Below are 144,179 nucleotides of genomic sequence, written 5' to 3' on the forward strand. Positions count from 1 at the left end.
AATGCAGCTGCGCGGGTGATAGAGGGAGCTCCGCGTAGCTCCCATATAACACCGCTCCTGCGCAAACTGCACTGGCTGCCTGTGGCCTTTCGAGTGCGCTTTAAGGTGCTGGTTACGACCTTTAAAGCGCTCCATGGCTTAGGGCCTGGGTACTTACGGGACCGCCTGCTGTTACCACATGCCTCCCACCGACCCGTACGCTCTCACAGAGAGGGACTTCTCAGGGTGCCGTCCGCCAAGCAATGTCGGCTGGCGGCCCCCAGGGGAAGGTCCTTCTCTGTGGGGGCTCCCACACTCTGGAACGAACTTCCCCCGGGTTTACGCCAAATACCTGACCTTCGGACATTCCGTCGCGAACTGAAGACACATCTTTTTATTCACGCGGGGCTGTCTTAAATTGAATTTTATCAAATTTTTAAAATCCTTATTAACTAATTTTAAATGGGGTTTTAGCTCACTGTATATTTTAATTTTCAGGCCAATTTTAAAATAAGTTTTTTAATTGCATTTTAAATTATATATTGTACTGTCTGTTTTATTTTTGCCTGTACACCGCCCTGAGTCCTTCGGGAGAAGGGCGGTATAGAAATCAAATAAATAAATGAATAAAATCTGGATTAGGTGAAGCCAGAAGGTTCACACAAACCCTTTTTTACTTTTTTTTTTTTTGAAGAAAGAGTGAGGGGGTAAAAGAGCCCTTTAAAGGTCTGTAGCATTATCAAAATAAGGACTGGGCACCCTACTCTGAGCCCCTTGAGCGAAAGGAAGCTTTGGTTCCATGGCTTTAATTGTGATTTAAGCCGTGGTTAAAGAAACTAATGGTATGTGGGAACAATTTTGGAAGACAAGAGGAAGACAACAGTCTAATGAAATCTGACAAGAAGGAGGGGTGAGAAAAGTGTCCCCCCTAGTTTTTGGGAAAGTAAAAATGAGGTACTTTCAGACTTGCAAGATTTTATTAATACACTATGAAAAAGATAGAGCTAATAATCCTGGTTATGGTACTTATCTGAACTACCTCAGCAGGTTAACAAAAACTAGTTCATTGTGATACAAATCTTATCTCTATTAAAATATTTGACTCAAAAGTTTATTCTTTGCTGCATTTTTTCTTTTTGTTATAATTACTGTGAAGAGGTGACGTGAGGTGAGATGAAAGAAACACCACCTCTAGCATTATGGTAAAATGTAATTAATGTATTCTGAGAGTTACATCCAAAGCATATTTTATATTTAACAATTCCACTTTGTTACAGATTGTTTTCACTAGATTGGGCCCGATTACTGCAAATAAACTGATTCCTTATAATAGAACAAGCATTTTATGCAATGTACTGAAAATAAATAAATAAACCCAACAAAAAGTCTTGACAAATAAACTATTTTCTTGTTCATCTTGGCCAACGTTAATCTAAACATTTGGAATTAGATTGCCTACTCATCATTGTAGACATTATTCCTTTTGTGGGGCTCCAGGAAAAAAAATACAGATTAAGATAGTTTCCCCTACACTCTAAGAAATAGAAATTCAGAGATGTTCCTAGGGTTATTTGTTTAATATATGAGGTTTGTTTAATGTGTTTGGGAGGAAGTGGTGTTAGACATACTACGGACAAATGACACACCAAAATTAAAGAAGACAGCAGTTTTGACGTGTCAAAAGAATATCATGCCTTATCATTTGCAAACCCTAACCAATACCACACTTTAAATTTTTAAATCAAATGAAACTGCTCTGTGATTAGAATTGCTAGAAACCAGGGAGGTATCGATTTTCCAATTCTCCATTAGTTCAGTAGATAAAAGAGTTGGCTTGCTCCAGGTCCCATCCATTAAGTAAGGTGATCTGATGTGATCCAGGAGGTGGACCTGTTACAACACCTGCCCCCTAGAACAGCATCTTCCCCCTCCAGAGAACTGAGCAGTTTTCTTCTGAACGAGCCGCAAAAGATCCACCTCCAGATGGGATGTAGGCTCCCTAGATCAGCGATTTTATAGATGTGGGTAAAATATGTAATTATTTACTGTATATGAAAGAAGCTGGCTACACTTTCCAAAGTAACCTGTTCAAGGGTGCTTATCAAAAAGATTTTAGAATAATGAAGTATAGGGTAAGGCAATGGATTGCAACAAAAGCTGTACATAATCAACCCAGAGAAAAAGAAGAATGATTCAGGTGTTGGGACTGTCAGCCTCGCTAAATCCAACTTTGCAGGATTGTTGTGTATGCCAAGAGCTTCTGTAGATCTCTTAATCAGTGAGTATTTACAATAATGAGCCTTGTTTCTATGACTCAGTCTATCCTTTTCTTCTACAAGATGCTTGCTTTTACAGGCAGAAAGATATAGATGAGGTCATCTGAGAAAGCTGAAAAAGTGACTACGGCATGGGTGTCAAAGTCACTGCGTCATGTTGCCGTCACATGATGTTTCATGACGTTTTTCCCATTTGCGGAACTAGGGTGAGCATGGCCTGTGTGTGACGCATCCAGTCCATGGGCCGCCAGTTTGACCTCCTGGACTAGAGTAAGAAACCTATCATTTGGAGATAGAATCGGCCAAGACATTCTTCATTCTAGGAATCTTAAAGGTAGTCTTCAACAATTGTGACTGGAACCTTAGCAATACAGACATTAAGTCAGTTATCTCGTGACTGTGCTCAATTTGGTCATTAAGTGAATCACATGGTTGTTCAGCAAATCTAGCTTCCACCATTGACTTTGTTGGTTGGAAGCTGGATGGGAAGGTCACAAATGGCAATCATGAGACTCTGGGATGCTGCAACCATTGTAAACACATGCTGGTTGCCAAGGTCCCAAACTGCAATCATGTGTTAGTGCAGACTTTGACTGAGTGTGAGGACTTCACACATAAATGAAGTAAGCCGCTTTTTTCAGTGCCATCATAATTTTGAACAGTCGCTAAATGAACGGTTATAAGTTGAGGACTATGTATATAGAGAAAATAACTGCTTCACCTTGCATAGTATGCTCTGATTTTTGCATTAACCTACTCTCTTCTCAGAAGCATTTACTTGATTGGTAGTTAGCAAACATCATATGAAGTAGAGGCAAAGTATCTTCTATTTAATAGGGCTGGAAAGAAGGAGTTAAGAAAGAAAAGTAAAAAAAACACCCCACATTTTATTCTCCATCAATAATTTCTCTTTTGGTGCATTCTTTCTATAATGCAGGCATGCATAGGCCAGCAAAGTCTGAGTTTATTAATTAGCAGATATATATAAACGCAGTACAATCTGCATGCCCGTTCTGCTGTGCTATAAATCACAAAAGAAAAAGAAATCTGTTCCCCAAAATAGACACAAAACACATACACAAAAAGTTCTAAACCCAGGAAAAAGGTTTACTCAAAGTAGATGAACACGTGGCACATATAATCAGACTGAGATTTTTGCGCTTCCATTGAGTCAGTAATGCCTGAATCGAGAAGACACACAGTAAAAACATAATAATTAAATGCAGTTTTTCCATCTCTTTCCATGAAAGGTAATGAACAATAGTGTGAGACTGTAACCTCAGGAGAATAGAATAGAATAGAATAGAATAGAATAGAATAGAATAGAATAGAATAGAATAGAATAGAATTTTTTTTATTGGCCAAGTGTGATTGGACACACAAGGAATTTGTCTTGGTGCCTATGCTCTCAGTGTACATAAAAGAAAAGATACGTTCATCAAGGTACAACATTTAGAACACAAATGATGGTCAATATATCAATATAAATCATAAGGATTGCCAGCAACAAAGTTACAGTCATACAGTCATAAGTGGAAGGAGAGGGTGATGGGAACGATGAGAAGATTAATAGTAGTGCAGATTTAGTAAATAGTCGGACAGTGTTGAGGGAATTATTTGTTTAGCAGAATGATGGCCTTCGGGAAAAAACTGTTCTTGTGTCTAGTTGTTCTGGTGTGCAGTGCTCTATAGCCTCGTTTTGAGGGTAGGAGTTGAAACAGTTTATGTCCTGGATGTGAGGAATCTGTAAATATTTTCACGGCCCTCTTCTTGATTCATGCAATATACAGGTCCTCAATGGAAGGCAGGTTGCTAGCAATTATTTTTTCTGCAGTTCTAATTATCCTCTGAAGTCTGTGTCTTTCTTGTTGCATATGGGTGTGCATTTTTATATTTATTTAAATTTATATAAATATTTATATTTATTTATATTTATTGCATATTTATAGTTTTCTCTAATCATTTTTTTTTCATAAAAAAGTTTTATTTTTACAATCATATCAAACAGCTCATCCAATGTACAGTTATATACAATTAGTCGGGCTTGCCCAGTCACCACCCCCCTTTTAACACTCTTCCCTCTTCTACCTTCTTGTACTTTCCAGACCTTCCTCTCCTTCTCTTATCTACATCCTCTCCTCCCTCCACCCTACACCTTCCTTCTCCCTCTTTTACCCCTCTTCCTTCCTCTTCTCCCTCTTCTACCCCTCTTCTCCTCTTTCCTACCTCCTACTCTCTCCACTTTTCTCCCTCCCCACCGTTCTAAAATGGTAACTGGGCAGACCCAACTCTACATTAATTATATTTATACATCTTCAATAATCCCTGTACATTAACTATCACTCCATCCTCTACCCTCAACCCCCCCATTCCCCTACCCCTCACCCCCACCCCCGACTTCCCAGAACAAAATGCAGGGTATCAAAACTAACAATCATAATCCAAAATAAATCCTAAATTATAATCTCTAGTCACTCCACACATAATCACACTCTCAATTCCCCTCTCCTTCAGAAATATATCTAATACAAAATATTTCCTAAATTTACTCATATGCTATTCGATATTTTTTTATCTGATACTTATTTTGAATATAATCAATCCACATTTTCCATTCTAAAATATATTTTTCTTGTGTATAGTCTTTCAAGTAAGCAGAAATTTTTGCCATTTCTGCCAGATTTGATACTTTGAGTGTCCATTCTTCAATTGTAGGTAATTCTTCTTTCTTCCAATATTGAGCAATCAAAAGTCTCGCGGCTGTTATTAAGTTCAAAATCAATTTAGTCTCTATAGCTGTACAATCCATAATTATTCCTAGTAGAAAGAACTGTGGGGTAAACTTAATCTTCTTTTTAAGAATGTTCTGCATGATCCACCATACTTTAATCCAAAATGCTTTAACTTTTTTACAAGTCCACCATATATGGTAATAAGTGGCATCTTCACAATCGCATCTCCAACATTTAGCCTGTACATTAGGATACATACATGACAACTTTTTGGGGTCTAAATACCATCTATAAAACATCTTATAAAAATTTTCTCTCATATTTTGTGCTTGTGTAAATTTAACATTCCTCCACCCAAATTCTTTCCCAAGTTTCCAACATTATTGGTTGCTAAAAAAATTTGTGCCCACTTAATCATACAATCCTTAACCAATTCAGTCTCTGAGTCTATTTCTACTAATACATTATACAACCTCTTAATATGCTGTTGGCCTTGATCTCTCATTTGTTTTAACAAATTATCCTCAGTTTGCTTAATACCTATTTTTTGATCTAATTTCCATCTAGCTTGTAATTGTCCATATTGAAACCATGTATAATTTTTCCCTTCTTCCCCCATCTTTTCTCTGGATTTTAATTGTAATTTCTCCTTTTCCATACAAAGAAGTTCTTTATAGGTAACTACCTCCATCTTTTGATATATATTTATATTTTTTATCATGTGTCTCGGGATTGCCCATATTGGAATCTTTCCATCTAATTTATATTGATATTTCCTCCAGACCCTCAATAATGCATTTCTAATTATATTATTTTTAAATATTTTATCTACTTTCTTATCATATAATAAATAGGCATGCCACCCATATAACAAACCATAACCTTCTATATTCAAAACTCTTTCCTCAGTTAAATTAATCCAATCAGTAATTAATGATAAGACAACTGCTTCATAATACAATTTTAAATTAGGCATTTTAAGACCCCCCCTTTCCCTTGTGCCCTGCATTATTTTTAATTTTATTCTTGGTTTTTTGCCCATCCATACAAAGTTATTAACCCCCTTTTGCCATTCCTGTAATTTGATATCATTCTTAAGTACTGGTATCATTTGAAAGTTTTCTTTGATCATTCAACCCTCTTCTAATCGGTCCTGTACAGCCCTGAGTCAGCTGGTACCCTGCCCTTTCTTTTGCACATCATGGCCATCCATGTTTTGCCTTCCACCTGTACATTCTTACTAAATTCTCATATTTGGAAGATGAATGAGATTCTAGCTCCCGCAAGCTGAGAGACTTCCTGGAACAAGGTCCTTCCTAGATATTCAAGGGACCGTCTCAGCCTTTTACAAAGCAACTTGTGATGGTTTTTTTTAAAATGTATTTTATGTATTATTAAATGCATATGCCACCAGTCTCACCTAGATGCAACTCTAGGTGGCTTACAACAAAGTAAAAACAAGATAACATATAAATATTAAGATGATAAATATTAACATTAAAATTAACAAAGATGGCAAGGAAGGGTGGAGGTGAGATCTTATCTCAGTCCATTAGTCACTTCTAGAGTGATACACTCCCATCAGAACCCCAAGCCAATTGGTAGACCTGGGTTTTAAGGTGCCTACAGAAGGCTAAGAGGGTGGGTGCAGAGCTCATCTCAAGGGGCACAATGTTCCACATGATGGGATCCACTGTGATGACTCCTTCAGATGGTTTCCCAAATTCCTCTCCACATGTCAGCTCAGAGAAGGATGAACCAGTTCCAGGCACCTCTGAAGGGGAATTGGTCAAAGGCTCTGAGCAGCTGCCTGAGTGATTTGGCTGAAGCACAGCTGCAGCAGGACATCCTTGAGGTTTGTGGGGGTGGAGTATGTAACTGCTGCTACATAATGACAAAGAGGAACTGCCTTCTGCACCTAATCCTTCTGTACCTGATCCAGGAACCCATAGGGCAGAGAAAAGGCAGGAGAAGTGAAGGTCAGCCCAATTACTCATGAGGAGGCAGCCTCGCCCTTCTTGATGGGCTGCACCAGAAGCTGGCTATTTAGCACAGCAGACAGGTGGAGGCGATGCTGGGAAAAACTTGTTCATTTCCTAGCTGCATATTTCCTGGTTGTTGTGATTCCTGCCTTGCTTTGACACCATGCCTCGACTTGGATCGTGCCTTGTGAACTCTGGACTTTTCTTGCCTTGTGAACCCTCTTGTATTGTGGATTTAATTTTGCCTGGTGGTTTTGTCTTGTTTGGGAAACTTTCAAGTGTCTTGTGGACTCACTGGCTGTTGCTCTGTGGACTAGCATTGGTCTGCTTTTGGCTGGACATAATTGGCACAACTCTGGGGTTTTGGTGAAGGGAATTGCTGGGAAATATTAATAAACCCATCAAACCACCAATATATGTATTTGTGTGTGTGAGAGAGAGAGTCAGACACCATAGAAAATCCTCTTCTCCTGGACCCCGTCTGCAGGAATTCCTTGATCAACAGGGTCGACAACATTCCCCTTCTGCTGGCATGGTTGGGCAGGCCAGTTGCATTGGGGTGAGACAGTTCATCAAGAAATTTGGATCAATGCCATAAAGAATTTTAAAGGTAATAACCAACACCTTGAATTCAACCCGGAAGCAAATTGGCAATCAGTGCAGCTCACACAACAGCAGTGCCATATGTGGCACCCGAGAGGCCCTAAAAACTGTCCACATGGCTGCATTCTGTGCCAGCTGTAGCTTCCAGATACTCTTCAAGAGTAAGTGCTACCCTTTTTTCGTGTTTTTTTTTCTCCAAGGAAGCCAGTTTTAAGGCTCTGTTCATATATCACTCTAAGCCGCAATAAACCACAATTCATTCAGTCAAATTCAACCCACGCTATGGATTAGTAGGCTATATAAATCCAAGGGATTACTTACTGTGGGTGCAGGTTATTATACGGTGCTTCACTTCATAAAAATGAAACTTGGTCATTCAAGATATCATGTTAGATAATGAGCTCTTGTACTATTCAGCCCCCTGATCCTTTAATGGTCTCAAATGCAAAATCAGAATCAAGGCCTAACTTCCTCTCTATGGTCTTATGCGTTAGAAATACAGGAAGTTGCTCTGTTTCAAGTCTGACAATTACCAGCTCATGTGGAAGCAACAGTCTAAGGTGCTTATTTTGCCTTTGGGATCTCTCCAAGACACCCCCCCCAAGATGTCTACACACTTCTTTGGGGTCTTGGACACCACCACTTATTGTGAGAGCTGCCTACAACCTGTGGGGTCTCTAGTGCAATGTGATCGATATTAATTAGAGCAGGAACCCTGAGTCTCAAACAGGATTTTTTCACCCTGCCTAAAAAGATTAATATTTAAGGGAGGTGGCACTGGCCCAGAAAGCACATGTTTTACCACCATGTTCCAGTCCCTTCTGGGTAAGGTCATAAGAGGTCACCCACCAATGGTTAGAGCACCTGTTGAGCCACTTGTGATTCACAAATGGGCCACAACTCACAATGTGGGTGTCTTTGCTGAGTAGATTTAATATGTGAAACAAGCAAAATTCATGCAAAACTCATCTGTCCAAAACAGGGCCACCGCTGCAATTGAAGGACAAACCAGGAAATAATCCTCCTTTAAAAAAAAAAAGGAAATAATTCCTCTACTGAAAAAGCAGCATTCTTTAGTGCTCAAAATTGGCACTGGAGCTTTAAAAAACAAATACGTCTATTGGCATCCAGCATCTGCTTTTCATGTGCGGTTTCCATTTCCCTTAAGACAAGTGATATCTGTTTTTTAAAAAAACAAACCTTGCTTCCACTTCCAAGCAAATTCTCCTCATGACTTGTCCAGATTCTGTTGTCGTGAATCATTATTTGTTCCAAGCAACAGAATTGCAGGGCATGGCATTTTTTTTTAACCCACGTTGGCTATGGCTGCCAAAAAGCAAACAGCTCCAAATGGGTCTCTTTTGCCAACCCAAAGGAAAGAGTTGCCTTTAAGCACCAGGGGCGGGACTGAAAGGCTTCTCTTGCTAAGCCACTCTCTTATCCCTTAAAGAGAGAAAGGGACCAATGGAGCCAAAGGAGAATATGGAAGGCTGGTTAAATCCTAATCCCAGGAGCTGTTTGTGGATGTGAATGATTGGCCAACATGGTGAAAGCCCTGACATGTGTGGACAATACTTTGCCCTTCTCTTCAGTGGAGCAGGCAGTTTCATCCATGAAGTGAGATGTCCTGCAGGAACTACCAGTCAAAAACCAAGCTCTGCCTTCTTAAGTCAGGGGTGGGGAACTATGGCCCTTTTATGAACTGTGAACTCCCAGAATTCCTAGCTGGCTCAAGAATTCTGGGAGTTGAAGTCCACAGGTCATAAATGGGCCATAGTTGCCCGTCCGTATCTTAAGTCTACAAAAGCCCATATTGTGTTTTAATTTTACAATACGAAGTGCAGTACTGCACTCTTTAGGGCTCACAGAAGACCTATTATAGCTGTGTGTGTGTGTGTGCATGTGCGCACACGTGGGGGGGCCACACACATACCAAAACCAACAAAAACAAATACTCTCATGTAGTTTGCAGCAACGGAATGCCTTGAATTGGTACGTTCAGATATTTAAGCAGAATCCCTTCCAAGATATACAGAAATGCATTTTTAGATTTTTGACCTTTCCGGTGATATTTTCTAGTTGCATTTCGGTTGGTTATATTTGGGGAACAAACAACAAAAAAACCCTCTGCTTTTGTCTTTTTCAGGATGTTCCCAGACCAACAAACCTTTTAACATTTTGTTCAGAACTACTAACACTTTTTAGTTTTCAAGAATTGAGAATTGGGTTCTGTTTAGCTACAGACATGATGCTGAGCTCTGAAAAAATAATGGTAGATGTCTGTGAAAGCTGTTTTTATTGCAATGTTAGCATTAATATTATATTATTATTTTTTATATATGAAAAGTATGCCAGGAGAAACGTAAAAAATAAGGTGAATGTACTGCGATGTGATGTACTGTAGTTATGAAGACACCAGGGGAAATAGGGTCAAGAATGAATGGGTGATGGATGCTAGTGGATTGATACAGAAATGTGTAACTTGGTCCTCTCTGAGCTTGGTTATTTTCTTGCAGATGTTTTATTAACCCAAATAGGTAACATCAATACTAGAAGGAAATGGGTTTGCCCTCTGTTTATGTACAAGTGTCTTGCCCTGTGTGCAACTAGTAGTAGCAAAAGGGGACTTGGTCATAAAAAGGGAATGTAAGGATCAAATCAGAAAACAAATATATGAAGGCAGAGTTAATGGGTGGAGAAAAAAGTTGGGATACTAGACATGGGCTGCTGCAGCATATGTATCATCAGAAACCCAGACATTCCTCTTTGCTTCTGTCTGATACTTACATTGTGGAAGATTGTGAAAGTGTAGCTTGATGGAATTGATAATTCTCAAGATTCTCGAAAAGAGAAAGATTTCAAAAACAAAATTCAGTAACTTCCTGACCCTTGCATTTTAGGCATCTTCTCTATCCAGTTGAGTCTGATTTATGTAAGCCAATAGTTCATCTTTTTTCTCAATTTCAGAAGGCTATGTCTCTCCATATTTGGCATAAATTCTCCAACCTTTATAATCCCGGCTTGGCATTGGGATTCTTGCACTGGAATATCTAAAATTCAATGGCGGGTGGAGGAAATGAAAATAGGTGACATTTCAAACTGCCAGAGTTAACTTCCCTCAAAAAAGAAGTTGGTTAAACAGATACATGAATAATGATAATAGGCAAGCAATATGATAGCACAAATTTAGCATACAACTTACTTTCCTAAAAGTAAACAGTAACAGAAATAATTAGCAAAACAACAACAACAACAGAACAAAGATTTCCCAATATACATGAAGCTTTAATGAGATACAGATTTTACTCTCTTTTTTATTATTATGGAAATATTCAATGTTTTTGAGCAGGATAAAATACAAGACTGTCAGGTTCATGTTTTATGTAAAGACAAACGTTCTCTTTTGATGTAAGGATCAAAATATTATGAAAAAACTATGCAAATACACATTAAAGTCTCCATACAGGATAAGCAAGTTCTGTGGCAATCTCCCTTAAAACATTTCTTCCGAATATATTGAGCCACAGGCTGAATGCAACAATAGTTGGCTATGTTAGCTCAGGATAATGGAAGCTGCAATACACTCACAAATCTGGAAAATACCAATTGGGGAAAGTTTATTGAGGATGAGAAGGCATGAGAGAGAAGATTTTATGTAAATACAGACAGTTCTCCTAGCTACCCCCTTAGGTAAGACTAACAATATACTGTATGTAGTTCATACTGATTTCACTTGGAGCAAATGCTTGAGCTTGCTGTAACTCAAACCTGTCCTGTGCAAGAGTTATGTTAGGCGCTCTCAGACCTGCCACATAAAAGAGTTATCTTAGACGCTTGAGTTCCTCCATGAAAAAATGCCAATCACCATCCAACAGTTGCCTAGTTTGAAAGCTGAGAAGCACAAGGATGGAATGTCCATAAAGGACAGTAAAGAAATACTGTAATTAAGCAACAGCACATAGAACAAAGATTTCCCCTTTGTGATGACAGAGGGCAATCCACTGCCTAACCTTAGCACATAATAAAGATGTTTATCTAGCTGCACTGCCATGGTGAGAGACTGAGTGGCTTCTATTAATCCGAATGAGGAACCCATACCAGGAGTCCCCCTTAGAACCAGCAGTTTCAGCCAGTTAATGGGAAACTCATTTCCAAATTGTTCAAGGGATTCAGAATACAGATATGAATACAGTATGAATAAAAGAAGGCGTTGACTTACAGTTACTACTGAGGGTAATTCAGTTAGGGAAATAAAAATAAATGCCAAGGAGATATGCTCATGTATGAGTCAATTTTGGAGCTCAAAAACTTTTTTTTATCTGCCATGGCAATGTAGCTGTTTTTCACTGCTGCCATAATCCTTCCTTCTCCCATGCAGGAAATATTTTTGCCTGGAGCATGTCACTGAGAGTAATGCCAAATATAGATGGCAAGTGCCCACGTAGAAAGCCGAAGCAAAGATTGCAAGATACAGCAAATGCAGATATGAAAAATGCCCAGTTAGACCCAGATGCTATGTTTGGTCTCACAAGATGGCGCTTGGACCCTGCATCTGTGGGGAAAAATATTTAAGATGATGATGTCGCTGAGAGAAATTTACAAGCCTTTCCATCATATTCAGATTTGAAAAGATTCATATGCCAGAAAGAAAACTGCAATATTTTGGACTCTTGAAATATTACCGTTCCCCAATGGAGAGGTTTTTAGATGGGTTGTACTACAAGTCCCATTATTCCGGCCACTATTTAGATAAGAATGATGGGAGTTATAGTCCAACACATTTGAAGGACAGCCGATGTAGGCATGCTGCTGTATACTACACAATGTATGTAGCTTAAGGATTACAACTGCCTTGCCTCTACCCTAGTATTTATGCTACCAGACAATAGATGATAATGAATATATCATCCATTCCAAGCCTAGTATCTATCATTGCCTCAACAATAATCCAAGCTATACGAACAAGGTTCTGTATTAACAGAAGTTATCTATGATGTATGATTGTTTTTTTCATGAACTAATTAATAGATGTGGTATCCTGAGGCGTGTCATATTTGACGTTCCTCACCAAAGTCAGATAGCATTGGGAAATGACTAAAATATCAAGCTACCTGGGATTTAGGATTTAGAAGATTTGGATTTAGGTCTTCACATGACTATGAAGACATGACTATGAAGACCACTGGATACCTCTGGATCAGATATGATCTATTGGACTAAACCCTAATCATTTGCAGATAGAAAGGATTGAAAAAGCGAGATCATCCACCTTAATTTCCTAGACAAATACTAGGAAGTTAAGTGTAATAGAGGTATAATGAAGAAAAGCATGAGCGGAGGAAATGAAATTTTTTTAAAATTTGCATTTATATCCCGCCCTTCTCCGAAGACTCAGGGCGGCTTACACTATGTCAAGCAATAGTCTTCATCCATTTGTATATTATATACAAAGTCAACTTATTGCCCCCAACAATCTGGGTCCTCATTTTACCTACCTTATAAAGGATGGAAGGCTGAGTCAACCTTGGGCCTGGTGGGACTTGAACCTGCAGTAATTGCAAGCAGCTGCTGTTAATAACAGTCTGCATTAGTCTGTTGAGCCACCAGAGGCCCTGGTGAAATTGAAAATCTTCCAAATCTTCCAAAAATTTGTGCCTATTTTTACCTCAGTTACATCAGAAACTTCAGGATGCAGCGCAAACTAATGCATTGCATCGAACTTGACTTTCAGATAGTGATCTGAAAGAAGAGAGAGACAGAGATGACATTATAAGGCCAAAGATCTTTAATTGTTTTGGATTAGGGAGCATTTATGATGTTTAAAGAGCCTGGGATGGGCATTTAAACAATGACGGCCACGTAAGAGCTTTCCAATTTATAGAATGGCTGCCAACATAGAAAGCCAGTCACAAAAGATGAATTTAACCAAAGACAAATTATGAAGTTGCTTCCTGTAACATCACCCAATTAATACTCAATTAATTTCCCATTTTCCTTTTTTTCCCCTTGATAAATGAGCAAGTTTACAAGTATTGGGCTGGAGTGATCCACTATTTTTAATTCTCATGGAAGCCTAGTACAAGGCCAATGTGGAATTCAATGGGCATTCCTGACCATAAAAGCAATTCTGGAGGATGATGCTTTGCTTCACAGCATGCCAGTTTTGTTTTCAATTTTATTTCAAATTAAAATCAAAGAGTTTGCAACCCTAGTGCCTATGGCACTGAGTTAAAGATCCCACATATAGGCATTCAAGGAAATTCCACATATGCGGTAGAAAAGACAATTGGTTTTTATAAAGGAATTATTTGGACCACATCAGTAACAGAAAGGTCCCATTGCAAAAAGTGGGAGCAGAGCTACCCATGGTTTAAGGGGCTGACATTTTCTCTTATCGGGCAAAAGAAAAGAATATCCCATTTACAGTAAGTAAACTTGAGATTTTACACTAAGTGACAGTTAATCTCCAGATCACTTTGTTCATTATGTGTGTTAGGACAATTGCTTGTGTTTGCCAAAAGTATATTATGTACCTGACTGAACAAATAAAGGTGTGCTCTTTTGCTGCTGAAACCTGAGCCAGGGATCCCAGCTTTGCAGAACTTGTACCAGCAGAAGATAATTGGGGAAGATCAGAGGCTGAATCAACACTCTTTATTTTTCAGTTCCTTGAGTCCTCACTTTTGACTGTGGCTCAGCACAAAGGGAAAGAGGCAATCAATTTATACTTGAAGTCTAGAGTTTCCCTTCATCCTGCCACAGCTGATTCACAGAAAGTGTGCCAACTATTTAATTTCCCTTCTTTTAATAGGGTGCTTTATACTGAGTGATAGTTGCGTATACTTCTCTTTGGCAGAATGGAATATTACATGCCCTTATATTGTACAAAATTAGGTGACCATTTTCATCTCTGTCTTCTCCTCCTCCTCCTCTTCTTCCATCTTCTTCTTTCTTCTTCCTCCTCTTCTCCATCTGGGGGGGGGGGAGGAGGGAGGAAGAAACAGAAAAAGCGGTCACCTTCTCCAGGGGAACCTTCCCCGTTGTCTCACATATGCCTTCTTCAAAGTGGCTAATAGGCTTCTTCTTTCATAAAGGTAAAAAGATTTATCTGTCTGCACCTCTAACTCGCCTTGGCCACTTTGTCCAAAATATCTTTACTCCAGAGCCACTTTTTCTTTAGCAAGAGCAGCAAACAGGTTTTCGTTACTTAGGCCTTGCATTGAACAAACCTATAGCTTTCTTTAATTTCATTCATTTCCCTTATGTTAACTTCTTAGTGGGGGAATTTTATTAATATAAACTAATGTAAATTAAATTAATATATTAATATAATATAAATGCAAATATATATTTAATACATTACATATGCGCAATGTAAAATATAAAAAATATCAATATTAACATAAATATATTAATACAATATAAATATTCATATTGAATTAATAGTAATTAATTAAAATGCTTTATAATAATAAAACATTTTATTCAGGGGGAAAAATAAAACCCGTCGAGAGAAAAGGGACCAAACAATTATGAGGGAAGGCAGGAACAGGGGCAACTAAGTCAGGATAGCAAAGGCATCATAGCCTCAAGTACAAGTCAGACCGCATCTTTTAAGATGGCTGCTGTATGGTAAGAGTTTCTTTTTTCTCTTACCAATGATCTGCTGATTTCACTGCTAAAGCTGGTTCTTTGGCAGTGCTGTTCCCTAGTTTTGAATGGGAGCACTTAAGGAATGATCCAAGACGCCTTTTGGACAATCGTGGACCCAGTAGACAAGTCGGCAAGGAAGCTCTTGAAGATTCCAATTCCCTCTGGAAGCAATTGAAAGTCATTGGGCGCATCCATCTTCCTGTCAAGCAATTTTGTTTTCTAAGCACACTGAAATTTTATCTTTCAATTTTTGATTTCACTGTTTTATTTTGTTTGTTGCTTTAAAAGTTGATTAACAGTTGGGTGCTGGCTTATCTCAACCTCTTGCAGGACTCTTTTTGCTTTTGCTTTTTTTCCGCTTTTGATATATATTGTTTTGGATAACCTCTGTCCCTTCCATATGGAAAGCATGGTAATGATTGGGTGGAGGTGAAGAGTTCTTAGACTCTCACCACTGGATTCTGTATTTTTTGAATTTGCAAAACACCTTGAGTTTATTTCCATTAAACTTTTCTTATAATCTTGGATTGATATATAGAGGCAAACATACTTTTTTTTTGTTCTTTGGCTAAGTTTCACAGATCACGATGGCTGAAGAGTCTCTGAAATCTAAGAAAGGAGAGTGGGGAGATGTGCATCTTTTAGCTGAATTCCTTTCTCAAAAACTTGATCTAACTTTAATGATTGTTAAAAGAATGTTAAGATTTGAAGATTTATCTTTGGATATGGATGAAGATACACAAAATGACTTTCATCCAATTCCATATCAAAGAGATAGCCTCACAGCTGGTGAACCAGTAAAGTGGATTTCATCTGCTGTTCCGATTTCATCTGCTTTTTTCGAAGACACATTATTTCAACATTATGGTTTTGACTAAAAGGAAAGAGACAGATTCCAGACCTTTACAAAGTCTGAGGGAGACTGGATGGATTTGTTTATTATAATTGACAATGACCTATGCTTGCACTTTTGTTCAGAAGGTAGACATATTTTGGAGACTGAATTTACTACATTTAATTAAACAACAATTGACTAGAGATGATACTAAGAAAAAAACATGGATATTTGACTCAGGATTTGTTTATAACTTTTGGGATGATATGTAATAAATAAGATGCCATGGTAAATTTTCTATGAGTGAATTATAATAACAGCCTCTTAACAGAGTTTTGAAACAGAGAGTTTTCTTTTTCCCCCACTAATATTATTTTCCCTGTTAACTATTTGGTCAATAATATAACATATAGAAGACAGGTCAACAAGGCGCAAATAGATTTAGTAGTTTAAAATTTTTTGGAGGGCTTGTTTTGCGAAGGGTGGGAACTAGTGTTGTAGTTTTAATATTAATCAGTATTCAAATAGAGTGGACAATACATGTACAATGTCTTCTTTTTGATGCACATGTTTAATGTTTTTCCTTTGTCCTTCTGGATTTTAATTTTGAGTTCTGTATTTTAACTTTGCTTTGAATAAAATAAATATAGGTTAAAAAATATACAAGAAGTCATTCTTCTGCAGCTATTTCAAACATTACCAAAACTACCCCGATTTAATCTCCTGTTTCCATGATGCTACCTTGTCTGGGTACTAAGCTTCCTTTATGCAGCTTTACTCTCTATTTTCTGTGGTGGAAAATCCCACAGGCACAGTACTCAAAGTAACACCGCCCTGCAAAAATCCCTCCATTATGTTAGTTGCTCTTTCTACGTCATAGGAAAAGTTGGGCTCAACAAAGGATCACTAAGGAAGTTAAGCTCTATAAGGGCCAAATGGAGGAGCGCAACTGAACAGCCACCGTAATGGCTGAGAATGACTAACAGATGCTCACCATGTGGCATCCCAGTAGGTGAGCTAATGTCCTCAGGAACACTCTGTCAGGTAGAAGGGTGAATAACTGACATTTTAAGAAAGAAAACTATGCAGCCCATAAATACCCAAGGATTTCTTTGTTAGTTTCAAAGATGCTGTGCTTTTTCTTTTTTGTGTGCTCTGCCTTCAGCTATGACATTGGCACAGGGAGAAGAATTGTTCTTGCTCTCAAAAGTTCGTGTCCTTTGTTCAAAAATGCAATCTCACTGTTTTCCAAATGCCTACTTAGGAATGGGGGGGGGGGGAGAGGAGGAAGGTCGAAGTTGAACAGCATGTAATAGGCCACTTTATCAAATATCTAACAATGACACAATATTCAGAAATGGTCAGAGGACGTTGAGAGGGGCAGACCAAAACAAAGGAAGTATTTGCAGTACGTTTTAGGAAGATTTATTATTTCAGACTGGGGCTTGCGGGTCAGGTGGAGTCCACAGGTAGCCTAAGGTGAAATTGTCTAGAGATAAGAAAACTTATAGTCCAACCTGAGCTAAATATATCAACTGGAAAAGGTTGAATTAGAATAAATCCCCTCCATTAACCTAATGTGGTCTAGCAATATTTCCTTCTCCCCACAACAGGAACAAAACAATCTCCAGCCAAAAATTCAGACACAAAACCAGTTTTCTTTGGGGAAGCCATGTCCCTTCAGAAGGTATAAGAAAAACTGACACAATTTAACCATGGAGTTGGGCTTTGGCTTTCCTCCTGAAGCATTTTGACAGTTCTGTTAGGACCACTGGGACATTATTGCTCTTTATATCTGTACAAATGGTAGCTGAGGATTTTGGGAGATGTAGTCCACAGAACTTAAACATTGCTGACAGGGAAACATTGATTTAGAACTATTATTATAGCAGCATTTCTCAGTTTAGCAGAGCCCATGTGAATCAGACTGTAACTTGCACCACTCTGGCAAATATAGCCAATTCTGGGAAGAGCTGATGATTTGTTGAGTCCTGCGCAAGCCACGGGAAAAGTCACAGGTTGGGGAAGGCTGCTGTAGCCAGAGGTTCAAACAAAATATTGCACGTAACCCAATTTTGCTCAAAGGTCATTTCATTTACTATGACCCCAGAGCCCTGTGACAGTTTCAAGACACATTTATTTGTCATACTGTGTTCAAGGCCTCAGTGTGAGAATCAGAACATGTGCTTTATCCGGTTACTTTAAGGACTTCTGCTTTTGTTTTAACCAATTTAGAGGGAGGGAGAGGGAACTGAACTAACATTTGTCTGAGACATACCAGAATTTTCAGGTGCTGTTTGAAAATTGAACTAACTTTTTGGAACAAACAAAAGAGCAGGCTTGCATTATACAGTTCTATTTTTTTTAAATGTAAAATTATACATAAAAGTGAAGGATGAGCAGCCTTCTCAAACATTCTTAGGTTCAAGTGCTGCAACACTGTGTATCTTTTAAAAATACAGCGCTGTCTTTATGCTTCTGCAAACCACATCTGCTTATTTATAGGTTTATAGACTAGGCTTTATATATAGACTAGGTTTTACATTATTTATAGACTAGGTTCACACTGTAGGTCTAAGCTATGGTCTGATAAGCCATAAACCTTAAATAGGGGAGGCAGCAAATGATAACCTCCACTTTGTTCAATACAGCCCACAAAAGTATATACAGTATATCCCTACATTATGGATACTTGAGAAACATCTTAAAGCAGTTTTATCTTAACAAATCTTTGGCCCCACATGACTGTTTGGGGTCTTGAGTTTTCTTTTGGTTTTGTAATGTTTGTAATATGATGTTGGGGCTTCAGGTTTAGTTTATATTTATTGTTGAATACCATCCAGATTGAAGCAAGTTATGAAAATATAATCAAATACATAACTAAAGAAACCAATCAACTCATAGAATGGCTTAGCATGTGATATGGATCACGTGTACATAACATAGGGGTTTGCGATTATTTCTAAGAAGCCTCAACCAAAGGATGAAAGTAGAACTCTAAGCATCTGCATTCCATGACTTTCTCTTACCTCCATGCGTAACTGAAGACTAACCTACAAAGTCCTAAAAACGTATCAAATCACAGGTACAAGAGTCAGCATGTCCTCAACATTTTACCATTAATCTTAAGGAATAACCTAACAATTCTTTCCACCTACATTCAGTTTAGAATCAGGAATTACAGTTGAACTGTACTGTTAGAGCTTCATTTATGAATGGAATGAGAGTCTCAACAGTGACTTTCTATAAATCAATTTTGTCAGGTACTTTGTACAGCCTCCATTTGTCGTTTTGTAAACAATCTGAAGGAGAGGACTTTGACTTTCAGATTTTATTTCAATCAGGAAAGAGTCACAATATATTGTATTTGCACAACCATTCCAGAACTCTTCTGTTCATGGAGGCAAGCATGTACACTACCTTTATCTAATGCTAAACCAATGATTTATTTAAACAATGATTAGTTGAACAAATCATAATCACCGGATTCAAATATCATGCTAAACCATTCTCTGGGTTTGACTAAAACCAAATTATATTATGGCTTGGAAGTTTGAGAGTCTGTTATGGATGCCAACAAAATGATTTCCATAATGGCTTTTTATAGAAACATCCATTTATCCTAAAGCAAGTCAGTGACACTTCTCCTAGCATCTGCTTTTCTACCTCAGCTAATTTCTGTGGAGATTTTCAGTCATTCAGGTCATGGTTGTTCCAAAGGTGCTTTTTAAAAAGGCAAATGAATTTAGTTTTTCCTTGAAGGTATTTTGCTTCTCATCCAAGAAGCTTCAGTCAAAATCGAAGAAGCTTCTTGGATGAGAAGCAAAACATCTTTAAGGAAAACCAAGTCCAGTTGCCTTTTGAAAAAGCACCTTTGGTTCAGCTAATTTCAATTCTCCAAGGAGATGGTCACTTTGTTGAAAAGAATAGTAAAATGATTCCCCCTTCATTTTTATTTTTCTGGGAGTAGAGGTAGTTCTCTACTTACAACCATTTGTTTAGTGACCATTCAAAGTTACAACAGAACTGAAAAAGTGACTTATGACCATTTTTCACACTTCTGACCACTGCAACATCCCCATGATCACATGATAAAAAATTGGCTATGTAGCAAGTAGCTTATTTTTATGATGGTTGAAGTGTCCCAGAGTCATGTGATTCCCCTTTTGTGACTTTCTGACAAGTAAAATCAATGGGGAAGCCAGATACACTTAACAACTGTGTTACTAACTTAACAACTGTAGTGATTCACTTAACAATGGTGGCAAGAGTCATAAAATGGAGCAAAACTCACTTACTTAACAACAAATTTTTGGTTCAGTGGTGATTATTAAGTGGAGCACTACCTGTATGTCCAGTCGCAAAAGCAGTTTTAGAAAGTCCTAGTTTAAAATAAAACCCAATAAGTTGAAAAAGTACTTTCAAACAGAGGGCATAGTCCTTGATATGCTCTAGTGAGGATGTTTCCTGTCACACCAGTACATGGAGTGTCAAGTTAGACAGTGAGAATTCTTTATGATATATGAGCTACCAAGGCAATATGATAATGCATATTTATGCATCTGCCCACGGTCTGTAATGGGAGAGGAAAAAATAACATTGGCCGTCCAAGTTTATACATTATTCTAAGTCATAAGTGGTACCTTTGTGTCTGACTTGCCATGCTAACCTAGTTACTCTTGTTTGTAAACTTTGGTCTTACAGCTGGGGTAGGCAATATTTGGCTGGTTGGGGACTTAGAACCACTGTTGGGGAGCAGGAGAGCTGAAGAGAGGAAAGTGATTTACGTGGACAAAGCCAGGATTTTCTGTATACCTCTGAAACTGGACAACAGATTACATGTGGTGGCATATCTTTAAATGAAGTAAGTTATCCTCCTGAAGAGATTTAAATTACACTTCTCACTTTCCTGCTGTCACTAGAAATTGGTCTGGGGTGGTGGATCCAAGCTTGATATCTCAAGTTGCTCAGTCCTGGCTGAGATTATTGTCTGAACTTGACTATGACATTTTTAACAAATCAACATCAGTATACTGGTTTCTTGCATTTTATGCAAGAACTACTTGCATAACTACTTCCGGTGTAGTATTTATATATCAAACTTGTAAATTGCTCTTCTCATCCAAGTGACTCCGGGTGGTTTATAAATAAAAACCAAAGAAACATAGTAAAAAACAATGTTAAAAAGAGAATTAAAACAAGTTAAAAATCACAAGAATTAAAAAAGGAGATGGGGAGAGCCCTCAAGTCACCAACCACCCAAGGTTGTGTGACACTCTTCCAACCCCCTCCCCACCCCATACCAATTTGCAGCTAGAAGAGCAATACTGTACACAACCCTATTTATTTGATTTGTATAAGATTTGTAATCTTATAGCAATTCAAACTAGTGAATATATATAATACTCCTTCCTCCTCTTCTTTCCCTAACAATAACCTTGTGAGGTGGGTTGGACTACAAGAGAGTGGTTAACCCAAAGTCAGACAGCTGGCTCTCTTGCCTAAAATGGGACTAGAACTCAAGGTAACCTTGATTGGCCTAATGTCACCCAACTGGCTTTCATGCCTTAAAGTGAAATTAGAACTCCCAGTCTCCTGTTTATTGATCCAGTTACCCAGCTGGTTTTCAAGCCTAAAATGGGACTAGAACTCACCGCCACCTCTTGATTTCTAGGCTGGCACCTTCACCACTACACCAAACTAGCTACATTTCTGTCCTACCTTTCATTCAGAAACTGAAGACACAAGGTGCATAAATCCATTCCTTTCCCACAAACACTCTATGAGGTAATCCCAAAGGTGCTTTTTCAAGAGGCAACTGGACTTTCTGGTGTGTTTTTTTTTGAAGACGTTTCATTTCTCATCCAAGAAGCTTCTTCAGCTCTGACTGCATGGTGGACTGGATTCTTCAATGAGAAGCGAAACTCCTTCAAAGAAAAACCAGAAAGTTCAGTTGCGGCTTGAAAAAAACATCTTTGGGACAACCACGACCTGGATGACTGAGAATCTCCACAGACCCCCTGTGAGGTAGGTTGGACCAGGAGTCTCCAACCTTGGCAACTTTAAGACTTGTGGACTTCAACTCCCAGAGTCCCTCAGCCAGCTGGCTGAGGAACTCTGGGAGTTGAAGTTCACAAGTCTTAAAGTTGCCAAGGTTGGAGAGCCCTGAGTTGGACTGAGAGTATTCGATCCAACCAATCATCCAACAACTTCCATACCAAAGGAGGGACGTTGAACCTGGATTCTTCCCCACGCTAGTCCAGCGCCCGATATTACACATATTGACTTTGACCCCAACGCTCCCTTTCAACTCCCGTTATCGTGGCCGAATGATGTCAACTGAAAATAGTTTCCACTATTTTAAGAGACGTTTTTCCTGCAAGCGTTAGAGAAACACTCCAGGAAGGTATGTTTTTTTTAATGCCTTCTAAACTTTTCCCCTTGGCGTTACAAATCGAAAAAAGGGGGGGAAGGTGGGTTATAATCCTTTGGTCGACTCCAATAAAAATAAATAAATTAAATTAAATTAAAAAAACAAACAAACAGGCGAAGCACCAGCCCAAGTCACCTCATCCTCTCGCCGGCTTTCAGCGCGTCAAACCCCTCGTTCGAGGTTGTTCGGTCAAAGAAGGCAAAGGGCCCGCCTCCTCAAGGCTCGAGGCACCGCCCCCTTCCGTCGCCCCCCTCCGATTGGCCAAGTCCGCTGCCGGGCAAATGGGGTGACCCGCCGGCTGCGCTTTGCAGCGGGGAAGCAGAGCAGCAAGGGTGGCCGGGATCCGCCCTCGAGCCGAGGAGAGGGAGCGGGTTTGGAGGGCGATTCGGGCAGGATCCGCCCTTGCTCTCCTTGGATGGTGCTTTGAACGCGTGGGCGAGGGAGTTCGCTAACAGTGTTTGTCCTAACAGTGAGGACAATTAACCAGTGGAATTGCTTGCCTTTAGAAATCATGGGCGCTCCATCACTGATGGTTTTAAAGAAGAAACTAGACAGCCACTTATCTGAAATAGTATAGGTTCTCCTGCTTGAGTAAGGGGCTGGACTAGAAGACCTCCAAGGTCCTATTCTATTCCATTCCATTCTCTTGGCATCCCGAGGGTTTCAGGTCGTATATCAGTTTGCACGCATTCACGTCCTTGCACACGTCTTTCTTCCAATACGGTGCAATTCTGTCTTCGCTTCGATCCTCCCACTTTTTTTTTTTTAAGCGGCTGGCAGACGTTAGGTGCACTCAGACCAAGTCGCTATTTTGCAGCCGGCTTATTTTCCCGCGCTGGGCTTTTTTTTTTTTTTTTTGCACGACACCTCTGTCACCTGGAGCTGCATTCACGCAACGCACTCCACCCATTTGCTTAATCCTTTCGGGGAGGGGAGGGGGGATTTATACGGCGATTCGATTCACAAATTAGTCCAAGGGGCCGGAGTCACACCGGGTGCCAAAAAAACACAGAAAGCCCTAAGGTTAGCGGTAAGCTGGCTTGGCACGTAGAGCAAGCGTATCATAGCGATTCCTAGGGTTTGTAGGAACGTAGCCTACCCCATGGAAGACGTGCAATTGCTGATACCAATTTCGCCCCCCCCAACCTACATTAGGGTCAGATCAGATGCACGCATCCCTTTGCTTCGTGTGTTGAACAGCCGACCTCCTTGCCCCTGAAACCTTTCTAGACTGCCCCAAAGGTGCTCCCTCCCCCCCAACAGGCACCTCGATTTTCTTTTCTGGTTTTTCTTCGAAGACGTTACGCTTCTCATCCAAAACTAGAAAGCCCATATGCCTCTTTGGACTTTCTGGTTTCGGATGTCAAAAAGCACCTTTGGGACTACCGTGACTTGGATGACTTGAGAATGAATCTCCAGAGACTTTGTAGACCGCGTTCGCCAAAACGGCCGCTTGGCAGCCGCAGCGCCCAACGACGACACTCGACTTTACCGTCTTAAGGTCAGCGAAGGTTTGCAACCGTTTTAAGAACAGTTGCGAAGGCGTTGAAAGAACTGGAAACCGAAGGAAAGACGGCGGCTTCTACTTCGGAGCAAGTCCCGTGAAGTTTGTGAGCTCCTCCTTCACCCCCACCCCACCCCGAAAGCATTGTAGGGCACCGTTTGCAAATCATGCATAAGGGGCTTTTTTCCCCTCCCTTTGATCTTTCCTTTCTCCCGGGACTTTCCATTGTCTTTCAAGTACCCCCTTTCTCCTCCTAGCGCCACATCGCCGTGACGTCATAAGTCCCCCCCCTTTTCCTAGATCCCTTCCCATTTGCCTCCAGCCGCCCTCACTACGTCACTGTCAGCCCACAATTTAGCGGAGCTCGCGCTCTCCTCGCCTTCCCCTTCTTCCTCTCCACGAGCGGTGCCGGAGGAGCCCGCCGCCGCTGTTGCTGCTGCTTAGACCCGCCCCTGGCCCTTCCCCGCCGGCCTCTCCAGCGTGACTGAGCCGCTGCTTCTTCCTTCTCCTTTGCTATTGCCGGGATCCATCGCTCGCTGCCTTAAGTTGGCCGAGGACGCGAGGAAGGTGAAGCCCGGGATTCCTGCTCAACAATTCCCTTCGCGCAGGAGCCAGCCAGGCCAGGTGGGCCTCCCGGGAAGGGGAAGGGGAAGGGAGAGCCGGGTGGGGAGGATGGGCTTGCAGCTGTTGATCGCCAGGGCGGATGCTCCGGGCTTCGGATCTTCTTCGCGGAGAAGGAAGGCGGGCAGGGGGGGTGGGTAAAAGACGGGTTGGAGCAGTGCATCTCCTACTTTGGAGCCCGTCGTCCTTCGGGCGGGCAAAGTATCTCAAGGTAGGAAACCTCCAGAGCTGCCCCGGCTTGCCCCGATCCTGGCATTGAGGTGGGGGTGGTGGAAGCGGAATCCCCGCCGACAGCCATCGAAGGGTTCACTCGAGAGGCGCCGGCCCGGGTGGGGATGGAAGAAGCCGGGAGAGTTCAGGCGGGGATTTGTGCAACCGGGCGAGAGCTCCGTTGCTCTGCGAGGCCGGCTTCTTCCTCCTCTTCCCTCCCTCCCGAAGGGCCTTCGGGACGGGCTCCACGTGCATCCGCCCTTCTTTCGCTTTACCGTTATTGCTAGTTGTTTGGCGGCAAAAGGCGGAGAGGCGGCCTAGGTCGAGTTTCGAAAGGGAAGCCTGTGCGAACCAGCTGCTCCCTCGTTTGCTTTCCCTCCGCCAGAATTGCAACAAGTGCTGCATGCAGCGGCGGCGGCTCCACGAATCTCTGCCGCGGCTGGAGGTTAAGCCGCGGCTGGCTGGCACTTTGCAAGCGGGCTGGTTGCACTCTTTAAGCTACAAGGGGAAAGCGAGCTTTTGGAACCACAATTCCCAGCAGCCTTTGTCGCTCCTCGCGCTTGGGTAGGGCTGATGGGAGGCGAAACCGAAAACATCTGGAAGGGAACCCGGTTGCTGCTTGTTAGAAAATAGTGCAGTGCAGTTGGATGCATTTCAGTCTTCCTTTGAACCAAGTCCCCGTTGAGACTCTCGTTGTGTGTGATGAATGTGCACTTTTAGGGTGGGTTGGAGCAGGTAGTCTTGGAGTGGCGCTGGCTAGGGTGACTTTTTCTATAATAAAGTCTTCAGTTAGAGCTGAACTGGGTTTTGCAGTTAAATGATTGGAGGTTATTTTCTGTTCTAGATCCCAGTCCAAACTTTGAGGATAACCTATAGCAGTGTTTTGCAACCGTGTGGAGTTCAACAGAGTCAGATTTTCTCAGCCATCATGCAAGCTGGGGAACTCTGGGAGTTGAAGTCCATGCAGTTTAAAGTTGCCAAGATGAAGAAACACTGGTCTATAGTATTCCCTATAAGAATATATTCATGTATGATCTTAATGGTTGCCTGCACCCATTCAGTCATTGGCTCCTTCTGCAAGTCATTGAGCAAACTCTTCCAGAATTTATATACCCATAATCCTTGACTTACCACCATTCCTTTAGTGACCATTCAAGGTTCCAATGGCACTGAAAATTACTTACGACCAGTTTTCATACTTAAGACCATTGCAGCATCCTCATAGTCACGTGGTCAAATTCAGATGCTTGGCAATTGGCATGTGTTTATGACAGTTGCATTGTTTTTGGGTCATGTGGTCACCGTTTGTAACTTTTGCAGCTGGATTCCAACAAGCAACGTCAAGGGGAAAGCCAGATTTGCTTAATGACTGCATGTCAAGGACTGTAGCAAAAAGGTTGTAGAACGGGCAAAATCAATGAACAGCTGCCTTGCTTGGCACTGGAAACATTGACCTTAATTGTGATTGTACATCAAGGACTGCTCTTACATGAATAATTTTCCTTGACTCTGGCAAATATCCTTAGTCAACCAACACGTTTAGATTGCAATAGTATCCACATTTTTTCTGGGTTGTGCCCCGTGATTGACAAGGAATTGCATTTAAATGTGCATATTGTTGGTTTTTGAAACTTTAAAAAGTATCTTTCATTTAATTTACTCTATGATTACAGATTGGATAATGCTCATCTTAAGTTTAGTTGAGCTCATGTTAAGTTTTTTTAAAGTATCCAGCAAATGTTGTCCTATGAGCAACAATACTACGTAAAACTTGTTAAACGTTTGTGGCTCAGACTGCAATCTCCATCAGTCAGAAAATGCAAAAAGGTTTTCCTTAAGATGTACCTATGGAAATACAGAGTTAAGTTAGTCAGTCAGTGCTGTGTGATTTAGATGAAGGCAGATATCATCCCTGCTTTCCAGCAAAGAAGAGTTCTTGATTGCATCAGGGGGGATAATCTCATTAGACTGCATTGAAAAGCAAAGTAGGCTGCACTGAAAAGCAAATGTGGTCTATCCCTTCTCCAAAGGTGAATTTTTGCATTTTGTAGGTCTGCTAATTAGTTCTACTTAATTGGGGTGTTATATTGATTGTGTGTTGGAGGAAGTGAGTTAATTTTTGAAGCAACAACAGCATAATTATTTGTTGGTTGGCAAAATTGTATAAGTATCTTGGAACGGATGTGTTGGTGCAGGTATATCAACATATTGGTAATTTGTCTTAAGATTTTATGTTTAATTGAGATATTGTGATTATGATTAGGTAGATGGTTTGTAAAGTCTCTGAATTACTTTTCTTTGAGATTTGCAGAAATAGTCTGCCCAAAAAGGTGGTACCACTTATTAAATATTAAGTTGCTCATGTTAGGTGAAAAGATAGAATTCTCTCTCCTCTGAGCTTAATTGCACCTGGACCCCTTGCAATGCAAAAAGTTTGGAACTGCATGAATCACAGTTTTGTAGTTTTGAAAAGTGATACCATTGCTTTGTCAGCAAGAAAGCTTGGTCTCATGATATAAGATCTGTCCTGACTTCTTTAAGAGAAATCTGCTGATTGTGGAAAGTTTATGTCAATGAAAGAAGAGACCAGTAAGATAATTTATTATAGACTTGAGCGCTGATCTTGGGGTCCTATTACACCATAAACACCAGAATAACAATATTGCTCATGGTTGCTACTGTACTTAGATAAGGAAAAAGCACAATAATTGTAACGATTGAGATAAACTTGTGGTAACAGTAGGCATTATATAGTCTTATTCCCAGTAGTTCTAAAGATACCCCACAAGTCATGATGTTATGCAAGGATGACTTCCATATTACTTGTGGCTGGAAAATGATACTTAGATATTGTGATGGCACAAGGGCTGTGGCTATCACCTTATCTCAAAAGAGTGCAACCTGTAATCTGAGGACCGTGGGCACTGCTAGAGATTCAGTTGTAGAATCCATCTGTCCAGATACTGTTGACCACCAGTAACAAACCAACATCCTCTGCCTCATTCTATCACTTTGATGTGTGTGTTCACTTATTTTGCTCACATTTATTTATTGTTAACCTGGTAATTCATGTATAAATAAATGTCAACCTTTCAAGGTTGTCTGTATCAAGAAACAGACTCCATAAGAAGACTAGTACTAAGTTAGTGGTTTTGTGTGTGTATTTTGAGATAGGCGCTTATAACAGAATCATGCAAATCTGATTGTGACTTTCCTTCTCTCCTCCATTGTGTCAGGGAAGAGCCAGGAGGAGGAATATTGTAGGAGGAGTAAGAGACTATTCTAGAGGTCTCTTCCTAATTCTGTCTCCTTTCCCAGAGTTCAAGGAATGCTTTTTTTTTTTTTTGTAATGTCTTGTAAATATTTCCTCAAGGTCATCTATCTCAAAGGGAGAAAGTTGCTCTTGAGTTTAAGGTAGGTGAAAAATAGTAGTTCAACAGCTAATTACAAAAACATTAATGATCAATTACACCTTTGTTTCTGTCACCCTTTAAAGCATTTGGTGTGGCTGCACCCTCTTTTCTAGTGCAGCTTCCAGCATGATATAGCCCTCAGTTCAAGAACATTTGCATACTTCTGACCTACTTAGGGATTCCTTTCAGGATCCAGATGATAACAGGCACCTTAAAAGATCCATGGTTTGTTTCTTTATCAAACGTAAGAATTCTGTCTTACATTCTCAGAAAGGAAGATATGGTTTCCTTGAATCTTATTTCTGCTTTACTGTTTCCTATCTCAGTGCACTTGCTGGTTGGGAGCAACTTTAAGATACGTACTTGGAGTAGTTTCGCTACTGAGGAGAAATTGCATAATCCTAAAGTGATTATTATTTGCATAAAATTTTCATAGAGGTTCAGAAGGAAATAAGGTTTTTGCCCCCAGCTTTGCAGTTGCATAATCCCTTTCTTAGAAATAAATGGCTTCATTTCCCGGAGTCTGGCTTTGGAACAAGGATTAATAAAGTGGTATAGGGTGCAAAATATTTAGCTGCTGGTAATTTTGTAATGCCATACTTACTAAGATGGAATTGCACGTAGACCGATTAGGTAGGCTAAATAAATAACACGAGATAAGTGCAATAATTTGTGAGAAGAAATCTTCACACTGTATAGATCATGTGAATAATTTGATTTGTTACATTCTATTTGAATTTTAGCTATTATTCATTCATTTGGCATTAAGAACCTAATTTAGGATAATGTGTTTTGAGCTAATATTAGCTTGTTATACATCTTTTTTATATGAATGACAGCAGCAGAACTTTTTAAAGAGGTCTGCCTTCTCACAGAATATAAAATTGAAACGAGGCATTTGAAATACAAATTAATATTCTGGCCTACCTGAATTTAATAAAAAGAATTTGAGTATTTTTCGCCAATGGGGAGGCTTTTCACCCTTACATTGACATCAAATAAAATTTAGAGCAGCCTGGTAAGATGTGAGGAAGAGGAGAATTGCTAAAACTTAGCCGAGGGATGAACTGTACTCTGTTTCTGTACAAATCAAAGTCACTTTAAGCCTTTGAATTTCTGCCAAGGAATAGTGAATGTGGAATTTAAAATGTGATCCTTTCTAGCGCCTAAGCTTATCCGGAGCTGCCAATAGCTGTGGCCCAGATCTCCTAAATTGCTTTGTAATGCACTGGGTATAAATAATAATATTGACTTGACAAGGATTGGGAACCAGATGACAGTAGTTTTGGAAATCTACATTTGATTCAGATTTCTGTTTCATATTTCGGAAGTAATGAAAGCAGAGATGACACAGAGGAAGAGGAAGTAGGGAGGGAGAAGAAAAGCGAAAGACTTAAGGGGCATTAGGAACTGTAAGCACTATCAAACCTTGCATGAAGTAATTTTGAAGAAGCAGGCTTCTCTTTTCACACCAGGCTTTCTAAGACAGTTTTGATACTAGCAACAAGATTCAGGTGGTTCTTTTTGCATAATAGTAAAAATGTGATTCACTACAGGTAGTTCTCAATTTAAGACCACAATTGAGCCCAAATCTTACGTTGCTAAGGGAGACAGTTGTTAAGCGACCTTTCTTGCCACAGTTGTTAAGTGAATCACTGCAGTTGTTAAATTAGTAACATGGTTGTTAAGTGAATCTGGCTTCCCCATCGACTTTGCTTATCAGAAAATCACAAAAGAGGATCGTACAACTGCAGGACACTGCAACAGTCATAAAAAAATGCCAGTTCCCAAGCGGCTGAATTTTGATCACATGACCATGAGGATGCTGAAAAGTGATCATTAGTCACTTTTTCCGTGCTGTTGTAATTTTGAATGCTCACTAAATGAACTGTTGTAAATTGAGGATTACCTGTATTTGTTGTCTTTTTAATTGAACCCCAAAAAGCTGTTTCTCCCTTTACAACGGTAAGACGTATTTATTTAGTTATTATTTATTTTATTTTTTACTCATTTTTCACATTTTTGAACCGCTTGTCTCCCTCAAAGAGGTACTCTGCATAATACTGTATTATAAAATGTATAATAGACAAGGAGGGTTCATCCTTCAAGATTGTAGTTACTGATTCCAAGTGGGTTATATTTTTAAAGATCTTTAAGGGAGGTCTTGGTGAAGCAGGGATTTCTTTCATAGCTTATTAGTGCATGACAATTACATTGCCTCCTAAACTTTATTCATTCAGTTAATTACTTTATATGCTACCCATCTCACTTACATTGAAATACACAAGCTTGGGAACCAGGGAAAAGTTTTATGTCTGGGTGGAGGAGAGATGAAACCATACAAGTAGGCCTCGACTTAGAACCACAATTGAGCAAAAAATTCCACTGTTAAGCAAGACAGTTGTTAAGTGAATTTTGCCCTATCTTGTGACCTTTCTTGCCACAATTGTTAGGTGAACGCAGCTGTTAAGTTAGAAATACAATCCTTAAGTGAATCTGGCTTCCTCATTGACTTTGCTTGTCAGAAGGCTGCAAAAGGGGATAAAATGACCCTGGGATACTGCAACCGTCATAAATACATGCCAGTTGCCAAGTATTTGAATTTTGATCATATGGCCCTGAGAATGCTGCAGCAGTCGTGTGAAAAACTCTCATAAGGAACTTTTTTTCAACTTTATAACTTTGAACGTTACTAAATGAATGGTGGTAAATAAAGAACTACCTACCTGTACAGTTCAAATAGAAAAGGCATTGTCTGAGCAGATGATGTCATCTTTTTTGAAAGGGAGTTTGAACCAAAAGTAACTTGTATTCTTAAGGAATTATTATTATTATTTTTATTTGCATTTATATCCCGCCCTTCTCCGAAGACTCAGGGCGGCTTACATTGTGTTAAGCAATAGTCTTCATCCATTTGTATATTATATACAAAGTCAACTTTTATTGCCCCCAACAATCTGGGTCCTCATTTTACCTACCTTATAAAGGATGGAAGGCTGAGTCAACCTTGGGCCTGGTGGGACTTGAACTTGCAGTAATTGCAAGCAGCTGTGTTAATAACAGACTGCTTTAGTCTGTTGAGCCACCAATTATTGAACATGTTCCATAGAATCAATATTGCAGGGACTTGAAATTCTGGGAAAGTAATGTTTGATGCATAAGAATGCAAGAAATACATGGCGAACAAACTTCTATTCCGGGGAATGTTGAAGTAATCATGAACTCTCAGGCTGTTATTATTAGAAGGAGAAGATTATCTTTATTAAGCGTAAGACTTGGGCTGATATCTCTTTCTTTACACAAAAGGTTTACATATCATGCTAAAGCATATCTTCCATTATTTGTTTTAGTATGTTGTATGTGTATGAACTCAGCCATGGGGATTTTTAACCCATGGTTTTGGGGCTTGTGCAATGTGTGGCTGGCTAAGTGTGTATTTAATTTATGGTATATGCTATCCATCTCTCTACCCAGAGCGACTCTAGGTGGCTTACAATGTTTATTATATGTTGAATTGTGGCATATTCTTGTTAAATCAAACCATGCCATGGTGTGCAATATGAGCCAAGTTGTGCGTTCTGTCAACATTTGAGAATATCTTGTTAGCCATACTGAATTCTTAACTTTGAACCTAAGCTCTAATGCCATAGGTTTGTTATTGGTTTAGTATGTTGTGTTACAAAAGCATGGTTTATTGCTGAACTGGCAGATTGCGATTTATCTAGATTATGATTAAACTAAACATAGCTTAATGTTGGTCCGGCAGGATAAGATACATGTCATCCCTCGATGGCATTTATTGACCTCAGGGATTTTAAAATAAAAACTATTGAAATTGGAAGAAACTGGAAATATTAGGTAATAATATTTTACCTGCTTAGGTAAAATATCACTCAATACCTGCTTAGTTGATAACCTGCATCACATTTAAATATTCTTTTTAAAATATTGTCTGGTAACCAAGATAATATATTTCCATGCTCTAAACAGTTCTTTAGCTGGAATTCCACCTCCATGTGACAGCCTGGATTACCAGTAGGAGTTTGTTTTCTGTTTTGTTGCTATTGTGTCCAGTGTCCCACTTGTTTTAAAGCTGCAGGAACTGGTAGATGTGACCATCCCATGATAGCATATTAAGGTTGTCTTATCTCTTACGTGCTGGAGAACCACTAGGTAGCTAATGAAGCTGATTGTCATGATTTTCTCGCCTTCGCCTTTTCTCCTTAACAATAATTTTTACTTCTTAATTATGCCTCTGTGGTGTGAGTGTTGTTTTTGATATGTCTACCTTTCTGTTTTAAAAAACAGCATGCACTGTCGTCATGGTAGCTGCGATATATTGGCTACTCAGTAGGTGTCCCAGGACTCCTTGTTTTGCTGCGATTCAGTAATATATCTGCAGCTCTGAAAATTATAATACATAACAGTGTTTCTGTTGAATAAATTCATTGCAGAGAACTGAATTGTTCTTACCCCGATTTGTAGGGTATGCAGCACTTCAGATTTAGTTGCAGAAAGGTGCTTCAGAGTACCTGGGTTCACAAACAGCAGCATCCATCTACTGTACAGCTCATTAAAGCTGCTGTGTCTTTTTCCGGGATCATGCAGCTATTCCCAGGACCATTTAGGACAGGGGTCTCCAACCTTGGCAACTTTAAGACTTATGCACTTCAACTCCCAAAATTCCTCACCAAGCAAAGCTGGCTGGGGAATTCTGGGAGTTGCAGTCCACAAGTCTTAATGTTGCCAAGGTTGGAGACCTCTGATTTAGGATACAGGCTCCTAAACTTTCTGCCATCATGCTTCCCTTTATGTAATGACAATGTACAAACTACCCTAAAAAAATCCAAACACAGACAGTCCTCGACTTACAACCATTCCATTTAGTGACCATTCAAAGTGAAAAAAAGTTATTTTATGTTTAAAAAAAAATTTTAAAAATTCAAAAAAAAATTTCAAAGTGAAATTTATGAGTGCTGTTCGCACTTGTGAGCGTTGCAGCATTACCCATGGTCATGTGATCAAAATTCAAACGTTTGGCAGCTGGCTCATATTTATTATGGTTGCAGTGTCCCGGTGTCGTGTGATCACTTTTTGCGACCTTCTGATGTGCCAAATCAGTGGGGCAGTCAGATTCACTTAACAACTGGGTTACTAACTTAACAACTGCAGTGATTCACTTAGCAGCTATGGCAAGAAAGGCCATAAAATTGGGGCAAGCTCGCTCAATAACTGTCGTGCTTAACGATAGAAATTTTGGGCTCAATTGTGGTTGTAAGTCAAGAACTGCCTGTACCCAAATCAACACCAGTCAACAATGAAAACAATACAAAAGACAATTCAGGAAAGGTGGATTTATTGTAAGAATGTTCTTCGCACCTCCCCTGGACCCTGCCCACACATGCCCAAGGGTGTGTAGTGCACCTCACAGTTTGGGAAAAACTGATTGAGGGGGTTTAACAGTCAATATGGACCCAAATTGTGCTATAATCAATTGTGAATGCAAATCTTTTGATTCAGTATTCGTGTGGTGTCTGCATCTTGCACTGGTTAATAGCACAGCTGTCACATTTGCTTCTCAACTCTTTAGAAGCTGTTCTCATGGATAACACATTGCAGGTTTCAAAACCAGAAGAAACCAAGGTCTCACTGGATCCAGCTGGCTCAGGAAGTGTCAAATCTTTCATCTCTTTCATAGTTCATGCCATATCTATGGAAAGATACACCTCACCATAACTCCAGGGATAAATGAGGATCCAGGAGCACTTCTGAGAGGAAGCCTGTTCTTTCAAGGAGAATCAGAAGCCAGCTATACCTCCATTGGTTGAAGTCTAAACATGAAAAGGAAGCCGGTTGCTCTTCCCTTTAAGTCACGGGTGTCAAACTCGCCACATCACATTGCCGTATTGTGATGTTCTTTTCCGTTTGCGAAACTGGGGTGGGCATAGCCTGCACATGATGCATTTGTCCCACAGGCCGCCAGTTTGACACCCCTGCTTTAAGTAAACAATGTTTACAAGGTCATTTCTATCCACTTGTTTCTTGGTAGTGGCCTGAAAAGTTAGGAAGACAGAACTTGCTTATAGCAGGGGTCTCCAAATTTGGCAACTTTAAGACTTGAGTTTAACTTCTAGAATTATAGGAGTTGAAGTCCACAAAACTTAACATTGCCAAGTTTGGAAACCCTTGACTTAGATGAAAGGATGGCCATCTTCAAATGCTCTTTAAGAACCTGAATTTGGGTTAGATGGCTCTGGGAGTTCTGAGAAATTTGGACAGTGGATTTTTTTCCCTTCCATGAATGGATGTTGCTTTTATTGCAGGAATCATGCTTACATTTATTGTCGCTGTAATTTTATAAAACTGCGACATCTAGAATAAAGCAGCCTACAAGTTCACTACATCTATAAACTCTTGATTCTTCCTCAGAAAAACATGTCCCTAGGTTATGCAAAGATTTTTCTCAATCCCCTATTTAGCATTGAGATTCTCATTGAAAACCAAAAATCCAGGATGATTTAATCTTTTTTTTCTTTCCCATAAGACTTACTTAGAAACAAATGCAGGTTTATTAATTTATCAATTAATCCATTGAATACAGCTTTATTTATTTATTAATTTACTTGTTTCATTCTGCCTTTATTTCCAAAGGCTTTGACCAGCTTACAGTATCAACATATAAAACAACATGCCCAAATGCATATAAAAATAAAACGATAAAACTGGTATAACCTCCATGGCGCAGTGGTTAGAGTGCAGTACTGCAGGCTCCTACTGCTGACTGCTGGCTGACTGCAATTTGGCTCAAGGTTGACTCAGCCTCCCATCCTTCCGAGGTTAGTAAAATGAGGACCCAGATTGTTGAGTGCAATAGGCTGACTGTCAACTGCTTAGAGAGGGCTGTAAAGCAGTATATAAGTGCTAGTGGTAAAATACAAACCTGTACCCATGAATCCCATTTCAATTACCCCATGCCTTTCTCCTGTGCAAGACAAAACAGGTAGATCTTTACTAGTTTTCCTAAAGCCTAAAAGTTGGTCACATTCTTGCCATGCAGGGGTTTTAAAGCATGGGTCAGCAATTGAATATACCTGATTTGAAGGTCCCATCTGGTGACAGTTCCATAAGAATGGGACATGGAAAGACTTGATGTTTTTAATGTGATGGGCAGGAAGGTGGATAAAGAAGAGAGTGGTTGCCTAGATAGCCAGGAGATATATACAGTAGGACCTTAGAGATGTTCTTTCCTCCTTTGCCTCCATCCGAGTGATGCCTTAATTAGCCGGCACTATCAGCTCTGGCAGCAGAATAGCGAACGTCTGCCAAGTTCTCTGATATCTCCCTTGACGCTGGTGAGTCACTTCAGCTCTTAGTTAATCAGTTGATTTGCCGGCTACGAAGAGACACAGCAGTGCTCACTGCCTTTATATCCTGTGGGGTGTGGCTCCATGATTCAGCACTTCCTAGGCCTGCCCCACCCCTGCTTCTGTTGTTCCCTCCTCTCCTGCCTATGAAACCTAGGATCCAACCAAGCTTGATTGCTATCAGCGGGGTCTGAAGGCGTGGCCTGGGGGGGGAAAGAGTCAGGGGACGGAGGCCTCGTTATCTGTTCCACCTGGCCTGCTTCTGGCTCCTGGAGCTGAGCCAGGGAAGCCGGTGCTCCTGAGGTAAGTCCTGATGGCCCTTCCCCCCACTTTCCAAGTCACTTTCTGGCAGCAGGCCCGGCTCCAAATCACTTTCTGGCAGCAGGTCTGGCTGGGGGGGTGCAGACACAAGAGGTGACAAACTGCATCTTAAATTGCACCTGGTAGCTGGGCCGCAAACAGTACAGCTCCCAAATTAATACTTTTCTCTGGGGAAGGGAATGGCCTTGAAGAACAGAAGGAAGAAGTTCTATCAAGGCAGTGGTTAGATAAAAGACACTTGATCCCAGTTCAGAAAAGTAACTTGAGAAAATATATCAGAGAAGTGCACGCTGCATATGCATACACAGTACACACCAAATGCACGCTGCACATACATGTACAATGCACACCTTTTTCTGCTTTGTGCGGGAAAAGGAGCCATTTGGAGGTAAGTAGAACGGGGGGGAACAGCTGTGCCGTGCAATTTAGATTCGCTAGAAAGTTCCTGCTTTCTAGTGAATATAAATCGCGCGGCACAGCTGATCATTGGAAATACTGCTTCAGATCAACCGGTAGCTTTTTTTTTACTACCAGTTCGGTGAACGGTAGATTTTATCACTACCTGTTCACCCGAACCAGTAGGATTTCACCACTGGTCTCCATTACCAGTTGAAATTGGGATAGTTCATAAGGTTACCCTGGCTGATGGTTTTAAAGCTGCTGAGAAATCAAGGAGGACTAGGAGCGTCTAATCTCTAAACATAATCCACAAACGGAACCAACGCTATTTCATTCTGTATTCTGGCTGAGATCTGAGAGCTAAGAATTGAAATAATTGCCTTCCTTAGGATCCTTTGCAATTATAGGCCCACCACTCTCTCCACAATCTTTCTTAGAGAAGGAAAGTTGTCCAAGGCCTCTTGACTATGATCCAACTCCTGCAACCATGGGAGACCTTAACCAGACATGAAGGGCAGAGATCCAACTGAGACGTGGTCAGACTAAAAGTGCAGAGGGCCCTATTCAGTTCCTTTGGACTCACACACTCAAATGATCCCAGATCAAACCACAAGACAAGATCCTGGTCATCCTTATTGATACTGTCCAGATGCAATCTCTTGAATGTGAGCTATTGTGTCTGCCAAATGCTACAAGAATTGTTCATTCCAGGGGGTCCTAATGATCATCCTTTAACAAGAAACGTTGCCTTAAAAAAGGCTACTAGGTGGTAATTGATTGGTGCAGTTAGGGGAGTGAAATCTTTTCTTCAAATTACTGCTGCGTAGGCTTAAAAATGAGCTTGACCAGGTTCCCATCAGGCTTAGGATAGGTCTTTTCCCAATGGTGCTCTAGGTCAGTATTCCCCAACCTTTCCAGCTTTGGAGCAGTGAGCAGCTCCATTTGCATAAGTAGGCATATGCGCCAGCTGCTTGCGCACATGGAGCTGTGCGCATGTGCACTCATCGCTTCCATGGCCTAGTTCCAAACGGGCCAAAGAACAAGGCTTGGGGACCCCTGCTCTAGATATTTCTTCCACCATTTCACTTCTGAGATCTTCACTAAATCAATAGTAGACTGCAAAGGGACTGTAAGCAGAGAGAGCCACTCCATTGAAATCTAGTCCAGAGCCCTGGATGATGCTTCATTTCTCATGCCTCCTGGTACTTCTTCACCAGAAATTCTATTTCAGGTAGTTCACATGGCAAACCTTAAAAGTTCTGGCCATTCCAGAAGCTCCCTGGTCTCTGATTGCAATGTGGGTAACCATCTTGTACTTTGAAGGGTTGCAGCATCCTGCATTCATCTGATCGCTGTTTGTGACCTGTGCTCATTTGCATGTTTTTGAACTAGGTTGGCAGAAGCTAGGGAAAGGACGGGAGCTCATCCCGTTGCATGGCACTTGGGTCTTGAGCCTGGGCTGCCGGCTTTCCATTCAACAAGCCCAATGTTTTAACTGCTGGCTCTAAGTAAGAATGACCTGTATTAAATTTAGTAATTTATCTGGAGGATCAGCTGACTATTCTTTCCCTGTACATCGTGCAATCAAGGCTTGATGGAATTAATGGTGTCTTTTGTATAATGCTTGAATGTAGCATTCCTCTGTAGTAAGGTTATGAAATTCCTGGGATTTTCTGCTAATCTGTGCAAGCCTTTAAATATCACGGAAAGAAGCAATGAAGTGCATAAATAAGAACAGTGCACTGATGTGCCGCTGTAATAAGCATTGTGTTGCTCAGTTACTATTGGTGTCAATTAACTGCTTTCTCTCCCCCCCCCCACTCCCCATATCAAATTGGATTCGTGTTTTTAAAAAACCCACAAATTCATTTTTCATCGGTTCTGGTCTAAACAAGAAAGACCTCATTGTCAGGCTTTCTAAGCAGCGTACATTGGCCTTTTCTGTGTAGTATAGTTTTTTTATCCTAGAGATATTGTTGAGTGCCTAATAGAGAGACTTGGCAGTGTTGCATCACTGAAAATGTACAAGTGGGATTTGTTCCGACTGCACAGTTTATGCAAAAGTGCTACGCTGGAGCCTGTACTGTACGGATAGAGGCATATTGTTGCCTTGTCAGCTCGAAGCCTGTAAATAATTTTTCAGATTTTACATTGCTTCCTTAAATTGCTCAACTCCCAAGAACCACTGGAGGCCAGAGGGGAGGGGAAATGCACAGAGGTAGAAAGGAGGAGGTCAGGAAAAAAATGGGAAAACTTGTAGGAATTTATCCAGTCTAAATATAATCTGTCCAATATTGCATGCATCTATAGGGGTAGGAGCTGCGGTGTACCATAGTAGCATGCACTACATGGTGACGACCTCCCCATCCTTGTTAAACATTATTTTAATTAAAATATATTTTAAAAAATAGGTAACTGGCAGATTGCAAAGGAAAATGGGCTCTAACAGCATTTTTAATGTGGAACGCAGATGATGGTCAAACAGACTCCAGTAGAAAGCAGATTTATTGGAGTGATAGATGATTAAATCCAGTTTTAGATGGAGCCTCAAGATTGGCCATGCTTCTCTGGCAGACATTTTTGTGAAGAGGCAAATTTCTCGTGACATCTGCTATGAACGTGTTGCTTGCAAGACCCGTAGACTCTAAAAATTGCCTTCCTTCATTGATAGTTACGTAAATTGGCCATACTTTGAAGTGTGCCAAATGGCTCTACCGAGCTGTCATAGTGATATTTTGTTCAGAGCATGCTGATTAGAACAGCACTTCACTTTTTTTTTCCTTCTTTGCCCCAAACTGGCTATGAGAAGGTCCTTTTTACCCAATGTAGGTAAAAAACTTCGATCAATTTAAATGTCCTTCTTGTGGTTGGGTAATGGGTTTGTGTGTCCTTACTTAAAGAAAAACCACTTTTATCCAATTTTGGGTAATTTACCAGGTTTGGCAAGCACAGAGTTAGAATTTAATCAGCTCAACTCAAAGTTTCAATCAATCATGCAGAAACACACACCAGATTTTGTGAGAACAATCAGCAGCCTTATATTTTTCCTCTGCCTTCATAGTGACTTCTTGCAAGAACTTACCAGTTCCCTGCCCATCAGAAGGTTGGGTCTGTTTCACTGTGGCTTTGATAGAAGTTTGCATGGTTGGTTTGTTTGTTGTTTCTTTTTGGTCTTAAGTTGAACATTACCTGTATTTTGTGCAGTCAGATACAAACGTGCATTGCTGAAGTTCAGCAGTTGTCTCAATTGTTTAGTATTTTGTTACCATGATCTCCAAATGAAATGTATGGGCACTTTCATAATAGCAATCTAGTCATTTCTGACTTGAAGTGGTAATATTGCACTGTATTTTGCAAATTTTAGGTTCTCTGTTCGTTAGTAATGTGTTGTCAATGATTGTCAATGACTACTTCAGCTTCAACCACAACAATACACAAGCAAATAATAGATACAAACTCAGGGTAAACTGCTCCAAACTCGTTTGCAGAAAATATGACTTCAGTAACAGAGTGGTCAATGCTTGGAATACACTACTTGACTCTGTGGTTTCTTCCCCAAACCGCCACAACTTTAAGCTTAAACTGTCTACTGTTGACCTCACCCCATTCCTAAGAGGTCTGTAAGGGGGATGCATAAGTGCACCTGCATGCCTAATGTCCCTGTCCTAATATTTCTTTTTACTTACTCTTTTCATGTATCCAAATTATGTTTATACTTTTACCTGTTATCTTATATACAATTGACAAATAAATAAATAAAATCTTACCATTATCCAGCACTCAATCCGCAGTCATTTTATCCTATCTATCCATATGTTTTTTCTTGGTGAAATACGGAAGTGGTTTACCGTCACCTTTTGCACACTACAAAGTGATGTTTACTATTGTCGTTAAAGTAATCATTTACCCCATCATCTTTCTGTATTGTTGTTGGTTGATATAGGTATGTAAGCTGGGATGACCTTCACCTACTCATGATACATTCTTGGAATGTTCTTCATTCGTCCAGCCCAGGAGCAACCCCACCACCGCAAATGGGATTTGAAGTGAGAATGTAGCTTCATTTCCCATTAAATATTCACAAAAGACAATTCTGATTGGTAGACTACTGCTTTATTTCAGCTAACAGAATAACACATTCACTTTCCTCAAAAGTGGTGACTTCTATTAATGAGATGTACTTGAGGGTAATATTCCTGCTATGTTTCTCCTCGAATATATGTCTGTTTTTCCTAGGCATTAGAGAAAATATTGTATCTTTTTAACAGATTCCCCCTGATAATTTCACTCTTCACTACCTTCTGCTTTTTTTTTCTTTTGAAATGCAATTTAAAGTCTAGCAAGGTTGAAAAGTAGTACCCTTGGGATAGATAGCAGGTTCAATTTTCTGACTTCCTTCTTTTTTTTTTTGTACCTCAGACTCTTGAAGGCAGATCCACAGAAACGTGGACTTTGACCTGTCCTCCAAGAACTGCCTGGGAGATTGATGATTATGAACCACCACACTGTTTGCTGACCTTGAAAAAAGAGAGTCACTTAATGGATAGCTTTAGTGCTGATCTGTTTTCAGGGCAAAGTGTTATCCTCAGAAAACTCATGCTCCTCTTTTAGTATATTTATAGTAATACCTGAGTAATACCTCAGGTGATACCCAAAGTTAGAGAGATTTCGCCTGTATAAAGATTGCTGCCCTGCCTCTGTTGACCTTGAAATTTCCACTGGTTTGCTGCCTTCAGGACATGGTTGAGCCTTGTGTTGTATTGAAGAAACCAGGCTACTTCACTTTACCTCAGGGGTTGACACCTATAAAGCCTCTTGCTGTACTGAAATACTCAGACAAGGTTCATGTGTTATGTTCTTGGGTGGATGCTTGTAATCTAAAAGCATTGGAGGAGTGTTTTGTACCCCTCCAGAAATTGCTTCTAGCTTCTGCAAGGAATCGAGGGGGATTATGAACGAATCAAAGCCATTTCACACAACTCTAAATACTGAGCCATAATGTGGTTTGTTTGGTTTTGGCTTAGAATGTCCGCTAATGGCTTAGCCAAGAAATCTTAAGAGGAAAGTCATGGATCATGTAAGCAGATAATCATTCTTCAAGAATTGCCTTTTTTTACCCAGGAGTTGAAGTACAGGTAGTCCTTGACTTATGACCACAATTGAGCCCAAAATTTCTGTAGCTGAGTGAAACAGTTGTTAAGTAAATTTTGCCTTTCTTGCCACAGTTGTTAAGTGAATCTGTTTCCCTGTTGATTTTGCTTGTCAGAAGTTTGCAAAAAATGGTAACAGAACACTGCAACTGTCATAAATATGTTGCCAAATATCCAAATTTTGAACCTATGATCACATGCTACAATGGTTGTACATGTAAAAAATAGTCAAAAGTCACTTTTCAGTTCTGTTGTAATTTCAAATAGTTACTAAGCAAACTGTTTTAAGTTGAGGACTACCTGTAGCCAGAATGCTAAAATGTTTATACTTTTATAGCAGTATTGGAACTGTTTTTCCTCTGTCAATATGTTCCATGCCAGTTAGCCATAATCAAACTAAAGTCAAAAGTGTATCTCTATTTTTTTTTAAAAATTAAGGAGATGTTGCCAATTACAATTTTACCATTCAGATAATCTGAGATGGAATAATTGCCATCTGTCATAATTACCTCATGAAGACATTTTATATTTTGGTTTTTTACTCTCTTTGGTTCTTACTTGGAAATAACTATCATTGCATTTACCTCTAAATATGGATACATAGGGACATGGATCTTACAAATGGTTCCGTTTTACCACTTTTATTCTCATTTTTATAAACAATTTAATGTAACATTAGTATCTTATTTACTTACTTGTTACATTTATTTTGTATTTCATTTTTTCCATCAAAATATTTTTAGCACCCCTGACCATAATTTTGGAAAAGGACATCAGTTAATGTGCTTCCTCATCCAAATTCTTTAGCAGATATTGATTTATAAAAGAGAAAAATTAGATATTGAGGAATATTGTTTTCAGTAGATGCTCTATATATCATTAGTCTGTGGTACATTGCATCACATTGATTGTGATTATCATTAATCAGTGGTACATTGCACTTATCTCTCAACCGCAGTGTAAATAGAGAAGTCTACTAGTAAACAATCCCTTGCATAGGGATTGTAGTTAATTGAACATGACCATGAAGTTAAAATTGATCCAGAAATTATGATACAAAGCTTTAATTGCTGCTCCCAGCAAAAACTATCTGCATAAAAGGGGCGTTGGTCCTACCTAAATGCCGATTCTCTTTGACTGCGGGATGGTTCAGGGATGGGTTGATACAGTGCAATCTGCCTGAAGATTGAGTCATAATTTTGTGGCCACGTCTCTCTGTCAGGTCCCATTTTTCGGCGATGAAAGACCTGAAAGAGAATCTAAGCCAGAACATTAGTATGCCCCGGCTCCAGGCCCACATGATGATGGGTGGGGCTGAACCATCCCGCAGCCAAAGAGAATCGCCCCTTCTCCTAGTAGGCTGCAGAATGGTTTAGGAATGGAACCCAAGCCTGGCTGCCCTAATGGTGGGAAGCCGAAGGGCCTGGAGCAGCCCCAGCTAAGTGAACCTGTTGAAGGACCCTCCTCCCAAAGGATGCTTCTGCGGATGCGAAGACGTCCAGTTTGTAATGCTTGATGAAAGGCGAAGGAGTAGATCAGGTTGCCGCCCTGCAAATCTCCTCGAAGGAGGCTTGTGTGGCCCAAGCAGCGGTGGCCGCTGCACTACGAGTAGAATGCACAGTTATGCGTCTAAGAGGTGGCAGTGCGTGAGTCTCATGCCCAGGCGATTCACGCCCTGATCCAGCGACCTACTGTTGAAGAGGACACCTTGGTGCCCAGGGAAGTAGATTGGAAGGAAATGAATAGAGCCTCGGTCTTCCTGGAGGTCGCAGTGCGGGAGATATACTCCTTAAGGGCTCGCCGCACGTCCAAGGTATGCCATTTCTTTTCCAAGGCATGGGAAGGCGAGGACAAAAGTTAGGCAAGATGACCTCCTGGGCACAGTGAAACCAGGCGTTAATCTTGGGTATAAATGAGGGGACAGGTCTCAAAATTACCTTATCTGGATGGAATATGCAGAGGTCGGCCCTCACGGAAAGGGCCACCAGTTCAGATATGCGCCATGCGGATGTGATGGCCACCAGGAAGACCTTTAAGGGTGAGATGGCGTAAACTCGCTGTTCTCAGAGGCTCAAAGGGAGGCTCTATAAGGGCTCACAATACCTTAGGCAAATCCTAGGTGGGATAGCGGTGTACGACCAGAGGCCGTAAATTGCTTGTGCCCAGAGGAACCTACGGATGATGGGGTGGTAAGCGAAGGACTCCCCCTCAGCACCCGAAAGGACAGTGGAGAGAGAGGGTACATGCCGACTGATGTAGGCGAGTCCTTTGTCGAGGCCATCCTGAAGAAACTTCAGCACTTGTGGAACCAGAGGGAGAGACAAGATTAATGTCACAGCCAGTGCACCAGATAGAAAATACCTGCCAAGTGTGATTGTAGATCCGGATGGTGGACTGCTTTCTATCCGCCTGGATGGTCCGGATGACCCTTTTGGAGAAGTCATTCGGCTTCAGGAGGACCCCTTCAAGTGCCAGGCAGTCAACTGGAGCCATTGTGACTCCGGGTGGAGCAGGACCCCCTGGCTAAGTGGGATCCTCAGTGATGGAATCCTCCAAGACGATGAGATGGACAATGTGACAAGATCCGCGAACCACGGTCTCCGGGGCCAATGTTGTGCTATGGGGATTACTTCCACCCCTTCTGAGGTGACCTTTTGGATCGCTCGAGGAATCAGCAGTAGGGGCGGGAAGGCGTAGAGCAGGCCAGGAGGCCAGTCGCAGCGGAGCGCATTGCTCCCCACTGCCCCTTGGGTGTGAAACCTTGTGATGAAGCGAGGAAGTTGTGTGTTCTGGCGAGTGGCGAACAAGTCCACAAGAGGTCGCCCGAAGTGGGAACATATGTCCTGGAAGAGATCTGGGTGGAGACTCCATTTGGAGTTGTCCACTGTGGTCCTGCTCAGGAAGTCTGCCTGAATGTTTGACTCGTCCGCGATGTGCTCCGCCCTTAGGGAGAGAACGTTTGCTTCTGCCCACCTCCCAAGGTGGAAGGCCTCCTCCATGAAGTGTCTCGACTGTGTGCCACCCTGGCGATTGACATGCGCTTTTGCCATGGTGTTGTCCGTCAGGACAAGGATATGTTGACCTCATACAAAGTGGGGGTTTTTTGGGGAGGGAGAATTTTTTTTATTTTTTACAGACAAACAATAACATACAATGTATCTTTTCTGAACAAAATATCAGCCAGATATACATCCAATTCAGTTTTTTCCAGCACCTCTTATATGCTTTTATCACTATATTTTCCTTCCCCTTTTTTTAATTTCCCTATTTGCATTTTTCTTAAAAATTCTAATCTAACCCTCCATCCCCAATTTTAATCTTTAGTCGAATCTATCCCTTTCCCTGCCCCCTTTGTCTTTTCCCATTTATGTTAAAACCCTACATTCCCATTTACTAATTTTTTTCTTTCCAATGTCCATAGCATCAGCATCAATTATCTTTTTAATATTTTCTAAAATATTTCATTCTTCTAGGAGAGGGGTGAGTGCCAACTTCCTACAATCCCTACTTTTTTTTTCCCCAAAACATGAGTTTTGAAACCTGCTGTTGGCAAAAAATTAAAATTGGTCAGATCAGGGAGGCTTGATGGGTGCTTTTAATATTTTTTTTTTGGGGGGGTGCAAAGGGGAAGTCATTGATAGAGGCAACAGAAAATGATTCCTTCAGTGGCTCGCAAAAGTTTTCAACCATGAAGGTTAGCAGCCAGGGCAAAAATTCTGGAAAGAAATTTACAGTATCCAATTTTCTATGCCAATTAATTTCAGATGTCAGATATCACTTTCTGTGAGCTTCCAGTCAGGTTTCAAGCAAGCACACATCCCAAAATTTTCACAACCATGGTTTTCCTTTAAATTACAGGCTGCCCATTTCCAAGGGTTGGTTACTGAACCTGCCCTAGCTCTTACTTTAGTGCATCCAAGATTTGTGAGTCCAAATTGAAGTTAATCAGTGTGCAATCCAGGCTTTTTTTTTTTAATTACACACAATGAGCCCTGGGACTTCTACTCATGGACCACCAGCACAACGTTTTTACTGGGCAACTGGGCAGCATCATGTGTGAGTCAGTCAGGGCTTGGGTTTTAGATATCACTTTTTTCTGCTATCTCTTCCAAGTGAGGGAATTGCCTGAGGGGGACTGCCCCCTCCCCCATGGAATTAGGGAGATCTGACTCCTTTTGGGCTTTTAGTGCCACAGAGCAAAATCAACTTAGGAGAAGCCTAGTGTGGAGGGTAAGTGAAGGGAATAGTTTCAGTCTAATTCTGAATGGTGTGTCTCTCTGTTTGTGCCTGTGTATGCAGCTACCTTTACAATTCAGGCAATACAAACAGGCTGGACAAATTTCCCTACCATCAGACAGAAAACTCAGGTATTCAGAATTTACTGTGGCAGCCACTTTCAAATACAATCCTTACACGAATACTTTAGACTGATTACAATATAAAGGAGACAAGACAGAAAACCTTACAATGAATTTCCACCCTCCCGCCATAGTCTTTCCAGCTGTCTTCTGGGGATTGAAAAGAATCTTTTAGTCTTTACTTTTACATCTCAGGGTCCTTTCTTTCATGTCTACTGGGTGGCATGCTTCTTAGTAAGGCTGGTCCCTCAGGCTCAGAAGGTCTGCTCCACTCTGGTTGCTGTGATGACTTTCAGTGGAGGCTGCTTTCTTAAAAACAGGTTTCTCCATTTCTTATCCAGGGAAATATAATCTTCTGCCCTTTTTAATATTTTCTAAAATATTTCATTCTTCTAGGAGAGGGGTGAGTGCTAACTTCCTACAGTATGAAAAGAATAAAAAACAAGCAAGCATTTCCATTATTTCAAAAAGTCTAGCATTTATATATTTACGTATCATTAATATTTCAACCTTAATTTATTTCAAAATGTAGCAGCACTCATTGCCAGGCCGCAGCTTGGTGTGTCTTTCTGAAGGATAATTCAAATTTCTTATCCTCTGATCTTAGGTTTTCAGAGGGATCCCCTGCTGTATACAGCGAAGAGGACATCAAGGCTGCGACAGGCCCGCCCACCGAGGGTACCTGTAGGAGCTGGCTAAAGGGAGGAATCATGTTATATAGCTTCATGTCTGAGCCATTGAGAGTTGAGAGGGAGGAGGGTTTGGACCACTGATTCTGGATCACATCTAGAAAAAGTTTGGCAGCCGGTATGAACAGTTGTTTCAACACCGGCTCAGAAAATATGCCGTATCCCTTTCCAGGTTTAGGGGGCTGTGCTGTGGGCCCCTTTTCTTATAGATCGGCCATAGCCGTTGCCTTGCGTAACAAGGATTTAAAGAGCCCTGAAGGAATAGCCCTGTGAATGCTCGGGTATCTGGAAGAATTTCTTCCTCGTCATCAGAGAGGTCAGGGTCTCTCTGAGTTTCCTCCCCCGAAACCAGAGCCACGCTGCCTCCAGAGTGGGAGAGGGAATGGTGATCTGGTTCAGTTATACTGGCTTGAAGTGATGTCCGAGCCTGTCGACTAAGGTATTCTGAGACCAGGGAAGTAGAAAGGTGGCTACGAATGCCCACAGCAATGCCTGCAGAAATGGCCCTGGCAGCTAATAATTAGATGTTGTCTGGTAAATCACCCAGGTGAAGGTCAGAAGACTCTTCAACCGTGCCAGCCTTGTGATTCTCCGGTTGGGAAGAACATGCAAAGGGATGGTGCTTTTTGGAGTGGTCTGGATTGGTAGCCTGCTCCTGTGAGTTTGAAGTGGAAGGGCTGGGTGAAAGGTCACCCATGTCCTCCTGGATCGAAGCATGAGGCAAGGGGTGGTTTAACTCCTCTTGTGCATGTTGGGAAACAGACTGCTAACTAGATTGTGAAAGAGTTTCCAATTGAGTTTGTTTCTTCTCTGCCAGAGAAAACTACTTTTTTAAGGTCCTCTGTCTCCGTGCCAGGTCTTTTAGTTCTGCACTGGAGAGCTGAGAGGCCTTGCATCCATGCTTGGACTTGCATAAGGCTTTTCTGCAGATGGATGCCTCTGCAGTGGCCTGAGATGTGGGTGTCTCTGCCATCTGTATGCTGAATAGGAGTGGCCTGGAGACAGGAAAGAGTGGCAGTCGCTTTGGAGAACCAAATTGACCAGCTCACACAAGACAGAGTCAAGGTCTGTCGCAGGGTGGCTTACCCAGGGCGAACCTGAGTGGTGCAGCTCCTGAGCGCCCCCCCCCCCGCGTTGCAGGCCCGTTAACAAGGCAATACTTGCCCAGGCGCAGCCAGAGGCTGATTGGTGCTCCCAAGGGTAGGCCGCCCCTGAGGAAGCTTAAGCTGGCCACCTGGAGTCTGCAAGGCCGCTGAGGCTGATGGTTCGCTGCTGAGAAGGCCGCAGATATTTCTTCCTTGCCATCGGTCAGGGAAACCGCTTTCCAGCCGATGAATTGGCCCTGGGCTTAGAAAATGGCGGTCGTGAAGCAGGAGAGGTGAAATGGCTACCTGGGATCCAAATATGCCGCAGCTGCAAGGAGCGGGGTGCAGGCGGTGTTGATACGGCGGTAGCGAGCTGCCTCCCAGCTGAAAGGCCTCACTGTGAAGCTGGAGTAATGGCGGTGGTGGTCTGTAATTGCCCCTCGTCCAAATTGCCTTGCCACAAGGCTGATGGCGATGGCGACAGCAACGGTGAGCAATCCGCCTCTCTGCTGTCAAGCCTCGCCACGAGGCAGAGGCAATGGCTTCGGCAGCGAGCAGTGAGCCACCTCTCAGCTGCCAAGCCTTGTGGGGAGGCTTAACATCTTGTCTCTTGTGACTGTGGAGGGCGGGGTTGAAGGCAGTGGTTGGGCCTGGCTAAGGCCAGAGGCCAAATGCCCCCCCCCCCCCCAAGCAGCAGCAGCATTATCAGCCTAAACTGATCTGGCCAGCACGCAAACCTGAAGCTATAGAAATATACAGAAAAAAACCCTGATTAAATGGTTCAAGAATGATTTGATTGAAGAGCAACTGCCAAAGATGTCTCTGTCAGACGACTGAGTCAAAAACTGGGGCCTGACGGAGAGATGTGGAGGCGTGGGTACAAAATTATGACTCAGTCTCCGGGCAGATTGCACTGTATCAACCCATTCCTGAACCATTCTGCAGCCTACTAGGAGAATACCTAAGATGCAGCACACTACTGGCTGATGCACATACGTAGTATAACAGGACCAGATCCATATCATGTATTAGATAGTTATTTTGTGGCTTAAATTAGAAAAGGTTATAGCCACTTATCATTTTATAAAGGCTAGAGATGCACATCATTTAATAAAAGCCTAGTATTGACCATCTTGTACCTGGGTATCTTGGGTATCTGATTTTTCCTAACCAGGTGCAGAATTGTACATTTCTCACCAATAAAACAAAATTTTATTGACTGGCCCAATATTCAAGGTTCTTTTTGAACCTTGAGCCTGTCTTCTGAAGTATTAGCAATCTATTCCTCACTAGGTGGCACCTACCGTAGTAATAAAATTCATAGCTCATTCTGCTAAGTTTCACCAAATCAGTAATAAAAACCTTGTTTAAGTTTAGATTTCTTCTTGGGGTTTTATTAGAAACACAAATAAATCATTTGAGATGGTTATATCAAAACATCTGTTTGACTTAACATTAGCATGTCCATTTTCTTAAGCTTTCCCCAAAGCATTTCCTCTTTAAACCTTTATTTGGTAATATAAATGCTTGGGCCTCTATGTGACTCTGTTCTGAACTATATTTGTACAGTCTTGAGAGCTGGCAGTTCCCTTAAATCTATGCCATACGGCTAATAAAGCCTTTGTCATTTATTCTCTGGTTGAGATTGATACTACGGCCAATTGCTTTAATTTTACTTTAATTATATAGAGAAGACCTGCAAGAAATAATGGAGGAAGAAAAATTTAGATAAGTCAGAAGAGTAGGGAGCAATAAAACTCGTCTTGGATCTGTTTATTATACAGGTAGTTCTCAACTTATAATCATTTGTTTAGTGGCTGTTCAAACTTACAAAGGCACTGAAAAAAAGTGATTTTATGGCCGTTTTTCACTCTTACAACCGTTGCAGCATCACTATGGTCACGTAATTAAAATTTGACCACTTAGCAACTGGCCTGTATTTATGACAGTTGCCGTGTCCTGGGGTCATGTGATCAGTTTTTGCCACCTTCTGACAAGCAAAGTCAACGGGGAAGCCAGATTCACTTAACAACCATTTTACTAACTTAACAACTGCAATGATTCACTTAACAACTGTGGCAAGAAAGATTGTAAAATGAGGCAGAATTCACTTAATTGTCTTGCTTAGCGAAAATTTTGGGCTAAATTGTGGTTGTAAGTATCTATACTCTCTTGTAAATTGCCTATAGATTTTGAAAGGGAAGTATATAAGTCTGTATAATTAGTAGTTTGTAGTTATATTCACATCATTTGAGTATATTTGACAAATGTAGTATAGATATGACTCCTATAGTATAGATATATTAGAATACCTTTTGCTAGTGTAGATTTACAGATCTATTCTCAAGGTTCAGGTTTAATAGATTTTAGGCTCTGTTATTTTTTATAGATTAATAAACTTTTATAGAATTAAAGGCCTAGTCGTTCAACTTAGTTATATAGACCTGAGACATGTATTATTTATATTTCACTGGTTTTATTGAACTATAGAATATCTTGGCCATTTGAATCAACCTAAAACAAGTGGATTCAACAGATCTTTGGTGAAAGTTCATTATAATTCTACTTCTAACCTTGATGTCAAATCAGAAGTAAATAGCTATTAAACAGTCCTAGAGAAATTGATAGTAGGAAGAGAATGCCTGAGATCTGGCATCAAAGATGTATAAACATATGTACGTGACTTTACTGCACTTTTAAAGTCTGGGATAATGATGTTATATTGGTAATAAAGCATAAATAGTTGTAGGCTTTTGGGTCTATATTTGCCTTAACATATTTCTTAACTGACATTTATCTTCCATTAGAATGAAGTATTTCTTTAATGGGAATAGTAAATTATGATGGAGTTAAAGTGGTGAACAGATCAATACATACATGGTGACAGTGTACAATTATTAAAAAGTTTTGGAATGTAATATTCCAGATGTGCCATAGGATTATTATGGTCAATCACATAGCCATAAGTTTAGACTGGTTGGCATTTTAGTCCACCTCTCAAATCCTTCCCAAGTATCCCGATAGGTAAAAGTTGTTGCTTGATGGTGTTAAAGATACCATGGCAGGATAAAAGTTGTTCCAAGTAAAACTGCCTTTTGCAATTAACAGGTGATTTAGTCAATCGTGAGAGTGTTCTGGTGCTCGGGATTGTATTCAAGGCATTTATTATTGTTGGCATATCTTTTGCCACAGTCATTTTTTGCAACTAGTGGATCTTGTGGTTTTCTCCAGTTCTAGACACAACTAGACACAAGAACAGTTTTTTCCCGAAGGCCATCAATCTGCTAAACAAATAATTCCATCAACAAACTATTTACTGAATCTGCACTACTATTAATCTTCTCATAGTTCCCATCACCAATCTCTTTCCATTTATGACTGTATGACTATAACTTGTTGCTGGCAATCCTTATGATTTATATTGATATATTGACCATCAATTGTGTTTTAAGTGTTGTACCTTGATGAACCTATCTTTTCTTTTATGTACACTGAGAGCATATGCACCAAGACAAATTCCTTGTGTGTCCAATCACACTTGGCCAATAAAAATTCTATTCTATTCTATTCTTTTTCTTCTATTCTGTTTTCTTAAGGCAATGTCCACTATCAAGATTATTTTTCTTTCCTAACTGACATTTATTAAATCTGGGTTTTGAAGAGCCGTGGTGGCACTGTAGTTAGAATGCAATACTGCAGGCTAATTCTACTGGCTGCCGATTGCCAGCAGTTCGGCAGTTCAGTTCTCACTGGCTCAGTCTTCAATCCTTCAAAGGAAAGAAGCAGTTTGTAAATCTTAAGTGCTTTCGCTATCACTATGGCAGGTGCTTATCTGTTTGAATTCTAAAGCCCCAGAACACTTTAGCTTCTTCATTTTTTATTACTTTCTCTAATTTGTGGTCCCACCAATTCTTGCTTGCAGGCAAATGGGTATTTCTTGCAGATCTTCTAATCTGTCCTTGTCCACTACTTTGTCATGCTCTTGTTTGTAGTCAACCTGTACAATGTTATTGCAGCTAACTAGGTGGTTTCTGTTTCTTATAGCTTCTTTGCAGAGATGGCCTTTGCTATCTGTTGCTGTCTTCTCAATTCTGGCTTTGTATACCTTTGTTTTTAAGGCTTGGTCTTGAACAGCCAGAATTAGCCCCTCGGTCTCCTTTTTTAATTTTCCTGCTGTTAGCATTGCCAGGTCTCTTTATCTGCTTTGCTTGTTATTTTTTTTTTTTATGTACTGACTAACCATTGTAATACTTTGCCTTGCCATGTCTCTTTCCTATCCTTCATTTGGTCTTTCTTGTTTGGTCTCTCCTGTATCCAGTAAATCTTCATTGTTATTATCATCATGATCATCATCATCATTACTACTACTACTACTACTATATTTCCAATCCTATCTTTAGTGCCTAATACGCCTTCTCCCTATTTTCCCCACAACAACAATCCTGTGAGGTGAATTGGACTGAGAGAAAGAGATTGGCCCACAGTTGCCCAGCCAGCTTTCATAAGGCAGCACTAGAAATCACACACTCCAGGTTTCTGGGTAACACCTTAGCCATTGCCCAATCTGGCTCCAATTTTTTTTTTAAACAGATAATGCTAAAATCCCCATTGGCCTTACTATCAGTTTCTGATGGCTTACATATAGAAGCAGCACATAAAGTGTTACTGACTTTTTTCCTGATAGCCATAGTGCCATAGGAAGATACAAAATCTTAACGAATACACAATCAGATGAAGATAAATAGAAATATTAATTTTAGGGATAATGTGTCTTTTAATATGATCAATATATTTGATGTTTATTACCGTAATAGTGAAGTTAAGCATATTGAACCACCAATCATCCATATTATTTATTGGCTGATTTGTTGAGGTATTCATGGATAAGAGGTATATTAGTGTTAATTGTGTAATTATTACCAGTTTTTATGTATTATAGTCTATTTTTTCTTTTGTTATACTGATGGATCTTAAACTATCATACTTTATTGGATTCAGTGATATTCAGTTTCTGTTTCTTCAGTGTCTGAGCATGAGTTATGATGTACATTATAAGGCTGATTGTGTTTGTTTATAGTACTCTATTTTTACCATTGAAAATAAGTGTCTAAAATAAGGAATAAGAATAACAAAATGATGTATTGGGAAAATCAAGAACATAAATGAAGCAGGGAAGCCATGGGAAAGGGAAGTCTGTGAAGTCCCTGTGTGTGACCAATTATTTATTTATTTCAGTTTTGTTAAGGGTATCCAATTTCAAGAAGCCTCCTGGCAGTGTGCAATAACTCATAAATAAATATAGATAAATAAATAAACAAGCAAACATCTAGTTTGACGAAGCCTCCTGGCGGTGTGCAATAACTCTGAATGAATGAACGAACAAATGATAAAAATACTTCCTGGACCAATAAAACATTCAGGAAAAAAAATCAGCAACAGCTTAACTCCAAACCTGGGAATAGAGCCAGGTGTTATGCAACTTGGAAACCAAGGACCGTGGCAGCCATTATTGCATTGTTGTTCCAGAGGTCAGGGGCTACAATAGAGAAGGCATGCTTCCTCAGTCCCATAGATGACAATTTTTAGTTGATGGGATATGGAGCATACTCACTCTGCCTGAATACCCTGGATGGATGGAAACAACTGGAGAGGTCCCTCAAATAACCAGGCCGTGTGCCTACAAATGACTTCGTAGGTAATGACCAGCACCTTGAATTGCACCTACAAGTCAACCAATAACTAGTGAAGCTCACAAAGCAGTGATGGCACATGGGCATAACAAGAAACAATGCTGTTGCATTTTGAGCTGTAGCTTCAGGATGATTTCCAAGGGCAGATCATGTGGAGCGCATTGTGATAGTTCAGTGGTGAAGTGCCTAGTACATGAGCGACTGTTTGAAGGTACAGCAGTCTAGTGATTCCTAACCTGTTGTTAAAAGGATTAGCAAGATCAACATTGTTATCTTACAAGATTCCAGGGATGAACTGCTAAGTGACAAGAGAGGGAATGCTTGAACCTCTTTGTTCTTAGTGACTGTGTTTTAAAACGATTGATTTTAAAACCTAGTTTCACCCAAGGTTTTCATACACTCTGGCATTCAGAGTGGCTGGGAGGCAAGGTGAGAATTGTAAGTGGATGTTGATCTAGCACATTGCACGTGGTAACGTGTGGTTTTTAACAGCCTAGCAACTGGCTTAACTGCTTCCTGATTGTGTGGGCAAGTAGAGCCCCAGAGCTATCATCTATATAATATAATATAATATAATTAATATATAATATATATAATAAAAATATAATTAAAAAAACCTTATTTCAGTGAATGTGAAGGGTGAGACTTGATCACCTTCAATAGGAAGCAACCTGTTTGAACCAGCTTCACTGGGTTGGCCCCGTTGCCTCAGTTGATGCCTTCTTGTTTGTGATTTTAAATCGAGTATTAAAAGAGATAAAGACAATGGTATGCAGAGAAATTGCAGTGCCTTGCTATGGAAGAGTTAGAAACACAACTGGAATGGAGGGAGACAAGATTGCATCTCCTATAGCAGGGGTGGGCAACCATGGCCTTTTTTTGACTTGTGGACTTCAACTCATTTGTTAAGTGAGTTTTGCTCCCATTTTCTTTGCCCCAGTTGTTAAGTGAATCACTGCAGTTGTTAAGTTAGTAACACAGTTGTTACGTGAATCTGGCTTCCCTATTGACTTTGCTGGTCAGAAGGTCACAAAAGGGGATCACATGACCATGGACACTGCAACTGTCATAAATATGAGTCAGTTGCCAAATGTCTGAATTTTTAATCACGTGACCATGGAGTTGCTGAAATGGTTGTAAGTATGAAAAACAATTATAAGTCACTTTTTTCATTGCCATTGTAACTTCAAATGATCACTAAAATAGCTCAAACAAGGAAAGAATAAGCAAATAACCCTCTCCCCCTCCTCCAGTCAACAATAAGATCTAAATTGTTAAGGATGCATAATTGCTTTTCATCATCTGCGTGTTCATATGTTGACCCTATTTCAGCTGGAATCTCTAGTAAACCAAAGCTGCTCTTCATGCACACATATATGTAGACCAGAGGTGTCCAACCTTGGAAATTTTAAGACCTGTGGACTTTAAGATTGCTGGCTGGGAAATTCTGGATGTTGAAATCCCCAAATCTTAAAAAGACGCCAAGGTTGGACAGTCTTGGTGTAGAACAAAGAAACAGCCTTTGAAACAGTCTTAAAGGCCTTCCCGAAGACCTCTGGCATCTTTAAGACTTCAAGAAGAGCTGCTCTTCGAGCGCTGCCAACCTTTCTGAATAATTTTCAACACCAGGTTTGCACATTCATACAGAGGTTTGCTCTAATCAGATATGGTATGGAGCCCGTTTCTGAGCCCCTAAGGAGCAGTAGATATAGGATGCCCTTCTACAGTGTATTGCTATACAGGTAGTCCTTGACTTCCAATAGTTCATTTAGTGACCGTTCAAAGTTACAATAGCATTGAAAAAAAGTGACTTATGATCATTTTTCGCAGATATGACCTTTGTAGCCAGCCCTGTGATCACGTGAAGAAAATTTAGATGCTTGGCAACTGGTTCATGTTTATGACCGTTGCTGTTTCCCAAGGTCATGTGATCAACTTTTGTGACCTTTTGATAAGCAAAATCAATGGGGAAGCCAGATTCATTTAACAACTGGGCTACTAACTTATCAATGCAGTGATTCACTTAAAAACTGTGGCAAGGAAGGTCATAAAATGGGGCAAAAATCACTTAACAAATGTTTCATTTTGGGCTCAACTGTGGTCCTAGGTCGAGGACTACCTGTACTTCCAACCAGACTTGGCTATTGGATTTGAGCTCAAATGTAGAAGAAACACCTGCTAGGGTGGATCAGAGTGTTCTGAATGCATTGAGCTGCGCTCCCTTATTGTGAATCCCACTGTGACTTCCTAAGGCCGAATGAAGCATTTGGGGGCAAAATGTCGGCTTCTATGGCACAAACAAGCCCACAAAACAGTTGGGGACAGGATTTTTTTTGTTTTTTGTCCCTAGGGAAAAAAAATTACTTTAGGTATTTTTTAAAAAGAGCTTAAACTCCTGGCTTCAAGATGGTAGGTACGCAGCTAATTTTGCACACACAGTCAAAGGAGATCTGAATACCATAAGGGAGGGGTTTAGATCTACATACCTTGGAGCTACAGTTCGCTCATACCTGTCCATATTTACATTTAGCCTTGAGCAAAAGTCCATATTAAACAACCAATAAAATCTGTTTATAGGAAGTACAATATTTACTCCTAAGTGCCAGTAATGAGGAGGATAACAAAGGAGAAAGCAAAGCTTCCTGGACATAATTATGTACTTCACCTCAAAAAGTGAGACACGAGACTTGTTTAACTCCGCTGTTAAAGATAGAATTCTGTTCCTATTGGGAAAAGGCTGTAGAACAGAACGGGCGTTCAGGTAAGGCAACACCCTTTTTATGACCTGTGGACTTCAACTCCCAGAATTCTCTCCATGGTCACGTGATTAAAAATTCAGACACTTGGCAACTGACTCATATTTAGAACAGTTGCCGTGTCCAGGGTCACGTGATCCCCTTTTGTGACCTTTTGACCAGCAAAGTCAATGGGGTAGCCAGATTCACTTAACAACTGTGTTACTAACTTACCAACTGCAGTGATTCACTTAACAACTGGGGCAAGAAAAGTCTTAAAATGGGACAAAATTCACTTAACAAATGTCTCACTTAGCAACATAAATTTTGGGCTCAGTTGTGGTTTTCAAGTTGAGGGCTGCCTGTATGTGTTACCGTCTACATCCAAGTTGGTAGATGGAAGCTTTCATGATCTGAATAACAAATCATTAAACAAAAGAGGTCTAATTATCTTGAGTGGCAGTGGCAATCCCTTCTTTCTTTCTTCCCCTCCCCAGCCTGCTTTACTTTTGGAAGGTATTTTGGACTAATTTTAGCAGTTTTGAAGAAACAAAACTTTTGTTTTGTAATAGAGGAAGAAAATAGGGTGGTTTTTTTCCCCTTCTTTGTAATTTTGAGCACTATAGGTTCACTAAAATGACAAGAATTCAAAGGTGGGGAATAGAAAACAGGAAAGTTCTTCTTAGTTCTCTTTAGGGTCTTCATATTCACAACGGACTTGTTCTTTTGCAATTTTTATTTTGCAAACTTTTTGCATGAAATTGTTGCTGCAAACTCTGTATTGCAATGAGCAACTCCTTTGTCAGAAAAAAACTCGGTACTGAATGCATTTTTCTTGAAATGCGTGAATGGTATTGAATAGCAACTTTGTCTTCATTTTAGTTTTCCTTTATATGCTTTGGTTGCTGAAAGCGGTGCAGTTGAAGAGTTTTGAATGCAAACTTTGACATTGGGTAAATACTGAAGTGCTTATAGAACTGTATACCTAAAACTACCCTGCCTCGGTCAATGACAGTATTATGTAACAAAATCAATTGCTGTTCAGATTCAGAGTCGCTCATCCAAATGATCACATGGTTTAGGTAGCAACCAGATGACTCATTTGGGAACTCTTAAGTATCCCATTTCAGCAGGAAACAAAAATATATATCTGTATTAATTTTCAGTGCAATCTTTATTACAGCTGTGTTAGCACAATGTGTTTTGTGGTGTGTTTGCCTTTGAGTCAGTCTTGACGCTTGGTGATTGCCCGAACTAGTCCCTGCTGTTTTCTCGGCAAGATTTTTAGGAGTGGTTTGTCCTTGCCTCATTCTTAGGGCTGAGAGAAAGTGACTGTGCCTTACACAATGTAAGCCGCCCTGAGTCTTCGGAGAAGGGCGGGATATAAATGTAAAAAAACAAAAACAAAAAACAAAAAAAACTGTGGCTCCAAAGTCACCCAGGTCAGCCAAAACTTATGGTTTTCAGTCCAATACCATTAACCATTACACCAAACTGGGTTTCCCATTATCCGTACTTATAATTTATTAAGCATAGTTTACAGAGCTTAATTGTATCATGACCCACTGTGCATATCACACAACTTGCTTACCTAAAATGTGATTTGCTAATCTGTGATTCATGATACCTTGCAGATACAGCCTGCGACACACTGCATAATTTATGCTAGAAAATTCATTCTACATTCAAGTCTGGACATGCATCTTACTTTAAACTAGGCATCCTGTCCCATATCATACTTGGCTTGACCTGGACCAGAATATTAATTAATATCTATGTGCATATTAATAAATGTAAAATATCCTCTCTCTCTTAACTTTTTTTTTTTTTTTTACAAATCAGAATATCTTTTGACCTTTTAAGCCTTTAAGGTGGGTTGGCCATTTTTATTTTCATTTTCATCTCCAAAGCATTTGCAAGTATCTTATTTTCTTATTAATGAAGTGATGTCCTGTATATATTTGACGTAAGAATTTCAGGTATTTCTGTTTTGAAGGAGATCCAGTGTAGAGAGTATTAATCCTGCTAATTTCAGCTACTTTATTTTGAAATATTTTATGTATGTTAATGGAGAGCTACTAAATCACAGGTGTCAAACTCGATCATGTCACATGATGTATCGTGACCTTTTTTGCCTTTGCGGAGCCAGGTTAGGTGTGGCCTATGTGTGACACATCTGGCCTGCGGGCCGCCGGTTTGACAGGCCTATAGTAAATATATTTTCTTCTTAACGGTAGTTAAAATCTAGGTACAGATAGTCCTTGACTTAACAAACAATTTTTTAGCAATCGTTCGAAATGGCACGGCAGTGAAAAAGGTGACTTACAACCATTGCAGCATCCCCATGATCATGTGTTCAAAATTCAGAGAATAGGCAGCTGACTTGTATTTACGATGGTTGCAGTGTTCTGGGATTGTGTGAATCACTACTTGCGACTTCCCAGACAGCTTCTGACAAGCCAAATTAATGGGGGAAGTCAGACCTGCTTAATAAACATGTGTTTCACTTAATAACTGCAGTGATTCACTTAACCATGGCCAAAAAGGTCATAAGATTGGGTCTTGTGAAAGGTCAAAATTTTGGTCATATGTCAAAGACTACTTGTAATCTGAATCAGGAGTCCCCAACCTTTTGGACCTCAGGGACCACTAAATTCATAATTTAAAATCCCACAGCCCACTAATATGATTTGCTGGGTGGGCGTGGCTAGGTGATCATGTGACTGGGTGGGCATGGCCAATTCAATGTCACTCATGTCAAAGGGCACCTCGACAGCCTCTACTCACCCCTCCCCTCCCAGCTACTCCTCACCTGCCTGCCCGGGCTTTTTAGGGCCCCAACAGGAAGCAGTTGTTGGAACTAAGCAGCCACCATGAGAAAGAGTTGGCAAAATAGCTAGCTCAGTTCAAATTGGATTCAGCAGAAGCACCTCACTGATGACTAGGAGCATAGGCTTTCCAAGCAAAGAAAAGACCTGTGGGAGTGCAGGGCCAGGTACCAGCGCTTGGAGGCTCAGTGGGCTGAGATGGTCAGCCAGTTCCAGGCCATGATGCAGTCCCACTGAAACAAGGCCCTCCAGCTCTTCGCCACCAGCAGCACTTCCCTCCAGCCTTCACCCAAAGCCCTGCACCAGTAGGCTGAAGCAGACCCCAAGTTGGAATTTATGCCCCTCTCTGACCCACACAAAAAGACCCTGAAGGGGGAGATTCTCTGCAGCAACACAAACATTCATTGCACTTATCCGGCCCAGGGGGTGTAGTTTGAGGACCCCAGCTTTAGTGCAATATAAAAAATGCAAGTAATTTTGCTGCGGACCACCAAAATTTTCTTGCGGACCACCAGTGGTCCACAGACCACCAGTTGGTGACCACTGTTCTAAACTATATGTATATCAGATATCAATTTTACAAGTACCTTAAAGCAACAGTTCCCGACCTTTTGGGCACCAGGAATCGATTTCATGGAAGACAAAGTTTTCCATGGATGGGGGGTGAGGAGTACGCAACCTAAATCCTGCACATGCACAGTTTTACCCACCCACCACTTGCTTCCAGCTGTGTGGCCCAGTTCCTAACACGGACCAGTACCAGTTCGTGGCCCGGGGATTGGGGACCCCTGCCCTAAAGGAAGTTATTTAAACTCTGCTTGCTTTGTACGCAGCAAGCAGAAGATCTCTGTTAAAGGTAATGTCTCTTCCAGTAAGGTTCATTACTTAGTGAGTCCATGATGTTATGTAGTGCCATGCAACGTTATAAAAGTCATTTGACACTACCTTTTTACAGATTTTTTTTCAATCATTTAAAATCCTATCATTACCTGGCAGTCTCCTGACCAAATATTAATCGAGCCCCACTACACTAATGGTCTGAGCCCAACCTGGATTGAGTAAAGGGCTGCCACTTGTTAAGACAGACCTCTGTTATGTCCAAGAGAAGGTATTAATGTCTGGATTAAAGCCTGCTTATGCACCCCCTTCTCCATTGAAAAGCATTCATTGAGTCTGTCATCTGCACCTCTATAACTGTCTGGTTTGGTTCTGCTATCCAACAAGACAGACACAGACTTCAGAGGATAAGTAGAATTGCAGGGGAAAAAAACTGCCTTCCATTGAGGACCTATGTACTGCACAAGTCAAAAAGAGGGCTGTGAAAATATTTACAGACCCCTCGCATCCTGGACATAAACTGTTTCAACTCCTACCCTCAAAATGACCCTATAGAGCACTGCACACCAGAACAACTAGACATAAGAACAATTTTTCCCCGAACGCCATCACTCTGCTAAACAAATAATTCCCTCAACACTGTCAAACTATTAACTAAATCTTCTTTCACTTATGACTGTGTGGCTGTAACTTTGTTGCTTTCATCCTTACAATTTATATTGATACTGATTGTTTCCTGATTGCTTATTTGTACCCTATGACTATCATTAAGTGTTGTACCTTATGATTCTTGATGAACGTATCTTTTCTTTTATGTACACTGAGAGCATATGCACCAAGATACATTCCTTGCGTGTCCAATCACACTTGGCTAATAAAAAATTCTATTCTATTCCATTCTATTGGCTGTGTTTGCACTACATGCTAAGTCATAGTAAAATTACTGTTTACTCAACTTGACTTTCTGGGTTTGCTCATAAACCCAACTGTATGAGATCAGCTCTCAAAACCCCTTAAACTAAAATACAGTTAAGTAAGGATTGGTTCTGTTGGTGATTACAAACACAGTATGTCAGAGAGTAATATCATTACTGGGCTCAAGAGTAAGGAGAATTAAAGGAATATACTGTATATTTATAATTTTCATAATTTATAATTGATTCTTTTTACAAAGTTAAAATCTACAGAACATAAAAAGAAAAGGAAAAAAAGATATAAAAAGAGAAATAGAAAAGATAGAAGAAAAGGTGAAAAACAATATAAATGAAAGAGAAGAAAGAAAATACTTAAAGAAACAACTTCCTATTCTCTTTGCAGCACTTATAAATACAGAAGTCAAAAATCACTTGATGACCCCTAATCAATCATCATTGCTTCATTTTTAAAAAAAAAATCTAATATAGACTATTATAGCTTAAAATTTTTAAATAATATTTCTGTAGAAGATAATTGTATTTTCTGTTTTTATTCCTTCATAATTTGTAACAGTATTAGCTACCCAGAGTCAATAAATGTGAGATGGGCAGTCATATAAATTGAACTAATAAAGAAATTCTTGGAAAGAATTCAACTTTAGAATATTCTTAAAAAGAACCCTTGATCATATTTTACTGGTTCAACTCGACTATATTTCTTTTGCCTTGTCAGTAGGCTGCTTTGACAGTCTGAAGGCTTATAATAAATATTCAGAGTTATCACTAGTAGAAAGCATTTTTTTTAAATCCAGTCCAGTATTATTTATGTATGATCCTGTTTTGCAAATCAGAAATCCTCCCAGATAGCACCTGACATTGGAAGGCTACACTTTCTGAGGTATATTTTTGACAACTGAGTTGCCGCCATTCCCTGTTTACATAGTCATAAGATGTAAGCCTTAGCCAAAGTTAATTTGACAAGGTCAGTTCCGCTCGCCTAAGTTGATGAGGCAGCTTTATATAAAGTCACAGATTGTTCTGCTGTGTTATAGTTCCGGAAGATCAAGCTGCTCCTAAGATTTGTATGAGAGCCCTCCATTAATTTAAATACTGCAGTGCACTGTCCATTCACCAAAAGAAAAAAAAAGACAGAGGTGACTCAGAATTATTTATAAAATGGAGAAAGGCAAACAGTTGAAAAAACACCTTGGTTAAAAAAAATTACATATTTTTTACGAAACTCTTAACTAGTTAGAAAGCAGCGTTTTTCATTTCAAGCTTCAACTTGCCAGTCGTGTGCTGGTGTTTGGAAAGAGTATTTTCTCCTTGTCGGGGGAAATAGCCATCAGGTATGGGTTTCCTTTCCTCGAATCCGATTGAACCGGGTCTGCGTGAATCTTTATTCTTGTTGTCCCCACCTCCTGTCTGTTACCAGCTTTTTGACTCGGTCCTGCTGGAGACCGGAGATGTCGGATTGCTTCGCTTTGCTTCTATTGCAATTTTTTTCCTCTGAACAAGGCTTTTTTATCTAAATTAAACAGAAAAGCGAGAAGGGACTTGATCCCGATACCGCTGTTGGCTTTGCATACCATTTCTGCCTTCGGCAGTAGTTTCCTGGCTGTGATCACGGGCTTGCCCTGAAACGCGCCAGAAGAGCGCGGCTGGAGGCGGAAGCTGTCAGCTCGCCTCCGCTGGCTCGGGCATGGAGAGTCAAACCGTCCCTTTCTAATTTGATCGCGCTTGACGCCGGTTGCGGCTAGCGATCCCAGAGCCCGAAACTTCCTTCGGAGCGGAGCCAGCTGATTTCGGCCCATCAGCAGCAATTTCTCCAATCGCGTTTGTAGCCCATTGGGCAAGCGATCTTGTAGTTCGTTTAAACGAGCTCAGGAGGAGCCAGCTATTGAAGGATTGCGCTAGCAGCCCAGCGGGAGAGGGATCATTAACATTACCGTGCCTTGAGGAGTCGCCAGCTAGACAGGCTTGTTTTTCAAATTTCCCACCTGCTATTTTCTTCGGCCAGTGGAGACTCCCTGACAATATTCAGGGTGATTCGGCTTCTGCAGGGCTTACAGATAACACTGTGGGATCTTCTCCCCTCAGTGTGAGTGATTTGCGAAGGCCATTTCCAGGCCTCAGTTGCTGTTATTTTTGGCGGAAGCTCCTCAAAATGGCTGACAGGGCCTGTAATTTAAATGAGGAGGAGGCCATTGCTGGGCCATCTACTGACCTCAATGACCCGGGGGAGGGCCCACCTGCTACTCAGGGGCCACCTAAGTCGAGGGGCCGATTGGTTCCTAGGCAAAAAACCAAAAAGGGCTGTAAAGCTGAAGAAAGAAGGCACAAGGCCTTAGAAAAGGTTTTCCATAAGGCCTCTGAGAGAGCCAGTGATTCCAGACCTCCCAACCACAGGCCTTCCCCACCTAGGTCAGGGCAAGCCCCTTCTCTGAGCCCAACCCAGGGGCCGGTTCCACCTGGGTTGGAATCCTGGTCTCCTGATAGGTCTTTGCCTGCAGCGCATCCTTCAGACATGGGTCCTCTTTTTAGGACCTTATCACAGGCTGATTTGTCCACATGCCAGGCTTGGGCTCCTGTCAGGTCAGATAACCAGGACCAATTTTTTATGGGACAGCCCTCAGCGGCTCATCAACCTATACTGCAGCTCCCAGAGTCCTTTGGGCTTATGTTATCAGAGGCCATCCTCAGGGTATGACTCAGCATCTTCAGTCTGAACGTCCTATCCAGCCACGGGAACGCAGGGGTAGGCAGGCCTCTTTGACACCACCTAAGGCAAGTGGTACGGTCTCCCAGGAGACAGTTGACCATGAGTCTTTGTCTGAGGAGGAAGATATCATAAAAACTACTTTGTCGGATGACGAAGGTCTGGGCCCAGACCAACCGTCATTTGTGGGGCTCTTCAAGCCTCACCTTTTCTGTTCCCTTCGTTTCAAGGCGCAGGCCACTACTGGCCTGGGGCTACCTCCTGCTGGGGAAGTCAAATCTTAGTGGTTACCAGACTCTTCGGGTAGCCTTTTTGTAGAACCAACGGTGCCTGTGGAGGCCATCCAGGCCCCAAAGTTATTTGTGGACGTGGTCCAGAGCCAATGGCTGAACCCGGGATTTGGGTCCAATCCTAACACCAATGATAAGAGATTCTATAATTGTGCACAGGACCTAGAAAAATTTTGCAGGTTCCCACGGTGGATGCTCCTGTAGTAGCACTTTCCTTGGCTTCACATATTACTGGACCAGCCGATGAGGCCCTTAAACCGGAAGATAAGAGGACTGAGCGTTCTTTAGTCAAATCACATCTAGCGTCGGCTTGGGCCATTAGAGCTTCTACGGCCTCATCATTTTTCAGCCGCGTGGCCCTTATGTGGATCAATCAACTTCAGAATAGAATTCCACAATCTGATGTTCGGTCCCACCAAGACATCAACAAAGTCATTGCGGCAATAGAATTTTCGGCAGATGCCAGCCTCAACGTATCTAGGCTCTCCGCCAAATCCATTGGCTCCACAGTCACCTCTCGCCGCCTGCTATGGCTAAAAAATTGGTGTGCAGGTATCAGAAACAAGTGGCGACTTGCTTCTTCAGCATATCAGGGGTCACAATTATTCGGATCCTCGCTGGATCCCATCTTAGTAGAGACTTGCGATAAAAAGAAAGTCATGCCTTCTCTTACCAGACAAGATGAATTCAGACATCACCCTTATTATCGTCCCTCTTCGACGCCTTCCTTTCGTGGCCAAGAGTTTGGAGGCTTCAACCAAAGATCTCAGCGCTTCGCCTCTCCCAGAGGGGGTTACCAGGGGACTAACCAGGTCAGATCGGGGTCAAAATTCTTCAACCGTAGGTCTTTCCGGGGAGGGCAGGGAAAGCAATCCAACCACAATAAATAATATTCCCGCCAACCTCCCCATCGGAGGCCGGCTGGCCCATTTCCATACCCGATGGGATGCCTCCACCACTGATGCTTGGGTTCGAGATATGGTACGCAGAGGTCTTTCTCTAGAATTTCTCTCCAACCCCCCTACGGTTTTCTTATGGTGCCCTCGCTATTCTTATGGTTGTAACAAGAAGCTGATGGATGAGGCGGTTCTCCATCTCCTTCAGATCAGAGCGGTCAAATTGGTACCGCCAAGCCAAGAAAAACAGGGGTTTTACTCCCAGCTTTTTGTCGTGAGAAAACCGTCGGGCGGTTGGAGAGCTATTCTCGACCTCAAGGCCCTTAACAGGTTTATAGCCTGTCACCGCTTCAAGATGCACTCTCTGCGTACCATTTTGGAGTACATCCGGCCAGGGGATTTACTTTCTTCTATTGACTTGACAGAAGCTTATTTACACGTGCCTATCAGGCGAGAGCACCGTCAATTTCTCCGTTTCTGTTACAATGAATCTCATTACCAGTATAGAGCCTTGCCCTTCGGGCTTTCCTCAGCCCCTAGGGTTTTTACCAAAATTATGTCTGTATTATTAGCTCACATTCGCAAAATTCCCATAAGGCTTCAGGCCTATCGACGATATATTTATTATGTCTTCCTCTACTGAGGGGGCAGAGAGAGATACATCCCTCACCTTGAACAATCTATAGTAGTAGGGCGGGATCCATTCCCTTGGTGAAGCTATCTCAGTTGTTAGGTAAGATGGTCTCGTCCTGTGACATTGTCCCATGGTCTCGCCTTCACAGTTGGCCTCTGCAATGGTTCCTCTTGCCTCATCAGAGGAACCTCATCAGTGCTTCCAACCGCAGAGTGCATCTACCACTGGAAGTAACAGACTCTTTGAGATGATGGACTTCAGCAGCAGTGGCCAGAGGCTCCCATTTCAGGGAACCAACGTGGATTGTTATCACGACCGACGCCAGCCTGTCGGAATGGGGGGCCCATCTAGACCAGCATCTGACTCAGGGCAAGTAGTCTTTCCCCAAAACTCAACAAGGTATCAACTTTTTGGAGCTAAGGGCAATCTTTCTGGCTCTGCAAGCTTTCAAGCCTCTCATTCTGGACAAAGACGTATTGATACTCACTGACAACATGACGGCAAAAGCTCATGTAAACAAATTGGGGGGCACCCACTCTCGAGCCTTACTGACTGAGGCCTTGCATCTCGGTCATTGGGCGAGTCACACCTACGTTCCTTGAGAGTGGACCATATTTCAGGGACGGACAACAGGACAGCCGATTCCCTCAGTCGTCAAACAGTGGATCAGGCGGAGTGGTCCTTACCCTCATGACTTTTCCAAGATTTGTTCATCCCACTTTGGGTGTCTGCTAGTGGACCTATTTTCGTCCAGGACCAACAACCAAGTACTTCACGAAGTTCCCCTCATTTGGAGCGGGAGCAGTAGATGTGCTCCGCAGCAGGTGGCCCCCAGGCCTGCTGTATGCTTTTCCGCCTCTTCCACTCATACCCAGGGTGATACGCAAGCTCCTCACGGAGCGGGCAGAACTGATCCTAGTTGCCCCGTATTGGCCCAGGAGGCCTTGGTTTGCGGATCTCATTGCATTATCGACCCAAGAACCGTGGAGGATTCCGGACGAACAGGTGGAGTTATGTCAGGGACTGATCAAACATCCGAACCCACAATGGCTACGGCTAACTGTGTGGAGACTGAGCGGCGCATTTTAGCGGCGGCCAGGGTCCCAGAACAGGCCATTTCCACCATGCTGGTGGCATGTTGAGACTCAACCAAAAGAATATATGACACTACATGGCGTACGTTTGTATCCTGGTGTGAGAAGCACGACCGGGAGGCTACATCGGCATCTATCTTGGACATTATAGCATTCCTTCAACATGGACTAGACATAGGGCTTGCCCCCAATATGCTCAGGAGACAAGTGGCGGCACTCTCTTCAGTCATGAGGTGCGGGACGACATCCTCACTCGCCAGGGATCCCCTGATTCAGCAGTTCCTGTGCGGTGCATCTGATCTTAAACTGCCAGTGGTGCATCGTTTTCCGACTTGGCGACTGAATGCAGTCCTGACAGCATTGACTAAAGCGCCATTCGAACCTCTAAGAGAGGTATCGCTGCGTTTCTTATCTCTGAAAGTGGCATTCCTAGTGGCGATCACCTCTGCCCGTAGGATTTCAGAGCTCTCAGCACTTTCAGTTCGTCAAGACCTTTTCATTTTTTTGGAAGATAGAGTGATTCTCCAGATGGATCCGGTTTTTATTCCAAAGGTCATTACCAGGTTCCATTGATCTCAAGAGCTCGTGCTCCCAAATTTCTGTCCAAATCCTTCCCATCACCTGGAGCGTGTATGGCACACACTGGATGTGAGAAGGGCATTGAAGATCTACATCTCTCGTACGTCAACATTCAGAAAGACGGAAGCTCTTTTTGTATCATTTCAACTGATGTCTCTGGGGGCAAAGGTGTCCAAGTCTGTCTTGGCCCATTGGATTAGAGCGGCTATCGCTACAATGTATGAGAAGCAGGCTCTACCTATTCCTGGGAACATCACAGCACATTCCACTAGAAGTGCCGCGTCTTCAGCGGCTTGGAGTACCCAGGCGTCCATCGATGAGATATGTAGGGCCGCAACGTGGTCCAACCCATTATCGTTTATTCGTCATTATCGGGTGGAGGCCTTTGCGTCGGCAGATGCTGCGTTTGGAAGAAGAGTTATACAGGTGGTTCATCAAGATAAGCAATGACTAGCCGCCAATTTCCCGCCCGGAAGGACGTCTAGCTTTGGTATGTCCCATACCTGATGGCCATTTCCCCCGACAAAGAGAACGGGGCATTGGCTTACCTGAATGCCCCTTCTTGGAGAGGGGGAAACGGCCATCAGTCCCACCCTTGGCGACTGTGATATTTGGGGGGTGGGAGGATATTAATTGTTTCTCGTTTCAGTCTGACACATCAGTCTGCGGTTAGTTCCTCGCCGAAAAGCTGGTGACAGACAGGAGGCGGGGACAACAAGAATAAAGTTTCACGCAGACCCGGTCCAATCAGATTTGAGGAGAGGAAACCCATACCTGATGGCCGTTTCCCCCTCTCCAAGAAGGGCAGGAAAGCCAACGCCCCGTTCAAGAGTATTTTCTTATTTATTTAGTATAAATAAATTTATACTTGTATGTATAAATTTGTATACAAATTTAAATTTGTATGGCGGCCTAGCTCATACACATGACACTGGGCAGCTAAGAAAAGAAATAAGAGCAAAATAAAACACAGCCAGTTGATCAAAAACATAAATAATTTAAAACAGCATTGAAAAGCAGCCGAGAATAATCAAACTCCGCACAGTCAGTATAACCAGACAACGGGCTCACCCAACTATTGTTGCATTAAAGTTTAATTGTGTTCAGCGATGTTGTGTTCAGAAACAGTGGTTTACCAGCTTTTCTGTTGTTCCTAATTAACAGATTCTAAAATATCTTTGCTGAGACACATCACACTGTTAATTATCCATTTAAAACTCTAAGCAGATCTCTCTCTCTCTCTCTCTCTCTCTCTCTCTCTCTCTCTCTCTCTCTAAGGTAGGCAATCCGGTGTTCTCCACATGTGGCTGCTCACCCTTCAGCAAATATCAATGTACAATTAATTAAATCTTTTTTAACCTTCACTAAAGAGAATCCTTTGTAAATTCAGCGTACAACTTAGAGCAGGTCCTAAGTTTGTGTTTACTGTCAAGGGAAACGCAGCAAGTACAGTTAGTACAGAAAATACAGCTACCTAATGCCAACTGTTGTCAAAGTGGATAGACAAAACAAAAACGTATCATGACAGTTGATGGGAAAAATAAATGTTTTTTTCCCTCTTTCTTTCTAGGTGATACAATGGAATCCCTGGATACAACAATCAATAGCTACCTGGATGTTTGGCTTGGGCCAAGAGGTATGTAGCTCATTTTCAAATATTCGAACTGTTAAGATCCAGACAGGGCCTAGTCTTTGCCTGCTTTGGCTGCAACAGCTTCAAGCAGCTATAAGGCTGTTTTCTTTTAAAGTTTTAGCCTCTCTCAGCTCTACAGTTTGAAGGAAATAAACCTGACAGCTCCTTTACAAACAAGCAGTTGTTACTCCACGCATTTCTAAACTACAAGAAAATTAACTCCCCCCTACAGGTAGTCCTCGACTTGGCCCCCAAATTTCTGTTGCTAAGAGAGACAGTTGATAAGTGAGTTTGTCCCATTTTACAACCTTTCTTGCCACGGTTGTTAAGTGAATCATTGCAGTTGTTAAGTTAGTAATACACTTGTTAAGTGAATCTGGCTACTCCATTGACTTTGCTGGTGAGAAAGAGGATCGCATGACATGACCCCAGGACATGCAACCATTATAAATACAAGCCAGTTCCCCAGCATCTGAATTTTGATCATGTGACCATGAGGATGCTACAACGGTTGCAAGTGTGGAAAAATAGTCATAAGTCTTTTTTCCCCCCCAGTGTTATTGTGTCTTAGAATGATCACTAAATTAATGGTTATATGTCGAGGACTACCTATACATCTTTCTCGATTCTGGCATGTCTCAGTCACACTGTAAACTCCTTTCTGCTGTAACCGTTAAATGGGGAATTTAATAACAGAGAGCCAATTTCGTGGTGGCTCAGGCTGGGCCGTGGTGGCTCAGGCTGTAAGATAGCCTGTTATTAAAACACAGCTGCCTGCAATTACTGCAGGCTCGAATCCCACCAGGCCCAAGGTTGACTCAGCCTTCCATCCTTTATAAGGTAGGTAAAATGAGGACCCAGATTGTTGGGGGGGCAATAAGTTGACTTTGTAAATATACAAATAGAATGAGACTATTGCCTTACACACTGTAAGCCGCCCTGAGTCTTCGGAGAAGGGCGGGATATAAATGTAAACAAAACAAAAAAAAAATTTGGTGTAGGAATTAAGAAGCTAGCTAGAAACCAGGAGAATGTGAGTTTAGTTCCACCTTAGGCATGAAAGCCATCTGAACTCCTCTGGGCCAATCACCAGGAGATGGTGAATTCTAGTCCTGCCTTAGGCCTGAAAGCTGTCTGACTCTTGACTAGTCCTTCTCTCTCAGCTCACTCACCTCACACAGCTGGTGTTGTACAACAAATAGGAGGAAGGACTATTAGGTATGTTCTCCAGCTTGAGTTACTTTATAAAAAATAATAAAGGTAAGATAAAATATAATAGGGAAAAGTGGACAGCAAGGCATTTCTTCCTACACTGATTCAGTCTCTTGACTTATACAAGTAGGGCGAAATAAGTACTTGCTGTTGCCTCTTAAATGCACTTCATAGAATTCCTCAGATGTTTATCTGTATCCACAGCCAGCTCAAAGTTGGCTCAGCATAATCAGCACAGTATTTATTCCAAGCATTCAGGCATAGGATTAAAATTCAGTAGTGCCACATTCAACGCTGACTTTGGTATCTGAATATTTGCATGGGAAGCAACAGCCACTTAGATGGCTTTCATGCTGAAGGCAGGACTCGAACTCACCATCTTCTGGTTTCTAGCCTGGCCCCTAAGACCAAACTGGCTCTCATTTGCTTAGTTGTGCCATCAAATGAATGGGAATTAAGATGAAGCCCCAGTATTCTTCAATATGAATGGATAAAAGTTTAAAATTCTAACTCCTGGAAGACCACTTTAAATTGACGAGCTAAAGCAGTTCTTCCCAAGAGAATTCAAAGCTGATTATTCAAAAATAATCTTTAATACTCATTATTTTGCTGCACTGCTGGCTGTTTTCATCAGTAAAATTGCAAGAACAGCAAATTGAATGGCGAGTCGGGAACTTTGTCTCATTTAAAGTCCCTCTTATTAAAAAACATGATCCCATAATGGGATGTGGGAGATCAAATTTAACTGAAAACGGAGAATTAAAAAAACAACAGGGGCTGCAGTTACTTTGAATTGGGATTTTAAAAACAAATACAGTATGAAAAGTGGCATATCAAGTGCTCCTTCGGGGAACAGCATTTTATAAAGTAAAGAGAACATAATTAGTTGTACTTCCCTTAGCAACAGCACAGTTAAATCAGACCTCATATGAGAGGGGGAGTGTTGTTGCATAAATAAGAACAAAAGACCTTTTTTGTGTATTTACCAGCTATTATTCCTTCCGTTTCTATGACTGAAGCTTTTCTAAAGAGATGGGAGAGGGAGGTGTTGGAATCTGGAATTGGCAGTTCTTTGCTAGGGTTAAAACCCTGCTGACCCAAAACACAAAACACAAGTAATAAAAATTGTTTTCTATTTCAGATCCCAGAGTAAAAGGATGGTTTCTCTTGACGAACTACAGACCTACCTTTCTCTTCTCTGTCTTATATTTATTAATTATATGGCTAGGACCAAAGTATATGCGGAACCGACAGCCGTTTTCATCCAGGGGAATTCTAGTGGTCTACAATATTGGACTTACTCTCCTGTCCCTGTATATGTTTTATGAGGTAAGAAAGGAAAAAGTTATGCCTTATGGTAGCTCAGGCCTTGCAGGAGGAGGGTGATTTTTATTTAAGCCTCCAAGACAGGGCAAATTAAACAGATCCTATACAGAAAGAAAAACATCTACTTCTGGTACATTTACTATGCTAAAGCCTTTGATTGTGTGGATCACAACAAATTGTGGCAAGTTCTCAAAGAGATGAGAGTACCAGACCATTTTATTTGTCTCTTGAGAAACCTATATGGGGGTTAAGAAGCCACAGTGAGAACTGGACACGGAACCACCGATTGGTTCAAAACTGAGAAAGGAGTTCGGCAAGGCTGTATATTGTCGCCATGCCTATTTAACTTATATGAGAGCACCTCATGAGAAAGGCGGGGCTGGATGAATCAAAAGTTGGAATTAAGATTGCCAGGAGAAATATCAGCAACCTCAGATATGCACATTGTTGTGTCTCGCTCGCTCCCCCTGCCACAGCCGGGCCCCTCTTATCTCCTGCCAGACGCTGATAGTGCTGAAGAATGTCCTGGCATGCCTCCAGCCCCCAGCCCTGGCACCATGCCCGGACAGGCCGAACAAACAAACCTCCCTCCGATAGCATGTGCGCCTGAAGCCAGCCACAAGCTGAGATTACCAACAGCTGAAGACGAAACGATGCAATGGATAGACCCATGCTTCTGGAGAATGGAGAGGCGACGTCACCAAAAGGAAGGGAGGGGCAGGCCTGGATAAGTGCTGACTCATGGAGCCACACCCCATGGCCTATATAAAGGATCTGCTTTCTGGCATTCTCTGAGTCAGGCAAAGTCTAACTTGGATTGCTGAAGTTACTTCCTGGTCTCCTGCCTGCCTTGAGAACTCTGATAGGACTTTGGCAGAGCTGCAGAGGCACGCTTGATACGGACTTCCCCGACCCGGCCGTCGGTGGAAGAGTGGGACACGACACACATGATACCACTCCAATGGCAGAAAGCGAAGAGGAACTAAAGAGCCTTCTGATGCAGGGGAAGGAGGAGAGTGCAAAAGTTGGCTTGAAACGCAATATTAAGAAAATTAAGATCATGACTCTCAGCTCTCTCAATTCCTGGCAAATAGATGGGGAAGAAATGGAGGTAGTGACAGATTTTATTTTCCTGGGCTCCAAGATCACCGCACATGGGGACTACCGCCAGAATTAAAAGACGCTTTCCTTCCCTGGGGAGGAAAGCTATGGCAAACTTAGACAGCGTACTAAAAAGCAGAGACATCACCCTGCCAACAAAAGTGCGTATAGTCAAAGCTATGGTTTTCCCAGTTGCAATGTATGGTTGTGAAAGTTGGGCCATAAGAAAGGCTAAGTGTCAAAGAATTAAGGCCTTTGAACTCTGGTGCTAGAGAAGAGTCCTGCAGGTCCCTTGGACTGTAAGGTGATCAAACCAGTCAGTCCTAAAGGAGATCAACCTTGACTGCTTTTTAGAAGGCCAGGTCCTGAAGATGGGGTCACGATGAGTCGGACACGACTTTGCAACTAACAACAACATACATAAACTGTATGTTTGCCATGTACTTGTAGTATTTCAGGAAATGATATTTAATTTTGGCAGAACACTATCTTGTAGCATATAGTGTCGTTTGTGTTATTTATTTTCTGTATATGGTTAGGAACAAGGACATGCAGAGCAGCTGTTCTATTTCAGGAGGATGTTTAATGCTATTTGAGGTCAAGGAGGAAACAGGTCAAAAGAATCAAGATCATCACGTTACAAGTGATAGTAGAAATTCACTGCATATAGAGTTTTCTTCTTGCTGACCATACAGATAACTCTCTTCTGAATGAATTATATTTAGCTTCTTAATATGTCTCTGAAATGCACTTTGAAACATGTCTGACCCAGATACATAATCTTTATGTTTCTAAGATGCCACGCTTTATTTGTCCTTCTCTATGCTGAAGCCCTGCGGCTTTGTTTATCCCTACAATTTTCTTCTTATTTAGATATTCCAGTCTTGAAAGTTCATGTGTTCGTCCTCTTTATTTGTATATAGACCCCATAGACTTACCACTTTAAGAAAGGATGGCTACTGAAATGTCATTTATGAGTATTTAAAGAAAATTAGGTGCGGGGTTTAAGCAGGTAACAGGAAGGTGTCTCTTGCAGGATGGATATGCTTAGCAGCTGCTTGTACAACCCAGATTCAAAAATGCTTGGGTCTGGATATAAACAAATCAGAACTTCCATGTTATTTGGAGCATAGCTGGTATTTTTACAGGGCAAAACTTCAATATTTTCTGGTTATTCAAGGGTTTTGTGGCATGCTGTAGTTTGTATTGGAATTCTAGGCCATTCTCCTCCCCCCCACAACAAATAGGACAGAAAGTCCTTGATGTAGTGTCTATACCTGTTTATGTTGCTCTTAAATAATATCTAAATAAGAAGTCTATGTAAAATACTTCGGTTTTTCTCATATCTTTGGGGAAAAATAACCAAAACTGTAGGATAAATAAATTCTATAGAAAAGAGTGGATTCCACTAAGGCAGGATTTTATCAGAGAAACAGGATAGATACAAATACAGGGGTTTTTCTTGTTATCTGCAATTTCCAATGCGATTTCTCAGTGCCCCTCTGCTCCAAGTGTTAGGGAAAACAGAAGAGCTTAAAATGTCATACTTCCTAAAGAAAAGCTTTGCATCTATTGTATATATTTTAAAAAAAAACCTAGCAGGATTATTCCATGTGATAATTGCTTTGTAAGGGAAAAAAAATTCCCACAATCAACAACAACAACAAACTTATCAAAAAAATGTGACTTATTAGAATTTCATTCAATGATGCAGTTTGTTTTTTAGAGGAGATGGTAGATCTTTTTCCACTTGGACATATTTGCTGTGGCAAAACTAATGTTGAAATGAGATAATGGCATTGGTGTTACGCATTCTAAATCAAATACTTTGGCACTGAAATTGTTGCTGATTATTTCCTTTTTAGCACCTTTATGAATGATATCTTTTAACTTGTTTCTTAAAGGCAAGGATGATGTCAGAATATGTGTATGTATGCTTATAAAATACTATCTATCTATCTATCTATCTATCTATCTATATCTATCTAGGCCACTGTTCTTCCAGAGACTGACAGTAATCATTTAAGTAGTATTCTTCTTTGCATTATGTTTCCATTAAGTCCATGAAATACAGGTAGTCCTCAACTTACAACCATAATTGAGAGCCAGTTCGATTTAGTAGTTAAGAGTTTTGGCTAAAAAATCAGGAGACTGTGAGTTCTAGTCCCACCTTGGCCATGAAAGCCAGCTGGGTGACTTTGGGGCACTCACTGTCTCACAGCCAGGGGTTGGATTCTGCCGGTTCAGACTGGTTCGGGCATACTGGTAGCTCCAATGATCAGCTGAGAGCGAACCAGTTTGCTCCGACGATCAGCTGGGCCTGCTTGCCCACCCCTGCACTATACCTACCTTTATTTCCATTGTTTGAAGCCCAGCTGATTGCCGCACCTCAGCTGTTTTAGTCACCGGAGCTGCAGTAGAAGATGCTGTTTTGAAATGAACTGCGCGTGCGAGGATCGCCCATTTGGCGCCCGTGCGAGCGAAACAAGCATGCACGCACAAAGCGCACACAAACTGAACCAGTTGTTACACTGGTTGAATCCCACCACTGCTCACAGCCAAAACAACCTCCAAGGGTTGTTGCTGTGGAGAAAATAGGAGGAGGAAGGCGTATTAGATACATTCTCTACCTTGAGTTATTCACAAAAGAATAATAAAGGTGGGACAAAAAAAATCTAAAATGAAATTAAAAATTAAATAATTGATCCCAGAATTACGATCATAAATCGAGATACCCATGTAACCAGAAATGTGCTTCATTTGTGATGATTGTTAACCAAACACTGAATTCATTAAGAAAAACCATTCATTTGAAGGGCTTGTTTTGCCCATGTGAAAGGGTAGTTTTTTGGAAACTGGCAAAAAACATTGCAAATTGCACTCATATGAGTGCAGAATGCAACGAATCATAAAGTCTTCCATGTAAAATCGGGCCATATGGCTGCAAGAGTACACACTGACCATTATTGTTGGCTGTGGGGGGGTGTGCTACAGCTTGTAAAGCACCTGTTCTGTAGCCGTCATAACTTTGAATGTTTGTAAAATGACCAGTCATTAAACAAGGATTATTTGTAGAGGAATCTAAGACTGAATTGAGGTCAGGTGATTCTAGGAACATCATAGCTGATTGAGAGTTGACCATGGATCTTCCTTGCCATAGACTTGCAGTCTGATTTATATCACATAAGACAGGCTCCATGCAGTTCAAATCAAGTGCAACTAACATGTGCAATTAGTCCCAAAGGTGCTTCTTTCAAGAGGCAACTGGATTATCTGCTTTTTTCTTTGAAGATGTTTTGCTTCTCATCCAAGAAGCTGAAGACACTTCTTGGATGAGAAGCAAAACAAGTCTTCAAAGAAAAACCAGAAAATCCAAGTGCCTCCTGGAAAAAAAGCACCTTTGGGACAACCATGACCTGGATGACTAAGAATCTCCATAGATGTGGAACTAGGTTTCGTAAATTGTGAGCTATACCAGGGGTCCCCAATCCCCTGGCCATGGCCCATTATACAACCGTGAGCTGTTCAGAACCAGGCTGCCCAAAGTGGGGGGAGGGTAAGCGTGCATTCTTGGATGCATCACCGCTTGCGTGAGCAGTGGACATGTACATGCGTCCGTGTTTGCCCATCACTTGCACAAATGGAGCTGTGCACTCACTTCCACTCACACAGAACTATCCCCCTGCCCCGCCTGGCTGATCCGCAAAGCTCGAAAAGTTGGGAAACTCAAGAGTTATACCACTCTTGGAAAGAGGCATACAGAATCCAGGGGAAGCATGAAGAACCTTTTAGTTAACATTGCTGCAATAAAGCCCACCTTTCACTAATTTCATGGTATTATTATTTTCTTCGTTCATTTGTGTTCATTCTGGTGCTTGGATTCTCAGGGCAGGTATGTGTACATTGATATTACCACTAGAGGGAAGTATGATGGCCGAACGTTTAGGAACCCCTGATCTCATAAATGTAGGTTAATGGATTGAAACAAGTTTATGCCTTCTTTATGTAAATTGCTTCAAATATTATGGTTAATTGTTTTGACTGCTTTTGGAGAGTTCTAAAAAGAAACAGAAACATTGATATTGACCTGCAATTAATTTTTGGGATATTTTGCTTATGATTAATGTCAGCTAGGGAACATCCAATTTAAAATTATAATTATTTCCTGTGCAAATCAGCCAAGAGACTTAAGGTTAATGGGAATAGATTAGAGTATAAACTCTCATTCTGTTCAGAGATAAAAGAAACCTGTATCACATTAACATACCAAATTGCCGTGTTTGAAAAGGTGAGAATTAATTGGGGTATGTTCCTATTCCTCTTTTTTTTTTTTTTTTTTTGTAAATCAGAATATTGTAATCTTCCACATTTTGAAGCCATCAGAACTTGTTTGACCATAGGCATCTGAAGCATAAAATGTATAAGAAATGGAATATTTTAATATTAAATAACTTCAATATCTTAAAGCCTATTTAATTCCAACCTATATTAAAAGCACTTTGAGTTGAAATTGTCTTTGGCCCTCTGGCCAAACCTTCCTCCATGTAATATCAGAAGGTTTTTGTGAGCACCAGTTCAGACTTTGCAAGGATTATTTGTCCTTCCTCCAACTGCTCTTCAGAGGGCAAGAGAACAAGAAGATGTGAGGGAAAGATAGAGAAAGGGTGAATCTCCCTGCTTTATAGATAGTCCTCAATTTACGACCACAATTAAGCCCAAAATTTATGTTGCTAAGCAAAACATTTGTTCTAAATTTTGCCTCGTTTTATGACCTTTCTTGTCACAGTTGTTAAGTGAATCACTGCAGTTGTTTAGTTCGTAACATGGTTGCTAAGTGAATCTGGATACCCCATCAGAAGGTTGCAAAAGGTGATCACATGACCCCATCATAAATATGAGTCAATTGCCAAGAGTCTGTAGTTTAATCATATGACTCACGGGAATGTTGCAACGGTTGTGTAAAAAACAGTCATATGTCACTTTTCTCATTACCGTTGTAACTTTGAGTGGTCACCAAACGAACTGTTGCAAGTCGAGGACTACCTGCATGGGGTAGGTCTACCCCTGCAGTCCTTCTTTTTCTGGGTTGACTTGGATACAATTTGGGTTTTTAAATGATTTGATAGTATCACTTGTAAGCACCTATGCAGGTCCACTACTGCCTACTGATTGAACGTTTGTTTTGCTCTAGCTGGTGACAGGAGTATGGGAAGGAGGATACAATTTCTTCTGTCAGGATACGCACAGTGGAGGCGAAGCCGATTTGAAGGTAACGTTCTAAGCTGACCTTGCTGCTTTACTTTACCTCTTGAAGAAGACCGTTCCTAAAGGTTTGAGCATGCTTGTTGCGATGACCCAGGGCATGACACAAAGGCAACACAGCCAGAGAACTGATATGAGTCCCTTTATTATCACCAACTGTGCCTCCAATGTCCCTTTCAACTTTCTGGCCTGGAGAGAGCTCTTCCACCAACCTGTAATAGTCTTTGGTTAGCAATACTTCAACCCCAAACGTGTAAGCAGAAAACTTATAACAAAAAATCCAAAGGCAAGACAACGTAATTAATCTGGCAGGGTAAGCAAAATAAGGAATTCCAGAAGTAAAGTAGCACGGCAATAAATCAAACCAGCTGGGAGGATGCCAGGATTCAAAGAAACACCAGATAAACTCAGTGTTTGTTCCTGACAAACGCCCCTCCCATTTGCCTTTCCTTTTAAACTCCATCAGCACCTGTGCCTTGTAAAGAGGATCGGGTCCCTTTCCTCCCTCGTAAGCCACACAACCCACGTTGCTCTCTTCTCTGTTCCTTCCTGCGCTGCCTAGGATGAGGAGGAGGTGGCCTTGGTCTTCATCTGAACTCCATCTCCCTTGTTTTACCTCTCCCCTGTTCTGCCCAGCCTGACTTTGCTCTTCCCCAGTTTTTTCCACAGCCAATGGATCCACTTTCTCACTCTCTGTCAGCTGTTCCTCTTCTCCTTTGGATTCAGACTCTGACAGGGCATGACACTTGTTTTGGAAGGAGACTCTTCTAGCTCTGCCCTCTCCTAACCCGGGGTTTTCCAAATGTGCTGAGAATCCACTCCTCCAATTCCAGCTAGTAGGGCTGAATTTTACTTTATCTGGAAATCATCGGTCAGAAAAGGCAACTGAGCCTTTAATGTTTGTTGCCTGCTAATGCTTTGCAAAAGGAAGCGACGCTTGTGCAAACATCTCTAAATAAAATCCTAGTAGGAAGATGAACGTTTGCAGAAGGTGTATGTAGATTTCTTTTTTTCATTGTTCAAGCTATCGAGGACTTGGCAGTAATGTAGCCTGTAATAGGCCTTGATTTCTCTTCCTTCAATTGGGATTGTGGATGTGTGTGGCTCTTGCATGGGAAAGATTTACTAATATGTCTTGGCTTATTGATGTTGGAGAAGTAGGTAAAGTAGTCTGCAAAAAAAAAAAAACTTGCTTGGTTTGCTTTTATAAATTAACAGGGGGAAAAAAGTCAGAACTGGCTGCTTAAAAAGCAATATGACCTGGGTGGCACTACACTCTAAAACTACGGATTTCTTTAATTTATTAGTTTTTCTATTCAAAAATATACTGTGTAAGTTGTTTTGAAGCACAATTTTACTATTGAAGTGAAATTGTAATAGTAATAGTAAACAGTAATAGTAAATAGTAATATTTACAATTGGTCAATGGCTTTAAGCACCAGTTTCCTAATAACTATATGAGTCAGATTTGGATGGAAGGGCTTGATAGGTAATTCAGTGTTTTAAACCTGGGTAAGGAATGGAACCTGGGCCTTCCTGATACAACTCTGATAAAAGTGTTTAGAGCAAAAACACAATTATTGGAACCAATTATTTTATCTTTCCTACAAGAAATTGAATGTGGAATATTTCTGGATTACCCAGAAAAAAAATTGTTTACAAACAAAACTCTCTTAAACAACAACTCTTAAGTTCTGGTAAGTCTGCAGTTAAACAAACAATCCTTTTTAAAATGTGCTGTCCTTTTTTAAAATTTGCCTTGGCTCACAATACACTGCCTGAACTTAATATCATCCATGAAAACCTGCAGGAGTGCATTAGAAATTCAAATGTTACTCCTTCGTTTTCAGCCCTTATGATTCATGATGCACTTCTGATAAAACACAGGTATTAGCATGTAACACTTCAAATGGAACAATACTTGGAACTAGTGGCAGGGAGTTAAATATCTCATACTCATGTTGGAAGAAATGTCCATCTGGGTTCAGTTCCAAGTGGGGAAGAAGACACTGGAAACATGGAGACTGCTTGGAAAGATGGTTTAATGGTGATCACATGTTCAAGGTGTTGGGTGAAGAACCAGAGAGGAAATGAGAAGAGAAGAAGGGCAGAAGGGAGAAGGGCAGAAGTGGGCAGAACAAGATGCTGAGTGCCTGAGTTTATATTCTCTGTGGGGCCCCACCTTGGTGTTTCCTGTTCCTGTATAAGAAATGTACCCTGATTGGTTGTCAAACTCCCAGGTGGTCTAGGGGTCTTAGCTAACCTTGTAGGTTGTTTTTCAAGCTTGCTTGAGCCTTGCCATATGGTGAGTTTCTGTTGCTAGATGGGTCCTATTGTGTTGCAGATGATGGTCCATTGACAAAGGTGGGGGGAATGAGTGAGCTTGGCTGAAGCCTTAATGGCCCATTGATAAAGGTGTGAGGAGGCAGGAAGCTGCTTTGTCCTTAAAACATGTTTCTCCATTTCTCATCGAGGGAAACAAAATAATACTCTGCCCTATTCAATATCCTCCAAAATATTTCATTCTTCTAGGAGAGGGGTGAGTGCTAACTTCCTACACTCATCTTAAGGAAATGGTGCAAAAAATCTCTAGATAAAATTAGATAATCCCCAACCCTAACCCCAACCTCTCCCCTTCCCTCAAACTAGGGAGTTCTTAATAGTTCGGCTGCATTGCAGAAATAGGGAATACATCCTAATTAAGCTCTCTAAAGTGTTCTTGACATGATTTACTTTAGGAAAGATGCTTTTAACCCCCATCTTGCTCTCCTTTGGAATATGCACTTCTGATTTCCACTTCTGATTTATCTGTTTTGTAGATTAATAGCTTGAAAGAAGACCGTCTTCCATATATGTAAGGGTTTTTTTTAAGGATGAAGAGATAGGTCAGAAAGTTTGAGCAACCTTCATTGAGTTTTCCTTGAGGACTGATGAACTTCCATTGGGAGCTCATGCATTCCACCCAATCCTTACCCCTGAACCCATTCCATTCTAAAGTTCAAACTTGTTTTTTGCTTTTCCATTTATTACTGAATTTTTCTTAAACTGTATTTTGAGGCTGCTGTCTTGCTTGTAATTGCTGTCATTAGTGTTATCATTTTTTTCTACGTGTCTCCTTGACAGAGCTCTATTCTAAAAGTCAGACTAAAAATAATTGTAAATACATTTTTAGACTTTCAATTTCAATAGCGATTCCAGGAATCAATAGAGCAAGCTCATCTATTTGAAATGTTTAGCCTTTATTTTGCGAGGTTTTTAAGCCTCCTTTAATCTGATATGGCATTTAGAAGAATCATTGATATGCTCCTAATGGTTCTTCGGAGGCTGAAGATAATCACTGAGTACTGCTATTTTTTTAAACTTCATTTTAAAACGAGCACATCAAAACAGGCTAAGTTGGAACTTGGATATAAGCCACCTGTGCAATATTCAAATATGTGCTTTCCCAGTTGTAAACTGATCAACATCATATGATCATTTCAGCAGATATTGCTTTGAAATTTTAGTATCATTATCCTTTTTTAAAATTTGCAAAAATGCCATTTAGGAATTTTTAGATTGATTTGCAATCTGAATCTTGGTTTGTCCAATGTTTGCTTTAGACCCAAAACAATTTAGAATCCTATAATTTATCTGTCATTCCCATTTCTATTATGCACTTGGTGTCAGTAAAGGAGCCAGGTGTCTTAACCTTGCTTTTTCATGTCATACTAACAGGGAAGTACCAGCTCTGATCTTCTTCCCAAGTTAAATTACTCACTAGAAATTATCTGACTCAAATAATTACATTTGAATTGAGCACCTTTATCCTGCCTTTCTTCCAAACGGAGTACTGTATCATACAGGGGGAGTATGTCAAATATTACAACTATATTACTGAGAGTTGTAATGTTCAAAAGACTGTTTTGTGACTGAATAGTTTTAGAACTCGTAGGTAACCAACTGCAGTAATCTTATCACTTGTGGCTCTTGGGGAATTGCATGCAAAAGATAAAAAGCTTTTCAAGACTCTAAATGGTGTACGACTGACCTCTTAATCTGAGACTCTCCAGTTGTTTGAGACTCAATCCCATCCATTTCTTTCTTTTCATTACCAGGTATTGAAATGCTTCTCTTAAGTGGGGGAAAAAAGATTATGCATTCTTGAGAGGAGTGGCGGTCAGGGAATGTTTTTTTTTTTTTAAAAATCTGAAACCTTAAAATGAGGAGAGCTAATGATTAATTCTCTACTTAAAGTTATATCAAGTGCCTCTTATGTAGTGATAGATTAGATAACCCGCAGAATAGATTTATCTTAATTTTGTAACATTAGAAAGAAAGGAGCAAGCAATAAACATCACAATTTACTGAAAGCTAGTAACAGTAATAAAGCAGATATCCCTTAAAATATTAAAATCGCAAAATTACCTGAACAATTGAGACTAAAACATCCATAATCCTGGATAATGCCAAGGAAAAGAAATTAGTCTTGAGAGGCTTTTCCTAAAAGCTTGTACTGCATTCTTTATTTTGGGATTTTAGCCAGAAAGACCCCCTTCCCTCAGATACCCATTGTATTGTTGGAAGGGGGTCAATCTTCTCATCTAATTCTGGCATTTGTTTGCAAATTCTTCCGCCTAATGATTCTTTGTCCTGTAACTTAGTTTTAATTGAGCTAGATTTCAACATGGGCTACGGAAACAGGCTAGCTTGCTATTTCATAAATATGCTTGCCTGTAGCTTACTCAAAAACTAGTTCTCTCCCTTCATAATCAACCTTCCTCTGGATCTTAGTCTTTCCAACCTGGCAAAAGCTTAGGGAATACAATAGCCTTAACTCATGTTTGCTCAGATTGTTCAGGGATCTCTGTAGCAATGTGAGGAGGATTAAACATTTCCCTTGTGAGTTTTTGATGCACCTGAGCTACAGTTTAATCAGCATAAAATTACAGTGTCTTTTGCTTTAGTCACAGCTTCGGTTTTAATCAGGTAGCTACTTCAAACATGCCCAAAGTGTTTGGACTACACACTAGAGCCACCTCTCTCTTTCCTTTGAACAGCTTTTGGTGTAAGATTGAACACCTGGCTGTGAAATGCTCCTGTGTTTGGAAGGCCAGAACACTATTGAATGAGACTGTGTGGCACAGTGCTTCTCACGTTGGCAACTTGAAGATCGGTGGACTTCAACCCCCAGAATTCCCCAGTCAGTGTTGCTGAAGTTCACCAATCTTCAAGTTGCCAAGGTTAGAAACACTGATGGATCAGTGGATCAGAAGGAGCACTGATCCACTAGGATCGTGATGGCGAACCTATGGCATGTGTGCCACACGGAGCCGTATCAGTGGGTACACAAGCTCAGCTCCGCCGATTTCCGGGCCTACCAGAAGTTGGTGAATGGGCCATTTCCAGCCTCCGGGAGATGGGAAAGGCCACTTTCGCCCTCCCCGGGCTCCTAGAAAGCCTCTGGAGCCTGGGCACGGCAAAAAGCAGGTCTACCGGGCAGACTGTGCCATCATGTGCCAAAAGCGGGGGGAGCCCTGGGGAGTCGTGCACGCATGTGCGGGCAGGCGGGGCACATTGAATTCTGGGTGTGGGCACACACGGCGCCCCCTCATGCTCCCCCTGCTTTTGGCACGCGATGGCAAAAAGGTTAGCCATCACAGTACTAGGGTCTTGTCCAACTAAGATCTGCCTTTGAGGCAGAGAATATGCCCCAAAGTTTTATTTTCCATGTATTTGTGGCTCAAAGATCTGAACTATTTCTCCTCTTCCCAGATTATACGGGTCCTCTGGTGGTATTACTTCTCAAAATTCATCGAATTTATGGATACTTTCTTCTTTATATTACGAAAAAATAACCACCAAATCACCGTTCTTCATGTGTACCACCATACAACTATGTTGAATATTTGGTGGTTTGTTATGAACTGGGTGCCTTGTGGCCACTGTAAGTATTCTTGACTCGGGATGGGAGATTGACTGTGTGTGTGTATGATACTGTATAGACATATAGACGTGTATGATTCTAGAAGAGTTTCATTTAAAAAGAAAAGATAATATGTGTACAGGTAGTCCTCGACCTATGACCAGAATTGAGACCAAAATGTTCATTGCTAAGCAAGACAGCTGTTGAGTTTTGCCCCATTTTACCTCCTTTCTTGCCAGAGTTGTTCAGTGAATCATTGCAGCTGTTAAGTTAGTAACATGGTTGTTAAATGAATCTGTCTTTTCCATTGACTTTGCTTGTCAGAAGGTCGGAAAAGGTAATCACATGACTCCAGGACACTGCAACCACCATAAATACATGCCAGTTGTCCAGTGTCCAAATTTCGTTCATGTGACCATAGGGATGCTGCAACGGTCATAAAAAAACAACTACCAATCATAAAATCACTTTTTTCAGTGCCATTGTAACTTCAAACGATCACTGTATGAATGGTTGTAGATCAAGGATTACCTGCATATGTACCGTATTTTTCGGAGTATAAGACACACCGGAGTATAAGACGCAACTTAGTTTTTGGGGAGAAAAATAAGAAAAAGGCTGATTGGCAGGTGGATCGGCCTCCCGGAATCCCCCCAATCAGCTGTTCCCAGAGGTGAATTTTAGCAACAGGTTCCTTGGTTGTGAGCTCTGTGCCTTGCTTTTTTTTGCTTTTTTTTCTGCCTCTGAAACTCTGTTTCAGAAAAAACATTTTTCTGCCTCTGAAAGCCTCCGAAACAGAGCTTCAGAAAAAAAGCCTCAGAAGCTCTGTTTGGGGCTTCTTTTCTGAAGCTTCCTTTCTGATTCTTTTTTCAGCCTCTGAAACTTCCGTTTGAGAAGCTGGGCGGGGCTACATTTGGAGTATAAGATGCATCCAGATTTTCACCCTCTTTTTGGGGGGGGAAAGGTGCATCTTATACTCCGAAAAATACAGTATTCTGTTCACTCACTAGATTGAAAAGCTTTTACTTCTAGTTGTTTATAAGGCTGATCGTGATTTGGTGAAACTGTTTTCATTCTCAGTCACCAAAGGTGAGGCCGATTGATAAAGGTTAAACTCCTTCACAATTGTTAATCTTTTATCCTTGCTTGCTTCTTCTTTGTCTTACTTTGTTTAGCTTTGTATTTTGCCAGATGTTTGTCCCCTGCCAACTTGCACGGTGCTTAGATGTTCTGAGTTACAATTGGAACTAGGTATCCAGACTATCAAAAGCAACGCCAGGCAGAAGCTATCTAAAAGCTTTTCCATGCGGTAACAGCTGTACCTCGATATCACACTTAGATGACACCACGCTATTGTTCAGATATTCATGCAGTGTGGAGGCTTCCATGCTGCTAGCATCAGATGCACGCGACACTCGCATGAAATAACTGCATCTGTTTGCATCAGGATAGCAAATGAGAGAGATGAGGAAATAATCACTATGAATTCAAAGTTCACCTCTGACAGATGCTTAGATGCAAAGTATGATGTAAATAGATATGTCTTCTATCTCCATTGTTATTTAGATTGACTACAGATTATAATAAATGTTGATGTATATGGTTGATTTATGGCTTGTAAACAAAGTCAGTGTTCTATTACAGTTTGTAGCCATCCCCTAGAAACTACAATCTTAAGTAGCTTTGGGAGAAACTTCTTATAATTAACAAGTTATACCGTATTTTCGGAGTATAAGACGCAACTTAGTTCTTGGGGAGGAAAATAAGAAAAAGGCTGATTGGCAGGTGGATTGGCCTTCCGGAATCCCCCCCAATCAGCTGTTCCCAGAGGTGAATTTTAGAAACAGGTTCCTTGGTTGTGAGCTCTGTGCCTTGCTTTTTTTTTTTTTTTTTTTGCTTTTTTTTCTGCCTCTGAAACTGTTTCAGAAAAAACATTTTTCTGCCTCTGAAAGCCTCCGAAACAGAGCTTCAGAAAAAAAGCCTCAGAAGCTCTGTTTGGGGCTTCTTTTCTGAAGCTTCCTTTCTGATTCTTTTTTCAGCCTCTGAAACTTCCGTTTGAGAAGCTGGGCGGGGCTACATTTGGAGTATAAGATGCATCCAGATTTTCACCCTCTTTTTTGGGGGGAAAAGGTGCATCTTATACTCCGAAAAATACAGTATTCTGTTCACTCACTAGATTGAAAAGCTTTTACTTCTAGTTGTTTATAAGGCTGATCGTGATTTGGTGAAACTGTTTTCATTCTCAGTCACCAAAGGTGAGGCCGATTGATAAAGGTTAAACTCCTTCACAATTGTTAATCTTTTGTCCTTGCTTGCTGCTTCTTTGTCTTACTTTGTTTAGCTTTGTATTTTGCCAGATGTTTGTCCCCTGCCAACTTGCACGGTGCTTAGATGTTCTGAGTTACAATTGGAACTAGGTATCCAGACTATCAAAAGCAACGCCAGGCGGAAGCTATCAAAAAGCTTTTCCATGCGGTAACAGCTGTACCTCGATATCACACTTAGATGACACCACGCTATTGTTCAGATATTCATGCAGTGTGGAGGCTTCCATGCTGCTAGCATCAGATGCACGCGACACTCGCATGAAATAACTGCATCTGTTTGCATCAGGATAGCAAATGAGAGAGATGAGGAAATAATCACTATGAATTCAAAGTTCACCTCTGACAGATGCTTAGATGCAAAGTATGATGTAAATAGATATGTCTTCTATCTCCATTGTTATTTAGATTGACTACAGATTATAATAAATGTTGATGTATATGGTTGATTTATGGCTTGTAAACAAAGTCAGTGTTCTATTACAGTTTGTAGCCATCCCCTAGAAACTACAATCTTAAGTAGCTTTGGGAGAAACTTCTTATAATTAACAAGTTATACCGTATTTTTCGGAGTATAAGACGCACCTTAGTTTTTGGGGAGGAAAATAAGAAAAAAGCTGATTGATTTCTGAAGCTCCGTTTGGGGCTTTTTTTCTAAGCTCCGTGAAGCTCCGTTTGGGGCAAACCTCTGTTTGAGAAGCTGGGCGGGGCTACATTCAGAGTATAAGATGCATCCAGATTTTCACCCTCCGTTTTGGGGGGAAAAAGTGCATCTTATACTCCGAAAAATACGGTTATTACAACCAGTTCAGATTCAGAGATGACATTAAGTGACCTTTCTTTAGTGTTTCCAAGATTTAATTTTATTCTAATCTTGGATTAACTTTTAAAGGTTTGTAAAATATTAATTTTATAATTGATGTAGAGTGACTTGTAAGACAACCCCTTTCATCATCATATTTTCCTCTCTCTCCTTACAACCTACAGCATATTTTGGTGCCACTCTTAACAGCTTTATTCATGTCCTCATGTATTCCTACTATGGACTATCTGCTATCCCATCTATGCGTCCATATCTCTGGTGGAAGAAATACATCACTCAGGGGCAGCTGGTGAGTTGTAGTGACTATGGTTGCTTTTTTTGAACGAATATGAGTAAGTTCACTTTGTGATGAACCAGTTTGTATGACATCTTAACCCATGTGGCCACAGATCTTATATGCCAATTAAAATTCCTGGTTTCTGATTGTAGTTAAAGCTGTTTGCCCTAACCTCAATCTTAGCTACGGACGGTATTTGCACATTGTATTAAATGTGAATGTACCCAAATTCATTGTATGACCTGATAGTAACCTGCAGAACTCCAGGAACGCTTGTCCAGGAGAGGAAAAATTCAGTAGACTGCCTTATTCTTTGATTTTCACAGCAACTTTTAGCAGGTGCAAAAGCTCCAGTCTATGCCCCACCCTTTAGTATACAAACAAAGGCATGTACAACTGAAGAGCTCCACTTGATGTACAGGTAGTCCTCAACTTACGACCACAATTGAGCCCAAACTCCCTGCTGCTAAGTCAGACAGCTTTTAAGTGAATTTTGGCCATTTTACGACCTTTCCTGCTGCATTGTTAAGTGAATCCCTATACTTACGTTATTAACGTAATTGTAATGTGAGTCTGGCTCCCACATTGACTTTGCTTGTCAGAAGGTGGCAAAAGGTGATCAGGCGACTGTGCAGTCATCATAAATACATGCCAGTTGACAAGCGTTTTGATTTTGATCACATGACCCTTGGGGATGATACTGCTGCAAAGGTCGTAATTGTGATTGTCAAAAAAATTTCAGTGCCATTGTAACGGTCACTAAATGAATGGTTGCAAATCAAGGACTCCCTGTACTGCAACAAACAGAGGGATCGTGATGAGGGCACTGTCAAGTGAGCCACTTTCAATATGTTTATTGTTTCTGGCCTCTTGGAGGAATTATGACCAGCCAACTTGTTGCCATGCTAATCTCATTCATGAAGGCAGTCGCTCAGCTCCTTTCCAGTTCCTGTAACAATTTCAATTCATGACAAAATATCTTCAAGCACTGCTCATTGTATCTTTTTGGTAACCTCCCTTCCTGTTTTGCACATTAGCTCTTCAGTTTGATTGAATCTCAGAAGTATCTGCCTCCCAGTTAGCCTGAACCTTTTGGAATGGAATGCCATTTTCCTTATGGAATGACTGGAAGTTGTGGTGCAGATTTTAACAAGAGCATAGGAAGTGATCGATTGTGATTGTGATTGATTCCTGCTCTGCTTGGCTACCACAACATTGTCGTTTCCTTAAATAACCATTTTCTCCTCTAACCCAACAGATTCAATTTGTTCTGACAATCATCCAGACAAGCTGTGGGGTCGTTTGGCCTTGTCGGTTCCCTATGGGATGGTTATACTTCCAAATTGGTTATATGATCTCCTTGATTATCCTTTTCACAAATTTCTATGTCCAGGTAAGTTATGTCGGGTATTTTCCAGAAGAATGGGAGTGGGACGGTCATCACCAGTCTGTTTCTTCAATTTGTGAACAGTTAGATTCTAATATGGGAGAGTTTTTCATTCTATCAATACTGCATTTATCTATAGATTTTTAAGCCAAAAATAAGTCTTCTCCAGGGGTGAAATGTAAAATTTGTTTCTACCGGTTCTGTGGGCGTAGCTTGGGGTGGGGGTAATGTGACTGGGTAGGCGTAGCCAACTTTTTTTTTTTTTTTTACACTTTTAAAAGGCAACTTATCTGCGATCGCCAGAGGAGCCTTTTAAAAGCATTTTTTCTTCGGCCGAAGTGGTTGTTAAAAATGCTTTTAAAGGGTTCTGACAATCCCAGCTGAGCCGCGCGATCATCAGAGGCTTTTTTTTTTTACTTTTAAAAGCATTTTTTTCGGCCAAAAAAAATGCTTTTAAAAGTAAAAAAAAACAACCTCTAATGATCACATGCCTCAGCTGGGCATGGGGACGGGGCAGGGATTTTTGCTACCGGTTCTCTGAACCACCCGCCGCCATCACTACCGGATCGAGCAATCCGGTCCAAACGGTGAGCATTTCACCCCTGGTCTTCTCCCAGTTTCAGGATCATTCTGGAAAACAACACAGTTGCTTTAAGAATTTATAGGCAGGTCTACTTTTGTGCTCCCATAGGCTCACACAAGTAGAAATGCATGTGTGCGCTCACCCACTCCTTCCGGCAGCCCGGTTCCAAACGGCTCATGCCCCGGGAGTTGGGGACCTCTGCTATAGAATGTATTAAATATTGTTCTAAAACGGGTATCAAACGCAACTTCATTGAGGGCTGCATCAGGGTTGTGTTTGACTTCAGGGGCCCAGGGTGGGTGTGGCCAGCTCGACATCACTCATGTCGGGGGCACCTGTGGTGGCCCAAGCAGGCTGCCAGCGAAAACGCATTTTCGGCTGCAACGGCCTCCTGCAACCCCTCCCAAGGGTCCTCCCAAGCTCTGTTTTTGCTGGCAGAGGCACCGTGGGATGGTCCTTTGCTGTTTCCAGGACGACCCTGTGGGCCAGATCTAAGTGCCCTGTGGCCCAGTTTGACACCCCTGTTCTAAAAGATTATACAGTGAGCTAATTGATTGAAACTTTTTAAGTAAGTGTTGCATGGTTTGTCTGTTTCTCTCCCCCCCCCCCCTTAGTTTGGTGAGGATCTTAAGTTGTTTTCAACTCGTCCTGATTCTGTGTCCCAAATTTAGGAGGATGAAATAACATCTTGAATATAGTGAGGAGCACCTTTGGAACTCTCTGAAATTAGGAGAATTGTGTATGAGCATTCCCCCTACCCATGGGCTGTATGAGGCGAAAGTTCAGCTCACCTTTTACAATAAGCTATACTTTATTTTTCATTGCTGCAAGAGAGACTGTAGTTTGAGCAAACTTTAATTCTGATCACAAATCGGGCTCCGCCCCTTGAGGTGGTCTGAGTAGAGGAAGGTACTTAAGTAATTTTTTTTTAAAAAAAACAAACACCTGATTTCCCCACCCCCTTTCTCTTTGGTACTGTGGCAAAAGCTATTACTGACCTGTCTCTCTGTGTGTTTGTGTTGTTGTTTTTTAAAGACTTACAACAAAAAAGCAGCCTCCAGAAGGAAAGAATATCAGAATGGGTCTGCAGCTGCTATGAACGGGCACACAAATAGCTTTTCTTCTTTTGGGAACAATGTGAAGCAAATAAAACAAAGGAAGGATTGAAGACCAAACTGAAAAACTATTCTGATATCCCAGGCAACAACAACAAAATCTGATTGTAAGCACAATATGTGTTGTGCACTGATAACTCTTGACAGCTACTGTAACTATTCCTGCCTAGAATAGTGTCGATTTATGTAGGATTTAACCAGTGCAAAACATCCTAGAAACTATCCATAAGCTAAAGTTGATGACGTTGATAATCCTGGATGATCATAGACTGAAGCATAAAATGTGGAAGGAAGTATTATTGTAGTATGACAGACACTGCTGTTGCCTTACTAGTTGATATAATAGGTGCTGAATTAGGATTCACGATTCCAAAACTGTAATTCAGACTCATATTTTTAACTGTAGATAGTGCATGTTATTGTAATTTGTATGACAAAATTCAGTTCTTTTTTTTTTCCAGTAGTTTAAAACACACATGCCTTAAATCAAAATAAAAGCAGGGCCTAAAATCTAATTTTAGTCTGGAAATGTATGGAACTGTTTCATTCTACGAGGGCAGCTTCTCAAATGGCATTTTATGCCCTGGTACAGATACCGAAAGTTGGAGAAGCACAGGGTCATTGATGAAAAGTTCACATACATATATACATGTGGATCTCCCCACGTGTTCAAGCGAACAGCCTCATTTCCTGTGGAGGGATTATATTTCCAAATCGGTGATAGGATCTTCTTAATTGACCCTTTTCACAAATGGCTATCTTCAGGTCTAGAATATAAACATGTCTATCTACCGTATAAGTGGTAACCCAGAAAGGTAGGGCAGTCCCCTGTAAATCCTTCACACACGCAGTATGTTGTGCATCTCCTTCAGCCCAGGTGAAACGTTGTTTAATTCCTTTCACCTTCAAAAGAGATGCAGTGGGCTGTCTATGACGTGTGATAGCGGACACGCTCAAAGGCGCTCACGCTTCTATATATGCTCTGTTTGAAATCACATCAGTGCTTAAAAAGAAAAAAAAATACAGCCATTTAGTTTGGTCAGGACTTTTTCTTTTTCTTGTTTTCTTGTAACAATTCTGCAGCAGTTCACCTTTTAAAAGTATTTTTCCCCCTCTCCATTAACTTTTAATAAGTCATGGAAAAACTGCGTGTTTGCTTTGGCAGTGTCTAGAATGGAATGCTGACTCTCTCTAAGCATTGCAGAATGCTTAGGGAGGCTAGCCTGCTACCTTTCTCCCACCAAACGTTTCCAGTGTTGCATCCTGAAAATCATTGCTCTTTCCTTTCAAAACGACTGGCGACATTTGAGATGAAACCAGCTGTCTCATTCCCTTCTTCCCCTTGAGGAAGGCACAGCGTATTCTTTTCCCATTTCATCGCCGTGTCTTTCCCTCGCTTGAAAAAACCATAGAATGAGTCTTCAGGTTGGACCATGGCGAGTCAAGGAAAGGGATCGTGATTAAATTGTGAAGCAGATCTCTGAAAATGGCAGATGTTGAGCAGCAGATTCTCATGACTGACAACACTTCAAAGCTGCTTCTGGGCAAATCTAAGCCTTGCCCTGTTTTTCCTAGTTTTTGCCAGTTGGTTATAATTGCAATTTTAAGAAAACTTTGGGATGAACCCTGGCTTCCCCCCTCTTCCTCTGCAGTATTGAAGCCGGAGTTTACTTGAGGATGAATAGTGCAGAGCAGAGAAGGCTACATCTGTTAAAGGGAAACTTTTCTGCAAAATAGGGGATCTGCCTCAGTGCAAATAGGAATCCTTCCATTCATACAAGCAACTCCTGGATCCAACTCATTGACTTTAGAAATGTGCCTCTAGTAAATGTTTTCCAGTTTTTGCCTTTTCAGAGTGTTGCGTTAGCTCATGTCAGACTATAGTTATATGACAAATTCTTGGAACAAAATGAGGTTTGTTTCCTTTTGTCCATTTTTTCTCTGGTTCCTTGTGTTGTCGGGCATTTGTTTGGGAAATGCTTGTTGAAATCTCTGTTGTAACTGTTCCCTCCCACACACAAACCACAGAGAGATATATACAGTGTTGGTTGATAAGCAGGTATCTGTAAAGAAATATACTGTGTAGAATGGTGGCGTTTTAATCTGTTAACATGCTAATCTGTACTTTGTATCAAGCCATTCCCTCTGTCCTTGTCTGTCCAAGTTTATATATTAAGAGTTTTATGATTTTATATTTATACGGATATGAGTTTACCATGTTCTCGCTCAGCTAATGTTTGAGACTAATTATTAGTTCTCTTTATTAGCTTTGCAGATTGGATTTGTTTCTTCTTCGGTCAATCCCTCCCTCCTTCCCCCCACCCCTCCTGTTTCTGAATGAGACAGCACTGATTTACTTTGTGTGTGTGTGCCTCTAAGTGTGTATGTGTGTGCGTGTTTAATGTTTTCAAAACTTATATGTACGTGTCTTGGTTTCTAGGTATTGATTTACAAAGTTTTCACATATTTCATACAGCAGCTTTACCATTCAAACAAAATATGCTGTCTAAATATGTGTGTGCTAAAAATAAAAAAAAGACTTAGCTTGTCAGAAATACCTGCATTGTTATGTTTTGTGTTTAATCATTAAATCATTCTTGATACCCATCTTGTGTTTTAATATATTGATACTTTCATAGACCCAATGCAGCGTTGTAACTTGTCTGTTATTTAGTACTTGTATTTTTACATGAGATATTCCTTTCTTATACACCACCAATTACCGATGAACATTTTTTTTCCTTTTTGGTAATTCCAGGAATACATAAGCCACAACTTAAACTTTTGAAAGGAAAAATTAAATAGCATGCAGCAAAATGATTTTAAAAATATCTCAGTTTTAATTTTTCTCATGTGTTTTTCCCATGATCCCCTGTTATTTGTGCAGAGAAGAAAGTTCCCACTCGCATTCATAAAAACATTCCAATTATGACAAATGTAGGCAGAGGAAAAGCATTGAAAAGGCCTCGGGCCTCCTTGTCCTGGCTTGAAGTAGTGATTCTGCACTGGGAGTTGTTCAGTATCAATAAGGAATGTCATCTGAGTCAAAAACTGGGTCAAGTACAAAGCCAAAGAGATTTGTAAACTGCAGCTCACAGAGGGGTCTTTACTGATATCCAGACCTGAAGCAAAAGTTAGGAGTCTTATTTAGGCCTGTTTATTTCTCTCTCTCCCTCCTTCTCTCTCTCTCACTCATTCTCTTTCTCCCCGTCTCTTCCCCACCTCCTCCAGATTCATATTTGAAAGACAAGCTATTTTATAATACCAAAAACCTCACTGAACAGTTTTTTACCATCAGTACAGTGACAGATAATTGCCTACGCTATATTTAACATGTTTTACTAAGTATTTTAATAAAAGTGTAAAAAAAACAAAAACCACCACCTCATGTTGTTTTGTACCCTTTAAGCTGCAATTCCATATCCACTTAGCTTGGAGAAGGTCCCACAGCACTTGGTCAGGTTTACATCTGAGTAGGCACTGAGAGAGGCTGTGTTCCTGGGCAGAGGGGACCTTGTTCAACGGAGATGCATACTTTCATAAAATAATTACTGTTTCTAAACTGATAGAAGGGGATATGTGTAGCTCAAGAGTCAAGCTGGAGGATCCTCTGTGCTCTCTCAGCTTGCTTGTTTTCTTGTAGATATTTCATTACCAAATAAAGTGACATCACCAGTACTAGTGCTGGCAGGGCAAGCTACTGTATATAAACAGGCAGTAAACCCACACTCACTGATACTGATGATGTTATCTAGTTTGGTAATAAAACGTCTGCAGGAAAATCACCAAGCTCGGAGAATACCAAGGACATCATTGTTTCTAAACTGCTGAGAAATTCCATTTACAGATGTGGAGAGGCTCTTCCTCTATAGTCTTAAAAGAAATCAAAAGTCCTTCCCAAGCTGACTTCATCCCCCAGGTGACATCTTCCCTAGAGGACAGAAACCTCTAGCAATTTTAGAGCTTTAGCAAGGTTTAGCTAACAATTGCAGAAGAATCCTTCGCCCCTTTAGAGTGTTCTTTTCCCCTTCCAGATATTTCTTTGCTTTGCCTGGCCAATTGAGAGAAAATATCAGTGTTCCTGTTCACTTCCTTGCCAGATTGCAAATTCATCATTGCTAGTTTCTTTCATTCTATGGCAATTGGATCTGTAGAGTGAAACAGCATTTATATCATTTAAAGTCTATTTCTGAAAACCTGCTGGGTCATTACTCATATCATGGATAAGGTATGTACCAATCAATGTTCCTGCACAATACCGCAAGGATTGGATTAATTTATGATGAGGCATATCACAATATTGGGAAGGTGGCAGAGCTGTTTCTGACAAAGTCAGCACGATAATGGATAAGTGCCACCTGATCAGCTGATGTTTTGCTAAAGTATGTTAAATAAAATTTTAAAGTTTCCTGTTGAGGCAATGGATGAGAAATTAATAACGCTGATATGATCAACCCTGACTTCAAAACTCCAGGAATAGATGGCAGCAAAGATTTTAGAGAGTCTTTTAGCTTCTTCATTGTCATTTGGAGATCTGGAATGTGGCAGAATCTTCTTTTTCCTTGTTCCCTTTCTATACTTGTGGATGAATCAACAGACGTGTGATTACACAAAGGATGGATGCTTTGCATTTCTTTCAGAGATTAAATACATTTTCACAAAGGAAAACAGCAATTTGCATACACTACATTTGAAGTTTTTGCTCATTAGCCATCTCGTGCCAGTTCTCTCCAACATGTTATGTGATCTGCTTACTGTTGAAGGACAACGTCAAGGTCCCTGTTCTAGCTAAGAGTCTTTAATCAAATTTCAATGGGGGTTTAAGGATGTGACATCCTTTCAAAGAACATGCCTTCTAACAGTGCTGTTGTCTCCATCAAATAGGCACATCAGGGATCATATTTGCATGTTTCCAAAGATAACTGGGTTTTCTTGGCTCCTACGTTACACTGGTGTTAAAACACACATCTGGAAGGTTAAATGAATGAATTTGAGCTGATCATTCATGTTGTGGCAATGACAATAGTTTCCGTTAGTAGAAGGTCACTCTTAATTTCACCTTATGGAAAGGTTTCATTTCTGAGGAGGAAATGAAGTTGTTGTGTCTGCGCCCTCCAAGCCGGGCCTCCTGCCAGAAAGTGACTTGGAAAGTGAGGGGGAAGGGCCGTCAGACTTACCTCAGGAGCACCGGCTTCCCTGGCTCAGCTCCAGGAGCCAGAGGCAGGCCAGGTGGAAGAGATAACGAGGCCTCCATCCCCTGACTTCCCCCCCCCCAGCCACACTTTCAGACCCAGCTGATGGCAATCAGGCTTGGTTGGACCCTAGGTTTTGTAGGCAGGAGAGGCGGGAACAACTGAAGCAGGGGTGGGGCAGGCCTAGGAAGTGCTGAGTCATGGAGCCACACCCCACAGGATATAAAGGCAGCAAGAACTGCTGTGCCTCTTCGTAGCAGGCAAATCAACTGAGTAACTAAGAGCTGAAGTTTGTTCCTGGGTGACTCATCGGCGTTGAGGGAGATAACAGAGACACTTGGCAGACACTCGCTATTCTGCTGCCAGAGCTGATAGTGCCGGCTAATTAAGCTATCACTCGGACGGAGGCGAAGGGGGGACAGAACAGAAGTGGGGAACATAGGACCACAAAGATAACACTGTTCAAAACAAGAGTATACTTGGTGGGGAACCATAATTGATAGCTTTAAATCCGTGGCCATTTTCCTGCTGCGCGCATCTCAATCAGCCTACCCCAGATGCACAGCTGTTATTTATTGATACAAGATGCATTAGTCTATTGCTAAGCTTTTAGGAGAGTTTCAGTGGGATGGAGGAGGCCACTGGTATTCAGCACTATTGCTCGTATTCCATCAAATGGATTCATGAGCAATCTTGCTTGATTTTTTTTAAAAAAAATGTGTGCCCATTAGAAATGCCTCTGGACAGAAAGCAGTGGAGACCATAGTTTAGGTCCCTCCTTAGCCATGAATTCCAGCCAGGGGACCTTGGGCTAATCACTTAACCCAAATCGCCTCACAGGGTTGTTGTGGGCAAAATAGGGAGAGGAAGAAAGACAAAGTATATTTGTTGCCTTAAGTTATTTGTAAAAATAATAATACTGTGTTTCCCCGAAGGTAAGACCCTGTCTTATATTTTTTTTGAACCCCAAATTAAACACTTGGCCTTATTTTCAGGGAGCTCTTATTATTTTAGGGCATGTGGAGGAAACCAGAGGAAATGGCGGGGATTGGCTGCGCATGTGTTTAAATATTTTTGGGGAGGGCTTATTTTCAGGGGGATTTATTTTACCTCATGCGCTCAAAAGCCCGATTGGACTTATTATCAGGAGATGTCTTATTTTCAGGGGAAACAGGGTAGCAGAATACTTTTTTTTTTTTTTACAAAAAAGTTAAAAATCGTTACCTGCCTGATAAGGGCAGTGATTCTACGGTCCTTGGACCAACCTAGTGAAGGGCTTCCTTGTCAGGCTTCGAAAACAAGATAGATACACAATGATTCTTCCAATCAGGTGTCTTTATTGTTCTCCACCTATAGACAGAATCTTGCCAAACTGAAACAAACTACTATCTAGTGCAGGGGTCTCCAACCTTGGTCCCTTTAAGACTTGTGGACTTCAACTCCCAGAGCTCCTCAGCCAGCTTTGCTGGCTGAGGGACTCTGGGAGTTGAAGTCCACAAGTCTTAAAGGGACCAAGGTTGGAGACCCCTGATCTAGTGAAGCATGTACTCTGGGAACTATTAGGGAGGGGCTGTCTTCACCCACTTTCCATCACACAAATTATCTGGATGGAGTTGCTTCTTGTTCGTCTGGAATGCCCCCTCCCACCCGGGAATCCAATCTGATGAAATGCCCCTTTGAGGCAAGTCCCACATCTCAAAACAGCTCCTTAACAGGAGTTTCTAATTCCTGCTGTTGCTTTTTTTTTCTCTGATTAGCGCAGCAGACCAGGACAGCAGAGCCTTGTATGTCCTTCAGCGGCCCATAACTACGTGCTTTATTTCATATTGCTCGAGATATCCTGGTGTGATAGCTCATCACAGTTGGTTGAGTCCAAAACTAATGGGAGTATTCACCTCAGCTGAGAAGGGACGTGTTCTTTCGTCTCGTGCTGGGAACAAAATTCATCTTTTCCCAATTCAGGAGCACTGATGTTCTTCCAAAGCAATCAACGTAACTGGAAATGGTCATTAAAAGGCTATTAGGCTAAAAAAAAAAAAACCTCTTTGCCAATTTTATGTTGCCTTTAATCTACTGGAGTGGCCTTTGCTCTTGCAGAAAAAAAACCACATGCTTAAAAAAAGAGTTTTATTCCAAGTGTCAGCTTTTGTAGATTGTCTGACAAAAGCATCGCTTTTGTGTGTTCTCCATGCTTAATCCAATTCTCTGTCATTTCTATCTCTGTAATGCCATCTTTTAAAGCTACCTCAAAAGTGATGAAATGAATTTTGTAACTCTAGTACTATCAGGTCTGGATTGCAAAGTTCCTATAGTTCCTGTAACTAGTCAGGACTGGAAAGAACCACAGTGCCATCTAATGGCTACAAGGATTTGTACAAACGTGAAAAAATGATACTTATGCTTGCCCAGTTCATTAGTTTAAGGTAAAGGTAAAGGTTCCCCTCACACATACATGCTAGTCGTTGCCGACTCTAGGGGGTGGTACTCATCTCTGTTTCAAAGCCGAAGAGCCAGCACTGTCCAAAGATATCTCTGTGGTCATGTGGCTGGCATGACTCAACGCCAAAAGCGCACGGAACGCTGTTACCTTCCCACCAAAGGTGGTCCCTATTTTTTCTACTTGCAATTTTACGTGCTTTCGAAACTGCTAGGTTGGCAGAAGCTGAGACAAGTAACGGGACCTCACCCCGTTACATGCCAGTACTAGGGATTCGAACCGCTGAGCTGCCGACCTTTCAATCAACAAGCTCAATGTCCTAGCCCCTGAGTCAGTCCCTTAGTTTACCATGCCTGAAATGGAAAAGTCAGAATGATCACTTGAGTGTATAGGCAATTCATGTTTAGTGACTGCCTTGTTTAGCAACAGTTCATACTTACGACAGCAGTGAAAAAGTAACTTTACAACCAATTGTCACATTTATGACCAACAGAGGTCTATAAAGCAAAGGGAAGCTGAAATGAGATCACAAACCTACTCACAATTTCATTTAGCAACCGCTTGGCTTAACAACTGAGTTGCTGTACCAACTGTGGTTGCTAAATGACTATCTATAAATCCTATCCAGTGATCGTCTAGAACAGGGGTGTCCAAAGTTTTTTTGGTGAGGGCCAAATACAGAAAAATAAGCAAAGGCCCGGGCCACACCATTGAACGGGGGGGGTGTAATTTTTTTCGTACCAGTTCTGTGGGCGTGGCTTATTTTGGGGTGTGGCTTGGTGGTCATGTGACTGGTGGGCGTGGCTAACTGGTCATGTGACTGAGTGGATGTGGCTATGGGCATAGAAACTACTCAGAGGGCTAAAAAAAGTAATTTTTGACCAGTCCTCACACTTATGACCATCCTCACATTTATGCCCATTGCAGCATTTTTAACAACCATATCACTCATTTCACAACTGCTTCTCTTCACCACGGTTACAAGATAGGGTGCAAAATGTAAAGATAGTTGTAGGTGTGAGGACCAGTCAAAAGTGTGAGGACAGGTCAAAAATAACTTTTTCAGCCCTCTGAGTAGTCCTTATGCACAAAATGCTGCAACAGGCATAAATGATGACCGGTCATAAGTGTGAGGACTGGTCAAAAGTGTGAGAACCTGTCAGAAATCACTTTTTTCAGCCATCTGGGTAGTCCCTATGCACAGTTTAGGCTTAAGTATACTATATGTGTGTGAGTTATATATATGTGCGTGTGTATCTCTATGTTTGTGTACGTGTGTGTTTGTGTTATGTTGATTTTTAATGTAATATTTTTAAATATAATTATTCAGAAAGGCATGCGGCTGGACAACAAACAGTATATAAGCCTAGTAAATTCATGTGTGGCCCGGGCCACACACAAGAGGTGACATATTGACACATGATTACTGTGTGTATTTCTAACAGAGATCAAGAACTCTGTGTAGGACCAAACACAGTCTGATGTAGTCTGATGCCAAGATACATCCTCAATTTGCTCTGTCTGAGTCAAGACGGGCTTTTACGTCCACCCTGTTGCAAGCTGCGGACGTTGTGTTTTACAGGAATATGAAATGGGGGGGGATTTACTTTCTGCAGTCACACAACCGCTTACCACGCAAAGACAATTTTGCCTGAGTTTTCCCGCTATCAGCCCTGTGTCAGCCTTACAAAAACCCATGTTCAGAGACCCTGGTGTGACCTCAGAAGGTGGCTTCTGTAGACCAAGAGTAAGAAGACACCTTCAGTGGCACCTCAATTGATCCAGTCACAAAATTGCACTACGGACTACTGTTTTATACTTTTTGATTATACTTTTCTTTGCAAATGTCAGCAAGGTGATTGATAAAGGAAGTAACGTACAATACTTTTTTTCTTGATTTTCTTGACCGCACGCCCAAGTGGGTCTCTCCAGGCCGCTTTAGAGCGACCCTGGTCTGTGTGGGAAGGCGTCCCTGGCCACCTGGCCCACGTGACAGCTCCAGGCGGCAATCCGCGTCCCGTGTCATCTTTTTGCCTACGGGAAAACTTTTTTTCCTTGCTGCCTCTTGCGCAGCGCGTTCTTGACTGGCGGGGAAAAGCGGCGCGGGCTGCTCGCTGCCCACCCCTTCAGTCCCCATCCCCACCTCCGCAAATCCTTTTGTTCTTCCACGCGCCTCCCCAACTCCTTCCTTGCCTTGCTTAAGTCACCTCGCTGGAGGCTCCGACCCGCCTCCCTTCCTCCCTGCCGGCTCCCACCCACCCTCCGGACGAGGCTGCTCCCAGTCTTGGTCCTGCGGGCGCCCTTCCTCCTCCTCCTCTGCCCTTCCTCCAATTCCCCAAGTCTCCCAACTCCGCAGGGATGCCCGCGCTGAACTCACAGGTCAGATGCGGCGGGCTGGTACTGCTGGCTCCGGCAGAGGATGGAGTACCCGCAAGCTTGGCCCATCTCTCTCATCCTCTGCCCATCCGCACCGCGGCGGGCGAGGAGGCGGCCCGCTGGAGGCAGGCAGGATGCAGGGTATCCAGCCGCGGCCGACACCGGCTCGCCTTCACTGCTGCTTCGCGGCTAATGGAGCCGTTGGCAGCCGCTCCGGCTTTGCGCAGGGAGTTGCCAGGCTGTAACGGAGCCTAATGCGGGCTGCTGAAGCACGCCCGCCCGCCCGAGTGGGGTGGGGTGGGGGGCGGGTAGGTGGGGTGGGGTGGGGTGGGGTGGGGGCGCCAGCCAGCCAGCCAGTGAGCATGTGGAGCCCGCGTGGGAACGCCAATCGCCCGCCCCGCGCGCAGACCCGACCCAGGCCGAGCGGTTGTGTAAGGAGCTTGCGGGGTCCAGGGGTCCCGCACAGGGGAGTGGGGCCCCTGCCCTGACCTTGCCCTGCTTGGGGAAGTGGGGGCAGGGCTGGCCAGCGTGTTCAGGGGATGCTAACGGGGTTTTACAGAGTTGAGCTCAAGTGCCATGTGCGGGCCATATGCAATTATATTTTCAGAATTTGCTGCGGGCCAATAAAAACTGACCCGCGGGCCGCAGTTGGCCCGCGGGCCGTAGTTTGGACACCCCTGGTCTAGAATCTAGATTTTCCCATCCAGATTAATGTGGCTGGCTCAAGAGTTAGAGAGGTGGCAGAATGAGAAGATTTGGGGCGGGGACCCTAAAACCAATGTTTGTCTAATCTCATATTGATGCATATGAAATAACAAACTTTTAAAAATCTTTTCTAAAGAAGAGCAGTCTAGCTTGGTAAATATTGAAAATTAAGGCTGCGTTGCAAGAATAATTGGATTACACTTTTTAAAAATTTTGCCTATTTTTGAACTTGCATTTTTTTTTAAATTTGAGAACAATGAGATAATTTTGTTACTATACACAGAACTTCCAAATACATTATATATGCTAATACAAATAGTAGAAAATAATACAATGTTCATTGGTTCTTTTTAAACGAATAAATATTTGATCATAGACTACTGTAGGAGTCAGATAAGCATTTGAATTGGTACTCAACAAAGCTATGTCAAACTGTTAGAAAGTCATTTCTAACAAAGAATGTTCTTTCTGCACCAACTCAGAAAGCTCAAAGTGCCCAAGGAGCTGCTGATTCAGTTCTACCGAGGAATTATTGAGTCTGTCATTTGCACCTCTATAACTGTCTGGTTTGGTTCTGCAACCCAACAAGACAGACACAGACTTCAGAGGATAATCTGCCTTCCATTGAGGACCTGTATACTGCACGAATCAAGAAGAGGGCCGTGAAAATATTTACAGATCCCTCGCATCCTGGACATAAACTGTTTCAACTCCTACCCTCAAAATGACCCTATAGAGCACTGCACATCAGAACAACTACACACAAGAACGTTTTTTCCCGAATGCCACCACTGCTAAATAAATAATTCCCTCAATACTGTCAAACTATTTACTAAATCTGCACTACTATTAATCTTCTCATCATTCCCACCACCCACCTCCTTCCACGTATGACTGCATGACTTTGTTGCTTGTATCCTTACGATTTATATTGATATTGATTGTTTCCTGATTGCTTATTTGTACCCTATGACTATCATTAAGTGTTGTAAGTGTTGTACCTTGAAGGTATCTTTTCTTTTATGTACACTGAGAGCATATTCACCAAGACAAATTCCTTGTGTGTCCAATCACACTTGGCCAATAAAAAAATTCTATTCTATTCTACTCTATTTGCAGCAACCACCAACTTTTCCCTTTGTTTCCCATCAATTTCTCCTTTAAGACTATTTGTCAACATTATTCCCTATATTTCAAATGTGCATTATATATTATTTATCAACCACTAATAAAAACATTATCAATCCTTTCTGCAGCTAATTTTCATTTATTTCCTCAAATAAGGCTAACGTAGAGTCTGGCCGTGTACAGGTAGTCCTCAACTTACAACAATGCGCTTAGTGATCGTTCGAGGTTACAACGGCACGGAATGAAAGTGACTTATGACCATTTTTCACACATATGACCGTTGCAGCATTCCTTGCCATACTTGGCAACTGATTCATATTTATGACGGCTACAGTGTCCTGGGGTCATGGGATCTCCTTTTGCGATCTTCTGACAAGCAAAGTCAATGGGGAAACCAGATTCACTTAACAACCACCTTACTAACTTAACCAATGTGGCAAGAAAAGTTGTAAAATAAGACAAAACCCACTTAACGAAATTTTCACTTAGCAACATAAATTTTGGATTCAACCATGATCGTAAGTTGAGGACTACCTGTATTTAGGATATTCACATGTAGCTTTACTGTTATTGATGTTATTGACACTATTTCAATGAATCTTTTTTTGCCAAAGCCTTTGAATTTTCACAGAAGATCACCAAAGAGGTTGTAAATAGGTTACAAATTCAGATTTTAAAATAATCTATGTTGAATAGCCATTGGTAATATTCCTATTGCACCAAATGTTGAAAGTGCACTTGACAAAAATGTGATGCTTCCCATATTGTAGCAACAATTTTAACAGTTGGTTGAGGAAGAATTTTTTTAATGTCTTATTCATTTGTTCTGGTATCAATAACAGATATTTAATAAGATTCTTTTCTGTGACAACGGAGATTAACCAGGAGAAACCTAAATGAATTGCTAGAAACAATGCTGCCATTTTCTATGGAAAAAAAAAACTTGGAGCATGTGGAACATACATGAATTTCTGCCTCAATTTCATGGATTTTCCCAATCCTTCTGCAGAGTTTTTTAAGATTAGAAAAATATAGAAAGTATACATTTATTAATGAAAATAAATTTTGATGTTTATAATGTAGACAGATATGTAACAATTATTTTCTCAAGGCTGATAAAAAAAGCACAGAATCACTTTATCATCTCGGAACATTATCTTCTTTCTCACGAGGAGAAAAATTACACAGATTTCTGGAAAAGATTAGGCAAGGGACACATTGTTGCAAATGGAGAATGAAAATAAAACAGAAAAAGGAAGGCATTTCTTTCTCTTCTGCCGAATGCAAAAACCCACTTAGGGTTAGGTCCCCATGAACTCAGAGAGCAAAATGGATGTCACCAATGAATTCACAGTGCATTGGTATGCTTAGGAGGGGGCTGACTTTTTCAGCCAAACTTTTCTACCTGTCCATGTTAAATACATGAAAAAATCCTCTGGAGCAGGGGTCTCTAACCTTGATCCCTTTAAGACTTGTGGACTTCAACTCCCAGAGTCCCTCAGCCAGCAAAGCTGGCTGAGGAACTCTGGGAGTTGAAGTCCACAAGTCTTAAAGGGACCAAGGTTGGAGACCCCTGCTCTGGAGGGTAAACCCACTTAGGGTTAGGGTTAGGTCCAGGGGTGGGTTCTACTTACCTTTACTACGGTTTGCAGTGGGATCGCGCAGAAGCTTCCTGATGATGTCGGGGTCGGTGGGCGGAGCGTCCCCCCCCCGGTTTTACTACCAGTTTGCAAGAACCGGTCCGAACCAGGGGCAATCCACCACTAGTTAGGTCCCTATGAAACGGGGGCTGGGACTGGGAATGTGAGCTGGTAAGGTGAAGTCCCATGTGAATTGAAAGGGAGGTTTGCGCTCAAGAATTATTGCGCTGCTGAGTGGAGTTGTTTACACCCTGTCAAGGCCAACTGTCCTAGGACATCAGATGGGTGAAATACCTGAAGATGAGCTTCACACAACATCTTACCGGACATTGTTTGGACCCTCAGCACTGGACCCTGAGGGGGGAGGGATTTGGGGAAACTTTCAATCTATAACGTTCGTGCGTTTTGAATCAGATCTTGCCTTGCTTTCGCTGCTATCGTTTCAAACTCAGTAAAAAGTACCTCTTCTCTATCTCAATGGAGTTGGGGGTTTTCTTTCTTGGGTTTTGAATGAAGGCAGGTCTGAAAAGTGTGTTTAGAGGTAAATCCAAGAGAGTTTAGATGCCTGAACAGTTGGAAAAACCTTCCAATTACCCTTCAAGTCCGTTTGATTGATTGACAGAGAATGATGAGAGTCTAGGGGCAAAAAAAAAAAAGAAGAAGAACCCAGCCAATTTTCTATCTCTTTTTGCCTCTTTAGCAGGGAGTCCAGGATCTTTTTGATAGGCTCTGTGAGGTAAAAATTTTTGCAACCTCCTGCTGCATACAAATGCATAAACATATGGCCTACTTCCATAGACTTCCTAATTAAGTGCAGCAAGATTTTGATCCTCCTGAAAAAGTTTCATTCTCCAACTATTCTCTCTTGTTTTTCTGCCTCTACCCCATCCTTTTCTAATTTAAATACATTGTTCTGGTTTTCACAGGTTTGTGCCGTAAGAATCAATGCAGTGTGCTCCTGTATGCACTCTTAAGTATACTCAGAATGAAGCAAAGATTTATTTTGAAAGCAATGGTGAGGGAAGGTTGATAAGTGGAGCTCCAAATCTGTTTTTCCTCATTCTTTTGGAAGATAGAAGAACTCATTTATTAAGGCAGAATCCGAATATTATGCTTTGTTGTTGTTGTTTTTCAGACAAAGGAATCAACGCAGAAAACAAAAGGCATTTGGCTGGAGGAAAGAAAACGTTAGACCTCACTTGATCCAGAAATACACTGAGAGTTGTCACTTGTTTTATTTGGCAAATCTTTATTTAGCTGGAAGAGAAAGAAAATGTTAGCGTCAGTCCGTCTGTGCTTTAGAAACCTTGCAACAACAAGAACAGCATCCTGAAGAAAGCCTGGAAAGGAAACCTCCCACCGGATCAGACCAAAGGCTGATCTGGTTCAGCATCAGTTTCCCACAGAGACCAGCTGATGGCTGTGGGAAATCCAACAGCAGGAGGTGATGGCTCCAGTGCTCTCCTCCTGAAGTTCCCCATCTGCTGCTATTTAATAGCATGGTCTTATGATCACAGACTGCCTTTGGATGCCTCAGCAAAAATGTTCTGAATTCCCAAATTGTCAAGAACCTTTGAGAAGTATTCCCTGGTGTATTCCCTGGTGAGAAAAGAAAGCATTGGCCCTCTCAGAGATATGAGATTGAAGAGCTAGTTCTAAAGTTCTACAATCCCTTAAGACAGGGGTGTCAAACTCGCATCGTCACAGCATTGTCATGTGACGCATTGTGACTTCCCCCTCCCCCTTTGCTAAACCAGGCATGGGTATGGCCAGTGTATGACGCATCCAGCCTGTGGACCGCAAGTTTGACAGCCCTGCCTTAAGAGATTCCAGGTTTATGTGTTGCTCTAAGCCAGGGGGTCTCTAGGGACTGGCTGAGGAATTCTGGGAGTCCACAAGTCTTAAACCCAAAGGTGCTTTTTCAAAAGGAAACTGGACTTCTTTTCCCCTTGAAAACATTTTGCTTCTTATCCAAGACGTTTCAGCCACAAGTCTCAAAGTTGTGCCAACTTTGGAGAACCCTGCTTTAAGCCAAGGTGTTCTATCCCCCACCTCAGTCCGGGAGGCACGTGAACTGACTCAATTAGCCAGCAATTTAGACCATGGCAACTATCAGCTCTGGCAGCAAACCAGTGTTCATCTACCAAGGATTTCTTTATCTCCTTGATGCCGGCGTCGCAGAGCTCGTTACCGGAGCAACCTGGAAGTCAGGAGCAAACAGCAATTCAGGCCAAATGCTCAGTCAGATAGTTCAGCTCAAGTGTTCTCCAGTCAGTTGATTTGTTTGTCACGAAGTAGCATAGCAGCCCCTCCTGCTTTTATACCCTGTGTGTTGTGGCTCTGTGACTCAGCACTTTCTAGGCCTGCCCCACCCCTGCTTCTGTTGTTCCCGCCTCTCTTGTCTATAAAACCTGGGATCTAACCACAGCTGGGTCTGGAAGCGTTTCCTTGGCGGGGGGAGATACAGGAGACAGAGGCCTCGTCACCTCCTCCACCTGGCCTGCCTCTGGCTCCTGGAGCTGAGCCAGAGAGACCGGCCCTGCAGAAGGGAGCCCTGACAGCCCTTTCCCCTCACTCTCTGAGTTACTTTCTGGCAGGGGACCAGGCCCGGGGGGCGGGGGCTGGAGCCACAACACAATGGCAGTTTTATTGTGCTTATTAAATGCTTTGCAACCACTGAATTCATATTACATGCCGAGATAAAAATGACTGGATTCATTTCATGTTAAGCTGTGATATTGAAGTTCCACAGCAGCCATGGTTTGCAAATGACAGTGTGTAAATCCAGCTGCTGTGGTTTATCAACCATGATGTTGATCTTGGAAGCTCTGCTTTGCTGAGACTGGTGCACAATTTAGGGCATCATCCTGGACTCAAAGTTCCTGATCGAAGAACATGTGACAGCTGTGGCTGAGAGGTCCTTTGTGCAGCTGCCCATCATGTGCCAGTTGTGCCCTTTACAGAACTGGGAAAGCCTTCAGAACGTTAGTCATACACTATTCATCTCACAAATGGATTACTGAAATGTCTTCTACATAGGACCACACTTGAAAACCACTTGGAAGCTACAGATGATCCCTAAATACAGCAGTGCAGGCAGTGCTGATCATGGCTTGTTGTGTCCCTGTAATTCCACTCCACTGTGAGCTAGTTACCAGTTGGCATTGGGGTATAATTCAAGTTCACTTATAAAGTCTTTCATGGCATGGGCGTGGTTATTTGAGGGACTGCCTGTTTCCAGTTGTTTCTGCCCATCCATGCAATCAGGTAGATTGGGTGTTTTCCAAGTCCCATGAATTGATGGGATCCAGGAAATGTTCCTTCTCTATCCCAGTGCTTGCCTTCAATAGCATTCCCGTGCTATTGAACTTCATTGGACAGTGAGAAAAACTACCACCAATTACTCTCCTTAATGTGCAGTGGAGGCCTGGAGTTGTGGGTTGAACCATCTTTCAAGTAGCCCTAGCAACAGGTCCTGGATGCAGAGGTACTCCACGTCTTTCTCTTTCATTGGAGATATTTTTTTGAGAAAATAGATCTAGCACAAGGCTAACACTCTTTTAAAGAATGCTAACGCCATCTCCAAAACAGATCACAAGATCTGAGGAAGGGCATTGGATGAAGTAGGTGATAGGGATCTATCATGGTCAAGTTCCTTCTTGACTAGTTGCAGTAAAAAACAAAGGTGCCGATTAAAAGTAGGCACGTGGAATAGGCAAAATGTTGCTATCACTCCCTCCAAAACAAAATAATAAAAACATGTGGCCACAAACTTTCCTAAAGAAAGCTGAAGGAAACTTATAATCCAATGATAATGCAATCCTTGGTGACAGCATCAGCAACATATTACTGAACTCAGCGGTCTTTCCCAATTAAATCAACCCGTGCAAAAATTGGATTTGCTTAATGGACCACTTGATTCACTTAACAACTGCAGTGATTCATTTAATAACCTTGACAAAAAAAAGTCACAAAACTGGGCCTGGCTCGCTTAACAAATATCTTGCTTAATGACAGAAATTCTGACCATAAGTCGAGGACTACCTGTAATTAGAGAGACATGGGGACAAGCCCTCAGAGCGTCCTTCATTTCAATCAAACCCTCCACATTTTCCACACATGGAAGTAAAGCTGCAAAATTGTACGTTGTCTATATCGCAATCCCCAAAGCACCAGAAAAGTCTTCAGATGTACAGAGGCCCTTTCCATTTGGGCTCCATTTTGATTTGCAAATTTGCTTTCAACAGGATTTGATTGCATTCTGTTTGACTGAAGCTTTGCCGAATTGAAAGCTATCAATTCCCACATGAGTATGATTGTTGGGAAAACATTCAAATCCCACAAAACCTAATTTGAAACCCAATCAAAAACAGCTTGCTTTATACTACCCAGTAATATGGAAATGCTTTGAGAATGAAAGAAGAAAATAAAGGTATTTGCTGCCATCTATTGCTGTAAACATATGCTGAGGCAAAGCACAGAATTCCAAAGCTGTGTTTTTAGCTCCAGAAATAACTTGCAATGAGATGTCGTAATCACAACGCGATCCAGGGAGTCTCTGGGCACTCCCATAGCCAGTGAGTGGGCTATGAAGAGGCTACTTATTTTTCAGTTTATTCACGAGGACTCCCTGATTATTTCACTTAAGGAATGAATGTACTAACACAAGTAATCAAAGAAGGAAAATAATTTCTAAGTAACTTCTAAATTCTCCTACAAAAGTCCTGTATGTGTCTGGCTAGATGTATCCCTCCTTCTTATTTTATGTAAGGAGTCCTGATGCAGCTAAAAAGAACATGCAGTAGTGTTTTATTATACTAGTATTACTCTAATATACTGGAGGGGGGGGATAGAAAAGAAAGGCACGTGACTCAAGCAAAATGAACTATGAAACACACTTTAACCAATCAGCTCAGTTTTTAAAGTTATTAATCCATGATCACCAGAAAATGATTACATGGATAGAGTCAGCTCATGAGCAGGGAGAACATCTGAGAGAAATAGACAGTTAAGAAATATAAAAAAATGAAAGAATGAATAAATCAATAAATCAATAAATTTCATTGATCCACGTCTTTACATTGTAAAATGTGGTGTTTTTGTTTTGCACCTGTCCAAAACTAGGCAAATCCTTCAATATTCATTCTGAAAAATGTTTTTTTGGAAACATATTTATTTATTTATTTATTTGAATTTATATCCCGCCCTTCTCCGAAGACTCAGGGAGGCTTACACAGTGTTAAGCAATAGTCTTCATCCATTTGTATATTATATACAAAGTCAACTTTTATTGCCCCCAACAATCTGGGTCCTCATTTTACCTATCTTATAAAGGATGGAAGGCTGAGTCAGCATAATACATAATGACAGCCATATTTTTAAATCTTACCACTTGTCCCAAAACCATATTAACAAACTCATGAACACAAATTAGAACAAAATAATAGTGGGGCTGGTCTACATTATCATACAGATTAGTTCTTGAATTATGACCTTAATAGAGGCCACAAGTTCAGTTGTAAGCTGTTATGGTCATAAAGGAGGTCACGATGTGACAGTGCCTGATTCTACGATCTTTTTTTGCAGCGGTTGATAAGTGAATGCTGCAATTGTAAAGAGAAACCATTGTTCACTGTGGGGCATTTTTTTGCCAGAAACTAGAAGTAAATGCCCATTTCTGGCAAAAAAGGCCATAAATTATGGTCATATGAGCGAGGAAAGATGTCAACGGCCGTAAAGATGTCAACAGGGGGTGCGGGATGACCCGTTGCAAGGACGTGTCGAGGAGTTTAGTGGTTATCTATACGATAAAATCGTTCAGCTTCGGGATGGCTTGGATCATAATTGGGTGGATCCAGGTGAGAGGTCGGAGACCCGTCTTGTTGAGACTGTTGGGGATGATTTGATCCAGTGACTCCTGAGGACATGGACAGGTTGTTGGGGAGGTTGAATGCCACCAGATGTTTACTGGACCCGTGCCCCTCCTGGCTGGTACTGGCCACGCAGGAGGTGACACGAGGCTGGCTCCGGGGGATTATCAATGCTTCTTTGTTGGAAGGGGTTGTCCCTGCCGCCTTGAAAGAGGCGGTGGTAAGACCCCTCCTCAAGAAGCCTTCCCTGGACCCAGCTGTTTTAGGAAATTATCGTCCGGTCTCCAACCTTCGCTTTGTGGCGAAGGTTGTAGAGAGTGTGGTGGCATGTCAACTACCCCAATACCTGGATGAAACTGTCTTTCTGGACCCGTTCCAGTCCGGCTTTCGGCCCGGATACAGTACAGAGATGGCTTTGGTCGGTTGGTTGATGATCTCTGGAGGGCCAGGGATAGGGGTTATTCCTCTGCCCTGGTCCTATTAGACCTCTCAGCGGCTTTTGATACCATCGACCATGGTATCCTGCTGCACCGGTTGGAGAGTTTAGGAGTGGGAGGCACCGTTTATCGGTGGTTCTCCTCCTATCTCTCTGACCAGTCGCAGACGGTGTTGGCAGGGGGGCAGAGATCGACCCCGAGACGCCTCACTTGTGGGGTGCCGCAGGGGTCGATTCTCTCGCCTCTCCTGTTCAACATCTATATGAAGCCGCTTGTTCAACTGTATCAATGGAGGGAAGAATATATTCGTGAGTAATTCTGGCCTTATCTATAATTTCCTCGTTATCTCCAGAAACTTGGCAGACCCGGGGGTAGATGTGGCCAGGACATTTATCTATGTAAATAAATTTGAAAAGGAGACCTTTGACTGACTCTTTGTTGGGAGTATTGGGGGAGGGAAACAGAACATTTTGTCCAAGACCCCGACTAAACCATCTTCCACCAAAGATGGACCAGCAACAGGTACAGCAGCAGGTACAGCAGCTACAAGCGGCTAATCAACAGTTCCAGCAGCAAGTGGCTCACTTGGCAGGCCAACTTGCTGCTGGGAATGTGCCTGCAGCCCCCCCCCCGTCCTCCCACTCCTCCTCCTCGTCACAAGTGCCCGATAACCGTGCCGGATAAGTTTTCTGGGCAGCCTGAGATGTTCCCGACCTTCTTGGGACAGTGCCAGCTCTACATGGCTATGCGGCCAGAGGATTTCCCAGACGACCGGGCTAAGATGGCCTTCGTGATTAACCTTCTTTCCGGCTCGGCTGCCCGATGGGCCACACCCCTCTTGCTCCAGGACAGCCCCCTGCTGGCAGACCAACAGCGTTTTTGGCAGCACCTGCGCATCATGTACGAGGACCCCGTTCGGATACTGATAGCAACCAGGCGCCTTAAGGAACTCCGTCAAGGGAAACACCCCCTGCAGGAGTACATCGCCGAATTTCGTCTTTTGTGCCAGGACTCTGACTGGAATGATGCAGCGCTGGTGGACGCGTTCCAGGAGGGACTCTCAGAGGAACTGCAAGACGAGCTGGCCCAGGTGGAGGCGCCACGGACCCTCGACAACTTCGTGCCCCTTTGTCTCCGCCTCGATGCAGTCTGCAATGGCAACCCTCCCGTCGCGCGCCCCGGGACCCGCCGTCGACATCTGCACCCCCACTTCCTGCGCCACCAGCACCCCGGGTCGCCCCACGTTTTGTAACCGCTGCGGAAGCCCATGGAGTTGGGAGCGGCCAGACCTCGCCTGACAGCCCAGGAGCGGAACCGGAGGCGCCAAGGGGGATTGTGCCTGTACTGTGGGGAGCCCTGCCACTTCGCCGTTTCGTGCCCCAGAAAGCGAAGTGGGGCACGCACGCCAGTCCCCGAATCACAGAGTGACCAATCGGGAAACTTCCAGAAATTTGGCAGGCCCGGGGGTAGACATGGCCAGGACATTTATCCATGTAAATAAATTAGAAAAGGAGACCTTTGACTGACTCTTTGTTGGGAGTATTGGGGGAGGGAAACAGAACACCGCTGGGTGAGATCATCAGTGGTTTTGGGGTGAGATACCAACTGTACGCTGATGATACGCAGCTGTACTTTTCCACCCCAGGTCACCCCAACGAAGCTATCAAAGTACTGTCCCGGTGTCTGGAAGCCGTACTGGTCTGGATGGGGAGAAACAGGCTCAAGCTCAATCCCTCCAAGACGGAGTGGCTGTGGATGCCGGCACCCCAGTACAGTCAGCTGCAGCCGTGGCTGACTGTTGGGGGCGAATCACTGGCCCCGATGGAAAGGGTGCGCAACTTGGGCGTTCTCCTGGATGGGCGGCTGTCTTTTGAAGATCACCTGACGGCCGTCTCCAGGAGAGCTTTTTATCAGGTCCGCCTGATTCGCCAGTTGCCCCCCTTCCTTGATCGGGATGCCCTATGCACGGTCACTCATGCTCTCGTTACCTCTCGCTTGGATTACTGCAATGCTCTCTACATGGGGCTCCCCTTGAAGAGCACCTGGAGGCTCCAGTTGGTTCAGAATGCAGCTGCGCGAGTGATAGAGGGAGCCGCTCGTGGCTCCCATGTGACACCACTCCTGCGCAGGCTGCACTGGCTACCTGTGGTCTTTCGGGTGCGCTTCAAGGTGCTGGTTGCTACCTTTAAAGCGCTCCATGGCATAGGGCCGGGCTATTTACGGGACCACCTACTGCCACCGACTGCCTCCCACCGACCCGTGCGTTCTCACAGAGAGGAACTCCTTAGGAGGAGGCCCAGGGGAAGGGCCTTCTCTGTGGGGGCTCCCACCCTCTGGAATGAACTTCCCCCAGGACTCCGCCAACTTCCTGACCTTCGAACCTTTCGCCGCGAGCTTAAGACATATCTTTTTATTTGCACAGGACTGGCGTAGGATTTTAGTTTTTAAATTGGGGTTTTATTGTTTTAATGATATTTTAATTTGGGCCAATTTAATAAGTTTTTTAAATATGATTTTTATCTTGTATTTATTCTTGTTCTATTTTACCTGGCTGTAAACCGCCCTGAGTCCTTCGGGAGAAGGGCGGTATAAAAATCCAATTAAATAAATAAATAAATAAATAAATAAATAAAATAAATCTGGGCAATATTATATCACTTTCGATATAATAATTTTGAGAACCAGCTTTTTAAAAACAAGTTCTGACATGTCCATGAAAAACACTAACATTCTTTAAAATCCATCAGTCTTGATGTGTTACCATGGGGTGGGGCATTGCAACTCTTTGTTGCAAAATTTTGCAAGTAAGTTCAAAAATGCTTACATTTACACTCTTTTACATTCCAAAAGACAATTGAAGACCTCATACTTTTCTAAAACCCTGTAAATTGAACACACACACATATGGATGGGGAGGAATGGAGGGAGGGAGAGCAAGAAGGGAGAGTGGAAAGAAGGAAGGAAGGAAGGGAGGGAGGGAGGGAGGGAGGGAGGGAGGGAGGGAGGAGCAGATTCTACCTCCCACTGCTACAGCTCCAACCAAACCAAATTATGGAGTATCCATGACAAATGATAATATACATGTGTCCCAGGATAATGTTGGAGGATCCGATCTGGGTTAGTCACTGGGACCACAAATTTAGTCTTCCAAACTTCATGCTGGAGCCTATCCTCAGGGAACTTCTTCCTCTCTACCAGAATGTAGACAGAACTATCTCTTGAACCCAAGTTCCCCTCCCATCCATCAATCTTAAATGTTTTAGTATTAGGTACGATAGGTATGGGGCAGGGGTGAAATGTAAAATTTGTTACTACCGGTTCTGTGGGCATGGCTTGGTGGGAGGGGTAATGTGATTGGGTGGGCATGGCCAACTTTTTTTTTTTTTTACTTTTAAAACCTCGGCCGAAGAGGTTGCAAAAAAATGCTTTTAAAAGGTTCTGGTGATCAGGCAGCTGGGATCATCAGAGGAGCCTTTTAAAAGCTTTTAAAGGGTTCTGATGATCCCAGCTGAGCCGCACGATCATCAGAGACTTTTTTCTAACTTTTAAAAGCATTTTTTCAGCCGAAGAAAAAATGCTTTTAAAAATAAAAAAAAACCCTCTGATGATCGCACGGCTCAGCTGGGCCGGGAGCTTGGGGGGTTGCAGTGGTTTTTGCTACCAGCTCTCCGAACCACCTGCCACCATCACTACCGGATTGGGCGATCCGGTCTGAACCGGGAGCATTTCACCCCTCATATGGGGTCCAAAAGAGGGAACAAGAGCTGCCATAATCCTTGTCATCGTTTTTGTAATGAACAGTACAACTACGTCTTAAGCACATTATTTGAGAATGAATTAAATGTAAAATAAGAGAGAGTTCTGATGCCTTAAATTCTAGAACAATGGAAAGGATTTCTGCTATAGACCGCTGCTAATGCCATCTTCCAAACACCACATTCTTGTCTGGAAGCTACAGTTTTCATTGTCTTTGCTGCTTGCAAAACTTTTAATGGAACGGGTTTTTCTAGCAAAAGAATACTGATTTTATCTTTAATGAGCAACCTATGATTTAGCTTCGGGAAATTGCTTCCTGGCCCTAAACTGCTTGCTAGCTGGGACTGCCGTACCACTTCAAAAACTAACAGTGGAGACTGTTCTTGTTACATCCAGGGGACAAATCCTGACATGTTGAGAGTTGCTGCTGATGTTAGCATGGAACAAAAAAACTTGTCTTCTAAAAATGAGGACGTTCTCAGCTGGGATATTAATGATGTCAAACTTCCCAAGGTAGGTGGCTCTAACATAATACTTATTTTACACTAACATAAATTATTATTTTTCCATATTAACTTTTGCAGAAACCATCTTTAGTCCCTATTATTAATGCAGAATTTATTGGTATAATTCCATATACTACTACATGCATCAGCAGGTGGCAGCATCAGGCTGATCTTACCTTACCTTGGAAGTTAAGTGGAGTTGGACCTACTTGGTATTTGGATAAGAGATTACCTGGCAGGTTAAAACTTGAAAACTTCTTCAGAGAAAGCAATAGCAAACCATTTCCATTCTCTTTTCAAGAAAATTACATGGACATGTCCAGTAAATCATTGATTCAGAATAAGATGGGATGGGATGGATCTGAACTGAGGAAGATGGCTGTGCATTGAAACTAACATTGTTGCTGTGGATTCATATTAATTCTTAGCTTTGGGAAACACTGATCAATCGGATGAGTCAACATCCAATCCATTGTCAACATTATCATCCAAAGCTAACACGTAATTCAAACCTCCATTTGAAACCTCTGAAATTCACTGGTTGATCCTGATGTTACGGAGAGGTGTAGAGCAGGGGTCCCCAACCTTGGCAACCTTAAGCTTGGTGGACTTCAACTCCCAGGATTCCCCAGCCAGCTTTGCTGGTTGGGGTATTCTGGGAGTTGAAGTCCTCTAGGCTTAAAGTTGCCAAGGTTGGAGACCCCTGGTGTAGAGAATTCACCAAATATTGGGGAGGCCCTATTAAATTGGTCAAAATGGAGTTGGCAGCTTGTATTCTTGTTCCAGCAACTGTTGCTATATTATTGCAACATATTTTTTTCTATTCTTTGACCAAACTAATAGTCACAAACTAATGTGTCATTTTTCTGAGGAAAAATGCCGCATCAATTTGCATTTCCCTGTGCACGCATGAATTAAAACCACATCTTGCAAGAAGACAGATATATTTGGAATTCTTGAAGATGAGTGTAATTAACATTTCCCCTCCTGGGGAATGTAATTAACCTAGTTATGTTATTCTTAGACATCCTAATATTTAATGGCTTGAGGTCAGCAAGTAATAATGCATGAATTAAATATAGACATTAATAATGTATTAAAAAAAGGGGGTAGCTTGAAACCTACTTTTGTCCTTGTACCTCCATCTCATGATATTAAAACAAGATAGATATTGTGGCTTGAACACAATTAATCAATCTTGAAACAGAGTCACTGAAACTGAAGAGATATCCATTCATCATGCTTAACTAAATTTCCATTGATTTCTGTGTAACATCCAATCTTATTACTGTATATATGACTAAAAGTTAAAGGCCATGGATGGGAAGTTAATGCCTAAATATTTTCTCTTCCAAACTTTTGTATGTTTTTCAGCAAGTTCTCTTTCTGAGTGTGTAGTCTAAACTTTTCAAAATCATCTCATTCTGCAGATTTCATTCTCAAATCTGCAGAATGAAAAACAGCTGTATTACTCTTTTTCTCTCTTTCTTCATTTCAAATGTAAAATTCTTTGGCTTTCTCACAGGATGTGAGGAAGATAGACTGGTTTCAGGAATGGCCTGATTCCTACGTAAAATACATCTACAGCGCAGATGATAAAAATGCTCAGAGGCACCTGAGTAGCTGGGCCATGAGGAACACCAACAATCACAACTCACGCATCTTGAAAAAATCCTGCCTTGGTGTCGTGGTCTGTGACAATGATTGCTCCATTTTGGACGGAGGGAAGTTGTACCTGAGACCAGCCATATGTGACAAAGCCAGGCAGAAACAGCAAAGTAAGTAGGGACAAGATTCTTCATCTATGCTCCTTGAGGTGGCTTCTTTTTGCATAGAAAATATTCTCAAGAATCATCCCTATAAGATCCTTTCTGCTTGCAATCCAACTAACTTTAATCACAAAAACCAATCTAATCCCTTGGTGTTTTGTTTTTTTTAAATCTGCAATCTAATGTTAAGCGTCTTCAAAAGTTCAATGGAGATTCCACTGAAATAAATTAATGCAAAATCTTCAAGATGATGCACCAAGTAACAGTAAATCATTGTGCTGGGGGTGGGGTTTCAACCTCAGCTGATTTCGGCAGTGGAAACCGAAGTATCCAAAATGTAAGTACAGCCCATCACATCAAGAGACACCAAAGTTTTTTTTAAGGTGGCCACAAAACACTTTCTATACTGGTTGCCAATTGGTGAACTTGGGGATCAAAGTTTGATGGTAGACACATGTGGTGGAAGTGTTTAACCTCAGAGGTTCATGTAATTTTTCCACCTCATGTTCAAAGTTCCTTCCTCCTAGCGTTCATAAGGCAGTTTTAAGAAATCTCTTCTGCTATGGTTTTCACTCAGCTGATAGTTTGGGGGCATTCTTTCTTCTTCTTCTTCTTCTTCTTCTTCTTCTTCTTCTTCTTCTTCTTCTTCTTCTTCTTCTTCTTCTTCTTCTTCTTCTTCTTCTTCTTCTTCTTCTTCTTCTTCTTCTTCTTCTTCTCCTCCTCCTCCTCCTCCTCCTCCTCCTCCACCTCCTCCTCCTTCTCCCAGAAGCTACAAATTGGAGCAGATCACCACAATAATAAATACATAAAATTAAACATAAATAAATACTAGAGAGCAGGAGAAACCTTGTGCTTTCTCTGTCTGTACATTAGCTTTAGAAATCAGAAAAGGACTGCTCCTTTATTTTTATTTTTTTGAGTTGTAAGAGGCTAACTCTTGTGTTCTGAAATAGCTTCATTAAGAAGAGCCTCTAAATGCATCACAGAAAGATCCCATAATTTACACAATTACACATTTTCCCAATTTCTTCAAGGAAAATAAGGAATTAAGGGCCTTTGATAATTAAAAAAAAATATGGATAAGAACCACGATGAGGAATTTTATAAAATTTCCTGACACGTACTGGAGACAGGACTACATGAAGATATTCAAAGACTTGTCAGCAGTGAAAGATTTTTTTCCTCATTGAAATATTCCTCCCCTATTAACACATTCTAGTAATATATGGAATTGGACTAAGAGAATTTGTGAATCATTATTGTCTTCAAAGCACCTGTGGAGAGCTACTGTTACTCTTTCGATATTTGTTTTGACTTACCACGTGAAATGAGAAAGATTTTCAAACTATAGTGCTAATGATTCCATCAGATATCAACCCCCCAAGAACTATTATCCAATGGAATGGAAATCTCCTTCTATTTAAACAATTATTGCAAGGGTAGGCAACTTTTGGGGATAAGGGTACTTAGTTGAAATTTAAGAGCTTGTTGAGGTTGTTTTCACAGACCAGCTGTCATGTGAGAGGCTTATACAGTGGTGGATTTCAAATTTTTTTGAAATCAATTCTGTGGGTGTGGCTTGGTGGGTGTGGCTTGGCTTGGTGGGTGTGGCTTGGTGGGCATGGCAGAGGAAGGATACTGTAAAATCTCCATTCCCTCCCCACTCCAGGGGAAGGTTACTGCAAAATCCCCATTTCCTCCCGATCAGCTGGGACTTGGGAGGCAGAGAATAGATGGGAGTGGGGCCAGTCGGAGGTGGTATTTACAATATATTTATTTCTATCTCTGTAATGCCATCTTTTAAAGGTACCTCAAAAGCAGTGGTGGGTTTCAAATTTTTTTACTACTAGTTCTGTGAGTGTGGCTTGGTGGGCATGGCAGGGGAAGGATACTATAAAATCTCCATTCCCACCCCCAATCCAGGGGAAGTTTATTGCAAAATCCCCATTTCCTCCCGATCAGCTGCAACTTCAGAGGCAGAAAATAGATGGGGGTGGAGCCAGTCAATATTTTTACTACCAGTTCTCCGAACTATTCAAAATTTCCGCTACTGGTTCTCCAGAACTGGTCAGAACCTGCTGAAACCCACCTCTGGTTAGTACAGTATACATACATATTTACACAAATATATTCATAGATATTTTTACATCCATGCATATCCTTCTCTGTCTCTCTGCATGGGTATGCACATATCTAAGCTCACAAACTCAAATCCCCCTGCAACTCAGACTAACTTGAGCACAACCAAGCCCCCCCATGCAAACAGAACACACTCCCATCCAATCAGAGCACAGCCAACCCCACCATCCAATCAGAGCACAGCCAAACCCCCAACCAATCAGAGCACAGCCAAACCCCCAACCAATCAGAACACACCTTCACCCAATCAGAACATAGCCAAGCTCCCAACCAATCAGTTCAAACCTCCACTAGCAGTTAAAAGGAACAAACAGCTGCGATCACACATTGCTCCTAGAAGCACAAAGCTGTAAACAGCAGCCTGAAGATGACGAATGAGACTTCATCGAAACGTCACCAAGACACTTCCAATTTTATGCGGGAGAAAACCCAAATAACCAAAGACGTGTGTGTGTGTGTGTGTGTGTGTGTGTGTGTGTGTTTCGTAGGTTTTCACGGGTATAGATATATAGGTCTTGACGTATTTGGGTCTTCTCCCTTCTTTCAATCTTACATGGGAGAAGACCCAAATACGCCAAGACCTACACACACACACACACACACACACACACACACACACACACACATATCAGAGGTAGGTTTCAGCAGGTTCTGACCAGTTCTGGAGAACCGGTAGTGGAAATTTTGAGTAGTTGGAGAACCGGTAGTAAAAATTCTGACTGGCCCCGCCTCAATCTATTCTCTGCCTCCCAAGTCCCAGCTGATCGGGAGGAAATGGGGATTTTGCAATATCCTTCCCCTGCCACGCCCACCAAGCCATGCCACACCCACCAAGGCACACTCACAGAACCGGCAGTAAAAAAATTTGAAACCCACCATTGGTACTAACTTTTCTTTCTTACTGCCTTGCTGGTATTTCATAGTTTCTATGAATGCTATGCTATGGTATATCATAATAGTTGCAGCACTTTCTTTGGTAGTAGAAGATTCCTGGATTAAAACCTGGAGAAATTGTTGATAATTCTTCTTTTTCATTCCTTGAACTTTGTACGTTTCCCTTGACATTTTTTCAAATAAGTGCAGCAATTCACCATTTTTGACAGTTCTGCAGTCACTTAAGGTAGGAGAGCTTCACTTATACAGGAAAAAAAAAAGCCGTAATTAAGGGAGGGGGGGGGAAGCCTGCTGCTACCTTCAATCCAAAAGGCAAAGGTTATGTTTATTGTGATATTATAGCACATATGATAAAAGCCGTTCTAGAAGACATTAGATAGTACGGTAGCCACTGATGTACTTGAGGTGGTGTTTCTGGCTCTGGAACATAATCAATGAACTGCTGTGTTTAGCTGTGCAAAGCACATCAGTCAGAATGGACAGGAGTGTTCAGGGTGATTTAAAGGAAAAAAGAACACTTTAAAATTTCAACAAGAAAATGTGCCCAAAGTTCACATTTGTGATGGAAGGGAGATGCCTGCAAAAAAGTAGTTGCTGCTTCCAGTTTGGCGGGAGAGCAGCTAGGCAGTGGAGGTAACACCTGAGACAGGACCATGAATGATATTTCGACAACAAAGATGAGAATAGCTATGGCAATGGCCTTTCCAAAAGTAACATGATTATTGGACATTTTAAAAAGTGTGAGAGAAAGAAGACAGAGACATTGAACTATTGGCTTGGAGATGAATATTAAATACTGCAAGGTTGACTTAGCCTTCCATCCTTTCGAGGTTGGTAAAATGAGGACCCAGATTTTGGGGGGCAGGAGGCTGACTCTATAAATGGCTTAGAGAGGGCTGTAAAGCACGGTGAAGTGGTATATAAGTCTAAATGCTGTTTTATTACTACTGTGGACTGCGAGAAGAATCAATAAGTCCCGGATAAGCTAAAACTGACTAACTGCTTCCTTGAGATTATGATCAGCAAACAGAAAATCAAATCTTTCAGGTATCTGATGCTAACATGATGGCCCATGCTGGGTGAGATTGAAGAATGTAGAAGGCAGAAAATTCAACAGGTGAAGGGGATGGATGGGATAGAACAGATTACTAAAATCTTCTTGGAGGTATACAGATTGTTGCTTTGTTCCTCTCCAGGTCTCCAGGATTTGAGCCTGACTTGATGGCACCTACAGATGGTCCTTGACTTACAACCCTTCCTTTAGTGACCGCTCAAACTTACAACGGCACTGAAAAAAATGACACGCCCGTTTTTCACCTTTATGACCATTGCAGCATTCCCCATGGTCATGTGATCAAAATGTGATTATTGGCAATTGGCATGTATTTATGACTTGTGTTCACCATTTACAATCTTCCCAACTGGCTTCTCACAGGCAAAGTCAATGGGTAAAGCCAGATTCACTTAATGACCACATGATTCACCTAACAATTGCAGTGATTTGCTTAATTGTGACAAAAAGGTCATAAAATGGGACAAAACTCATTTAACAGCTGCCTTGCCTAGCAACAGAATTTTTGGGCTCAACTGTGGTCATAGGTTAAGGACTACCTATAATTAACTAATCTTCTCTCTCCCTACTTGCTTTATAGATGTGGTAGATGCTTTGCTATTATATTTGAAAAGTATTTTAAAAATGTTAAGTAATGCAAAGCATACTTTTACAAGCTGATGCTTATCGTTAATAGTGTTGTAAAAAATATTGCAATGGTAGAGAAAATCAGATAAAGTATAACTTTCAGCTACTAAGTTCTTTTACAAAACAACCTGAGGCAATTTTGGAATGCTGTAAATAGATACTTGTTAAATATTATTGCTTGGAAAAATATGAACAGTGATATTTATTGAGTCTGTAATCATATGTCCATTTATTTCAAAGAGTTTTCTTTCTGGGTAAACATAATTGGGTTTATGTTATGAAATCATGAATAAATAGAGTAGAGTAAAGTAGCATAGCGTAGAGTAGAACAGAACAGAACAGAACAGAACAGAACACTTTATTTGGCTAAGTCTGATTAGACACACAAGGAATTTGTCTACAGTGCAGAAGCTCACGGTCAGTGGTGAAATCCAATTTTTTTTACTACCGGTTCTGTGGGCGTGGCTTGGTGGGCGTGGCAGGGGAAGGATACTGCAAAATCTCCATTCCTACCCCACTCCAGGGGAAGGATACTGCAAAATCCCCATTTCCTCCCAACTCCTGGGGGAAGGATATTGCAAAAACTCCATTCCCACCCCACTCTGAGGCCAGCCAGAGGTGGTATTTGCCAGTTCTCCGAACTACTCAAATTTCTGCTACTAATTCTCCAACTACTCAAACTTTCCGCTACCAGTTCTCCAGAACCTGCTGGATTTCACCCCTGCTCACGGTGTACATGCAGAGCAGCAGAATAATAATTATTATCATCATCATACAAATAAGAAGGGGAAATAAAGAAAATAAGAAGAAGAAGAAATGATAACATATTACATGAGTAAATATACATAGACATTAGACACTGCGAGAATTAGGTGTTCAGCAGACAGATGGCATGAGGGAAAAAACTGTCATTCTGAGGGGAGGAGTTGAAATAGTTTATGTCCAGAATGTGAGGAATCTGTGGATGTCTTCTCAGCGCTCCTTCTGACCTGCGCAATATACAGGCGATTATTTTAAAAATGTATATCTATAATAGCGGAATAGCAAAAGTTACAGTTTTATAGACTATGGATGCTTTTTCAAAGGAAAATCTTTCTCTAGTTAGATAGGATATTCCCTACTAAATGGGCATGGGATTGAATTTTGGAAAACAAATTCTATAACTTGTATGACTGGGATATCCTTAATTTCTAGAATGTATATTTGGGATTTATAAGCAAGTAAATTTGAATAGGTATCAACAATATTTAGTGGACAGAACAATGGATGAAGACAGGATTAACCTTCCACTATGTTTTGAATGCCAGTAAAGAACGGTCTATATCCTACAGGGAAACCATGTCCTAATTGTAATGGACCTTTGAAACTGATTCCATGTCGAGGCCATGGTGGATATCCTGTAACAAATTTCTGGAGACATGAAGGACGGTTCATATTTTTTCAGGTAAGCAAAAACAAAACAAATATTGAATTCATTTAAAGCAAGTAAGTTCAAACATAACATAATGTAACGTAATAACAGAGTTGGAAGGGACCTTGGAGGTCTTCTAGTCCAACCCCCTGCCCAGGCACATGTGTTCACATAGACTTGTTTTTTTAAAAAATTTATTTATTTATTTATTTATTTATTTATTTATTTATTTATTTATTTATTTATTTATCAAACACAACAGTATATATAAGCATAAGCATGAAATAATTATACGAATTGGATACAATTAAAGGGAACATTAGGACAGGAATGGTAGGTACGCTGGTGCTCTTATGCACGCCCCTTACAGACCTCTTAGGAATGGGGTGAGGTCAATAGTAGATAGTTTTTGGTTAAAGCTTTGGGGATTTTGGGAAGAGACCACGGAGTCAGGTAGTGCATTCCAGGCATTAAGGTTTCCAGGTTTTATTTTGATGATGAGCAATGTGGGATATTGAAAAGGGTAGGAACAAAAACCTGGTAGGAACAATGAGGGAAGAGGACTACTCCCTTTGGGTTCTCCTTGGAAGCTTCCAATATCCATCTCATTGGCCATAGTGGAACCCAGGACGTAAACTAATCAGGTTTTTGTCCATCTGGATGTTCTTAAACCAGGTGATGTTTGGCCTTATGTTCTGCAATGGGGCTTCCAGGAAGCCTTTCTAATTTGGAGCCAATTTATACAAGTTGGGTCATACCAGCAACTGCCAGAAGTTTTTTTGAAAGAAATGGCACAAAACTCGGCACAACACCACTCAATTAAATCCAGAAAAGCTTCTACATTTCTGCCTTTGTTCCCTGCTCTACAGAGACATGGCCACAATGTGTCCCATTAAATCATTAGAGCCCAACCATGTCCTTAATTATTAGAAGTAAAACCCCACTGGGTTTTATGGTAGCCACATAAAATTCCTCGGGGCAACATTTTCAGCCAAACCTAAGTTAAAATTCAACAGCACAAAACACCACATGCTACTTTGCGCCCTTTATTGAGCTTATCTTGATTTGTAGTCAGTTCATAAAATCAGTTTTCTTCCATAACGTTTCCCCCACACTTTGAGACATCAAGCCCTGGAAGGCCCCAGCTAGGGGGAACAAAATGATTGGGATTTTTACTAGGTATTGTGGTTCTAGAAGATAGAAGATGCTAAATTGGAATAGGTTGCTCTTATTTTAAACCTGATTTGATGCTTAAGCATATTTAATAGGAGGCCTCTTTCTAATATGATCCCTGAATCTGAAATCATATATACATATATACAGACATATACATACACATTTTAGATCTGCTGAATTAAACAGTACCCAAATATATTATCCTATCTAATTTCTAATTTTATTAATTAATTGCAAACAAATAGTAGCCTGGTCTAGATGAAATCCATCAAGAAATCTAATATTTTCTTTAAAAATAATTCAGTCTGTGAAATTTTAAAAACTCCATGCATTTTAACAGTTTTTTTAAAAAACCCATATAAACAAAGAAGCTAGTAGAAGAATATCTTTTCCCCCACATATGGTGAAGCTGATCCACAGCAGGAAAATGTACTTTGAATTAAGTAAATAAAATCAAGAATGGAAGCAGGTTGACCAATAACTTGCAGGTCATTTAGATTAGGGCCCCCTCAAAATGACGCTATAGAGCACTGCACACCAGAACAACTAGACACAAGAACAGTTTTTTCCCCGAATGCCATCACTCTGCTAAACAAATAATTCCCTCAACACTGTCAAACTATTTACTAAATCTGCACTACTATTAATCTTCTCATTGTTCCCATCACCCATCTCCTTCCACTTATGACTGTATGACTGTAACTTTGTTGCTTGTATCTTTACGATTTATATTGCTATTGATTGTTTCCTGATTGCTTATTTGTACCCTATGACTATAATTAAGTGTTGTATCATAAGTGTTAAATTTGTACCCTATGACTATCATTAAGTGTTGTAAGTGTTGTATCTTGATGCAGGTATCTTTTCTTTTATATACACTGAGAGCATATGCACCAAGACAAATTCCTTGTGTGTCCAATCACACTTGGCCAATAAAGAATTCTATTCTATTCTATTCTATTCTATTCTATTCTATTCTATTCTATTCTATTCTATTCTATTCTATTCTATTCTATTCTGGAATTTACACCTCTTTCACTGGATAATGCTATAAATCGTTTCTTGTCTATATCATTATGCCTCTCTTTGCTTATTTGTTAAGTCAAAGGGAGCTCATGATCACCCAAGACCAGAAACTAAACTGGAAGCAGAAGCAAGAAGGTCAATACAGAAAGCATATATTTCAATTTCTCCAAGACTGAAAAGGAACCGAGAGATGGAGGTAAATTTCTATAAAATACAATACCCAAATGACCACATCCTGTTTTCACAGTTTGGGTTCCTGAAGCTGAGCATCCAGCGAGGATTCAATATGTAGGGGGAAGTTGATTGAAGGTTTAGTATTAGTGTAGCCTAAGTTCAATTTACCCTCCCTGTAGTTATATTCCTCAATTGCAGTGGTTGGTTTCAAAAAAAATTACTACCAGTTCTGTGGGTGTGGCTTGATGGGCATGGCAGGGGAAGGATACTGTAAAATCTCCATTCCCTCCCCAATCCAGGGGAAGGATACTGCAAAATCCCCATGTCCTCCCGATCAGCTGGAACTCGGGAGGCAGAGACTAGATGGGGGCGGGGCCAGTCAGAATTTTTACTGCTGGTTCTCCAAACTACTAAAATTTTCCGCTACCGGTTCTCCAGAACTGGTCAGAACCTGCTGAAACACACCTCTGCTCAATTGGGATGGTTCCAGTGGTGGGATTCAGCCAGTTCACACCACTTTGGGAGAACCGGTTGTTAACTTTCTGAGTATGGCAAACTGGTTATTGGAAGAAATCATTAGTGCAGAGAATCAGTTGTTAAATTACTTGAATCCCACCACTAGATGGTTCCTTTGGTGGCATTCAAGTGACAAGAAGTGGCAACCATTTCTTTATAAGGTAATAATCCAAAGAGAAGTCAAGCTAAGAGGCAGCATTTAGTCAAATTTGGTTAATCTAAATAAAAAATAAAAAAACCCCACAAAGTCACACTAATTAACATTTGTATTGGACACCACAAAAAACAAATACCAAAACTGTCAACCAGGAAGTCAACATGTCAAATTCTAGGAGGAGGTAATGGCCAACCCCGTATCATATTATTATGTTTTATTGATTTATATTTTTGTGGTACACTGCCCAGAATCACTATTTTTGTGAGATGGGCAGCTGTATAAATTTGATGTGTAAATAAATAAATAAATATTATTTCTAAATAATTTCTAAAAGATTTCTAAATATCCTAAAAAAGGATATTTACATGGAATCACCAGGATTCAAGTTCAATGGAAAGGACACTTTCCCTGTAAATTTATTGTATTTAAATGTGAATTTATTATCTCTGTAATGTTATTATTTTTTAAAATATTATTTGTTTTTTTGTCTATTCGTCCATGCATTCTCTCATCTATCTAGCATTATATTATATGCAAAAAGTTTTGCCCAAAATTTAGGGTGTAATAACGTCATTATTAAGTTAGTTATCAACTCCCTTAGAAAGAAATAGCTTTCATTTACTGAGGCCTTTCTTTCTGGCTCTATTTCTAGGGGGAGGAAATTTTACATTTTCTCATTAGTCCTACTTCCAAGCAACTTATTGCTTGGCTGGAAAAATAATATATAGCAGATGTAACCATCCAGCACTGAAAAAGACAGGATCCTGCTTTAAGGTCAAGATAGATGTAAGGAGAAAATGGAGAAAGCCGAAAAAGTGAGTTAGAAGTTCTTCCTAATGGAGAACATGACTCCCTCTTTGTGGCAAGTTGACTGATCCTATCTGGCCTCCCACCCCCCCAACTGTCAAATTTGCCCTTTTCTGAGTTTTCGCCGTCTGTGAGAACCGATTCTCACAATAACGGAGAACATTCAAAAGGTTGAAAAGTCCAAAGAGTAGAGTGACTTCACATTATAATTTGAGTAGTAACTTTTGGAGTTCAGCTATAATTTTGCTTTGAGAATGAATAGATCTTTATTAGAGCTGAATTGTAATATGATGGATTTTTCTTCAGTCCCTGACAGGAGAAGTGCAAAGTGATGATACTTTATTGTTAATTGTTCCCAAACACGACGAGCGAATAGCACACAATAGCTTCAATGGATACTTCAGAGAGAACCCAACTCAAGAGCTAAATAATTGCTTGGCTTTCACCAAAGGCTTCAGTTCTGGAAAGTTGCCCTATGTATTGGAGCACACTCAAGATATGGGCTACAGCAAATACTTGGACAAGTACAAGCCTGTTGGAAGTGGTGAATATGATGGTGGAGACCCAGTGGAACTGTTAGCTTCCGATTGTTCTGAATACGGGGAACCGGAAAGCTGGAATCAAAACCTTGACTTAGGAAGGCATCTTCCATCAATGAAATATGTCAGTGGCTCTACTACAGTTCTGCCAGGTCTACCCAGCGAGACACTATCTTCCTTTAACACAGTAGATTTAAGTCCCCAACATGTTCCTAGTAGGTGGGAATCCTCAATGAAGGTTGGTTACCACTCCTTCAGATCTCCTGGGAATATACTAGGGGAAGATCTATCTGAAATCAAAGCACCCCTGTTTTGTAACAGTAACCATTCCTTTTGCCAGCTGTCTCCAGAGGACCCTTACCTCATTGGAGATGCTGCCCATCACTATTACCAGAATTCCTTGCCCCTCAAAAGGAATGAGTGGCCCAGCGAGGAAGACCCAAAGTATACAAATCTCGACCACTGCAACAATGAGAAGTTTTTCAACTTCTTTCCTTTGCGGTGAAGCTCTTCTATCATCCCCCACTCCAAGTTGTGAGACAAATATTGTGTCAGCCACTCAATTCTGGGTGTCACTTAAATTGGGGTATTTTTTTACATTTTGTGGTTGAATTTCTTGATATTTTTTTTTTAATGTGTGCAGCAATTTGGGCGAAGTATTTAACAGCAAATAAATTGGCTATATTATGCCTGCACTAGTGGATAAATCATGAAAGCACAGACTGAGTTTCCCACTTATTGGATGTACTCCTCTGCACTCAGTGAGCCCAGGTGCTTCACCTACTTTTGTATCCATCCTGTTTTAAAGCTATTTTTTTCTTTCTCAGAGTGAGAAATAAGTTTTAATAAAAATATAGAACTAATTTTATTCAGAATGATTATTTACAAGTAGACTCTACTTAGTATGTATCAATCTGACATGCGAAATGAGACCTACATGTTTTGCGTTCAAACTAGCTACTTTATTGTTTTCTGCCTATGGTACAGGAATCTCCCCAGATTGGCACCTTTCATTTGATAAAAACCAGATCGGGCTCAGAGGCATTTGGGGGAGGGAGCAGTTGTCAGATTTTGTCCTCTTGTGTTTATGTAGGGAGTCCGGGCTGATTTCTTGCTTAAGCCCTCGTTCCATCCAGGATGGTTGCTCTCCAACAATACAACTAACTTGTCATGTTTTCACCTTTTGCTTTGAGTAGCAAGATGTAATTTCACAACGGTATTTTTATATTCTAGAATTCCAAATACTGGTATTCATTGCTGCTTTGGTGTTTTGATTATGATTAAAAGGATATTTTTACACCTTAATTTATTGATCGTCCATGAAATTGTCATCTGAATATCTCACATTAAAAACTGTCCTGGTGTAGACCAAAATGATTTTAAAAATGCTCATTTGTAAGTGATTCATTCTTTGTACACAATAGAAGACTGTTCCTTCGCTTGGAAAATGGAAACTCAAAAGTTGGCAGAGGGAAAATATGGTCAGATCAGCCTGTATATTTGGTGAAGACAGATTGGAAGATCTTTCATCTTTTTATGCCCTTGAACTGCTTATCCTACCGTCTTATGGAACGGCTTTCCTTCTTTCATTTTGGGGGGTCAATTACACAACAGAAAGCCACTCCAAAAGCCTCATAAACCAACACAGTTCTTATCCAACATGTACTTAATGGAATGGGTACACATTTTGCTGCTAAAACAAATAAGTTTAATACATTAGTAAATGATTACTACATGGATACTCAGAACTATAACATTAGCACTTACAACAGATGTTGGAAGAAGCCAAAGATTTTAAGAAACCGAAGATCTTGGTGTGATAGAACTGCATCCCATAACTCTAGCTAAAATTATTTTAGGTATCCACATTTACCATGTGCCTATCTCCTGTAATGGCTGCCAGGAGGAGATGGCCATGTACATCATAGTTCAGCTGCCTTCTTGGTTCTTCATTTTTTTGGTAGTGCAGGTAGTTTGAATGAACCGTAATGATCTGCCTGGTGTCCTTGGAGCCCCAAAATCCAAATGGCTGCGGAGATTATCCTGGCATACAATGGATTGCAGGCTGCTTACCAAGAGAGTAGCATTCCTATTTGCACTGTAAAACATGTTACAACTAGGAGGAAACTGGGCAAGCACATATATGGCTACAAACATTCAATTTATTGTGCTTGAATGATATATTCCCCTTTTCTAGAGTAAAACGTTGCTCAATGCCAAGCAAATGGTTAACAGCACTTTTGGTAGAATTTCTAAGTTTAAAATTGAAAACTGTACATATTCAGAAGTTTAAAAAAAGAGAAACAAGATTGTTCCTGTTAAATTCTGCATTTGCTCAGGATTAACCCATGGACAGATGTTGTGCAGATGAAGATGAAGATATTTTTCTTTTTTCTGACCTTTCTCTTTTCATGCCTTCCATTTCAAATTTCCATCCTCCTTCTCTCTCTCTCTCTCTCTCTCCCCCACTTCCTCTCTCCCTCTCTCTTTTCCCTGACATAATTTTCCCTTCCTAACAACATCTGTAAGGAACAGATACTTCTAAGAAGTATCTGTTAAATTACTTTGCAGAAAGTTTTTGAAAATTAAGCCAAAAGTTTCATGCGTGTCTAGAGACAGAGTTGCTCCATTCTGCTTTAAACCGATTATTCAGAAGAAGCCAAGATGAGAAAGAAATATTGGACTGGAGATGTAACGGTCCATTTAACCATACATCTCATTTCAGTTCTGGGAGGACACAGCGGGAAGTTGACCACAATTTCCCTCAGCTAACCTTTTATGGCTATAGAGTACAGGTCTGCAAATCTGGCAATTTTAAGAGTTGTGGACTTCAACTCCCAGAATTCTGAGAGTCAAAGTCCACAACTCTTAAAGTTGCCAAGTTTGGAGACCCTCTCTATAGAGGAGTTTCTTCATCAAGGCTCTTTGGATCATCATGAACCCATAGCTGGTATTTCCCTCAGTCAGAACATCTTTTGTGCATGCATTGCACTCATGCAGACACATCTACTGGCTCCTGGAAATGCTGGATGAGGCCTCAACAAGAAAGCAAGAATTTTCAGTTTAGACGGGCTCTGGGAGGCGACACAGCTCTGTGAAACAGCTTCAAGAGGATGCTGCACAAAAACCTCTATGACAGGATGAAACCTCAACATTTTCAGAGTTTGTAAATGTTTATATTAAATGGGTATATTAAATTTATTGTTGGGTATATATATTTTTTTTTATGAAGTCTTTTATTTTGTGTGTGATTTTAAGCAGATTCTTGCACAGGGGGCTCATATCCTACTTTGGCACCAGTTTCATCACCAGATGGTCTTCCAGCACCACCCCCTTCACCATGCAGTTCCATCAATTTGCCCAATTCAAACTTGGGCTTCTGGAGCATTTTAACTTTGCAAATGTAGACATCATGAAGGGGGTAGATTGATTGACATGCCTTTTCTATGTCTTTACCAATGCTGTCTGGAATCAGTTTATTGATAACTTCTTTCAAGTCATAATGTCAGTGTTCCAACCAACACCCTCAATGAAACTTCACGTGTCATGATTTCCACCATATTTTTGCGGATTTGGTGGACCTCTTGGTGCTGAGCATAGGAAGTCTTGAGAATCTGGTTGGTTCTTTTCTTGGTGAAGCCAACACAGAAAAGGTGTAGAAGATACCCATCTGTCGTTTTGACATCGATGTGGGCTTCAACCATAGTCTGCCATTTCTTAACCATTGAACACATTTTTCTTTTCTTTTTTTCTTTTTTGGAGTTTTTTATTTTAAACACATTAAAACAACACACAAACATACAACATTTATATACATATCACTTTTTCTTATCAGCTCATTCAGAGTGGTCCTTTCTTGCTATTTACACATGTTTTAACTTTATCTTAGTCTACTTTTATTCTCTATCTTTCTTTATTTCATCTACATTTCACCATGATATTCCTCTTTCTTATTTTTCCTATTTTCCAACCATTCATACCATCTACACCACACTTTGTAATATTCTGTATCCTCTTTCTCCTTGAATTCTTTTGTTAGTTTGTCCATCTCTGCGCATTCTAAAAAATTTTTGATTAAATCTTCTTCTGTTGGTGGGTTCTCCTTCTTCCAATTTTGTGCCTAGGCTATACGAGCTGCTGTTAATATGTATAATATTAAATATTGTATATCCTTTGTGTAATTTTTCTATGGGAATCCCTAGTAAGAATTGTTCTGGCTCTCCCTTTATTGATTTAACCATTGAACACATTTTATCCCATGTGAGATCCATGCCATGAAAGTTTGTCAAGCAATTTTTCCCCTGGAAATCCTCTGTAATCAACTTGAATGTATGGAAGGCAACTTCATCATTCTGTAGGTCAGCAAGGCTTACTTCAAATACATACCCTTTCACTCCATCAGAGGCAATTTTTGTTCCCTGAGTCCTGGTAACTAACGTCTTTCCAATGTTTTAAATATTGAACATTGCTGGAGCCTTGACATCATGCTAACCTTTCTTTGAAAAGGGGTCCACCACTTTCTTCTTGGGTATATTAAAATTATTGTTGTTATTTATTAAGTTTATAGATAGCTCCAGTCATCCCTGACTCTGAGCAGTATACATACCCAACTATATAAATCGGGTGAAAATTGTAACAGAAATTACAATAATGAGGTAAGAATAGCAACATAAATACAAAAGTTAGGGAACATAATAGTAGAATTGAACAACGAAAAAGCAGACATCATACAGGTAGTCCTTAACTTACAACAATTCATTTCATGACCATTCAAAATTACGACAGTAAATAAAGTGACTTCTGACTCTTTTTCACACTCAGGATTGCTGCAACATTCCCCGGGTCACCTGATCAAAATTCAGATCTTGGCAACTGACTCATATTTATGACAGTTGTAGTGTCCCAAGGGACTTGCGATCGCATTTTGTGACCTTCTGACAAACAAAGTCAATGGGGAAGCCAGATTCACATTACAACTCTTCACAACTGCATTGATTCACTTAACATCTGTGGCAAGAAAGGTCATAAAATGTAGCAAAACTCACTTAACAACTGTCTCGTTTAGCAACCAAAATGTTATAACTCAGCTGTAAGTCAACACTGTTGCACTGTCAGAAGCAACATTACAATATCTCTGCTCCACCCAATTTTGAAGATACCAGTCGCACATACACACACCCCAGCAATTTTGTGATCACATTTGTGGTGCTTGGCTACCAGCTCACCTTTATAGCCATTTGCAGTATCTCACGGTCACATGACCACAATTTTCGATGGGTTGTATTTTTTTTTCTAATTTCTGGTTAAAAAACACCAATTGGGTAAATTTGAGTCAACTGCTACAAAAGAAGTTATAAAATTGGATCCAGTGACCCACTTAACTACTGCAATGACTTACGATCATAATTCTGGGCTTAATTACAGTAAAGTCAAGGACTACCTATACAGCATATTGCATAAATCTAATCTATGCCAAGAGTTAACTTGCTCATTGTTTTAGTGATAAGGGTACAACTCAGGGGTGGGTTTCAAAACCCGTCGCCACTGGTTCGCTTGTGGGTGTATGGGTGCTCATGTGTGACGCTTCCGTGCCGGTGGGTGTAGCCTTCTGCCCCCCACCACCGGTTCTCCCGAACCGGGGTGAACCAGTAGCAACCCACCACTGATACAACTGGAGTTGACAAATGCACATATAGCCCAGATGTGTTGGACTGCCGCTTCTTTAATCAACAATCTGGGTTCTCCAGAATTATTGTATCTGGAAGGTGCTAGGTTGGATAATTCAATAACTATGAAGCCTATCATCTGTATTTTTTCATTCTGCAAAGGTGGGGAAAATAGGGAATGGTGATCCTGGGTGAAAGTACAATCAACAGTGCTCTTTTAGTGGGAGGAAGACCTGGTCTTGCCACCTTCCTGATAAACTTTGTGGGTTGGGGGTAACAGTTTCTGCAAGATAGTGAAACCAGTGATAGTTCCAATGCCATCTGAATGGCAACCCATAGCCATTTCCTAGTGAGTAGAGAAGGTTATACATTCTTTTAAGAAAGCCCACATTTTTAAAAAAACACCATTATCTAGATTTACCAACTGGAAAGAAGAAAGGAAAGGAAAGGAAAGGAAAGGAAAGGAAAGGAACTTGGTACAGAATTTTCAATTCCTTTTCTTTTACTTTCTTTCTTTCTTTCTTTCTTTCTTTCTTTCTTTCTTTCTTTCTTTCTTTCTTCCTTCCTTCCTTCCTTCCTTCCTTTCTTTTCCTTCCTTCCTTCCTTCCTTCCTTCCTTCCTTCCTTCCTTCCTTCCTTCCTTCCTTCCTTCCTTCCTTCCCTTTAGTGGGAAGAAACCTGATCCCAAGGTGGCTCTGATCACAAGAAAAATTGTGTTTCCTGAGATTCAGGAAAAAACAATTTAGAATTTAAAAGGAAAAAAAAAATTAAATCTGTCTTCGAAACAAACCACAAGCAAACAAAACTGTTTTGTAATAGCAAAATACGACTGTGCCAGTTGATATTTATCCAAACTTGACTGGTCAAATTCTCAACCAATAAAGATGTTTAGCTTGTTTATTTATTTATTTATTTATTTTGTCACAGAGTATATATAAGCATAAGCATGAAATAACTATACAATATATAAGCATATACATAAGTATGAGTATGTAGTAACTATATTAATTGGATATAACAAAAGGAAACAATAGGACAGGAACGGTAGGCACGCTTGTGCTCTTATGCACGCCCCTTACAGACCTCTTAGGAATGGGGTGAGGTCAATAGTAGATAGTTTTTGGTTGAAGCTTTGGGGATTTTGGGAAGAGACCACAGAGTCCGGTACTGTATTCCAAGCATTAACAACTCTGTTACTGAAGTAATATTTTCTGTAATCAAGATTGGAGCGGTTCACATTAAGCTTAAATCTATTGTGTGCTCGTGTATTGTTGCAATTGAAGCTGAAGTAGTCTTCGACAGGAAGGACATTGTAATAGATGATTCTATGAGTTAAACTCAGGTCATGTCGAAGGCAGCGTAGTTCTAAAATTTCTAAATCCAGGATTTCAAGTCTGATGGCATAAGGTATTTTGTTGTATTCAGAGGAGTGGAGAACTCTTCTTGTAAAATATTTCTGGACACGTTCAATTGTATTGATGTCTGAAATGTGGTATGGGTTCCAAACAGTCAAGCTGTATTCAAGAATTGGTCTAGCAAATGTTTTATATGCTCTGATTAGTAGTGTAGTGTTTTTGGAGAAGAAGCTACGCAAGATTAGGTTTATAACTTTTAAGGCCTTTTTTGCGATGTAGTTACAGTGGGTTTTGGCACTTAGATCATTTGATATGAAAACTCCAAGATCTTTAACAGGGTGGGGGTCATCAGTAAGGTAATGTCCATCAAGTTTGTACTTAGTGTTTAGGTTCTTTTTTCCAATATGTAAGACTGAGCATTTGCTGATTGAGATTTGGAGTTGCCAAGTTTTAGACCATTCAGATAAAAAGTCAAGGTCTTTTTGGAGGATAGCTGTATTGTTGGTGGTGTTAAATAGTTTGACATCATCAGCAAAGAGAACACAATTACTTGTAATATGGTCACAGAGATCATTAATGTATAATATGAAGATGTTGGTCCAAGAACGCTGCCTTGGGGAGCGCCACTTTTAACAGGAACAGGATTTGATAGAGCATTGCCAATTTTGACCACTTGTTGTCTGTTTGATAGAAAAGCTGTTTTCCAATTGTGGAGGGGTCCTGAGATGCCGTAGGATTTTAGTTTTAGGAGAAGTTTATTATTTACTACTGAGTCGAAAGCTTTACAGAAGTCTATGTAGATTGCATCTATTGCTTTGCCCTGATCAAGGTTTGTAGTCCATATGTTTTTGCAGTGAAGAAGTTGTAAATTACATGATAATTTTTTTCTGAAACCAAATTGTTTATTAGAGAGTAGGTTGTTTGTTTCTAGATGGAGGGTAATGGATTGATTGATGATAGATTCCTTTACTTTGCATGTGACACAGCAAAGAGAGAAAAAAGAGAAAGTTAGCTTGTTTTCAAGCCGAACACTACATAGAGCCCATGAAAGTAGTTAGAACTCACTTGGATGTGAATGGTGATAAATAGGGATTACATTTTATATGATCATTTTAGCCAGAAGACAGACAGTCCCTCAGTTTCAGCTCATCTTCTGGAGATCACCAGGACATTTCCACATACATTAATGGGCAAATGGTTTCTCTCTCTGTTTTCTGGAACATTTTGTGAACTTCTCTAACTGCCTGCGGTCTTAGTAGTTGACTCGCCTTCCCTTCAAGTACTGATCAAGGCCTGCTGTGCTTAGCTTTCTGAGATCAGCCAAAGTCAGATAGATCAGAGCCCATGGTGATATTCAGGTCGTAGAGGGCCATGAGCTATAGATCATTATCTCTTCGTGTCAATAGAGCAACAGATATGCAGAAAAACAGAGTTTTAAGTGCCCTGTCCCATCAGGCTGGTCAAGGTGATGGAGAAATACTGACAGGTTTGTTGGTTGGTTTTTAGTGGAGCAGTTCTAGTAGATTGTCATATAAAGTGGCTCAAAATACCACCCAAGGACAAAAGGTCCTCTTTCCAATGTCCTTAAAATATTGCCATGTCCCTGCAGAGTAGCCTTAAGCAAGGACTTCAGCTGCTGTAGGCTTTCTTCAGTACTCTGGAGATAATCCTATTGACCCAATTTATAACCCTTGGGAGAATCTTTTGAAAAATCACTAGACAGATTAGAGTCTCACCTCTTAAAGCACCAACTCTTCATGCAAACCCCACCAGTCCTGGGTGCCCCCCCCAAAAGCTATCCAAAAGTTGCCACTAATTATGTACAATATGAATATTCCCCTTTTTTACATGACAGCAAGAAAGCATGGAATACACAATAATATTCAGGCCAACTGAATTCGATAAAAATGTTAAAATTTAGGTTAACTCCTACCCTCAAAACGACGCACTGCACACCAGAACAACTAGACACAAGAACAGTTTTTTTTCTGAATGCCATCACTCTGCTAAACAAGTAATTCTCTCAACACTGCCAAACTATTTACTAAATCTGCACTACTATTAATCTTCTCATCGTTCCCACCACCCATCTCCTTCCACATATGACCATATAACGGTAACCTTGTTGCTTGTATCCTTACAATTTATACTGATATTGTTTCCTGATTGCTTATTTGTACCCTATGACTATCATTAAGTGTTGCACCTTATGATTCGTGATGAACGTATCTTTTCTTTTATGTACACTGAGAGCATATGGACCAAAACAAATTCCTTGGGTGTCCAATCACACTTGGCCAATAAAAAATTCTGTTCTAATTTTTTTTTTATATACAAGTTAAATATAAAATTATATAGGTTAAGTAATTGTACTTCTCCTGTCAAGGGCTGCTTTTTTGAAGGTGGCCCAAGGATAAGAATGGTCTTTAACCCACAAAGATGCACACATCTAATAAGGATGTATTGCTGTTGTTATTGTTATGAGTGAACCATATTTTTAAATCATAGTTTATTAGAATTGCCATTGCGAAGTTCTTCTGCAGAGAATAAACTTCTTTCCTAATGGATACACACTTGTTTGATGAATTAAATTTACACGGCTAATATTATATTCCAAAGGGCCGGTTTAGCTCTGCCTGGTAAGGCCTGTTATTAAGAACACAAAGCCTGCAATTACTGCAGGTTCGAGCCCGGCCCAAGGTTGACTCAGCCTTCCATCCTTTATAAGGTAGGTAAAATGAGGACCCAGATTGTTGGGGGGGCAATAAGTTGACTTTGTAAATATATACAAATAGAATGAGACTATTGCCCTATACATTGTAAGCCGCCCTGAGTCTTCGGAGAAGGGCGGGGTATAAATGTAAACAAAAAAAAAAAAAAAGTTCAAAGGAAAGGCTAATAATGAAGGAAGGCTGAAGGAATGTGGCAAGATGGACAGTAAATAAATTTAATAAAGAAATATAATAAACAAACAAATAAATAAATGTTGAGTCTGAAGATAAAAAGACTTAATAGGGGAGACATGATGACCGTGTTTAGGTGTATAAGGGAAGCTTACAGGATGATGATCAGGAACTATTTTCCATAGCCATAGAAAGGACCAGCAATAACGGCTGTAAGGGCAGCTACCTAGTTTTCTTTTAAATAAAAGGAGAACCAGTTTGGTCTAATGATTAAGGCATCAGGCTAAAAAGCAAGAGACCATGAGTTCAAGTCCCATCTTAGCAATGAACGTCAGCTGAGTGACTTTGGACCAGTCACTCTCTCTCAGCCCAACCCACCTCAAGAGCGGGCTGAAAATAGGAAGAAAATAGGAGGAGAAGGAGCATAAGTTACGTGTGCCACCTTGAGGTATTTATAAAAATAATAAAAAATGAATGAATAGATAAAAAGCTTCCTGATGGCAAGAACTATAGAGGAACAGTCTTCCTATAGAAACTGGAGGTTTGTAAGAATAGGTAACCTCTCAAAGATGGTTTCATGTTTTTTTAGTACATTGCAGAGGGATGAGCTCAGTGGTGGGTTTCAAAAATTTTTACTACCGGTTCTGTAGGTGTGGCTTGGTGGGCATGGCATGGCTTGGTGGACATGGGTTGGTGGGCATGGCAGGGGAAGGATACTACAAAATCCCCATTTCCTCCCAATCAGCTGGAACTTGGGAGGCAGAGAATAGATGGGGGCAGGGCCAGTCAGAATTTTTACTACCAGTTCTCCGAACTACTCAAAATTTCCACTACCGGCTCTCGAGAACTGGTCAGAACCTGCTGAAACCCACCTCTGGATGAGCTAGATATCCTTGTGATCCCTTCCAATCTACAATTCTATGATTCTAATCATTTAAATTTTGCCTGTGCAGAATACATCCAAGCTTAGATCTCTTCTCTATGATGGTCTCAAATGCTGCTTTGTTTAAAGAGTCTGTCTGATATATCTGGACTGAGTTTTTTTTCCTTAACCAGTTACTCTAACTTGTATATTATTTGTAAGCTATTTGGAAAATATCTTTCGTTGCATAATACACAATCTACCCAATCCATTCTTTCCCTGAGGACAACTGGTCATAAACAGAAATTTTCAAGGACATAAAATCATTTATATTTACAGCTTGTAACTTTCTGTTCTTACTCGCTTAAATCAATCCAAGTGAAGCGATCGTCTGTAATTGCCATATTTCTGCTTAAACACCAGTGCGACTAAAAGCATCGTTTCCTCAGTTCTATGCAGCAGCATACGAACTGACAAGAGAGAAATAAGGGAAATTAAAGTAGGCTGACCACCATGAAGCATTTGGAGTATCGTCCCCTTTTCTTGACCAGTGCAAAGTTTTGCATCGACCTAGTTCTGAAATATTAAGAATATTTCAAGTTTAGCAGTCTTTGAGGCTGAACAGGGAAGAGAGAAAAAAGAAGCTTTGGATATGATGCTACCCAGTGGTGGGTTCTAACCGGTGTTACCACCGGTTTGCTTCGTGCACATGCTTTACGTGTGATCGCAATGCAAGCGCATTGACTGGCTGAACAACTGAGGCATTGCAATCCGTTCTGCCACGCCTTTCAGTGGGCTAAAAAACAGTGGAATAAAGCTAGGTATAGCACAGGGGCGGGCGGAAGGGCCCAGATAACGGTCGCAGTGAACCGGTTCGCTGTCAGTTCAACATCTCCGCTACCGGTTCTCCCGAAGAAAGCATCCTTAAGTACAGATAGTGAGCAAGGTTATTTAACACTGAACTCTTCGACATAAGATTCAGGAGAATGTTTTGATGGATGCCAGTTTTTAGCCTGAAGTGTTAAAATGACAATTTTTCATAACTTAGAGATCATAATCTGTTAACATTTTTTTAAAAAATCTGCCTCTAGGGAGAAATTTTACTTTCAAAAACATGATAATCATACACGCTTATATTTACTATCCCATATATATTATATCATAAAAAGGCCTTTTTATTAGAACTCCAAACAAAGAAGAAAAACCAGATTGAAATAATCTCTGTTTTGTCACATACCCAGACAAACATTCATTTCTCCTCTTCATATTTTCTTTAGCTTTTCAGGTTTAACTAGATTTTTCCAACCATTTTCTTTAATAAGCAATCTTACAGAGAAGAAGAAAGTAGTTAAAGTACCATATGTTGTTTGTACATATATGTATCCATCTCTGTTTACATGCACGCCTACACAAGTGAGTCACAAAGTTGAGTCACAAAATCAACAGTATTTTCCATTACTTGATGAAATCCAAGTATGTAGTGAAGTTTTAACCTACGATTCATTAATCTTCTGCCTGGCTAAAGACAAGATATATTGCAAAGGAGTTGTCTGGGAATTTCCTGGATGCTATTTTTTAACCAAGGACAAAAGGTCCTTTGCCAAGGAAGGAGCATCTTGTGGATATAATTTGGAGAAAAGAAAAAAAAGAAAAAAAATATGATTACACACTTCCTTTTCTCTAACCCGCTCCCCACTTTCCAATGCAATCTCTGAGGCTTTTTTTAAAATCAGGTGTTCAAGTATCTCTAGTGTGGTGCCTGCTTCATCCTTTCACGTTCACATGATGGTTCCCACAATTTACTCTGAAGGCAAATGAAAGTCTGAATTTGATTGAATTGATCTTTTATTCATCAAGTTAAACATCTCAAATTAACTTGACTGTTCCTATGATTAGGAAAAGAGACAGAAGAACCGTGGAAGTAGATAAACTTTAGATTCTACCTTTTAATTGTATATAACAAGGAAACAGTAGAGCTAACTTTTTGGATTTCAAAAGAGTACCAAAAGAACTGCTTTAGGGTTTAAATTCTCAGGAGATCATGGCCTGCATAATGAAAAATAATTAATGTCTTTGTCATGGCTTTCTTAGAGCCTGGCAAAGTGAATAGTGGTTTACCAAGTATTGCAAGTATAGAACATCTGCATATTCTTTCTTTGGAGTCTTGAGTACTCTCTGAGCTTGGCTGTTTGATTGCAGATGTTTCATTAACTGACTGAGTAACATCATCAGTGTTTTGTTGCCTATTTATATACAGTAGCTTTCCCTGCCAGGGTTGGTGGGTATGTGGTTTTCTCCTTAAGAAGGGATTAAACCAGGGGTGAAATCCAGCAGGTTCTGACAGGTTCTGGAGAACCAGTAGCGAAAATTTTGAGTAGTTCGGAGAACCGGCAACTACTACCCCTGGCTGGCCCCAGAATGGGGTGAAAATGGAGATTTTGCAATATCCTTCCCCCAGGAGTGGGGAGGGAATGGGGATTTTGCAATATCCTTCCCCTGGAGTGGGGTGGGAATGGAGATTTTGCAATATCCTTCCCCTGCCATGCCCACCAAGCCATAACACACCCACCAAGCCACACCCACAGAACCGGTAGTAAAAAAAAATTGGATTTCACCACTGGATTAAACAGGGATTAACACCAGACAAATGATCAAACGAAAAACAATACCTGAATGAAGGAACTACTAAGAAGGAAATCACCCCTCCACCAACATTGGCAGGACAAGCTAAGGGCACTCCTAATCAACTATGATTTAAAAATATTGTTCGCTCATAATGACAACAACAATGCATCCTTATTAGATGTGTGCATCTTTGTGGGGTACAAATCATTCTGAGCCTTGGGCCATATCTGAGAAAAGTAACCTTGGTTATGTTGAAGGGAATCCTGAATTGTTCCTTTTGGGGAACTCCAGAAGGCAGAGATTGCTAAATTGTGTTTCTTTTTTTTGATATTTTGTTGTACAAACTTTACCCATACAGTTATTTTATGGTTCAATATCTTGTGCAAGTCCAAGTCACTGTGATCATTCTGTGAATTATGGTTTAGTGTGAATACAACCTGAATAATTGCACTCTGTTTCTTTAAATTCCTTCTCCTCTCTCTTTATACAATCTATATATAATCTGTCTTCATACATGCCACATCTCTCACTTGCTTCAAGTCTAACTGTGACTCTGGCCCAAGATTCTGGCTCACCGAAAACCATGAGGTCTCTTATGTCAGTTGAAGAACTAGAATTCTCTCAGGCCTTCCCAATTTGGTGCGTTTCAGATCTAAATTGCACAGTCTTTAGACTTCACAGGCTTGACACCCAACAGTTCTAAAAGATGTTACACTTAGGCAAGAAAAACCAAATACACAGATATAGAATAAGAGGCACCTTGTTCAATAGCAGTAATTGTGAGAGAGAGAGCTAGAAGTCCTAAGGACAACCACTTAAATATGAGCCACCAGTGTGCTGCAACTGCCAAAAAAGCCAATGCAGTCCTGGTTTACATCAACAGAGGGAATCAAGATTGTATGAAGTGTTAGTACCGCTTTATACTGCTTTGGTAAAAACCAGGGATGAAATGTTCCCAGTTCGGACCGGATCGCCTGATCCGGTAGCGATGGCAGTGGGTGGTTCAGAGAACCGGTAGCAAAAATCCCTCCCATCCCACCCCAGCTGAGCCGCGTGATCATCAGAGGGTTTTTTTTATTTTTAAAAGCATTTTTTCTTCCACCGAAAAAATGCTTTTAAAAGTAAAAAAAAGCCTCTGATGATCACGCGGCTCAGGTGAGATCATCAGAACCCTTTAAAAGCTTTTTTTTTCTTCAACCTCTTTGGCTGAAGCGGTTGTAAAAAAAAAGCTTTTAACAGGCTCCTCTGGCAGTCCCAGCTGAGTTGCCTGATCATCAGAACCCTTTAAAAGCATGTTTTCTACAAGCTCTTTGGCTGAAGAGGTTGTAGAAAAAATGCTTTTAAAAGTAAAAAAAAAAGTTGGCCATGCCCACCCAGTCACATTACCCCTCCCATCAAGCCACGCCCCCAGAACTGGTAGTTACAAATTTTACATTTCACCCCTGGGTAAGAACATACTTGAAATACTCAGTCCAGTTTTGGTCACCATGATACAGAAAAGAAGTTGAGACCCTAGAAAGAGTGCAGAGAAGAGCAACAAAGGTGATTAGAGGACTGGAAGCTAACACATATGAAAAACAGTTGCAGGAATTCGTATGTCTAGTGAAAAGGACTAATGGTGACATGATAGCAGTGTTCCAATATTTTGAGGGGCTGCCACAAAGAAGAGGGGGACAACCTATTCTCCAAAGCACCTGAAGGCAGGACAAGAAGCAATGAATAGAAACTAATCAAGGAGAGAAGCAACCTAGAGCTAAGGAGAAATTTCTGGACAGAACAATTAATCAGTAGAACAGTAAAACATCCAACAATGGATGTTTTTAAGAAGAGATTGGACATCTGGAATGGTATAGGATTTCCTGCCTGAGCAGAGGATTATACCTACAAGGCTGTGGTGGGTTTCAAAAATTTTTACTACCAGTTCTGTGGGTGTGGCTTGGTGGGCATGGCAGGGGAAGGATACTGCAAAATCCCCATTTCCTCTCGATCAGCTGGGACTCGGGAGGCAGAGAATAGATGGGGGCGGGGCCAGTCAGAATTTTTACTACCGGTTCTCCGAACTACTCAAAATTTCCGCTACCGGTTCTCCAGAACTGGTCAGAACCTGCTGAAACCCACCTCTGCTACAAGGTCTCCTCCAACCTTATTATTCTGTATTCTGTTAGAAGCCATTAAGTCCCCCAAGGAATGATGCTGAGCAGTTATATTAGGTATCTTTAAATCATAGACTGCCATCTACTGGCAGTTTATAGTCATATTTATTACGAATCAGCTCTGTTGTCCATTTTATTGACATCCAGCCACATCCTTATTTTTATTGGGCTAGGTGACTGATGAGAGCGAGGGTTCTTTTCCAAACTTGTGGGTTGGTTTCCAAATATTTCATTACCAGGCTAGATAACATCTTCAGCGGAGTTTAGGGGATCCCTCAGCCTACACCGGAGCTACAGATATTCACTACTATTGCATCGGTGACTGATGTTTAGATCTCTCTCCATGTAAACTCATTTACTTTTGTTCTCAGTTCTTCAGTTTGATTATTTATTCTGTACATTTTGTATATATTCTAGTCTTGCTACTTACATTTCTTGGTTTTTTTAAAAAGTTGAGCTCCTAATTCTCTCCATATTGTTAACATGTTAATATCTCCAAATATTATTTGTAAATATTGTTTCTTAATACATAAGTTGTCTACTAATTCAGCTGGTTTTCTTGCCACTTCAAATAGATTGGGATGGAGGGAGAGACAGAGAGAAAGAAAAAGGAAGAACAAACGAATGAAAGAGTGACATAGGCCACAAAGCCACTTAATCTCATGCCCTTCCTGTGATTGGGGAGCCTTTTGCTCAAGGTTTAACATCTCTTTCAGAAGGAGTCTTCTAGACCAATGTTTATAAATAGCTCAGCTAACAAGTAACAGGAGCCAAGCAGCTGTGAGGTGGCAACCTGCTATTCTGGCAACTGCACAAGGCACTGAACAACTGTTGCATGCCCTTCATCTACCTTACCCTGCCCGACACTATAGAGAACAATTAAGGATATTTTCCTACCAGCAAATGATGCTCAGAGCCTTTCATTAACATGTCCTACCTTTAAGCAGCTAGGGTGGCACTCCTGCTAGGCCTCATTGCTAAGGTGACCAATCATCCTCCTTTAGGGAGGACAGTCCTTCTTTTGTAAGTTCTGTCCTCTCTCAAAAAGTGTCCTCCTACATGTCCTCCTTTTTGATATTTGAAGACTAATCTGTAAATCTCTGTATTCGATCGATTGCCGATCCGATCCGTTGTGTGTGATGTGACGTATTTGTATTTGACATGATAATTCGTCAAGGCTCGGTACAGTGCAGCAAGACGCGATTATGAGCCGCATGTGCTCCGCACAGGAGAATTGTTTTGAGAGCATGCACCATGCGCAAATGGCTTTGTTTACTTCTTACCGAAACACAACACGGCACACACGCACGCATTAGACTCACTTCTTTCTCAGTGAATATTCAATCATACATGGGTGAGCACAATGATTCACATTTTATTAATTCATTATCTATTTAATAATTTCCAAATATGTATAATTTTATTTACAAGTTTATTTATTCAATGGAAAAGTACTCATTTAAATAATAATTAATACACATGTAAACATAATTACAATATAAAATGTTATTGTTACAAATGTTTATTATGCATTTATCATATAGTATATTCTGTATTATTGTTGCAATGAATAAAATGTTTCTTTTATTTACGATATTTTTTTTCTTCAATTTATTTGTGTACTCCTTCCCATTGTAAAAAAGTTGGTCACCTTATCACTGCCCATATGTCCAATGAAGTAGCACAAGTAAGCCGATGTTCTGTCCTTTCCACTGGTGGTCTTGAGGAAAGTATTTTATGACTGATCGTGCTTTCTTGCTACATCACAGACATTTGGACTTTGCAGTCTTAGTAAGTGAACTAATCTGGGGTTTTTTCCCCCTTTGGAAAAAAGGTTTGCTTTGAAAAACTTACATTTAGTCTTCTTCTTAAGGTTATTCAAAACTTTTATTCCACTGCTAAACAAATTAGAGATCAAAGTCAAATGCATATTAAAAGGTTATACAATGCTTTGATAGAAATAGATTCAGAAATGGAATTAGTTAAAGATTGTATGATAAAATGGGCACAAAATATTCAACAACCTATAATGTTGGAAATGTGGGAGAAAATCTGGGTTAGGAATGTTAAATTTACTCAAGCACAAAATTTAAGAGAAAATTTTTATAAAATGTTTTATAGATGGCATTTAGATCCCAAGAAGTTGGCATGTATGTATCCGAAAGTGCAGCCCAAATGTTGGAGATGTGATTGTGAAGATGCTACTTATTATCATACATGGTGGATTTGTAAAAAAATTAAATCGTTTTGGATTAAAATATGGTGGATTATGCAGAACATTTTGAAAAAGAAGATAAAGTTTACGCCATAACTGTTTTTACTAGGCATAATCACGGATTGTACAGTAATAGAGACTAAATTGATATTGAACAGCAGCGAGACTTTTGGTGGCGCAACATTGGAAGAAAGAAGAACTGCCTACAATTGAAGAATGGACACTTAAAGTTTCAAACTTAGCAGAAATGGCAAAAATTTCTGCGTATTTGAAAGA

The 144,179-nt window shown here is 41.0% G+C and overlaps 2 protein-coding genes and 1 pseudogene across 3 annotated transcripts; 2 read left to right on the forward strand and 1 right to left on the reverse strand.

Moving 5' to 3' along the window:
* Window positions 1-24,353: 24,353 nt before the first annotated feature.
* Window positions 24,354-93,114, forward strand: ELOVL5 (ELOVL fatty acid elongase 5). Of its 2 annotated transcripts, none has more exons than XM_058177106.1 (8): window positions 24,354-24,621; window positions 68,394-68,459; window positions 70,810-70,997; window positions 77,287-77,364; window positions 83,112-83,283; window positions 86,574-86,698; window positions 87,945-88,079; window positions 89,692-93,114. In XM_058177106.1, exons 2-8 carry the CDS (start codon window positions 68,402-68,404, stop codon window positions 89,821-89,823), a joined length of 888 nt encoding a protein of 295 aa, XP_058033089.1. In that variant the 5' UTR covers window positions 24,354-24,621; window positions 68,394-68,401; the 3' UTR covers window positions 89,824-93,114. The 2 variants fall into 2 exon arrangements, with proteins under 2 accessions (XP_058033089.1, XP_058033095.1); XM_058177112.1 differs by lacking the exon at window positions 24,354-24,621 and adding an exon at window positions 24,778-24,829.
* A 20,609-nt stretch (window positions 93,115-113,723) lies between these two features.
* GCM1 (glial cells missing transcription factor 1) lies at window positions 113,724-126,630 on the forward strand. Its single transcript, XM_058177025.1, has 5 exons — window positions 113,724-113,825; window positions 115,344-115,596; window positions 121,651-121,763; window positions 124,009-124,128; window positions 125,893-126,630. Exons 1-5 carry the CDS (start codon window positions 113,724-113,726, stop codon window positions 126,628-126,630), a joined length of 1,326 nt encoding a protein of 441 aa, XP_058033008.1.
* Window positions 126,631-129,378: 2,748 nt separating this feature from the next.
* Window positions 129,379-131,362, reverse strand: LOC131195304 (small ribosomal subunit protein eS1-like; annotated as a pseudogene).
* Between the last annotated feature and the right edge of the window lie 12,817 nt (window positions 131,363-144,179).

This window comes from Ahaetulla prasina, chromosome 1 (assembly GCF_028640845.1).
Source record: "Ahaetulla prasina isolate Xishuangbanna chromosome 1, ASM2864084v1, whole genome shotgun sequence".
NCBI lineage: Eukaryota > Metazoa > Chordata > Lepidosauria > Squamata > Colubridae > Ahaetulla > Ahaetulla prasina.

Excerpts from the sequence above, each read along its gene's own strand:
- GCM1 (XM_058177025.1), top strand. The coding sequence starts at position 113,724 with ATGTTGAGAGTTGCTGCTGATGTTAGCATGGAACAAAAAAACTTGTCT. Across the intron at positions 113,826-115,343 it reads ATGATGTCAAACTTCCCAAG|GATGTGAGGAAGATAGACTG; the intron begins GTAGGTGGCTCT and ends GCTTTCTCACAG. Across the intron at positions 121,764-124,008 it reads GACGGTTCATATTTTTTCAG|TCAAAGGGAGCTCATGATCA; the intron begins GTAAGCAAAAAC and ends TTATTTGTTAAG.
- ELOVL5 (XM_058177106.1), top strand. The coding sequence starts at position 68,402 with ATGGAATCCCTGGATACAACAATCAATAGCTACCTGGATGTTTGGCTT. Across the intron at positions 77,365-83,111 it reads GAGGCGAAGCCGATTTGAAG|ATTATACGGGTCCTCTGGTG; the intron begins GTAACGTTCTAA and ends TCCTCTTCCCAG. Across the intron at positions 86,699-87,944 it reads ACATCACTCAGGGGCAGCTG|ATTCAATTTGTTCTGACAAT; the intron begins GTGAGTTGTAGT and ends CTAACCCAACAG.